This window comes from Chrysoperla carnea, chromosome 5 (genome assembly GCF_905475395.1).
Source record: "Chrysoperla carnea chromosome 5, inChrCarn1.1, whole genome shotgun sequence".
Taxonomy (NCBI): Eukaryota; Metazoa; Arthropoda; class Insecta; order Neuroptera; family Chrysopidae; genus Chrysoperla; species Chrysoperla carnea.
In genome coordinates, this window is record NC_058341.1 from 43,220,710 (window position 1) to 43,364,888 (window position 144,179).

The following is a 144,179-nucleotide window of genomic DNA, read 5'->3' on the forward strand; positions in this document are numbered from 1 at the left end:
TTCTCTTTTTTGTATTAGCCTAAAATATTATTCTTCAACAAAAGTTCATGATAGTGTGGCGCTTTCTATCACGCGGATCGAAAAATTTTTGAATGCGCGAGTGTTTCAGATTGATAATAATTGATATCTCTAAAATTGTTTTCTAATACAATAGAAATAACATGGAATAACTAATAAATAAATCGTTTTGACCGATTTTTATAAAATATGACGCACTTTTTCGACGCTCTTAAACTACAGCCACGAGTGTTATCCCATGATAACATAAATTTTTTACAAAACGCTAAAAAAAGTTTTACATAGTTTTACATGTATAGAAATTTTAGTAAACAAATTTAACAAATTTTGTAAAGAACCCCCATCGAAAAACCAGGGGTGCTATAAGTTGACTACTATGTGTGTGTGCCTGTTTGTGGCATCGCAGCTCTTAAACGAATGAGCCAATTTTGATTTATGTTTTTGTTTAAAGGCAATTTATTGAAGAGTGTTTTTAGCTATGTTTACAAAAAATCGGTTCAGTTTCGAAGAGAGCTACAAGGACAAAACCGCACCTGTCGGGGTTTTTTTTAATTTTGTGAATTTCACTTGTTTTTATTTCCGTATTTAACACAAAAATAAAATTTTAAATAAATAAAGTAATTCATTATACGAGTTTTAGTTTTTGAATTAGAAAATATTATACCGCAGGCCTACTCCCAAAAATCTTACTCATTACATAATCCTTGAGAATTTGTTTACGAGACCAGCTATAAAATTTATCTCAAGCTTGAAATTGGAAGAAATTCGTGTTTTTTTTAAAAATTATTAACGGGGTGTTCGTTAACCGACACTGTTGTATTGAAGCACGCCGTTTTATTGACATATTTCAATTTGGGTGGAGCAATAAAAATTTTCCGAGTTCCATGGAAAAGATTACTCCGTTACTGGGAAATTTTTTAGAGAAAATACTAGCCGCAAGGACAGAATGATATCATATACGAAGTCTCAAAGGCGATGTAATCAGTAAACTTAATGGATTTGTCTCATTCTAGAAAAATTTCCGAAAAAATTGAAAATGTTATTTCAATTTTATTTTGAATATAATATTTAGTAATCCAAAGTGGCAAACGTAAATTTTTATTATTACCTACCGCATTTACCGCTGGTCTCCAGGTCGAATTAATATAGAAAAACCTTATTAACATTCAAATGATTACTGAGATCCGATAAAATTGATTTTATTATATTTTACCCTTAGCAAGCATATAAGTTATTTTATATATTGGTATTCAAAATTCCAAAATACCAACTTTCCTCTACTGGTTTAATACTGAAGTCGTGAAAAGGGTTTAAACATTATTTTAGCACATTAAATTTATTTATTAGTTAGCCTTATGGACTAGATGAGATAATAATATCAACGGGCTATACGTCTAATTTGTTTTTACCTTTTTCGACCGCTATGAGATTTCGATCACCGCGTCACCTAAAGTTACGAACGATTAATAATTCCTCAAATAGCAGCTTGCTAAAGGACTAAATTATTTAAATGTATAATTTTTAATTAAATAAATATTTTAAAATATATTTTGTGTTTGACTCTAGATTGTAACATTTTTTTTTGCTAGTTCTGTTTTTTGATTTCATAGAAACAAAAATGCATCTATATAATAGGTACAACATTAACGCAGCAAATAAAAACAGCTTAATAAAAGGCTGAATGGTTTAACTATGTAATTTTTAATTAAATAAAAATTTTTAAATATATTTTGTGTTTCACTATCGCATTCATTATTCTCGTTACTTTTTTACAATATATTGTCACAATCTATTTATCATCAGTACCTAAATGTGATTTGTTTAGTGTATAATCACCGTTGATAAATTGAATGCCACTTTTTATGAAAAAGTGTCGATCTATAAGTCTCTTTATTATTTGTGTGAAGAATAATTATCAGGATAAGAGCTTAGATTTTTATACAAAGGTGTTTGCTATACTTAAAATAATTCGATCAGCCGTGGTAAAAGATTTTTCGTTAATCAATATATTAGAACAGATCGGGCGGTTTTGAGTTGGTAAAATATGGATAATTAGCACCACGGTGGAGAGAGCAAATACTAAAATAATGTTCATGCGCAGGCTTATGCCTCCTACCTGTTTAATTATTCAAAAATATTTTGGAAAAAATAGTTATAATTTTTCTCAAATAAAAAACATTGTTTAAAATTTTAAATGTCGTCCTTTGCCGACGATTTCTAAAATTGCCGTATTTGGAACTACCACTTTTTAAGAGAATATCTTATGTGAAGCGAAAAATGTTGATTATGTAATATCCGTTACACACCTAATTATTAATAGTTTCTCTACCTTAAGTTATCTAATCTTAAGTACTTGAACAAAAAGAAAGAAACGAAAAACTTGCACAGAAGCCGGTCTTCGAACACGGGCACATTAGATATCCGGTCTAGTGGTTAAGTCCTAGATCGGATATCTAAAATCCCAGCTTCTGTGTAATTTTTTCGTTTCTTTCTATTTGTTCAAATGAAAATACGTAATGTGCGTTTTCCATTGAATAGCACAGTCTCATCCTCATATGTTAAGTGATACAATGTCTTAAGATATCAAAAGCTATTAAAAGTATCATGTATGAGGGCCCCAACTTCAACAAAGTACAATAAAAATTTGAAATAAATGTAAAAGTTAAAATTCATGATAAAAATATGTAATCTTTCGTAGCTCAGCTCCTTAAGACTGGGAAAAGTTAATCACATTCCAGAAATTTATTGTTCAGCTTAAATTCCCATCCGAAAGATGGAATTTCGCAAATCTTCGGATTTTGACATTATTTTCGCCCTAGCTAATCCTTTAAATTTTATTTTTTTATTTTTAAATTTGTATTTTTTTAAATTTATGATTATACCTACTGCATGTTTTTCTGCTAAGCTCATATGCGCAGCGTCGGCAGGTATTATGCTGTGTTATTATAGTTATTATTATTAATAAAATTTTCTTTGGAAACGGCATAAATACTTAGTTTCGGTAATCTCGATAAAACATTGAACATCAAACATTCAACAGAAATACGAAACATAAATCTCTTCATGCAATTATAAAACATGAATGCAGTAATTATTGAGTAATAAGATATTAGTACTGGGTATCATGATGATTCAATTATATATAGAAATGATGAAATTACAGAGATATATAAGAATAATATAAAATATCTCTAGAAGAGAGAATATTCTAACCAATTATTAATCATCAAATGTTCACAATTTTATCCTATTTTACACCAATGATGATCATTCTATAAATATTTTAACATCACTTCTCTCCAATGCATAGTAAGTACCCCTATCTACTCTACTAAATCCATTTAGGTAGTAGGAGTTCTAATCATATTGAGCCCTCTCTGACAGCACTGATATAGATTTTATACCAATTTCAATTGGGCTAAAGTCGTCTAAAAATTATTTATTTTTAAGACTCTAAAGTATTGAATGAAATTAATTGTGTTTTTAAGTAAATTAATTAAGTTTTAAAGTCAATATTGTCAATAAAGCTGTATTTGAAATCAGAAGGTCATGTTTTCCTTTATTTCACATTTTCCTGTCATGCGTTCAGTGGAGCGGTGGAAATCCTAGCATACAATGTACAATATAATTTTCAAAACTAAAATACAAAAATATATAAGCCTAGACGCATGTGTTCAAAATTTATTAAGAATTAATCTACATTTTCTAAGTTGACAGAATTTAATTTAAATCATAGTTAATTTTCTTCAGTCCTAAATTTTCTTAAAATCTTTTTTAACGTAGTTTAAGGTGATAAATAGATAATTTTGAAATAATGATGGGATTTCTTTTTAGAGCGTCTTCGAAATCACACACCTCTTTGTTTCTCTCAGAAGTTCTCTGTACAACTATCGTTCAAATTCTACAAACGTCGTTTCAGTATTTTTACAATCCCCCTAATAAAGAATATGAAGCTAGAAGAGCGGTTTAATCCCGAATTACGCCGTTTTACCTACTTATTTAATCAAATTGTGGCCTGGTGACACTATTTGTGCGTTTTGAATCATGGTTTCAAGAATAGTTTTTTTAAGATTTCCAACAATTTAGGTGAATTACGTTTAGTTCAGAGTCGCGACGTATTTTTCGGCCTGAGCACTTTTCTTATAGAACACTTAAATTTCCTACTCTACAAATAAAAATGCTAAAATATGCAAAAATTCTATTTGTTGACATGTTTTAAAATCGGAAAGTTGGAGAGTAGTAAAAATTGTTAAGAAACAATATGTTAGGGCTTTAAAGGAGGCATTTTAAGTTTTGGAAAGATATGAAAAAAATTTCAGTGTGATCATTATTTCATATAATACAGGATTTCAAATGCAGAAATTCTAATTTTACTTAGGCAGCGAATATCTTAATCCGAAAAGCTCGTTTTCGGGAATTTTTATAGCTCATATTAAAGAAAAATAAACAAACTTTTGAGTGGGCTTAACGAATTGTTGTATAATAATTCTTAAAAATTCGGTACGTTTCTGAACTTCGTATAAGATTTAGGGATAATATTTTTCACATTTCAACCCTCCTTGCAAAGTGGCAAGGGATGATAAAACTTTTGAGCAATAGATTTCAAAAATAGAAAATACAATTTTTTAAATGAGAGATTGAGGTTCCAAATTGGATAATTTTTGGCAGAGATATAGAAGGTAAAATTTTGTGTTAAAATTTCGTACCTTTAATACTTTGGAGCAGTGTATATACATGATTTTTAATCTATACCATTAAATTAACCAATAGGGCATTTTGCATAAATTTTTTTCATAAAGCTTTCTTTTGATCTTATGAAGTCTTCACTAGAACCTTCTTCTGAAAGATAAGTTGACGCGCAAATAATAAATCTAACTTCAAAGTTTAGAATTTATTAATCGAATGAATCTTTATACAAATTATGTTGTTATGGTAAATGCAACGTCACAGCCTTCCTCGTCCATTAATTACTTGAATAATTAATAGCCGACGGAAAGATGCGATCTACTCCCCCCCCCACAAAAAAAATGTAAACATATATGTTCTTATATATGTTCTTAAAAAGTTGGAACATATATAAACATACTAGCGGCCCCGACGGACGTTGTCCCGTAAAAACGTAACTCCAATTCATGAATACCTATACTACGTTTAGCCTGTCCGCTAAACCCATCCCGCTAAACCCCAATTTAACTCCTATTTATTGGAGTGGCCTGACCTTCGACCTTTGGCCTGACCTTTGATAGTAGAGCTCGCTGCGCTCGCATATGGCTCTAATAAATGCCTATTGACAATACCTGAATACTATTAAAAATACATAGTACACATAGAATACATAATGTGATATGATTTATATGCGCTCCCACCATTTAATGAAATTTCATTTTTTTGGTACGGAGCCCTCAAAAACAGTTGTACTGGACCAAATTGTAAATCTAAACCATTCTCGAATCTCCACGAACACACACAAAAAATTTCATCAAAATCGGTCCAGCCGTCTAGGAGGACTTCAATTACATACACACGCTCACAAGAAATATATATATTAAGATATGTTCCAACTTGTTGGAACAGTAGTTGTAATATGGAGATGAAATAAGAACAACCATTTGACGTCTATAAATCCACTTTTCTGGGGGTTATTGGTTGTTTGTGTAACCAAAATAATATGTACGAGGTGGCAACCATGGATCGCATTGATCTTGCATACGATCAATAAGAAACAAGAATCGCCAGCCCGTTACAATCTAAATCGAAATTTACACGTGATGGATTTTTTTTACTCTCTTATTCAAACTAACGACGCACAAAGATATTGATATACCTAAAGCCATATCAGTTGCATTTAAGTAGTAAATTATTTTTAAAGATTTTGCATACTTTCAAGACTTTCCTTTTTAAGGCCCCAAAAATGTTTTAATACAACTTATTCAAGAAGGGATTACTAGGATCAGGTATTGAACCAATAAAGGATGTATGGATTACTACTGTAGCCTGTATGTTATGCTACTATATAGGAAGCTCTGTAATAATATTGAAATATTTATACTTATTCTAGTATGAAAAAAATAAATTCTATATTAATCTCAACACATTTGTAATCTGATTATGATATAGTGGAGTAGCTAGCTCAATTCCAGTTGGTCGATATAACATTATGTTAGATTGCCAATAACTGTCCGTAACACTAATATATATTTAGACAGTAGAGTAGTTTCATTGAATGCAGAGCCTTTTTAAGTGTAAAGATTGTATCAACTATTCGTTCAACTATTGCATCGAAGGTCATATCGTGCCATTATGAACAGGGCCCGTGATATATTCATATATGTCGCCACTGGTTAGATTGCAACAATCGATTTATCGATGGCAATCAAACTTTTTCATACATTTTGGCTTATATTCTGCCAATTTTTCAAATTTTTAGTGGGAGACGACCATATCGATCGCATAAAAAATTAGAAATCCGATGATGATTTGTACTTAAAGTGAAGGGACCATGGTAACTCTACTATGGAGAAAAAAACTGTTTAAGGTTCTTCAAAATATTCTAAATGGGTTGACGACGTCAAGTCACACAAAAAAAGTAGTCTTTCTGTATCGGTAGGTAACAACTACACTGAGTGATGTGTCCGTCTGGTTATTATCAGTTTCAAACAATAGATGCTTTGTCGCCGCATTACAAAATAGTGAAAGATGCCCACCAAAAACGTAGCAAGGTCATTGGCCTCTTTTTTACTCCCCTTATTTTTTTCATATCGAACCTCCTATATGAAAATCGATTTATAAGGAGTAAACTCGAAAAAAAAAACGTGTTAGAATGGGTCAACATTTAATGAACTTACTCTAGCCAATAAATTTTCTACATTATATCAAAACTGTAACAACATCCATTCAGAACAAAAATAAAATAATATATCAATCTGTATTTAAACTAGTAACGTGTTATTTTATTTACTATTTTTTAGTTTGTACAAAAAAAAAAATTGCGTGTATTATGTATTTGTAAATATTAGTAAATACAACCAAATGAAAAACTATTTGTAAATACAACATTAAAAAACCAAATGAAAAATGAAGTTTATAAATATTATCAATTTTCCATTGTTTGTATTATTGTTAGTTTGTGTATTTTTTGTGGTATTGCCTGAATTATGTTATGCAGAGAGAAAAGAACGTATTCCAATAGGTAGGTTTTAGTTTGTTTTTATTTTAATGATGTATTATTATTTTTTAATATTAAAAATTTTATGTTGTTTTATGTATAATATTTCCCAATTTAAATGTTTTATTATTTTGTGTACTCAAAATCAATGTTTGGAATGCATATTAATACATTTTATGGTTTATTTTATTTGTTATTTTCAAACAAATTGTATCTAATGCAAATTCAATTAATTGCGGTGACTGAGTCAGTATTAGTCCTGGTGCTCTACAGCAGGCATGGGCGAGTTATTTTAAGTCGAAGTCACCATTGTTATAACTTTATTGAGTGTCATAAACTTTATTGTGTGTCTCTTTATCCAAGTCAGCATTGCTCATAGAGGAGAAAGCGAAACGGATATACGACTCTTCTACCTATCCCAGTTTCTCTTATAGTAAGATTGTCACTGTCCTCATATTTTAGATACGAGTGTCTTCTCTAAGCTACGTTTGTCCATGCCTGCTCTACAGCATTATAATGCCATAAACAAATATAACCCTACAAATTGGCTTAGTTATCCTAAGCATCAAAAGTTTTTTGCCTGTTTTAAGTGGGGTGTTATTACCGCGATCCAGAAAGTTTCAATTACACGAAGAAGTTGTAAATGAATGAAAATTCGTTTGTTTTATTCCTTACTTAATCTACAGCCAGGCACGAAGGCGAACATCAAACAACAATGTATATAGGCACATATCAGACAGTATATAACATTGCATCCTGAATTAAAAGATAAGATTGAGATGGCCTTTATCCAAACTTCTAAGGTATCGATTAAAGCACACTCGAATTGAAAGTTTAAGAGCTCTATCAAAGAGATTAACCCATTTACAGAGAGGAAAAAGTTATAAAAATAAACATATTAAAGCTGCACAATAGATAAACATTATTAAGCTGCGCAACTCCTAGAGGAATAATTATTAATATCAATATACGCTGACGGGTATCTTAGCTATAACGCAAATTGAGTTATAATCATAATAATTTAATGTAGATTGAAAACCGGAAGTCGGACATTTTTTTCTATTTCTGGTCTATCACAAACTTAAAGTGAAAATTTAGGTTAATTGGCAACATACATATAGCGGATATACATCCAGGAAGAAATTTTTAGTATTGTTTACCTAATAGATAGTTGTAGGAGTTGAAACTAACATATGTAAGTAATCTGTAAAGGGTAAACAATCAGTTGCTATACATCTTTTAGAACAGATTAATAATTTCGGTATTAATTCACTTATGATGTTCACAGATAAATTATGTTTAAAATATATCCAGAGTTATTGTAAAGTTTACTTTTTTTGTTTAAGATAAATTATATTTTCAATTTACAAAGATAAACCTAGACAAATTTTGTTTCCTTCTCTCTGTGCAGTCATCTATCAAGATTTCAACCACACTACATAGCAAACAACCTCACAATTTATGGTATAATTTAGGTAACACACAATTTATCAATAACACATTGTATATTCCTCAAACGTAATGACATCATAAAAATGATTCTTTCAAATATCGAGATGAATTCAATTACTTCCTTTCGGAAAAATTTTAAATTATGACACACCTATTTATAACTATTTTCAGTTTCGAGGATAAATGTATTGCACATCTGTTGAGTTTCATTATTTTGAAAAATTAACTAATAATTGGATAAGTAATTCCGACTGTAGTGTAGTTTTTGTTATTAGTCTATATTTGTATTTCTAAGAAATTTTTTTCAAATTTCCTTGAAAAGATAACGAATCGAAAATAAAGACATACTGAAGTGTAAAAATTAGTATCTTAACACTTAACTACTAGCGTTAATTTTGTAAACTTCACTGATTTCGTAGATTTCTGTCTACAAAAAAGTTACATTCTCCGAAACTTTTTCCTATAATAAAACCAGATTTTATAAATAGTAAAAATCAATTCAGTTTTTCTTAAATCTATTAGGTTTTTTCCCATGGTTTTTGGTAACTCTTTATCGAATCATAGAAAACTTCTACAAAATTGAGCTTAGAAAATAAGCTCACACACTAGCAGTAAAGGGTTAAAAATAATGTCATTACTGAAAATCACACAAATCAATTTTAGATGCATAATTACAAACCTAATTTGTATGCCAAGTTTTACAATCTAGTTTCATATAATAAGTGCAGCCGGCCTCGTTTTGATGGGATATTGAAAATAAGTATGTACAAAGTATTTGAATTCTCCCAACCGCTTAGGAAATGAAAATATTCAGCAAACTATGCTGTCGACAAATAAGGGTCGTACACACTATGGGTTGAGTATTCAAAAAATTTTTTATTTTACGTTTTTATTAATAATTTTTAAATCATTGAAATTTTTTAAGCTATTATATATTAAATAATTGAATTTTTCAAAAAATTATACAACAGCCAATTTAAATGAATAAAGCTAAAAAAATAAGCCAAAAATTATACAGAGTATCCAACTTTATGTTGATTTTTTTTAAAAACAATTGTTTTTTTCAATTCAAAAACATGAGAGCTGTAACCATTCCAATTTATATTTCAAAAATAAAATCTTTGAGCTATCAACCAAAGCTCCTTTTAGAAGCTTAAATTCAAAATTTTTATAATGAAATTTTATGAAATTTATGAAAAAAATTAATGAAAAAACTTAATTTTTAGCAAATTTAATTTTTAGAGAAAAGGGAATTTCTGAAAAGTACTTAAATGGGAATAACCCTAGAAATAAATAAACATTTAATGAGAAATTAAGACCAAATTGCTTTTGTAATACAAACATTGACATTCAAATGTAGGTCTGTAAAATGAGCCATGGCTGAAATTTTGAACTATTTTGTATATATGTATAGCAACTTTCTAACAATCTTTGACTGCGTTCGGGTGTGTTACATGATTAATAATAAAAGCCTAGGTAGCCCACTGGCTAGGCAAAGGCCTCACCTAACAACCGCCATTGGTTTCTATTTCTCGCTTTGTACGACCATTGAACACCCGCAAAACTGACCAAATCATCACGCAATCTCGTTGGAGGACTTCCTCGTCTACTGGTGTTACTATATGGAGTCCATTGAGTAGTACGGATAGTCCACCTGTCATCCAAAAGTCTGGCCACATGATCCGCCCATTTCCACTTCTGCCCTTTGACACTCACCACTACATCCCTGATTTTTGTCTTACACCGAATTTGAGTTGTACTAATTTTGTCTTTATGCTCAGTAGTTCACGCTCGATCGATCGTTGACATTTTCTCAATTTGTTCATTTGCTTTTTATTCTGGGGCAGAGATTGAGTGCCATACAGAACTGGTAGAATGCATGTGTCCATTACCTTTCTTTTCAGACACAGTGGTATATCCGACTTACATGATTATTCATACATAAATAGAACCAGATTATAAAAGAGTTGTTATTTGCTCTCGTTCGAAGACTGTTTTGATTTTAAAACACAATACCAGGTGGATCATCCTTTACAAAAATTTTTTAATTGAATTCCATTAATAAAATATGCACATTCGAGCGTTGCATATTAAAAAAATGAGGATATAGCAATTGGTTCATTTATCAACTATTTGCATGCTCATGTATAAAATATTACACTTGATAAATAATTTATGTTCGAATTCTAAATTCATTACCTAGATCGTTATTTGCAATTTTCTACGTAGAACATAAAAATGATTGTATATTCGATATAAAGATTATCCATCTAGTACTCAGAGTTCCCATTCACTATAAGGGCTTATCTAATAAAACGCAATTTAAAGTACTTCAAGCAGTGTAGGATACAGATAGTGCCAAATAGATAGTGCTAGTAGATTATGCTCATTCTGGGAGAGTCATGTAAAAATGATTTCCTGTTAAAAACTTAAAAACGGTGACGACATAGGAACGCACAATCTTTCGTTGGATATGTAACAAATGAAAACGAACTTTAACGTAAGAGGTTTCTACGAAAATCGATTTTTCGACTACTTAAATGCCATAATCGGCTGGTTTTAATATATTGATTTAACATTTAATTGATTTTCTGCATTTTTGGCAGTGATTTAGGAAAATGAGGTTACATAATTTCCTAAGAAAAACAGTTAGCTTTTTCTAAGTACGAATTTCTACGTTTTTTAACTTGTTAATATATGTATATATTCATATATATTTATAAGTAACAACAATAAAAATTTTAATTATTACTTTTTCTATCTTTCTTGAAAATAATTATTTACATTTCCGCAAAACATAAATTGTTGCCAGAATTAGCTAATTTAAAAATAAAATATCGTCTCTATAAGCAGATCTAATAATATTTCATTTTAAATGAAAAATAAAGAGAAACTCGTATATGTGAGTATACAAATGTTCAAATCTGAGATATAATTCAAATCTCTGGTATGAATTGAATTCTAAATTTTTAAATACTTTTTTCATTGTACATTTCAAATAATGTGGACAATGGAAATCTCTCGAGTACTTAATTATATTGGTTGAACTTAAAGCATGTTTGCAATGCTGAAATTTAAGAAGTTATACCGAAATAAAATATCAATACCGAAAATTTAATTGAAAATATCGGATAATTAGTAGAGACACTTTCAAAATTAAAACTTTGGATTTATTGGCGATTTAAATAAATGGAATTTTTAACCAATAACCACAGAAACTGATTTCCAACTGGTTGCATTCTAAATCTCAATTGCGCAAGTAGGGCCTTAGTAGAATATTTCCTAAGAAATCGGTTAAAAATTTGTTAAAAATCAAAATATCAATTTCTCATTGAGCTATCAAATGAATGAAGAATTTTTGATCCTAGTCGCTTTATTCGGGGTTTTCAAAAATACGAAGTAGGCTATGCAGTACCGAACACATTAAGTTAACCAAAAACGATAAGGAAATTTTTTTTCTAATTGATACTTTTCTTATCTATTGATTTTTGAACTAGTATGAAATTTGACTTCAAAATTTATAAAAGTCCGGCATTTTGAAATTTTTTACCTACTTTTGTATATTCCTAAATTAAACACATTAAATGTTTTATGAGCGAGATTTAACAAAAAAAAAAAACATTTTTATCGTCCCAAAAAATCGTAAACAATTATCAAATTCTTTCGGTTAGTCGACTGCCATTATTTGTCAATATTCGGAATAATATAAAGCTTCTACTTATTGCAAAGCAAATAGTTACAATAAAAAATTAGAATGAGCAAAAAAAAATTAAGCAATATTTCTGTATTATTCTACGATAAATAAGCCTTCAAATTTTTGCACAAAGACTGTTCAATTTAAACGAAATATACTTCAGTTCATCTATTAATAAAATATACACCGATACGATGACACTTTTATTTACGATGAACGCTTATTTTTAAACTTTACAAATATTAATGCGCACATGTAAATGTAAGACATTACATATTTTTTCGTTAAACTTGATGCTCTACACCTGCTGACGTCTATGCTTACATCAATATAGTAAGTAAATCAGTAAAATATAATTTCAAATATAGGTCATGTATTTTTTTTTCCTGTAAACTGTCTTTTTATAAAAGTCGTTATATCATAAAATCAACTTCCAGCAAACTACATACAATTTTTGCAAAGATTTTAGGGTCATTCATATACAAGTGAAAAATTCTTATCGTCAAAATTGTAACTAAAATAATAAATATTTATTTTGAAAATAAATTTTTCTTGATTCCGGCTTTTTATTTCGTATGTAAATGAAAGATTTTCTTCAAGAAACGGTTTTTAAGAATTTAACTTGCTACATTATTTACAGAGGAGGCCATTTTAATCTAATGACTAATAGTTCCTTTTATTGCTAATCAATCCAAAAATAATTTAAACAAAAGTTGCAGAGTTTGATGGGGGATATTATGATCTGAAATCAGATCAGCCCTAGCTCACCGGTTTGCTTTAATAGTCAATTTAGAGCCTAAATGTAACAGATAAAATTACACTTTCAAATAAGAAGTTGATTCAAATAAGAACAAATATTTTTTTTTCAAAACATATTTTTGAAAATCGTTAGCTTACGGAGGAAATTACAAACTTATTTAAAATGCCATTCTTACAAGAAAATACGCTAGCTATAGAAAAATTTTTTAGACGAAAATTATCAAGGATAATAAAGGTCATTCGCCTTTCAAGTTCAAGTAAATTTACTAGATCATTTGAAGATCAAGGTAAATCTCAAATGACCTTGAAACCAATTTCTGATCAAAGTCATTGACATATTTTTAAGTCGCATTTCCTGGTTTATTCAGGTTTATTATCATTTCCCGAAAGCTAAGGTTTTGGAAAAAATGTTTAAACAAAATTTGTTAGTTTTTTTATGAGGCTAAACTTTATATTTTAAAGTGTTTATTCTTTATCTTACTGTTAAGGACCTGAGTTAACTATCTATTAAAGGATCCAGAAGAAGCGGATCAAATTTGATGCTAGAATATGATGTCCCACTTTATTCTGAATAAATTTTGTACGATACATTTTTTTTTTTTATTCTAAGTATTTTAGAAGATATTTGCATCCATCGATGAATTTGGATTACCGTGTATATAGAATATGGATATATACCACTAGTTCGATTAACATTTAGGCATATAAATATCACGAGTATGACAGAATACGTGCGTTAAGCAATGCATCTAAGTGAGAACTATTGTATAGCATAAAAGACATCGAAGCCACGATACAAGTCGCTTTTACAATTTCATATAACATCTATAAGTACCTCTTACTTAGATGCATTGCTTAACGCATGTACTTTGTCATACTCGTGATAGTTATATACCTAGATGTACGTCGAACTAGTGGTATATCATAAATATAATAATTCAATAAATTAATAAATTTATTCACTAAAAATAAAGTTCCGATCAATCAGAAAACGTTTAAAATATTATATTGCATATTTCGTATAATATTTCAACTCTTGAAAAAATTGTTTCAATGAATTCTGCACTCTGTCTACCTATATTTTATGTTTATAGAATACAAAATTTGATTTATTTTCGAACATATTCAAATTTCTTATGACTTTGAAGGTAATATTAAAGTTAGAAAAAAACAATTGGGGGAACTTAACTAGAAAATTTAAAAATTGGCGACAAAAAATCAGATTTCCTATTTTAGCAAAATCAATGTAATATTTGATATAGATATTTACTTAGTATTTTTGTAGAAATAATACAATTTTTAATTTTTTTGAGTCTTCTATCTCCCGTAAATGTTTAAAACATATTGAAAGTTACAATTAAATTTTGTCTGAAAATTATGCAAGTTAAGTGTATACTGAAAATTAACATTAGGTAATATTTAAGAAGAACTGCAAGTCCAATCGTTATTTTATTAATTCCCATGAACTGATGTAAATTTACGGTAACTTATTCTCTGAAAAGCTTCCATAATTTTCAATGGTTTAAAAAATTATCTGTGACTTCTTAACATATTTAATAATAATTTCTCAAAATTTTAATTTAAGTATGGAAACAAACAATTGACTGAGTTAACTGTTGAAATACCATGCATAGACAGTGTTGATTACTCTATCACATAACAAATACATACATGTCACACATACATAATTGATATCCCCATCTAATACATACTATACAATTTACGCCTAATTTGCGCCCTCACAGGTAAACAGTGATGTTTACGAAAAAATGTTTCAAACAAAAGTTGGTTATTTTTTTATTAGAAATATTTTTTACATTTAAACTTATGTTCTATCTCTAACAGTTTATAAGACCCAATTGACCTATATTGCTCATTTACGAACTCGACCTCACTTTTTACGTCCTGAGTTTTTGAGTTATCCTGGTGACAGACAGACGGACAGACAACCGAAAATTAGGTGATTTTATAAACAAGTATACCAAAATTTTGTTCATAGCATCAATATTTTTAAGCGTTACAAACTTGGGATTAAACTTAGTATACCTTGCATATTCCATATATGCATGGTATAAATACTAAAACCCTGGTAAAAATCGTAAAATTAATAATTAAAATGATCAAATCAAATAATTTTTTTTTCTAATAAAACATAGTTAGGTATTTTGTATTAAATTTCTATTTTATGATAACTAAAACTAATATAATTCAATATTTCCACAAATGAAAAATAACAAATATAATATTTGTGTTATTAATGTGTTGTTATCATCAACTATGAGTTTTTCACAATACGTATGTATGAATGTGAAACTAAAAGTTTATGGATATTCGATAGATTAGTATAGTATACAGACTGGTAACTAATAAAATGAAAAATAGTTAATGTTGAGAAAATAATGTATTCTATCACACACCCCATAACATAACGCTACGATGACTAAGTTTTCTTTCAATTGTCCGAAGGTTTGAAGATACGATCATTGCCTTCCAATACCTTGAATAGTAATTGCTCCGCCTGGTTGATATCCAGGTGTAAAATTAATCGAATATTTTTACTATTCTAAGAAATGAACTTTTGATATAATATGAGTATGGACTCATATCAATCCACTAGCTCTATAAATGCCTTTCCCGATTGACTCCATTCTCTCAGAAAGTAAGTCCAGTTTATACCCGCCCGCGAAACATTTTTCTCTTGCCTTTAAATAGAGTGGCTAGACCTTTTTTCTCTAAAGATTTGGCTAGGCACATTATAGTTGTAAGATTTAACCTTTTACTCGTAAACTACGCATGTGAGTTAATGCTACCAATAAGGTCTGCCATTTCCATCTTAACTTTTGTTGATTGACCTTGACATCATTTATTAATGTTCTGGTCCGAAAGTTTTGACTGGATATTATTAGTATTGTGGGTATTTGAAGTATCTTGGCAATTTTAGATGGTAAGGGTCATATTTAGGACTTTTTTAGTGGAATAGAGCGCTCCGTATTTTACGGTTTAAACTTAACCGTAATAAACCGTAGTAAACTTACCGTATTTAACAGTTTTGCTAGTATACCTTCTTTTGTAAGCACTTGACTGAAAACTCATTGAAAATATTATTTCTGATGATAGTCGTTAAGTACATGTGAAGAAATGTCAATATATGTCTTACTAGCTAATCTGCGTCTTATAATTGTTTTATAATTTTATAATTATAATATTAATTTATAATAAATATGAAATTAATATGCAAATATACTTTTTAATACCATTATGGAAGGCCCTTGCAAAAATTTTTTTTTCATTTTTCAGTACCTTAATACTTATGTTCTTACAGTAAATATTTGTCTCATAGTTTTGTTTTTAGTAAACATCTTCTATATTTTTTATTCTGTTGGTAACAAAAAATATTCAGCTATTTTTGCCATTAAATACGATGATATGATATTAAATATATTTTTCTGGTAATGTTAATAGATTGTAATAAAAATTTACAGAAAATATTTTATACTCCACTGCAGTGTGTGTTATGTGTGTTAGTTAGTATACATATAGTATCTATTTTATTATGTATGAATTTTAATATACTAAACTACCTACATTATTATTTATTATAAAAATAACAACATAAAAATACAAATAAATTTAATTTATAATAGTAGAGACTGGGTATAGTTGACTAAATTTAAGTTTTACAAACAGCTTGCCATTAGTTGTCAAAAGTATGAAAGCTTCCTTTTGTAAAGCGCGAAATGTGAGTCAAATTACTCCATGTTTTTAGATAGGTTGAATTTACACTAGTGGTAAGTTGACTAATGAAGTATGTAGCGAAAAATCTAGGAATAAGTAGAAAAAAAAAAGAAGTATATGCATTTTTCAATTTTTGTGGTGAGTGAGTACACTTAATATTCTGTGAAAAACATTTTCCAACGTAATCTAGGCATAAAAAATCAAAAACACCTTCTAAACTAGAGTTAAGTAAATGGTTTCCTCAATCCACAATTTTGAAACAACCTTGTCGTTTGAAAGTTTTGAAACAATTTTGACACAGAACATACTAGCACACTCCGTCGGAATTAAGTGGAACTGTCTCCAGCTACAGTAGTTCGCGTAATGTCTGAAATAGTGAAAAAAGGGTCTGCATATATATACATATCTATATTGGGTCTAAATTTTGACGGTTTTTTTTCAATTTTTGACAAAGTTGCGCTCGTCGCTCGAGGTCACAAACTTGGATTATTCGTTAGGACAACATCATAAACAAGTCTGCTACAAATACCGAATTCGAAGTTAGCTCTGATGTACAAAATTATGTCGCTAAATTTTGAAAGGCTTTAACTCGGAAAGAATTGGGCCTACAGATTTCAATCTCATCTCATATTGTCGCAAATTTAGTCTACTTTAAAAACATTCTCAAAAGGTTTAATAAAAAAAACTAGTCATTTAGAGCTATAATCTCCATAAATCTAAAATGTTCACGGATTTTTCGATTTTTGACAAAGTTGCGTTCGGCACTCGAAGCCACAAACTTGGATTATTCATTGCAATAGCATCGTAAACAAGTCTTCGAAAAATCAGAACTACCGGATTTGATGCAGACTGTAATGTATAAAGTTACTGAAATATATAACTAAATTTTAAATAAAGTAATTGCTGTTATATTTCAAATATATTAAATGACTTCCCAGACCTTCCATTTCGAATTCGATAATGAAAAGCATTTATTTATATGAAAACCAATAATCAAATTTTTAAGTGGATTTTCTTATTTTTTCGGTGAAGTTAGTCTGAAATATGCCATAATTGAAGAGGCGATAGTAATTTTCCAAGGTAGTTCAAGACTTCTCAGATCCACAACTGTAAAAAATATAAATACAAATTAATTCGAAAAACCTTAATAAACATTATTGTCAAATGTTTAAGTGAATTTTCGTGGAATTTTTTGATAAAAATAGTGTAGGAACATGATTTGCAATAATTACTGAATTTTTTAAATTTATTTCTAGAGGTGAATTGTTTATTTTATTTTATTTCAAACATAAAATCTATATCAACTCAATCTTTTGATTTTATTAGTTTTATTTCAAACCATTGCAAAATTATAATGATCTACACTAATTACCCATAATAATATTATCTGCATAATCGTAATATCACTTAGAATATTACCTATATCTATCTACTGATAAAACAATAATATGATGTTCTTTACAAAACCTATTATTTACAAAACTTTAAGCCATTCCTTTTCAAGTCAATGAACAAAAATAATGATCAAACAAAAACAAAAACTTTTACGTATATATAGTAGTTAAAGTACATTAAACGAACCACCAATATTATGTAATAAGTAAAGCTATTTATGATTGAATATAACTATTAACGACTTACATCATATCAAATCTTCAAACACAAACACTTACAGAAGCAGAACGAAAAGCTAGCAGCTATTAATTCAAAATTTTCCAATTTTATTGTTATGTTGATGCAATTATCGTAGCATAAATGAACTTGTCTTAGTAGAGAGTGTAACGAAAGTTTCTAAAATACTGCAGGTGGAACAATAGTACCATACACTTTCTACCTAGTAAGAGCAGGCAAGCTTATTGGACCCTCAGGTGCTTTGCATGAGCCCATTTATACCTCATCTGTCAACGCAGCAATTATTTCGACGATATTGCGAAATAATATTGATGAGTTTTAAACTTTAACAATAATTTTCCCAAAAGAATGGAATATTTTTTCGACATAGAGAGTAACTTATGCCTCTCGGTGGCCTGCATTGATCTGAGTGGTTTCAATTCTGGAAAATTTGCTCGGTTTTGCCATGAAATAACGACGATTTCGTCTCGTGGTCTGCAAGAAATGGCATATTTTGGTCTGCATGACGATATACTCTGTTTAAGGAGTTTGTAACGATTCAGACATAGACGAGGAAATTTAAGACAAAAACGTCAAAAGTAGGATGGATCGAGATGCGGTTTTTATCCCATCAAATGTACCAAATGAACTAAAAATGATTACTCGGGAGGGGGGGGGGGTCGCTGAACATGAATCCGGTAATAAAAGAAATCCTCTGAGCACCTGGGGACCTAATAATCCTGATTCAAAATTAATTTTTTTTTATTTCATAAAAAGCTTGTAATGATACAAATAAAAATATAGAAAAAATTCATTTTCTAATCATTATTTACTATGTTATATGTACAAAGTATGTACAAAAATGCATTTTTTAATGCACAAACGAAGGAATTATTTCTAATGTTCACAAAGTTTATAAATCCCTTCTAGAACCTAATGCAAAAAACCGCGATTTCATCTTACTTTAGAAATTTTCGTGATAAAATGTTAAAATTCCTCGTATGACAATAGATTATTATTTGAAGCGCAGTGTACCTAAATATGACTCTTTGTTACTGAAATCAAAACTTTCCTGGTTCATTTGAACTCAAATTATACCGCATTTGAAATATTGTACTCTAAAGTTGATGAAAAACTATTTTTGTTTGCTAAATGTAAACAGAACTTTCAAATCGTATAAGATTGCTTACGTAATACTAACAATTTAAAATGAATGAAAGCACACTTAATTTATATTATTCATTGTTTCCATAATGCAAAACAAGACGCACTCGCTCTCGCCAAGTAAGTCATACAAAGTAAGCTAAATTTGATGAACCTAAAATGAACACTAATACTTCGAAATTTTACAAACTCCTTCTGTAAAACAATGTTATGTATGTGTTTTCGAGATAGAAACACATAACAATAGATATATTAAATGTCGTTTTTGATGTGTTTACATGAATCTATTTTCTGATACTTTTCGTGGTTATGTATCGATATGTTGCTACTAAATAGAATCTGCCTGCCTGCCTCCTGATGCTTGCTTATTGCCTTCGAGGTTATTTAACTCGCACAGCCTAATAACTGTATAACACCATATATATTTTTATACTCGAATATTATCATCGATGTAAAAATATAGTTGGTATATTATTGGTATCTAACCGTATATACATTGCGGTCATAAACAGCAAAAGAGTATGACCCAGTATATAACGCTCTTTTTAAACTTTATTTCATATAAATTGACTTTGGAAATATTTTTCCAAGTTCGAACCTTTATTTTTTATATTTATTTGATAGCTTACATTATTTAAAATTCCAAACAGACTTGATCCGGGAGATTTATGCAAGATGGCTCCAAGACTCGGTATCTCTCAATCAAGAAACAGATATCACACCAAAAACATTCTGTAAAAAACTAGCCAAGTCTCGATGGAGCTGCTTGTTTATCTCTAAAAAGTAATGAAGTCTAGACAACGTCCTGCAAAGTCTAAGGTTCCTCACTGCGATTTCTTTATTATTATAGATAATGTTGTGTGACTTGGCCGTTGAAGGGTACACAAGGGTACAAAGCCAGGTGCTCCATGACACCATTGCACCAATCTGAGACCACGTCAAGATCCACGGCCAAGTCACACAACATTAACTATAATAATGAAGAAATCGCAGTTTGCACCCATCTGAGGCCACGTCAACGTCCACGGCAAAGTCAAACAACATTAACTATAATAATAAAGAAATCGCAGTAAGGAACCTTAGACTTGGCACGACTTTGTCTAGATTTCATCACTTTTTAGAGATAAACAAGCAGCTTCATGAAGACTTGGCTAGTTTTTTACAGAATGTTTTTAGTGGGATTTCACTTCTTTTTGTAGAAACGTGTGCATATTGATTTACTTTTTTCAGGGTCACCAGGTACTCCAGATCTTCGATTATTCTAGTTTTTGTAGTTTTCCTTTTATGTAGCCATTAAACCCTAACTCTGCACCAAATTTCAGATCTCTGAGTTTATGGGAAGTACTAGTTCTATTCTGATGATCATGAGTGAGTGAGTGAGTGTCATAAATGCGAAACTTTGCTTTCGCTTAACTTCGGAACTAAATGACCTACAGACTTGAAATTTGGGATTTTAAGTATGTTATTATAGCTTACTGGATTACGAAATTTCTGCGTTCTAGTCTTATCCAGAGGCGAAATGGTTCCAGCAAAGGATGGTACGGCAGTGTTTGCTTCGCGTTCAACTTGGCGGGGGCAATGTCGTGTCTCCGATTAGCCTCAGAAATTAAAATCATTCCGAGAGGCTTTCTCGACTTTTATTGTATCGTGTAATATGGGCGAAAAATATTTTAATTAGGGAGATTAAATATTCTGTGGTGTTGGAATTACAAGTTCGAGTCTTAGTGCAAAGTGGTAGATAAGATGGCAAAATTTTTCTGGTATTAAAATCTCAATGCATCAATCTTGTTCGAACTTTTTCAGTGTGTTTCCCGGATTCTTATACAACTTTATATGTAACTTAAAATACAATGTTCAACCACATCATGACTGAATTAGAATTATTTTTTCTGATTATTTATGAATTGATTTAGCTGATCACTTTTACTATTCCGATATCCCGTTATTATGTTGATGTCTTTGTATTTCTTTATTTCTGATCGAAAGTTACCTGATGTTCGTACGTTTATTTTTGATATTTATTTGATGGCTAACATTATTTTGATTTTCAGAATAGTAATAATTTTACCCATCACATTTCTATAACTTTTGTAAATCAAAACATAATCTTCAATCATGATTATGTGTTCGAGCAAGGTAATTTACGACTTATGATTGACCGAACGTATGTTCATCAATATTTGGTTACCTTGGTATTTATAGCTTTATGATAGATTTATTGTTTTCAGATTAACAAAAATAAAATATCGTTTATTTGAATGACTGAAAATGTTGCTTTTTAAATTCTAACAAAATGAATTTGGAATAAAATGGTGTAAATATAATGCTGTCTAAATGAAAAATGTATTTGCAAATGCAACCGGAAAATATATAATATCCATTACATACTCATTTTAACGTTTATAGGTATAGTACAATATCCTCATGACCAGCTCTTAGACTAAAAAAAGTTAAATAATATAAAAGCAAATAAAAAAATTTTTACTATTATACATTTTCGACAAGCTACAGAAATTGAAAAATACCATAATAAAATATTGTGCAGATGCCACACGACCTCTGTACGCAGGCATATAGCATACTGCAATTTTTGTTTCAAAATTATCAAATTAGGTAAAATTTTATATAATGATTCTCTATCTATTCGGTTTTTGTGTTGAAAGATAAACATTTTCAATCACTATATTATGTATTGAGGCATTTGCTTCCAAACAAAAAAGGAATGAGCAGTGAACTGATTTTGAAAATGTACTCACATGTGTTACGATGTTATTCGCGTGCCAATAAGGTTTGGTGGGAAAACAGGAGGGAAAAGTGGGAAATATCTCTAAGGGCAATTAAACCTCGTTGTTGGATGTTTCTTCAATGTTTAAGTACGGAATTCAAATTTGTAAAGATTAGAATATAATTCATTCAAGTTGTACACTTTTGAATGGATTTATATTTAAGTTACAATCGAAACACAACGGCTCACAAGCTATGCACGTGGAATGAACGAATGGCTCGAAAGACACGTCACTTTTTAGAATTAAAATTACGAAAAAATCACAAAAATATAAATCGATATGAGAAAAAACACTTTAATTAAATTGAATTAAAGTTGGAGAAAAGATTCTTCTCCAACGAAGGTTAACTATTAATTAAGAAAATAAACTTGAAATTAACTTTAGAAAATGGCGTTGAGCCCACGTGTCTCAAGCCAGAGCAAAAACAGAACAGAATGAACTATGAGCTAGCAGCACGTTTTTTTTTACGGTTATAAGTTGCAAAAACATTTGAAGACTGAACATTTGGGGAGCGTTCACCTAGTTCATGATTGAACGGCCTAAACATTATGCATACGTTTCTCTTAAAGTGTATAATTCAAGGACATCTGATTATATTCATTAATGGCTTATTATATTTCCCAAGAGTTTCCAAACTCTTATCAAACATATACCGATCTATGTATTGCATCAGAATCTGAGCCTGTTGTAATTGAGAAAATTGAGCAATTCTCAATATTCGACATACAGAAGTTGAGGGCTTATATCTCAACGAATCATTTGAGCATATATAACATATTCCTTACATATAGAGGATAAAAATCAGTATAGTTTTATTACAATACCAGAAACTTATACATACATTTACAACCAGAAAACTTACCTAAACCAGTCTTACGGATATTTTATTTTTATATTCTATGAAAAGAAATATTTGATCAATAAGTTCATATAAATAGTATGACAAGTTTTTAAGGTGCTATAGCCATCAAATAAGTTTTCCGGCGAGACTATTACATTTTTGTGTGTTGATATTGTATTGCAAGAAAATTACTATATAAACATACATACTCGACTCATTTTAGTCCTAAAGCAAAATCGCATTTTTTGGAAGTATCATGACAACTAAAACAAAAACGTGTCTAACCGTAATCCTAGGCTAAATCGATTATATCGATCGATTATACAACATGATACTGTACTATTCGGCTGAAAAGAAAAGGGTACTGAATAGTTTAGTTCCAAGTTTTAAAGACAGAGAAATAATCTTTATAATTAAATTCATTTTAATTTATTTCACCTCATTTCTATCACTAGTTTTTTCAATTTGTTTAGTTCAAGTTACAATAAAGTAACGAAAATACATATTTTGTTTACACCTTCACTCTCATGATTATAGAAATTCTCACAATTTGGACTTGAAAAAATTATATTTTTAAAACTATTGGCAGGTTGCTAAAATCAGAAAAATTCATAATTCATAATTAAATCAAGCGTGAGCAAAATACTCATAAAGCGGGTGCTGACAGGTTAAAATATGGAATACTTAATGAGTGTACATGTTATTTCGTATCACGGTTCTTTGAAATTTTTCTATTTAGATTTAATTACAGTCATCAAAAACGAATACAAAACATCATAATTCAACCAAACAAAAATAAATCTTGGACCTGAGTTGTCAGAGCGACTTTAAATAAACACATAAAAAAAAAATAATAATAATAAATAAATCTTTTGTCATAGACTATTTCTGGCATGGAATTTTGGGTTTTTGCGTAATTTTGTTAGAGCAATTGCTGCTGAGAAAATATTTTAACTGCTGGATTACTTTAGTAGATATTATTTTTATCGAGTTGGTTGCTTCAGGTAACGTTGTTGGACTACCTAATAAAATTGCATAGATTTTTGGCCTGTTGAAATAAATTCCACAAATGTATGTTAGCTTTACTACTACATATTTATAGGAAATAACTCTCTAAAATAAAGAGTAAACAAATAGACTTTCAGTTGTCCTCATAACGTTTTATACTGTTATTATCTCTCTGTGATGTGGAAATATAAATTTTCATCGTTAGATACGTGTAGGCGGGTTGCACATTTTATACTTTTGCAGTGTAAACAAATACAGTTGAATTTCGATAAGTTAAAAACCAAGATGAATCTTCAATTATCGAATTTTTAACTTACTAAGGGTTTAAGTTAAGGAGTTTTTAACCCTTCATATCTTTACTTATTGATGTTTATTTTTGTTCTTTGCCAATTGATTGATTATTCGTATTGTGTTATGTATATGTATTATTATTTATTATACACACAAGGACTAGGTTAAATTATGAATAAAAACAAGTGAAAACAAACAATTGACTGAATTAATTGTTGAAATGCCATGTATAGACTGTGCTGATTACACTGCCACTGTATAATTTCACCCTAATTTGCACCCTCACGGGTAAATAGTGATGTTTACGAAAAACTATTGCAAACGAAAGTTGTTTATTTTTTATAAGAAACATTTTTTACATTACTTTTGTTCAACCGTTTTACAAGACGGGCTCTACGGACCCAAGACCGAATTGAACTATGTTGCCCATTTACGAACTCGACCTCACTTTTTATGTCCTGAACATGCTGTAAGAATTTCAGCTTGATATCATTTTTCGTGTTGACAGACAGACGGACAGACGGACAGACAATGGGAAATGGATTAATTAGGTGATTCTATGAACACCTATACCAAAATTTTTTTCAGTAGCATCAATATTTTTAAACGTTACAAACTTGGGACTAAATTTAACATACTATTAATATTTCATATATACATGGTATAAAAATATGGATGCTTTAAATTATTAAGGCCGACCAAACATTACTTGAAGTAACTAAGGTCCAATGTCCAAATTTTTCCTTTGAGTTAAAGAGGTTTTGTATTTTAAGTAAAAGAGGTTTTAAAGGTTTTTTAGACTGTGATGGCTAATGTTATGTAATATTTTGCACAATTTTATGTCTAAATTATAAATTAATACCACAAATTGATATTTGGGATTCAAAACAAAAGACAATTTCACAGGTAATCGAGAAGTTTAAATTTCGCGTTAGCTTTGATTTGACTCTTTCATTAGAAGTTGAAATTTTGAAAGCGTGAAATATTTTCTAACCCTTTTTTACGTTTAACGCTACTCATTCCTATGCTTTACGCAGCAAATTATATCATTTTGATTTACCTCTGTTTTCCAGCACCTTAGCATAACTGATATACAATTGTCTCTTCGTTTTTATTACAATGGATTTCACTGGAGGTTGAGCTTATAAGATTTTTCCTGTGCTTGATTGCGTTTCGTTTTTTTCGAGATTACAAGTTTTTAAGCTATATGCAAAAATCTAATACATATTGAAAATTGTCTTTGTTCCCTGTAGTCTCACCATGAAGTTCAATCCACAATTTGGAGATACAAGCTTACCATGTTCACGTTAGCATTCACTGGTTTTAGACTCGCTTAGCCCATATGAATTCATGATATGGATTCTGTACAACTTGACGCTATCTTTAATGTAATCTCCGATCATAATATTCTTAATCGGAGCCCAATTTTCACTATAACTATGATATTTCGTAATTGACATTGGCTCATATTTTCTCTATCACAGCATTTAATTCGTGAGAGTTCAAAATGAAGCAAATTAGCTTTTTTAATTCACAAAATTCTTGTATATATTGTTTTCTGGAGAATATAATCAATACTTTAGCCTAAATCCATAAAGAATATTGCCCATATTCCTTGAATTTATTCAACAATTTTCAATGACATATACAACGTACGATTCCATTTCATTATTTACGATATATCAGAAGAACCGAAAAAGAAGTAGTATAGAATTATGTAGTAGTTTCGGTTCGTTTTTCTATATTATATAAAAATGAAAAGTAGAAGCTCGTAAAAATTTTTATTTCCATAAGTAGAATATAAATTATCATTTGTAAAAAGTGTACCAAAAAAAATATACACAAAGATAAGATTAGGTTTCAAGATTAAACGAAAATTTGTTGCGTCAATTTTTCTAGCTTTACATCACTGATTATATTATTACCACCTCTATAACTTTGTCTAGGTAGCTGAAAAACTGTATTTATGAAATATATATATCAAGGTATGCTTATTTTTGTCTCAAGTTTGTTACGTTTAGAAATATTTAGGATACCAAACTTTCGTACTGGTGTTCATCAAATCAATTAATTAGTTCTTTTCCGTAAGACTGTCCGTTTGTACGTTAGCAAAAATGATAGCTCAAAAACAAAAAAGAAATCGAGGTAAACTTTCTATAGCGTGCTCAAGACGTTCAAAGTGAGTTGGATTTTGTAAATGAGCAAAGTAGATCAATCGGGTCTTGGGTTCGTAAGACCCATCTTGTAAACCGTGAGTGATAGAACAAAAGTGAAACATTATTTTTGCAAACATAATTGGTTACTCGTAAGAGCTCAATTAGATCAAAACTTTGGTGTCATTTTTTCCAAAACGATAAAAGGTAGGGGATGGAAAATTTACGGATAGCTTTAACTAGTGGTCTTGTGAAAGATTCTCGCAAAACGAACAAAAATTCTTGCAAATATTTGTTGGTTTTTAAACTTTTCAAATTTTTCACCTACAATAATATAACTGAAATCATAGGAGCCAATTGATCCATTTCTTGCCTAAAAAGTCAATCGGTTCACTAATCAAGGATTCAAATTTGAGTTATTTGAAATATATAATACTGGGACCTATTATTTATCAATATTTTTCCAATTTTGTATTCTTTATTTGTAGTATAAATGCTGATTAGCTGCAATTTTCCAATTACAACAAAAACCTTATTTTCAAAGTAAACCTGAAGTAATCGCAGGGTAGGCTAGAATTGTTGGTTGTAGAAATCTCAACTATAAAATTGACAAACATCAGGATCAAAGTTATCCGATCCGTACTCCGGTCTATAATTAACCTAATTAAGCATCAAATTTCTTGGTATTACATAATTCAAACATATCCATGCAATAATTATGTGATATTTGATATCACTGAATCTGCTAATAATTATATCATGATTACATACAACAAATAATTATTACTCGAGATGATGAGTGTTTTACGATGTATCAATGTGTTTTACCAATTTTGTTTATCTACTTTCGCTACGTTTTTTTACGCATTCGCCACGTGATCGTTGAAACATTACGTAACAGAATTTTTGACGATTTTGAACTCCCTAAACCACTGATTAGGATTAATACAATAATAACCGGAAATACAAAAATTTCGAAAAATAGATTGTTAAATAAAAAGCTGTGATAGATAGATTAAGCTGACAAATATTTAAATAACTTTAAATCATTTGTTTTACGATATCATCTCTTTAAAATTTTCGTTCCAAAAATTATCATTAACGCTTGTAATATCCTTTCTGAAATTTAATCTTAACCACCCCACTGTCTTTTTTGTGCCTAATTTTCTTCTTCTAAGTACAAATTTCCTTTTATTTTCCGTACTTTTTACTTAAGATGGCCAATTTTATGAAGATTGCATAGCAAATCTTTTTGGGTATACTTATTATTGCATTTGTTTTATTAATTTTGCTGCTTTAGAGCATGGTCCTATCTAATAACAATAATAATAATATTATAGAGTTCAATAGTATATAATAATATTTTCACAACACAATAGACCAAAAAATAGCTGTGGGAGATTTAGGAAATAATTTTATATATAAGTATACTATAACTTACTAATAAACTGAAAAATACTAAAACTGACCACAAAATATATGGTTAAATCATATAATTTTATGACTATATCACAGAACATTATTAAGACTCTTTTAGATTCTGCTCGTTCATTTCTAGGCCGGCGGCTACAACAAACATTATTGCAACAACATTTAACATACTAAATAATTTGTTTCCTAAGAGAGTTCCAAACAAGCCAAGCGTTGAATTTAACAGTTAATTTAGGACGGCTGAAAATTTAAGAGAAGCTATCAAGATCGAGCCTAACAACATTTACATTTGCGAGCACATTTTAATTCCGTGGCATGCTTAATTGATAATTTTCAATGAGGACAGTACTTCAATCGGAAGATAATTGAATAAAAATACAAAAATTATTTTTCCTGACAAACGAGACTGAGATTTTGTTGCCCGATACCATAAAAATTTCAGTGGTTACAAAAAAAAAGTGTCCCACACCGACCAACCGACCAATACTATTTTTATAGTTCATTATTTTGAAATATTGATAGTATTCTCAATGAGGTTGGGGTGTTAAGCTCACGGAGCACGCTCCTCATGCGACAGGTCAAATTAAAAAACGAAACTTTTTGTCCTTTGTTTCAATTATCTACTAATTTAAATATCGTTAACAAACGTGAACATATATGAATTTTAAGTTAAGCTATTCCGGGTCCATTGAAAGAAAAATCTTCGATTATAAAACTGTTCACAAAGGTAAAGTTGTTAGACACAACTTTGAAAACAGGATCTCAAATTTCCAAACGTCATGAAATGACTATCAAATACTATTCCTGGTCGTAAGCAAAGGAAGCGTACAAATAGCTCTTTTGGCCATCCTTAAATAACAGTTTCGTCTTTAATTCTAAGTACATACAGCGGAACTAGCCAAAATTAATTCAGAAAGAACCAAAAACAGTTTTTCTTGATTCTGTTTTCAATAGTGATAGATTTGCACAAAGATATTCTCAAAATATTTATCTAGCGTATATACATGGTCGATATGCCTCAATTCATATGTCGAATATTTGATCATAAATCTTTAAGTAATATTACTTCTAAAGACCAAATGCAGTTAGTACGACACAAAATATTTGCTACTAGCTAGCGGTCTATTCGGAATAAGATCATTATGTTTTCTTATTTTCTTTTTCTGTTATCATTTTACTGTATATTGCATTAGGATACATTATATCGTAAATATAAAATTAATTAAAAGACGGATTAAAATGGATAAGAATTCAATAAACTGATGGAATATTATTTAAGGTTGAATACATATTTAATATGTAATTGAAATTTTTTGTTGGAGGATATAACAGGAAACGGATTTAAAATTTTTCTAATTTATTTTTATACCTTTTTCTGTGTGTGTCCTTTTAAGAAAAATCTTGTCTAGTAGGCTTAAACCAATTTCTAAAATATTTTTCTTCAATGATACTTAACCAGAATAGAAGAAAAAGTTCGTCAGTTCAAAAATCTGGTTTTTGTACCATGTATATATGAAATATATCATAGTATATTAAGTTTAGTCCCAAGTTTGTAACGCTTAAAAATATTGATGGTACCAACAAAACTTTGGTAAAGGTGTTCATAAATTCACCTTATTAGTCCATTTTCGCTTGCCTGTCCGTCTGTCTGTTCGTAAGCACGATAACTCAAAAACGAAAAGAGATATCAAGCTGAAATTTTTATCAACGTGAAGTATTTTCATTATTTGCCTAATAACACTCTTCCAATTCGAGCTATTAAAATAGCTAATCTGTGACTTGGTCCAACATATCTGATTCCATTTTTGCAAGGACTTTCTATGAATTTTCTAACGGTGGAAGAAGTTTTACTGGATTGCATAGGGGAAAAACTAACTCCATTGATGTAGGTAGGGCTCGAGATCCAAATTTTCTCAATCATTTCATTCAAAACTTTTTCTTTTTCGTTACTAGACAAAATCTAGTCATAACCGTATAATTTTTCAAACTATCCCTTTCCCACTGCAGTGCAATGAAACACAAAGATTTAAAAATTGAAAACTTAAAAACCAACTGTATTCTAAATTCGATATTAGTAATATTCAATTAAAGACTCATATATTAAGAAACGTAATGTACTATCTACCTAAATATGTCGTATCGGGAAATGTCTAACATTTTCTGGTTAAAATTGAAAATAACCAATAATATATCGAAGCGAAGGTAACGTATATGTACACATTGTGTATTTCAACGCCACTCATACTAGAATTAGAATGACAAAATTTTAGCGACATAGTTATAATGATTTAAAATTGTCAATATTGAACAAGGCCATTATCAGCATTTATTTTTTCAACTGATCTAGATACAATATCTCAATCAAGGTCGTGGTAACAAACTTCTGTCTCAACTTTGCATGCCATGTGTCGAACTTCAGTCACAATATGAGTACCCTGCCTAAATTATTAAAGAGACTGCATTTAATTTTTCTAAACTAAAAACAAAATTGATTTCTAATGAATGTAATTAGGATTAAAAATGCATACCCAATTAAATTGGTTAGTATTATTACGATGGTCACCTTTAAAAGGGATATTTCCATTCAATAAGGTTTCGTTGAAGAGATATTTACCTGTACCAATTATAAAAGGTAGAATCCTTAAAATTATTTTTGATATGTCTAATATAGGCATAGTCTGAATCAGTCAAAAAACAGAATCCATAGCACAATTGTCTCTATCGAATATATAATGCAATATGTATTTAACATATTCATGTTGACTAAAATTTGTTTATCTCTTCAGCCGAAGAATTCTCACTGACGGGCAGAAAAGTGCAGTTGTTTTTTGAAAATCTTAAGAAGTACTACGCAAAATACGGGCGTTTAAAATTCCTAATTAAACAAAGAGGGCGATATCATTGTCCGATGTCACCATAGATATACTTAAGAAATACATATAAAACTTTGTTTTGCTAAAAAGAGATGGGCAACAATCTTTGAATGCTTATAACTTCTTCGTTTTTTAATCAATTTTAAGTTCACTTTCAAATTTTGTCATGATATCAATTCTAGTTTTACATTTTTATGCGTAATATGGTAAATTTTATATCAGGCAAACGCCATATTAACACACCTCATCCCATTCAAACCCCCATTTACACAACTCACTTGCTGGTTGAATATAGCACAGAAATTGAGTAGTGTTTATTGTTTTTATAAAATAAAGTGAGATAATTAATTTCATGGTAAGTATTGTGATAACCATGCAGTATGTATCATTATCGGGCTTATATGTGTTTTTGAATGAGACTGTATAGACTGTATGTATTTCTCTCCATATAGAATACCTACAAAATGTAATATAGGAAACTGAAAGGGCATCTAAACTGGTATTTATAACTTGATCCTAAAATGCTATTTATGAACTATATTAATACATCTACTATATATGTATTAGTGATGGGACGAATATTCGCATTCTCAAAAAACACGATGCGAATGTTTTTGACAAAAAATCGTCAGCATTTTGTATCATAAATTGAAAAATAAGCTCAAACTTCACAAATATGTACTTAATTATTTATTTATATTTTTAAATTACTTTTTAATCACTGTTAAATTTGAATGTTGGGCAAATGCAATTAGAATAAACTAAACTCATAAATAAAAAAAACTTAATTTTGTTTTTAAGGGACTTATACGACGGACTACCATAACCCATGGCTCCCATAACCCATGACTACCCTGTACTCGCGACCAAAAAACAACAAAGTGGTTAAAAATCAAAAGTTATTAAAATAATATTTGGAGAACATGTTTTAAAAATAGTTTCATTTGAAATATCTTTACATTTGCTGATTCAATTCTTAATGATGTCTTCAGTATTAACAAAACTGTTACATTCGAATCATGTTTGCCTGATCCACTTATTATTTAACTCATTTAAAATAGAGATACAATTTTTTCGTTAAACTTATTTAATATTTGTCTAGCCTGTTTCCCAAGCAGTAAAATTTTTGTCCGCGAGTATATTTTTCGTCAGAAGCCAACATCATAAGCTTGAAAATGATGTGTCAATCATGGAATTGGATAAAATAAGAAAGATAAAGTATGGGCAAAGAAAAACATACTGCAGAAATAATATATAAGGATAAATTAAGATAATTCATTCACATTAGAATTAATTAGAATTTTTCTAATTGACATTAGAATTTGAGAGCGCTTCATTTGAAAACTAACATTCCCATTCGCATTCGCGAATATTGGACATAAACATTCGCATTCGCGAATGTTGGAAATGAACAATCGCATTCGCGTTCGCGAATGTACTAAATTCAACATTCGTCCCATCACTAATATGTATGTATAAAGTACTTAATGTTGATCATAGACTGATATTATAGGGTCCGAAGATGAAAATCATAAACCCTATGATACGAATATAACCCTCCCGATAAAAACTTAATTTTCTCAAATAAAATAAGTTTTACACGAAATAATGATAATAAACCCGTTAGCGTGATGAGCGATTTGTTCACGCGTTCTGCACACGAGTGAAATATTTCCGGCGTTAAATATTCTTTAACTTTGTAAATCGTAGCCTTTGTAATTCAATAACTAATTTTATCATATTTCTATCATTTACTGAGTATAACTTATATAAAACTAACGAAGGCCACGAACAGGCTCGAAAATTTCCGAAGTTACTATTTTTTGTTTGCTTTACTCTCGTGATGGGAGAAATTCTCACAATTTCTGAAGGACTTGAGAAAAACTTTATTTATGTTTTAAATAGAGCGGGAGCAAAATGCTCATAACACGAGTGCTGACGGATTAATTTTCTCAAATTAGATACATTTTAGGCGAAATAATTCCGTATTCACATATGATGGTTATGATTTATCGGTTATTTACAATTGTTTACAAAAAATTTTTGTTTTTTAAACTAAAAGGTGGATAGAAATATTTTTGTATTCTGGCATTATTATTTTAAAATAACATGAATCTTGCTTGTGATAGTTTTGGTGATTAAATAAGTTACCACAAAAATGTAATTTTAACCTATACCTAACTTAATTTTTTTTTTTAATTAATGTGTTTTTTTCAAATATTTGTATTGGTTTTTTTAATTTTTTTTACAAATTTTTTTTATTTAATGTGATTTTTAAACCCAAATACTATTAAAAAAAATTAAGTTAGGGGTTGAAATTGCCCATTCCGATGGGATGATCAAAGGGATGATATATGCGCTATCGATAGTGCTTTTGAAATTACCTTTGAGGTTTGGCAAAAAAGGGAATTTTATATACAATTTTTATAGGCGCCAACAAGATTGGTTAAAATACCTCCATATAAAGAAATGTACCTAATACGTTAAGACGATTTTCAATTATTTTTCTTAGTTTTGATAACCCGTAAGTATTCTTAGCCTAGAGATTCTTTGTCTAGAGATTTAGACTAGAGAGTTCAACCATATTTCCCAAAAATAGCGGTGCTTCTAACATTTACGACTTCTTTACGATACAGTTTATTACCATGTATAACAGATTGTTTTGATTTGTATTTACTTTACTAGTCTATAATATGAAATCTGGTAATGGAAAATATTGTTACTATTAATATGAAGGTAGGTATTTATATGGTGAATATGCATTATTATCTAAAACACTTTAAAATTATTACCAATATATATTCATATCAATTGTTTATATTTACATCTACATTATAGTGTAAGTACCGTGGCTTCAAAATATATCAGATGTGCATGTTATATTGCCTATATTATATTGCCAGTAACATTGAAAAGGCACAAGACACTGAAAAAAAAAGTTCTTAATACCAACCGATATGAGGTTGTCTCAATCTCATGAAGAGATTATATATGGCGAATGGTGACCCGAATGTGATACAACTACCGTACGAGGTTGAGTGGCGAAGTTGACACAAACGCATGAATTGCTTGTATGAAAGTAATATACTGTCTAAAAAATTTCAAATATTGTTGTTTTGAAATGCACAATGGTTTTCAACAATCATTTTTTGATTGGTTCTACCACTTATAAATATTATAACAAAATATTGATGTGATTGCCATTACTACAGGTAATGGCCGAGTTATTTTAAGTCAAAGTCACTATTGTTATAACTTTATTGCGTGCATAAACTTTATTCTATTTCTCTTTAACCAAGTTCGCATTGCTCATAGGAGAGAATCTTCTCTATTCTATCTACGTCAGTTTCTATAATAGTAATGAGATAAGTAGAAAAAAAATTTTGTCTCTCTGTCAGAAAAAAAGTTGTTTATTTTTTGATAAGGAACATTTAAACTTTTGTTCTATCTGTAAAAGTTTACAATATGGGTCCTACGAACCGAAGACCCACTTTTTACGTCCTGAGTGCGTTGTAAAATTTCGGCTTGATATATTTTTTCGTTTTTGAGTTATCGTGTTCACAGCTGGACGGACGGACGGACGAACGGACAACCGAAAATGGACTAATTAAATGATTCTATGAACTCCTATACCAAAATTTTTAAACGTTACAAATTTGGTACTAAACTCAATATACTATATATATTTCATATATACATGGTATAAAAATGGGGATTTCCATTTAAGATTTTAAAGTTGACCACTGTCCTATCTCAAAGAATAAGCCGAGGGGTGTTCGTTTTCTATTTCATTAGAAAAGAATTTATTTTTAAATTTAATTTAATTTTCATTAGAATTAGATAGATTTAAAAATATTAAACACGTATTTTTTCGTTTTTTAAAGCAAAAGTACCTTTCTCAAATTCATCGACTTTATCCGCAATTGTTGAAAGCCCTGTAAATATTTTCTTGTTATGTTTTGAATTAGTGCAAATACTCATTGTTCATTTATGAATTGTATTGTATTTAATAATAATACTGAGTACACATATTGTGTTAAAATTTAATTAACATGTTACTCTCGAAACATGATTCCAATTTCATAGAAATAACAACTGTGCTCGAATAACAACGTGAATATGAAATAAAACAAATATTGGGATCGTGCTTGTTTTTTATATGATGAAAGCAAATAGTAAAATTTTCTCCAACTCTTTGCCGATAATTGTAATTAAAAGTTATCTTTATACAGTAATCCAAAGCAATCATTTTCTACTTATAATTAATAACACCTAAATTAATTTTCGAGACTATATTTTATCTAAAACATATTATTTTCAAAATTTTTACAAACCCACTAAATTTGTGCGCTATTCATTTACATTCCGCCCAACGACAATTGGTAACGGATCTCTAAAAAGTGTTAGGTATACAATCTTTTATAAAGAATAACTGCAACATCTTAAAAGGTTCCCTGAAAAACGTGAAAATATTGAATATTGATTGATTTTTTTCTAATTGTCTTGAAATGATTTTAAAATCAGCAATTGTCACAGCTTCTTACGGGAATCCACGTAGTAGACACAATAATGCAACCGTTCTCTGTTAGCAGAAATACTTCATTTCTATTAATTTATATACTTGAATTTTAAATCAACTTATTATTATATTAACATACTAGCTGTACCCTGCCACGTTTCACTGTGGAACATTGTAGTAGTATAATATAAATATTTATTATCTATGATTGTAGTTGCATGGTAATAGATGATAAGTTTAACAGGTAGTAAATTTTATAAAATTTTATAGACCCCCGATAAAAGAGTTCACAACTTTGAAACGACTGAACTGATTTTCATGTACACAGTTTTGTAATGCAAGCGTCATGTCCTTCTATTTGATATACCCTACTAGGATATATTTTAAAATATTCTATTGTCCATCTTCACTTCCACCCCTAAACCCCCCCCCCTGAAATAGATAAAACCATTCACTAATGTTCCGGGTTGTATATTGTGTAAAAGTTTGAGCTCAATCGGTGTAGAAACTTTTGAGTTTTTGAGGCGTAGATACACAACGAGCATAACATTTTTGTATAGATAGATTTTTAGACTTAAAAATATGCTTTGGTTTTAACTCAAATTGGTGACTAACTCCATAGCATAAGCAATCTATCAGTCTTTTTCTTCTTTTAAAGTTAAAAATAATTACCATATTTTTAAACTTAATTAAATTACTTAAACTTATTATATCGACTGTCATTTCTGATGGTAGAAAACAATTTTGTAAATTATCTTTTGTAATTTATTAAAATAAAACAAAATAAAGTATTGTTATATTTTATTTCGAGTATCGTGATATGTATCATATATTCGTCCTGCTCGTAATTTTTTTCGCTCAGGATTTAAGGTGAATTTTTTGGTATTTCAATTTGATTTATTTTATTAAGTAATAGCTCAAAAACTCAATAGGAGAATTCAATGGCAAGTTTCACAAAAAATAGATGACGTTCATTGTTATTCCCAAGGATTCTTCATTAAACAAACAAAATTCAGCAAACCAAATTTTCAATTTATGAAACAAAAATATCGATATCGTATGAAATAAAAATAATAAAAAAAGTTTTGTAAATAAAATTACTTTTTGATCATATTATTTTTGTTAAACAAATATATAGTTTGTTTGACATTATATTCCTATGATACTTTGTCTCATTTTTATTATTTTAAATTTTCAAAAACTTTTCCAACATACTTAAAATTTTGTTTAGTTTCAATATTACATTATAGCAGTAATCCATATTTACTGTTTTATATTTTGTTGTAACAACTATTCCATAAAATATATGTACAAAAGAATAAATTTTAGGCCATTTACACACTTATATATCTTTATGAACGATTCTGTATAAACTTTAAGTCAATATGTAGACAATTTTGTACTACATTAGGGTTACTGCATCGAATCCAAGAATTTTAATATTTCCTGGGCTATTTATTGCACTTAATCTTTTGAATGTAGATATAAAAATTGATTATCTTCCTAGGAGACACACTGCCAAATTTTTTAAGATTGCAAGCTGGGTTGTGTATTAATAAGTCAGGCGGTGTAAACTAACTCTTTACAAAATTGGAGGCAGCAAAGGGTAGTTGTACAGTTATTTTAATTATGAGAAATTCAATTCATTAAACAACTTCTTGAATCAAGTACAAAAACCTTTTGCCAAAAATAAATCACCAATAATATTATAAAAATTATTTCTATATTTTCTCAGTAAATGTTTAAAACTGGACACACTATAAAATATTATATAGAAAATGGTTATAGGTAAACTTCATATATGATAAGAAATTCATGGCATTTACTACAATGTTGGTGAGGTATAGAGGCAGATATATTCCCATCAGAAGTATTAGGGGTATCGTCAACCAGTAGGAGTCTGATGCCCATACTGCATTGACTCATCCGCCATAACTAAAGCTAAAGTTGCTATTCCCTCAATATTGTATACAGTATAGCGTTCACACCGCTACATTATGGTGTTCACGCCGATACCACGTACAAGTATAATCCACAAAAAAATTTCTTATCGTGTACTTGATCGAAATGGGCTACTGTGAGATGTCCATCACACGAGCAATTTTTCAAAAGTCTAGTCTTTGGCATAATATGTATATACGATTCCATTCCAGAAGAGGCAGGCTTAGGCACTTCTACAAGATCCGGTCGAATAACTAATGAACAACCCTTTGAATTGAATGACGACAAATTAATTCTTCAAAAAGTTTTTGTATGTTTTCCAATATTTCTTAACTTATTTTCTTTGTTTTAGGAGGCATATTTCATGAATATAATATGGAGACGGACATGGTATTTAGAAATAAAATTAACTACATTAATAATTTGTATGAGCAACCATATTTATTAATACCGAACATTCAAACAGTAGCAAAAGTTGACAGCTTCAAAGCTGGAAAAATTGGTAAGTTTTTATGAATATAAAATGTAGGAACCAATATTGTATGTGAATTACGTATTTAAACCTTGTTCGTTATCTCTGAGCTTTCAGTGTTGTATCAAGACAAAAAATTGGTGGCTTAACCCTTCAGAATGTTTCCGATTTCAGAAAAACATGCGACATGAACTTTATAAATAGTTTCAAATGATAATGCATTAAGCCCCATGTCGATAACAGCTGTATTTTAATATGAAGAAGTAAAACACCTTTTTAAACAAACCATCCCAAAAACTATTTTAGATAGTTTCCAAAAACTATCAAAATAGCATCCCCTAGCTCAAAATTATTTTAATTTTTCACTCTTATTGTTAAATTCCGCAGCATGCAATATTACTGAAGATGGTATAGCTGCCATATTTGGTCCACAAAATGATGAGTGTGCTGGGATAGTTGAAGCTATTTGCTATAATTTGAAAATACCAAACTTTCAAACACATTGGCAACCTAAAAAAACAACATTTCAAGATGCAGCTAAAATGGCGATAAAAATGTATCCAGATCCACATATGTTGTCCGTGGCAATCAATGATATTCTAAAAACAATGGAATGGAAAAGTTTTACCATTTTATACGAGCATGATGATGCATTATTACGTTTGCAAGAAATATTTCGTAACCATAAGACGTTTGAAAACGTGATTACTGTTCGTCAACTGACTGGTTTCGATTACAGGTACAGAAAACATATTTCTTAACAAGATTTATTAAATTTGTCATAATGAATGAAAGGGCTTTGTTATCGGTTAGTTAAAAGAATATATAGGTACTCCCGGAGCATTGCTCGTATGTTTTAAGGATTCATTTGCTAATTCACGTCACACAACAGAACTTTGATTTCGTTTCTTTAACTAAACTTAGCCCTTAACTAAATTTTGCCCTTTATACAGGTATATTAATTTTAATTCCAAAATTTGTGCCGCTTAGAAAAATTGATAATACGGTATAACATTTTGGTATAGATGTTCATAAAATCATCAAATTAGTCGATTTACGACTCTCCGTTCTTCCGCCCGTCTGTTTGTCTGTAAGGAAGCTTACTCAAAAATGAAAAAATATATCGAGATGAAATTTTATACAGCATACTCAAGCGTAAAGAGTGAATTTGAGCTCGTAAATGCGTGATATTTAGACATCAAGGACCCAGCTTGAAGAATTTGCTTTCCCCCTAAAATTTAACTGCTTTGTGTTGTGTCTTTTTTTTTATTTCCTGTCCCATTTTTGAAATATAAAGATGAAAACTTTAAAAAAATTGCCTGTAAATCGAATATCTTGAGTTGAAATATTTATATCAGAATATATTTTGCCAAATTTTGTCAAACCATATCTGTTTGTATTATACTTCTATTATCATTTCGGCTTCTTTTGCCTATATTCTTTCGATTAAAAATTTGTTTATATTATAGGAGTTTATTAAAAGAAATACATGCCAGTGGTGAACGTCGAATTATTTTAGATTGTAATACTGACACAACAATTCAATTATTCCGTCAAGCGGCAGAAGTTAAAATGACTGGAGAGTATATTAGTTATTATATTCTGAATTTAGACACACACACATTAAGACAAGAAATGTTGCAACACTCCCTAACAAATATGACAATAATCAGTTTAATTGATCCGAATTATGGTGAGGCTCGTAAGTATATTGTGGATGAATGGACAACGGAAATGCCTTCGTTAACTGTTACAGCAGAGACTATTCCGGTAAATAAATTATATGTTCTAAAATGAATGCAACTTGTTATACATATACGCAATGTATGTTGCATAAACGTAATAAAAATGACGATTTTGTGATTTTAAAAGTGGAGAGAATATCACATGTGTATCGGCTATCACAAGAGCAATTCAAGAACTTTTAAGAAAAGATTCTTTTTTTAAATGTTTCATAAGTCAAAAAAATTTATTTAGAGATCTTAGTTATCCCTATTACCAAGAAATGACCATGAAAAGCATGAAGTCAAGTTCAAGATTGCAATCTTTATTTTTGTTATTTATTACCGATTCGTGTAAGAGAAGCAGAAAAAAAATAATTTTTGGTCGAAACATTTCGTTGTATTAGAAATAGTAACTGCAAAAATCGGATGCCAAATACCTATAAAGACCATGCTTTAAATATTAAAGCTAAAGCCACAAAACATTTTCCTTAGATAGAGCATTTATTTTTCTATAAATGAAAACAAAAAATTAAATTAAATCACTTCCTTTTGCAACTAATAATTAAACACGAATTCGAAATGCGGTCATTCATCCCGTATTTCGAGAATCCGTGGGCTCCCGATGGGATAAGTAAACACACAATTTAGTGAAGCCTACAAACAATTACAAAACATAATTTTTGTTTACGACCTTGTCTTTTGTGAAAAATTATGATCACTTGCATTCGATTTCTGCTGTAAATATTCAGCTTACAAAAACTTAACTAGTCTAAAAAGTAAGAATAACTAAGAGTGGATATTTAGTACCATTTTTTTTTAGACCGAATTAGCATTGATGTATGATGCAGTGGATGTATTTTATCAAGGATTAAAAATGGCTGATTCTATAAAGTTTGAAAAAGTAATTTGTAATCCAGGCATTGATACTTGGACTGATGGTGAAGCATTTTATGATGTTTTAAAAAAAGTAATGTATTTTTTAAAAGCTAATCTTATTTCAGCTTATGTAAAAGCGTGGCTTAATACGAGTGTAAAAAATGACAGGCATAAATTTTTGAAACGTTCATTTAGCGGTACTGGACTACCAGTAGATTGTACTAAACAGAGATGTTGACATCGCAACGTTCAAATCTGTTGAAATAATTTTTTGCCATCTTTTATGCTCATTAGTCAACCCTAGTAACTCTTTGGTTAAAGCGTGGCCAATTCCTTACCCAAGCGAAATGCCCTAGGACAGCGGGTTTGATTCCCGCCAACATAACAAAAAATTTATTAATGGTTGTGATGGTCTGGTATAATAGGAGATAATCCTGATGTCGAATTGTGCGACGAAATTCTGATGACGAATTGTCGAAATAATTGCGAGCTGATGAATCAAATCAGCGGAAAAGGTGGTAAAACGCATATATAGTATCAGAATGGGCCTTACGGCCAAAATGCGTCTCTCGTGCACAGCCAATATAACCTAACGCAACCTGATGCTCTATATATTCTCGACCTTAATGTAATTTTTAATACAATCTTAAATTTTATTTTTAGGTGAAATCAGATGGATTGTCTGGTCCAATACAATTTGATGAAAATGGTTATAGAACAGATTTCACTTTGCAAATATTAGATATATCTGACGATGGCTTTCGTCCAATTGGTACATGGGACCCAGCTAATGGAGTAAGACGTACTATTTCCGAAGAAGATAGTTTGGCACAATATTCAGCTGCATTACGTAATAAAACATTCAAGTGAGTTTTCTCTTTTCGAAACATAATTTTCTTCAAAAAAACACAATTAGCATAGATTGCATACCGTAGAAAAATTTATAATAATAATTACAAAATTATAATTTATAGTTAATTGTTGAAATATTCTGTATAGAAAGTGCTGAATGTCAGTGCTTGCATTATTACTTGCATTATTTACAAAAGTTGTTTATTTTCTTATAAGGAACATTTTTTACATTTAAACTTTTGTTCTATCTCTAACGGTTTACAAGATGGGTCCTACGAGCCCAAGACTCAATTGACATATGTTGCTCATTCACGTCAGTTTTTACGAACTGAACAGCCTATAAAACTTTCAGCTTAATATCTCTTTTTGATTTTGAGTTATCATGGTCACGCATGGACCGACGGGCGGACAGACTGATAGACTACCGGAAATGGATTGCATGAACACCTTTATCAAAATTTGGTTCGTCTTATTAATATTTTCAAGCGTTACATACTTGGGACTAAAATTAGTAAATCTTGATATATATTTCATATATACCAGGTATAATTAAGTTCTTTTTCGGAGCCGAATAAACATAATTCGCTTCCGAAAAAAAGAATGTACTCATAACTCATATTTGTATTTTTTACCAGAAAATTTCTCAAAAAGCTTAAAAACTTCTTCGAACTGACGTAGTTACAATGTCATACTTTGACATTTTTACAAATTCACGCTTTTTTACGATAAAATATTTTAATCAATTTTTTTTACTTTTTGTCTTAGAGAAATTATTTTCTAATTTTTAGTTGTTACAAAAGTGTGTTTTTGTAATTTTTTAGTTCAGTTATCTACAAAAGCGGATTTTTTAGTTTTTTAAACTATTCTTCATTAATATTATAGAATGTTATCTTCGCTTCCATCATCAAAAATTTTTTATTGAATCGTTACTACTGAAGATCCTGATCAGGATAATTGGACAAACTTATTAAATAATTGTATTGCCCTAGGCCATTGACAAGTGTACGATGTTTCAATTCCATGTGACGTTTTGAAGTAAGTGAAAATCACGTTCAAAGTCTGTCCATCGGTCTGTTCGCCCGTCGGTCTATCCGTAACCACGAAAAGAGATATCAAGTTAAAGGTATAATAACGTGCTCAGAACGTTAATTGTTGAATTGAGTTTTAGTTCGGAATTGAGCAGCATAAGTTAATTAGATCTTGGGTCCGTAGGATCCATCTTGTAAACTGTTAGAGATAGAACAAAAGTTTGAGTGTAAATCATGTACCTTATATAAAAATAAACTGAGGGAGCAAATTAGGGCAAAAATTGGTGTCCATTTTTTCCATAACTATAATAGATATGAAAATAGATAGAATAGATATAAAAATTTGTAAGTAGCTTCAACAAGGTAGTCTTAGGAAAAAAATTTAAAAAAACAAAAACTTCTAAAAACAATTTCAAAAAAATTTTGAAAATTATAAAAAATGGCGCCCGACAGGCTGCCATTAAAAATAATTGAAACATTCTTATTCAACATTGTCTATACAAGGTATTCCAACAATTGCCTCAGTCAATTATTTATTTTCACTTTTTTTCGCTTATTTTGTTTTAGAAGCCACAAATCGTAGATAGTGCAGTACAATTCCGAACCATTCTTAACCATTTTATCCAAGCTTATTATTTTTAGAGTTGCGTCTCGTATTGGTGAACCTTATTTAATGTGGAAAAATAAAAGCGCTGAAGGAAACGAACGTTTTGAAGGATATGCAATGGACTTAATACATGAAATATCAAAGCTTATCGGTTTTAAATACGAATTTTATATAACAGAAAAATATGGTTCTTTGGATAAAAAAACAAAAACTTGGAATGGTTTGATTAAAGAATTACTGGATCGTGTAAGTGATTGGGTAGTTTTATCATTAAAAGATGGTCGAAAGTACCTTTCAATTTCATTAGTATTTAAAGCAATTTTATAAAATATTTTTACCTTATTTTCGCAGAAAGCTGACTTAGCTATTTGTGACTTAACTATTACATTTGATCGCCGATCAGCAGTAGATTTCACTATGCCATTTATGACACTTGGAATTAGTATTTTGTTCAAAAAACCTGTAGCAAGACCACCTCCATTTTTCGCTTTCATGGCTCCATTATCGGTCGAAGTATGGCTTTATATGGCTCTTGCATTGTTAGGGGTTGCATTTTCAGTATATATTATAACAAGGTAATTTTGAAAATAAAAACGCTTATCAAACCTAAACTATTTAAAACATTTTCTCTTTAGAATGTGTCCAAAAGATTGGGAGAATCCAAATCCACAAGATCCAAATCCCACAGAATTAGAAAATATTTGGTCCGTTACAAATTGTATTTGGTTGTCGTTGGGAACAATAATGTGTTTAGGTTGTGATATATTACCAAAGTAAGAATATTTGAGAATAATTTCACACAGTTCTGGCTAAAAAATTTGTGGTTTATACACTTCAGGGGGTCTTCGTCACGAATAACGGTGGTATTATGGGGTTTCTTTGCATTAATTGTAATTCAATCATATATTGCTAATTTAACTGCATCTTTAACAAATGAAAAACTGGGTGATTCTATACATAACGCTGAAGATTTAGCAAAACAAACAAAAGTCAAATATGGCACAGTTTCAGAGGCGTCAACGGCAAATTTCTTTCGTGTAAGTTATGAAACGATTTAGAATGTTTTATTATAAGTGAAACCTATTTTTCTACACTGGTTGACCTTTTTGAAAAAATACCATAATTTTTTGGGCATATATTTTTCAAATATATGAGGCAAATAAGATTTTTCATTAGTGAAGACGACCCTGGTGAAATTAAAAAAGTTATATTGATTTTTTTCTTAAAACCTATATTTATTATATTCACAATTTTATTTATTATTCAGCAGACAGAAATATAATATACTTTGTTTTCATCGTTCTTATCTAAGGCTTCAATAATTTACTTTTTTGGTCACATAAGATAATTAAAAATTTTTTAACGAAAAATTTGAAAAAATATGAAAATAAAGTTGGTTTCCAGTCAAATAAAATGTAGTTGACCTTCATTTCACCTTGAACACCTTAATTTCAAAATCCCTGTCTTCAAATGAAACCATTTTATTCGAAATGTAGTCCTGTGATGAAAAATAACTGGTTCATTTAAAATAAAACATTCTACAAATATTCTCTTAACAAATAACAAAATTAAAAAATAAATTTAAAAAAAAAAAAAAAAAAAAAAAAAAAAAACATTAAAAAAATTAATAAATCCCGGAAAATTTTAAAAAAGTAGAAAAAAGTAAAAAATTAAGCTTCTTGTTCTTAGAATTGCAATTCCAGACCGGGAACATGATTTCCCTACAAAAACTTTTCTTGCTCAAAAATTGGCTAGATAAATATTCTTTTTTTTTTTCAAGTTTGCATTCTGTTGTCTGTAAAGGGGAAAATATTTGATCATGTTGCCTCTCATACCTACAGGACTCAAATTTTTCGGTTTATCAAAAAATGTGGTCAACTATGGAATCAGCACGACCATCTGTATTCGTTAAAGACAATAACGAAGGTCAAAAACGTGTATTGAGAGATAAAGGAACATATGCATTTTTAATGGAATCAACTGCTATTGAATATGTAACTGCACGTGAATGTGAATTAACGCAAGTTGGTGGCAAATTAGATTCAAAAGGTTATGGAATTGCTATGCCTGTCAGTAAGTGAAATTTTTGTTTATATTCTGGATTAATTTTATTCTAGTTATACTTTTCTAACATAAAAAAATTATCCTAAATGTGCTAAAATCTGGAAATCTAGAAATTATTCTTTCATTTTTGTGTATCATGTACAACTTTTATAAAGGCATGAAATTCTTTGTGAGGCAAAATTTTATTCATTCCAGCGTCATTTTTTAGTTTGATTGAACTGCAGAAGTTTTTCAATATTGATTCGTTGATACCACTAAACATCGTTGTTTCATTTTTATAGTTAAACTGTTCTAGAGAATTCAAGTTTTGTTATTTAAAGCTTATTTATTTAAATGATTCTAAAATTGTAAGACCTAAAAAGACAATTTTATTTTGTTAGTATTTCAAAGCTAGTTATGCTGTAACGCATAGTCAACTTAAGCTGTATAATAAAAATATTACGATACTCGTAATGAAGATACAAATGACAATATACAGTATGCTCGAAATATATTGCAAAAGATTTTCGTCAAAAAAGCATTTTCGCAAAATTTCGTCAGAACTGGAACGGAAAACCATTTTTATTAACATAGTAAAACAGACTATATAAAATAGCTATATATTAATATTAAAATATATAAATATTGTATTTATTAAATATTATATTATATATTACATATTATATATTATATATTATATATTATATATTATATATTATATATTATATATTATATATTATATATTATATATTATATATTATATATTATATATTATATATTATATATTATATATTATATATTATATATTATATATTATATATTATATATTATATATTATATATTATATATTATATATTATATATTATATATTATATATTATATATTATATATTATATATTATATATTATATATTATATATTATATATTATATATTATATATTATATATTATATATTATATATTATATATTATATATTATATATTATTTTATACAACTGTATAAACTAGCTATAAATGTTTCTCGTTTTTGAGGAAAAAGTTTCTCGATACCTCAGCCACAAAACTTTTAGAATTGTTCTAGGAATAATTATATTTCTTATAAATAAAGTAATATGTGTATTTATCCAAAGAAAAAATGAAATTATGTATATTCATCGAGGATTATGCCATTTTTTTGCCAAACATCCTGTATAATCTATAATAAAGCCCGCATTATATTATCCAAAACTGTAAATAAAATATAACTTTTTATAACCTAATTTAATATAATCAGATGTAAAGAAATTATATTGGCACAATATGTTTGCTTGCTGTATCTCAAACATGTATTTGAGTCAGAATATAGAATCATCAACCAGTGTTATTCACATGTATATACGTCTGTACGTGGATACTACTCTAATTTGGATAATTTTTGATAAATGTAGAGAATAAATAGTATATTACGACTATAGGTCACAAAGATGTACTTCTTATACGACCATAGGAAAATAAAGCTTAGGGAGATCAAAGTATGCACGGATATTATTTTTTTTTTCGTGCAATATAAATGCTGGCTGGAATTTTTCTGCAATATTGTTTATTTTCATAGTCATTTAGTTTTCTTTATCGATAAATTTTAATAGTAAAATCAACTGAGAAAAATACTGAAACAAAGTTAAGAGTCTTAGTTTTTCTTCAATTTACTATTTACATTTATGATACTCGTAAATAGCTTTCTCGAAAAGGGCCTTATTTTATTGATACTCAACTGCATTTATAACTAATGTTTAAATTGGTCCCTTTAAGTTTTAAAAAAAAGTCTTGAGCAACAGAGATCCTTCATTTAAGTTATATTTCATCAAGGGTATATCATCATTATATCAAGGGTAAGTCAGATATAAAAAAAATTTTCAGCAAAAGTTTGATCATTTGAAAGCTTTGTTCAATTCCAAATGCATTTTTATTTTGAGGTGAATCGGTTTTAGGGTAAATAATGATGATCAACTTAATTTTTCAAATAAAACCCAATATTTTTTGTTGGTGATTGGTATTTTATAGGAAAAAATATAACTTTTTGCTAAAAGAAATTTTTTTAATGTACATCTATTTTTCTGATTTGAGCAATAACAACAGACACTTCCTGTATATTTCTTATAATAACAAGAAACACACCTTTTCTTGAAAAAGGATTTTTGCCTTTTCATGTTTTTGAAAACATTACATATGTACATTCTACATAAAAGGCCAGGCTGGGAGTTGAAAAAACCAAAAAGTGCCAATTCTTAAACAGCGAATAGAAAGGGTGTTGAAATGACAAAACTATAAAAAATCACATGATTTTTTAAACATGATTGCTTTGTATAAAAACGAGAGAATGGAGCTGACATTCCCACTGGCACATCCTTGACACTAACCCAACCCACGTATAGATTTCCAACCCCATAGTTCATTTTGAAGAGGTTATATAGAGATTCAACGTCATAAAAAAGTCCCTTGAGAGGAATTTCTCCTACGTATATCCTTCCAATCGCTTCCTAGACATCTTACTAATACCCTCTCACTTTAAAACATCGATCCACCTAGATAACAACTCCTTCTACAGAATCTGCCAAAAGTAGAGGTGAATAATAAACAAATTTATATTTATATATAGAAATCCATCAATAGGCATTTCCAAAAACCCATTAGAGTTTTCTTTGTCGTAAATTATATCATATCCTTATCCCTCTCAATTGACCTTCGATACAATGTATAAGTCTATATTTTCGTGAAAAATATAACTAAAATGAAAAATGATTATACCTTTCCATAAAGAGAAACCGCCCCACACCATTTCATCCATAAAAATATTATAAAAAACGTCGTGGTCCATCGTTACATCGACCAAAAAACATACCCATACCAACGATGGTACGTACCTATACTCAAAACAAGACAGTAGAATATTTTATGATTCAAAGACAAACATATATTTTGTTACATTCACAAAATAATACCGACGAAGAAATGAAACGGACCGACTACCACTCCGCGTTATTTAAATATTTTGATTATCTAATCTAATTTATGTATATTTCAAATATTGTTTATGATTTTTAATTTTTATGTTTTGTTGTTATTATTACTTTTATTTTATTTTTTTTAATTTTCTTTTTTAATGGATGTCTTCTCTACATTATCATTTGCTCATATATAATGGTAATGACAGTTTGTGAAAAAGTGGAGTAAAGCATTTCGATACCAAAATGAAAGTGTCACCAAAAAAAATTGTTAATTTGTGTGTCAAATGAGTATTAAATACGAATTTAGTATAAATTTCAACTCGATTCTCTGTACGGTTTTCGATAAAATAATTATTAAAAACAACCCTTTTTACATGGTGGTATATGAAGAAATAATAAATTTTGGTTTTTTATTCAATAAGTGCTTTAAAAATTTAACGATTTACATAAAAAACTTTTATCAATATTCCTCAAATTATAAGCTTTAAAATCAAACCAAAACTGAGAACTGTGAATAAAAACTTTTTTTGATAAAAACACTGACTTTGATTGTTAATTTCTTCTAAACCGTACACCGAGAATCAATATGAATTTTTCACAAATAAAATTTCAAACTTTTTAGATCATTTTCATTTTTTCGATATCTAGCTGACTATCAACTAACCATAAATTAAATTTTCTCAGCTCAACTTTACAAATTCCTAAGATAGGAGAACATTTCAGGCAAACATTTGCCTTTTTTGCACTAACAAACTCATAGAGCCAAAAAATTTTCTTAAAATTTTATTTAACGAAAAGCAATGTCTCTCTTTCTCTGTTTCCTCACTACCAATACCAACCAGGTGTATTTTCCCTGGGGTACAAAGATCCTATTATCAGCGTTGACTAACATAGAAGTGGGCATTGGAAAATTGGAGAAAGATGTATAAAATGCCTATTGTAGTGAAAAGCGGCCTTCAGACATTGGCAGCTGCGGTTGGCATAGCTTGTAGGTATATTTTGTATAATTTTACAATTTTACCTGAATCAGAGGATGACAATTTTTTTAATTAGTTGCCATATTTGGCGTTGAGCCAGTTTGTCAGTGACCAGTATTTTCCATTTATGGATTGATTATAAAATTTTACGTTCAACATTTAAAAACTCTCTGTTTTTCCATCTTGTACTTTTTCTCAATTGTTTTATTTCGTATATATTTAAAAAAATTCGTAATAATAAAATAATAAAATAGGAAGGCACTTGTGTTTTTCGTTTATTTCAATTTCATTTTAAATTTGATAAAACTGTTTCACTCAAAACATTTGGAAATTAAAATAATATGCAATAAATTATAACAGATCATAATCACATAATTAAATTTTTTCAATTTTAAAAGATATTTTTTATCTCGTTGTTGTGCCTATTCTTTAATTAAAATCGATATTAAATGAAAAGATAACCAACTTATTGGAACAACATTAATCGAAATTGGAAAGCGCAATCTTAAACATTCCCCTACATTACTTTTTAGCAATTACCGTAAGGATAGTTTCAAATTTAAAAATTCATTAGTACGTAGAAATTTACATTTTGGTGGAATTCGGTCATTTAAATAAGGTATTCCTATTGATTCCTTGCTCGGAATGTGAAATTGTTAAAATTTCTCCAGCCACGTTACTCTGATAATTTTCACTCACGTTTACTTCGAAATATAATGATAAAAAATTTTTATTCTGGAATTAGATCTTCTATACATCAATAGAAACCTGTAAGTGCTTGATAATAAGCTTATGGGTCAGCTATTCTCCCTTTAATTTAAAATGAATTTGAAAAAGGGCCTGCCGTACATCGACTTTTACTTATTGGTCCATCTTGTCCTAAATTATATTTTTACGTTATTAATCAGTTTGGTTCCAGTTTTGAATTTTTTCATGTTTAGTGTAAACGGCGTTCAGGTCCAGTTGATTTGAGGAAAAAAAATTTTTCATCATTCTTTTCCGAAGTCAATTTGAATAAGAATTGTCTAAGTAGACTATAAATGTTTTTAAGCGATTCTAACAACTGATAACCCATCTTAGATAAAAACCCATCCATTATTATGAATAAGGATTTCTAAAAAATAAAGGTTCATTGGAAAATTGTACTCATTCTTTACGTCTCATTTCCTCGTGTGCTTGTAGAACTCGTAAGATAAATTTGAATGGATTTTCAATGTAATTTGTGTGTTTTCTTTTGATTCCTGAAGCTAGCGTACATTTTTTGGAAATAATAAATGCTCTCCACTTGCATTCACATAATTATTCTAAATTTAAAACACTAGTACTTTCAATTTTATATTATTTTTTGATTAAGATTGAATTTTTTCTTTTAGTAACAACATTAATATGACATAGTCGCCATATTCAAAGGAAACAAATTATATTATTTGCAACAACATATTTAAAACAATTCATTATTTCAATTCAGAATCTGTTTTTGTTTATCATTCGTGCATAAAACGAACGTGTTTTACAAAATTTCTAGTGGATTTAAATAAAATAAATAAAAATAAAGTTTTTTTAAACACACTTCTATTTATTTGTATGTGATTTAAAATAAACGCTCATGGATTCTCTTATTTAAATTGTGTCGTATTAAATAAAATGAATTGTGTCTCTAAGGCTGCACAGCCATTTTCACGTATGATAAGAATCGGATATCGCAGCTATCTTAAATTTTCTTGAAAACTACATGAAAAATCGTCATTCGTTATAGTTTAAGCAACAAGTTCAAATTGTTGAAATAAAGACATACTGGTCGTAAAAATACGTATGATAGCTCGTTGAATTCGGGATGATGTCTAGAAAAATGTACTAGAAGCATTTTTTAAAATAATAAATTTAAAAAAAAAGATTCTTAAAGAGAATAAAATTTCCTATAAAAACTTTCCTCTCCGATAGTCTATTTCCAGTATTTATAATCTTAATTTTACGCTTTTTGTGTCATTATTAGTTCCTTGTAATAGTGTCAAAAACTAGTATCTCACACTAAATACTTTTTTTGAAATATAAAATATTAATTCAATAATTGGATAAAATTATGGTTTATTCTGAACACTTGAAAGAATTTATTATCGTTGCAAATTTATCTTAAAACAAGTGAAAACAAACAATTGACTGAGTTAATTGTTGAAATACCATGTATAGACAGTGTTGATGACGCAATCGTTTGTTTTTTGACGTCACGTTAATAAAAAAAGATATACACTTTTAAATAGCTACACACACACTGATATTCCCACACACTACACACACACACACTGATATATTAATGCATACTATAAAATTTGAACCTAATAAGCGCCCTCGTGGGTAAACAGTGAAGTTTACAAAAAATTTTTCAAACAAAAGTTGTTTATTTTTTTATAAAAAACATTTTTTACATTTCAACTTTTGCTCTATCTCTAACGGTTTACAAAATGGATCCTACGGACCCAAGACCCAATTGATCCATATTGCTCATTTACGAACTTGACCTCACTTTTTAGGTCCTGAGTACGCTATAAAAATTTCATCTTGATATCTCTTTTCGTTTTTGAGTTATCGTGTCCAAAGACGGACGAACGGAAGGACGGACGGACAGACAACCGGAAATTGACTAATTAGGTGATTCTATGAGCACCTATACCAAAATTTTTTTCGTAGCATGAATATTTTTAGGCGTTACAAACTTTGGACTAAACTTAATATACTATGTATATTTCATATATACATGGTATAACTAATTTATCAACAAGTTCGACAGTTGTTTATCAACAAAACTTTCTCGAATTTTCTTTTTCATTGTAACATAAAAAATATGTTTATATACTTAGCGTAAAATTTTTTGGTTCATTGTAAATTTCTTTATCAAACTCTTCAAAACTAACCTATCATGACTTTCTCTTTGACTAAAGTTTCCGTCCTTTTGTTTCACGTGTTTCTTACCAATAAGTTACATGTTTATGGCTATATCCTACTTATTTTTGGAATTTGAATACAATAAACTTTAATACATTACTTATAAAGGCAAGCACAAATTCGATATATTTAATTATGCGAAATTTTCCTTTGCAAACTATTCGAGAAAACGTGTGGTAAATTTTCGAATAGTTGGACAAAATAAACTGGTGGAGGATACACCAGTTTATTTTGTCCAACTATTCGACTCATCCCAAGCAACGAAATTAAACTGGCCACATGTCAAACGCACAACACAGTAATTACTGGCATAATTAGTCTTTCTAGACAATTTTGGTTAAAAAAAATTTCACGTTCGTGCGTTCTTACGTGCTGCACTAATAAATACTCTTCGCTCGCATTCTATTTGTTTAAACTAGATATTATGTTATATATAGAGATAGTTAGTAAATATCTATAATCAAGATAAATAACCCAGACAGAAAAATATACGTTTCACTTATACATACATACACCTGTCGGTAAAATTAACCACATTAATTAATTAAAACCACAATCTAAGCAAATAAATATCGACTCAATAATATTAATTATCATTTCACTAACAAAACTTTACTCAAAGGACCTTGATACTTTATGGCTTGTTTTTGTCTATAAAAACTGACTTTAAATAACTATTTTTGAGAAAACTTAAATATCTTTTCAACCTAATTATTAGAATCTAGAGGTTTGATAACAGTCAGTTTGCGCATAAAGAAACATGTTTAAATCGTGGCTTGAATTTATGGAAAGCGATTTTTTCGATTTTAGTGTTTTGACGATTATTTTCAAAAACATTGAAGGAAAATCATTTACCGAACAATATTTATAAATGCAAATGACAGAAAGTTGAAAGACAACAGTCAATCCATTTGGACAGTTAAAAACTTCCGAGTTTCTTAAATTCGAGCCAGTCGAGATAAGATTAAACCTCATTATTGTTTTTTTTTTTTTCAAACATACCTTCCACATTATTTTTGTCTTAAAACTTAAAAACTATAAAAACCTTCCATTGACTGTTACCTTCAAATATCTGTTACTTTAATGTATAAAATGCTATATTGAATATCCTTTTCTTATTTTAAAAACAGTACTTCGTTCTTAGGTTAGGTTAGGTTAGGTTGGGTAAGGTTAAGGTTAGGCTGTCCACGAAGGACACACTTAGGCTATAGAGCCTAAGTGTGTCCTTCATTAGGATACCATATATGTGTTTTACCACATTTCCGCTGATAATTTCGTTTATCAGCTCCTCAATTTCAGAGGTTGATTGCACCTCCTTCATGTATATACCATGCACTACACCAGCCCATCATAACTATTAATTAAATTAATTTTGTTGAGACGGCGGGAATCGAACCCGCGACCTTAAGCATACCGCGGACAGAATTGGTTACGCCTTATACCAACTGAGCTAATAGGGCGACTTCTTCGTTCTTAATAACCTTAAAAAATGAAAAAAAAATCTTCAATCGCAAATCAAACAGAACTTTTGATTAATCGACAAGTTTATGGGTTATCGACTGAAGACATTGCATTCTTCTGTATTTCAAGCATATTCTTTGAAGCCTGATGGGTTCTGGGATAGAGACATATATTTGAATAGTGAGTGATTATTTATTCCGGTATGTGTAAAAATAAAATGACAATTTAAAATGGCCATAACGCACGCTTGAATCATAAAAACAAGAACACTTACTTTAAATAAACAATTTAATTTTATATTTTTCTATTTAGAATAAATGTATCTAACAAAACAAAATAGAACATAATATAATAGAATAGAACTACTTAGTTGAAATAATTCACATACATAGTTGGAGTTGGAGTAAACATAATTTATTTAAACCGTTCATTATTTCATGTGAATCAACCGCTACGCCACTGAAACCAAACCATGTCTGGCAATATTGAGCAAATGTTGTATAGTAATCCTACGTACTATATTGTTAAATGGTAGTATATAGGTCATTCAAAAATACTGATAGGGTTTTCTTCTTGTTCTTTGACGTACAAATAGCAACTTTTTAAGTAAACCATAGGTCCAGTATCAGCAGACAAACTCAAACTTAAAATTATGAGCATAACAAGTGAAAACAAACAATTATTTGAGTTAATAGTGGAAATACAATGTATAGGCAGGTTTGATTACGCAATCGTTTTTTTTTTTTTATGTCATATAAGTAAAGAAAGATAGTCACTTTTAGATAGTTAAAGTCGTGTATATTTAACAAGACTATGGTGTCACACCTATATAACTGATATTTCCATATAATACAAACTATTCAATTTGCACCTGATTTGCGCCCTCTCGGGTACGTAGTGATGTTTACGAAAAAATGTTTCAAACAAAAGTTGTTTATAAGGAACTTTTTACATTTAAACTTCTGTTGTATCTCTAACGGCCTTTACAAGATAGGTCCTTCGCGCCCAAGGTCCGATTGAAAGATGTTGCTCATTTACCAACACGACCACATTTTCCATGTTCTAACAACGCTATGAAAATTTCAGTTTGATATATCTTTTCGTTTTTGAGTTATCGTTATGATAGACAGACGGACGGACAGCCAAAAATTGCTAAATTGGGTGATTTTATGAAAACCTTTACCAAAGTTTTGTTGTTTTCATCAATAATTTTAAGCGTTACAAACTTGGGACTTAACTTTACAAACTCCAGTATACCTTGATATATTTCATAGGTACATGGTATAAAAGGTAAAAAATTATTTACTACTCAAATATCAAGGAATGTACTGCTAGAACAAACAGGATGCTTAATACAACGTTTTTATTTAACGTCATTTTGGTCTCTCTTAAATTAATTATATTATTTCGATTCTAGTTATTAAGATTCTATACCCGGTATGTATGAAATATTTATCAAGGTATACTAACTTTCGTCGCAAGTTTGTACCGCTTAGAAATATTAAAAAAATGGGTATAGGTGTTCATAAAATTACCTAATTAGTCCATTTCCATTTGTCAGTGCGTCTATCTGCCATCTCGATAACTCAAAAACAAAAAGAAATACCAAGCTAAAATTTTGGTAGTTGACTCAAGACATAAAAAGTGAGTTTGAGCGCACATAGTTCAATTGGGTCCGTAGGACCTATCTTGTAAACCATTAGGTATAGAACAATAGTTTAAATATAAAAAATGTGCCTTCTAAAACATTAAACCATTTTAACATCACGGTTTACCCGCGAGAGTGTCAATTAGGACAAAACTTTGGTGTTCTCCAAAACTACAAAAGATAGAAAGTTGAAAATTTGCAATTAGCTTCAACTAGTGGTATTTTGAAAAATTCTCGAAAAACAAAAAAAGTTTATAAAAATCAATTCACTTTGTTTAAATACTGTTAGTATTTTCACAAAGCTAATACATTATGTTTGGTTGACTTGAATCAATGTATTTAAAACCAATAACACAAACTCTGAATGAGCACCTTCTCCGTGTGGTCGTTCATACACATACACTATCTGAGCTAAGTTTAGTGAGCTATATAAACGATAAACTCATTGTCGTGTGGGTATTATGTAATTATTGTAAGTGTATAATAATATCGTAGGGGAGAGTATAATTGCATGGATCAAAATTTACATAAAAGTCTTTAAAGCCATTTTTTAAATGCAAGAATTCCAATTGTCTCGCGTTTTCTATACACACTATGTATATTTTGAGAATTTGAATATTAAATAGCAATTGATAAAAATTTGTGATCCATGGTACGATATTGTAATGTACCATGGATCACACATCAGTATAGCTAGGATCTTTTTCATGTCATCCATACAATTTACTACATGTGATTGAAACGTTAAAAATTTAGCTTATAGGCATCTTCTTTTTTGAATGTTCGGTAACCGCGTCAACTGCCATTTTTAATTATTCGGGGTTAATGAACTTCTTTACATCCTTTTTTTCATTATTGTAAAAGTTACTGCGTACCTATTATCATTGATCAGTAGTACAGTGTGTTGTTTGACCCAAGGAACATTATGTTTTCTTTCAAACTTTACTAACCCAAAATTGTTTACTGAAAACTAAAAAATACACACAGTTAAGCAGTAATTTAGGGGGAAACAAGTGAAAACAAACAATTGACTGAGTTAGTTGATAAAATACCCTGTAGAGAAAGTGGTGGGTGAGAAAAATTTTAAAAATCAACACAATTATAGCAGCCTTTTCGAGAATTTTTTTTCATTTTTCGAGAATATTTCACAATACCACCAGTTAAAGCTACCCGCAAATTTTCAACACTCTATCTTTCATTGTTTTGGAGAAAACACCTTTTTTTCTTAATTTGCGCTCTCAAATAATGTTTATAAAAATGTTTTAATGAAAAGTTGATTATTTTTTTATAAAGAACATTTTTTACATTTAAACTTTTGTTCTTTTTCTAACGGTTTACAAAATGTGTCCTACGAACCTAAGACCTTTACCTATGTTGCTCATTTATGAACTCAACCTCAATTTTTACATCCTGAGCATACCGTAAAAATTCCAGCTTGATATCTGGTTTCACTTTTGAGTTATGGTGCTTCCAGACAGACAGACAACCGGAATTGAACTCTCCGGGTGAATTTATAAACGCTTATACCAAAATTTTGTTCGTAGCATCAATATTTTTAAGCGTTACTTGAGACTAAATTTAGTGAACTTTGATAAATATTACAATACGAGTTGTAAAAACGCACATGCACAATGATTCTCTGCGTTGCTTACCTAATGGTAAACTGTATCTTGGTTTGCAGCTTCATATTAAGCAATATATTTCAAGAAACTAATAATAATCTAAGATAAAACGATCCCGAGGTACTATATCTTACCCTATTACTAGTAGAGACTAAAGACGGATGTATAATTGTGAATGTATGCATATGTGATTTATTAGGGCAACCACATACATACAAACATTGTTTATTTCTAATGAATAAACGGATTAGAAAACACATAATAATGCATTTTGTGGAAATATTCATAATTATAAACGAAAATTTGAGTTTAATTGAAAAATTATCTTGTTTACACTACACATAAAATTGTGTTTAACTTTTGATGACGGATTTTATGCAAATTTCAATCGCAATCCATCAACCTTTCCGTTAAGCTAAAAAGATGAATATGTTTTTCATATTCCTAAACTCATTGGAATATAGTTGAAAATTTTATTTCTCGAACTATTTTAAGCTGTTAAAGAAAAGTAGAAATTTAACGGCAAAAGATTTGAACTCTAAGAAGCCTAGAAATCTTTATGATAAGAACAGAATTTTGATATAGATGTTCCTCAAATCATCCAATTAGTCCATTTCCGTCTAAGTCTATCCGTCTGTCTGTCATCATCATAACTCAAAAACAAAAGAGAATCTCAAGTAAATGAGCTGCATCGGTCAATTGGGGCAGTAGTACCCAACTATATCTTATAAAAAAAAATAAAAACTTTTTTGAAACATTTTTTCCTAAACAAAATTGTTTACCTGTGAGTGTGTAAATTAGGCCAAAACTTTTGTGTCCATTGTCTCCAAAACTATAAAAGATAGGGATTGGGAAATTTGTTGGTAGCTTCGACTAGTAGTGTTGTGTTTCAACTCTTGAAAAACAAATAAATTCTCAAAAACGATTATCGAAAAAAAGAGGCTAGAAACGGCTTTGAAGCAAATGTTCGAAGATTTCGACAACCAAATTCAATGGTGGCCGAATGGGTGCCATAGTTCTTAAATTATAATTCTCATATATTTATAATAATTGAATAAAAGTTGAATAACATCAAAAATATAAATTTTTCTTAAGAAATTACATCATGAACTTTCAAATAAACAATGTAATAGCAACTTCTACGTCGCATATGAGCAACTGGGACAAACTTTCATCCAAGATCAGCCCTCCGCAACTGTTATCTTAAGGTAAAAACGACATTACATTCGTCTCTTACTATATTTCTTAATAAACACACGTAGTAAATGACTTTATTCATGTAGTACAAATGTATATACACTAAACAATATTTAACTATCACTATCATAGATGTCTTTTAATGTTTTTGTGTGTAGGTGGCACGATGGCTATAATCGAATTAGAGCTGGTAACGTAACGAAAAGTTGGTTTTTAGACGGCTCAATTTTGGATAGTTTTTTACGTCGACGATGGACAGGGTTATGTGTTTGGCCGGTATGTATGTTCCTCTGTTCTCTCATAACTTCTGAACTTCTTATTGTAATTTGACATTTAAGATATCGTTGAAAGCGTCTTGGTCGTCCGCTGTTTGTAGGCTAAGTGACGTCATACTATATTGAATATAGCCCTCTCTAGTGGACATCAAGTCATGAACTTAAAACCCAATTTAATTTTATGATACCGCGTCAGGAATCAAAAGAAAGGGTGTAAATAGCACTATTCAAAAATCGCTTCAAAAGGTATTAAAACAAGCAAATATTTTCATCTGAAATTTTTATGATAAGTAAAATCGTCATTTTGTAGTCGTCGAGCGTGATTTTGTAATCGTCGGTCTTATTATAGTTAGGTAGGAATTAACTACGCCGAGCACCTGAGAGCGGTTTCCTAAACTACGTTCATTATTAGTGCACATGCTACAAAAGCTGCGAAAACCGCTGATTTTCAATCATTTTAAGACAATTTTTTCCCTCACCATATATTATTACAATAATTAGTAAAAAACCTTTTGCGAGTCATTTTAGCGTGTCTTTAATTTTAATTTACCCGATAGGAATTAGGTTGCTTTACAAACACACATTCCGCGTTTCTTTTCGCAATCGTTCTCACTTCATTTCTATCTAAGTTCAATAAGAAATATTCGAAATTCAGCCGTCTTAAAATAAACTCTCGAAAACGTTGCCATCTCTCGTACCATAAGGTATATTGTCTATTGTATTTTACTTTTTCTATACGATTCACCGATGCGATGTAACCACCCTTTTACAACATTGTCTATATAGTTGGTTGGACTCGAATGATGGTTTGTTTGGTTGTGGATAAATGGGCCCGACATTATAATTTATTTTAGAATGTTGGCTTCCTTCACAGTGACAAATGACATTTACTAACAATATAAGTGTCGGCTTCAATATAACAACAGAATACGTAGATATACTTATACAACATTGACTCAGTAGGTATGCTATGCTTGTTCTTTGATGCACTCAGATAAAATTGTGTCTGATGCATCTTTTTATTATCTGTATGAATGATAGGGATAATTCTATAGTTTAAGACTTTAGTTAAGGCATATTGATCTCGTTTAAGTCGTTGACCCACAATTAATTTAGTGTACAACTGTTCGAGTGTCTGTATAAGACACAAGAATACAGGAATAAAACCAAGCCTTATCCTAGTCTTGATCATTTTGAAAAATTTTTAATTTTAAAGCATGTTATTTTTGGTGATAAAATATTAAAATAACTTCTTTTTTTCAATAATTGGGTGGGTAGGTTTTTTTTAGATATCGCATAAAATCCTGTACAAAATACTTGTTTTGGAGCGATTCTGGAGACGTCTTGCAAACTAATCATTTAAATGAATTTTATAAAGTTTGCTTGGATCCATTATTCTATGAAAAGATAATTGCAAAAAATACACTCGCGCCAGGACTCGAACCCGAATCTCTTGGATTCATGCCAAGCACCTTACCTATACGAAGCCTATACGAGCTCTAGAGCTTTTAAATTCTTTTTTTATTACGATTACCCGGTAAGTAATTTGCACTAACTCTTATCAATAGGGGATCGGACTAAATTTTTTTCATCACTTCAAGTGAAGAATTCTCACTGGACGTGCAAAAAAGTGAAGTTGGGTTTTAAAAATCTTTACTAGTATTCAAAATATGAACGTTTAAAATTCCTAATTAAACAAAGAGGAAAATACCTACTAGTGACGTCATACGTGGGTATCACTCTACAGATTACATATAAAACTTTGATTTCCAAATAGGAGATGGGTAACCATCGAATGCTATCTTTGATTTTTTTTTATATTAGATTTAATTTCACTTTCAAATTTAGCTATGATACCAGATCTATTTTTACATTTTAATGGATAATTCTCTATCATATAACGGAAATGCTTGACGTTTAAAATTGTATGCAAACAAGTCAACAAAACATAAATTATAAATGAAAATCTGGTTGGTTTACCGAATGAACAACAAGTTGCTGAGTTATGACCTGGCGAAATAGCTCTACGATCACTTAAACGAAGGATTTTAATTGATATCTCCGAAATCACATGTTGAGTCGTAAAAGGGATTTCATTTTTTTTGCTGGTCACAAGAACTTTATAAAATGATTTTAATTCCCTAAATGTTTTTCACAAAGCTTCTACTTTTCTAGAAAGTGGGCAACGTATAGCTGATATATCACCGAGTAGAATATAAACAATTGTATATCCCTTCTATTATTATTATTATAAATTCACTTAAAGAATATCATAATAAAGAGCCATATTATTTTCTTTATGGTAAACTTTATTTTATCTTTTTATTCGTACCGTACAAATACAAAAAAAAAATATTATTTCAATTTGAAGAAAAATATTTTTATACGTTTGGTATACATTACGATTTTGTTCAAATATATGTTTATTTTTCCAATTTTATTTTTTCGATTTACATATCTGTTGTGTGCCCTTTGGGAATCATACCTCTAGGTAATGGTAAAATTTCTTATTTCTTATAAATTATACCCCATAGATGTGTACTATTTTTAAGATTTCCATATACCTATACATTCAGGATACCGTAAAAACATTTCGGCTTCTAAAATCTTCTTGCCGTCTGTCGAAATTCTACTGCCATTCATCTTCACATAATTAAGAATCTACGTACTCTTCTCACTTGTGCCCATTTATCTCAAATATCCTTCACTTAGGGAGCACGTTTATATCGTCAACTCGTTCGTGACGTCCTTGATGTGTCACCTTAGACTGAGAATACTTTGAAATTGAGAATGCTTAGGTTGTTAGAAAAGACTTCTTCGAATCAGTTTAGTATAAACTAGGCAACATACATTTAAGGATAGTCAAAATGACTACATACAAGGAAGTTTATTGAAACAATTTTGAATTTTCTCGATACCAAAATACTTCACTTGCGTTGTACAGAAGGATTTTTGTACCATGTATATGTGAAATATATCAAGGTATACTAAGCTAAGTCCCAAACTTGTAACGCTTAAAAATATTGATGCTATGAACAAAATTTTGATACAGGTGTTAAAATCACCTAATTAGTCCATTTTCGATTATCCGTCTGCCCGACTGTCAACATGGTAGCTCAAAAACAAAAAGAAACATCAACCTGAAATTAATAGCGTAATCAGGACGTAAAAAGTGAGCTTGAGTTCGTAAATGAGCAACATGTGGGACCCATCTTGTAAACCGTCAAAAATATAATAATAATCTTAATAACATATATATATTTCTTGTGTGCGTGTGTATGTAATTGAACTCCTCCTAGACGGCTGGACCGATTTTGATGAAATTTTTTGTGTGAGTTCAAGGGGATTCGAGAATGGTTTAGATTCACAATTTGGTCCAGTACAACTGTTTTTGAGGGCTCCGTACCAAAAAAATGAAATTTCATTAAATGGTGGGAGCGCATATAAATCATATCACATTATTTTACAACTTACTATGTGTACTATGCATTTTTAATAGTATTCAGGTATTGTCAATAGGCATTTATTAGAGCCATATGCGAGCGCAGCGAGCTCTACTATCAAAGACCAGGCCAAAGGTCGAAGGTCAGGCCACTCCAATAAATAGGAGTTAAATTGGGGTTTAGCGGGATGGGTTTAGCGGACAGGCGAAACGTAGTATAGGTATTAATGAATTGGAGTTACGTTTTTACGGGACAGGACAACGTCTGTCGGGACCGCTAGTTTTAATATAAAAAATGTTCCTTAAAAAAATAAACAACTTATGTTTGAAACATTTTTATATCACTATCCGTAGTATGCAAATTAGGTTAGAACATTATACATATATTGTATTGTATCAGGTATACATTTATTTATGTATGTGTTTGTTTATTAATATCACCACTGAGGAAGTGAATGTGAGTGATTAATATTCTTATATTCTTATTACTTTAGGTGTAAGAGTGGCTATCTTTCTTTACTTACAAGACGTAAAAAGCAAATGTTTGCTTAATTAAGACCTTCAATACATGGCATTTTAACAATTATCTCAGTTAATTATTTGCTTTCACTTTGTTAATAAAAAATTATAAAGGCAAGAAAATTCTAAATGTTTAATAAAACGAATATTAATCAAATTAAAAAATTTCTATCTATAAAATAGACTAACACCAAAGTGATATTATCTCGAATATATCCTATGTGAAAATAAATAATAAAAGAACCTTATCAAAGAATAAATTATCTTTTATTTGATCCATTCTTCAACACAATGCCCAATCTTTTCTTTTTCTTCACTATTAATGTGATGTGTGTATGTGTATGTGTCTATTTCGATTTTTTTTACTCATATTTTCTCAAAAAATACAGACTTATACACTATATCGTAGGAGAATGATGAAGATGCGGGTCCTTTTTTTTAATTTTATAACACTATTCATGGGTTTTACAGTATGTGAACGTTTTTCTGGCTTACTCACCTGTACAGCTCCTTCAAATTTAGAAAGAGAGTTGGAGTTAAATAAAATCGTGGATTTTCACTAACTTGCACACCTGTACAGCCTATGCAAATTGAGATTGATAATTGAAAATCGAATGGAAGTTGAATTAGCATCAAAGAAATGGAAATGCCTATTGGTAATGTCAACTTTTAAGCCCCCATCCAAATTTTTTATGCTAACATATAGAATCTAAACGGTTTAAAACTTCCCTTCTCGCTGTTTTTTATAAATATTTTATGAAATACAAAACAAAACAATAATATTAAAAACCCATTTTCATAAAAAGCATCTAATAATAAGAAGATCTAATGAGGAGGAAATATTACCTTAGTGTTGGAGTACTGCTACTCATCAGTTTTTTTTTCTTATTTAGTATCATACAAAAAAAAATAATGAAATGTTCATCGCTCTAAACGAGAATGTGTCGCCACGCGGTGCGTTTTGAACAACACATCTCGAATAATGTACAGAGTGTTGAAAATTTTTCGTAGTAATAATTATTTTTAAAGTAATTTGAAAAGAAGATCTTTATCTTTCGAAACAGACTCTTTTTATTGAAATATTTTCTTAAGGGTTAGTAGAAAACCTTTTTGTACCTTTCTTCTTTTGTTCAATATCTTAAATGCAGTTATAATGTATTATGTCCTGTGTGGTTCGGGTCCAATCATTTAATTTATTTCAGGATTCGTGAGCATGCGTAAAAATTATCACAGACAAAAAGGCAATCCAAGCTAGACACAAATAGGCCGTCATTTTAACTTTGAGTTTTAGTTTTCAATGGCATAACAAAGTCAGGGAATGTTTTATAACTTAAAATGTAAAATATAATTTCTTTAAAATAGCGACAATAGTTAAAAGTAAGCCATATTTTCTTTCTTTTCAAGAAATACATACAACCTTTCAATAAAATCTTATATTAATTTATTTGCGTATTATTAGAAATAAGTAATAAATATTTTTAAACATATTTTAATAATATTATATTAGTTTTTTTATTGTTCCAAACTCATTATTATTAATAGCTCATTTTGATAGCAAATAGAAACGGAAATATATCTGTAATTTTTTGCACAAATTTTCCAAACCGTCGATACATCTGACTTCTTTGAGGATAGATTTTGCTGGACTTATCTCTATACTCACAACAAATATGTAAAGATACACCAAATACACGATGCTAGAACTTATATTTCAATCTTTGTTTTCGTATACACATTTTTTTTTTCTTATTTCTTATTTTATTTTGAATGAAGCTTTGTGTTTATATATTGAAACATGTCTTTTGATATGTCATTTATATATTATATAAAGAATAAGAAGACAATATTAAAAAGACACGTTTTTATATGTAATTTTTAAGTATAATATAAGAAAAACTGTTATAAGGACAAAAAAGCGACAAAAAATTTAATATATCTTTAAATACTTCCAATATGTATATAAGTGCTTTAAATCGGAATACTGAAGTAAAGATTATGAAAAATTTACTAGTAAAAAAAATTATAATAAAAAATACTTTAAGTGACAAGCTTTTATTGTACTAAAAAGTAGAAAAAGCTTGAGGTGTTCAATTTAAAACATCAAAAATAAATCGGAACACCTCATCTACTCCACATGTCTAGTTACTTTTCGACTCATTCTTGATATTAAACTTCTCAAGTTTTTAATATAGTTGGGTATGAGTGACTCATAGATAAAATTATATTCAACTTTTTATTACAATAAAAGCTAGTTCCTTAAAAAATATTTTTTTATTAAAATTTTTAATTTGAAGCTAAAAAAAATGTATATCAAATATGGTGGAAGCGAAGGGAAAATTAGGACGTCACATCCTTACCATGCATGCTTTGTCAAGTGCTTTTATTTTAGCTCAATCGGAAACCGGGATGTGGATCAAATTTGTCTTGCAAAATTTGATTTCAGGCAGACAACGGGGCAGATGAAACTAATCATTCTCATGTTATTATGATGACATTTAGAAAAAATATTATAAGAATATCCATGAATTATTTTTCATATTAAAAATTAAATTAGGATTTAACTTGATTGAACAATAAAAAAATAAATCTTTAAAAAAATTTAAATATTCAAAAATCCACAACGTTAATATTCAAGTTTTCACTTCTGCCGGCACTCCCGGAGTGCAACCTATTATACTTTCTTTTATTTTAATCAAATCTTACGTCATTTTCATTTTGTAGTCTAATCAAATGGTTTGGCCATCAATGTTTTATTACCTTTAATTATATTTAATCTTTTTTCAAAAATTTACTGGTTCATAACACATGTAACGCTAAAACATTGCAAATTTGTAACGAAAAGAGTTAATTACCGTCAGAGAAAATAAATAAACAAATAATTTCCCGATAACTAATGACAAAATTAAGAAACGACAGTGGACTTACGCAGACGGCGGAGTCTTTTTAGACAAGTTTACCCTTTATATTTCTAGATTTCTACCAGAAGGTTAGACAAAATTTTAACTACGTAGTTAAAGTACGGCATATCAGTGGCGGATTAAGTATTTTGCCGCCCTAGGCCCTGTCTGATTAGCCGCCCTTTTTAAAAGATGAAATTTTATTTTTTTGCATCATGTCGAGCCGATCAACGAGTTTGAGAAAGGCTTTTCAGTCTTAAACTTGTATGCTGTCTTAAAATTTCCCAACGATGTGTCGAAACGGTAAAAAAATTATATAATTCTTGCAAAGTAGAAAAAAAGTCAACTGCTTCGGTAACAGATTCAGCTGCACAAGTTCTCACTAAATTTAAAGAGTGACCAGCATAAGGAACATATTCAGCTAATGGATTTGTTGTTTTGATTCGTGCTTGCACTCCTGAATATAAACCTGACATGTTGCTTGCATTATCGTAAGACTGACCACGACAATTCATTATATTCAAACCATTATTCTCAAGAGATTTTAACAAAGCATCTTCAATATCAGATTTAAAATTTTGACATTCTGAAAAATTTGCCGCCCCCCAAATTGTGCCGCCCTAGGCCCGGGCCTCACGGGCCTAGGCGGTTATCCATCACTGCGGCATATAATATTTCGGGTGTAAAATAAGTGAATGAATTATTTAAGAATTAAAAATGACGTAAATATTTTCTTTGTGTTAATAGATTCACCATATCGAACAGACATCAGTGGTGCTGTTTTAAAATTACAAGAATCAGGAAAATTATCAACTCTTAAGACAAAATGGTGGAAAGATATGAACGGTGGTAGGAAATGTGATGAAGTAAGTATATTTGATGTGTAAGAGTTTTTTACATTACGGAGAATAAATTTGTGAATGCCATAAACCACGTAAGAGAAATTTTCTTCACTTATGGAATCTGTCAACATTTTCTTTCACGGGCAGTATTCTCTTTCACACGGCTCGGAAAGCCCTTGATTCCAACGACAACCCCAAAATTTAAAAATATCCGTTTTTTTTGGTATTCTTACAGGGAAGATCATTGGTTAACAAATGAAACAATCATTTTGTCCAACTCTCGATTGAAACTTGTTTTACGTACCAGTTGGGTTTGTTAACCAAATTTCTGAAATCTGTGAAAGAAGAACAAATTGCTGTATTAAACTTACTAAAGGCGTGTATAGAATGTTTAGGGAAATATTTATCAAAAGTCATCATAAGTTGACGGACACCGGAACTACGATTGTTCCTATTAAAAACTGATTACTCGTTTCAAAAGAAAAATACTAAAGTGTTAATTTTCTTTGATTTCTGAATCATCTTTGATGTTCGTCAATTTCTTTGTTCTATTTTCGTCTCTTAAATATATTTGATAAAGTGTTTTTTTGACAATACAAAGTAAAAATAATAATAAAAGGAATTCTTATTAATACATTTTAGAAATTTAATAAAAACAAGTAAAAATAATAACTAACTGAGTCAATTATCTAAATTCTCAATTTTTTTGGGTGTTTTTGAGGGGCTGTAACTTTGTGAAAAATGATCGTATCGAGAGGACAATAAAGGCTTTTTCAATCTTGGAATATTTTGTGCTACCAAAAAAATGCGGGATTGTTTTTAATTTTATATTCGTTAAAAGTGTCCTTGGATTTAAAAAAAGGATTTCTGACCTACTCTCTAAAAACGAAATAGTGAAAAGTATAACAAATAACTATTTTGTAGCGGCTATTCACTCTTTTCACTATTTCAAACTTAACAAACTAGTGAATGCTGAGGTTATTATCCAAAAATCTTCGATTTTTTTTTCTGTACTACACACGATCTTTTAAATAACGGCCATCCAATGAAAAAAAAGTCAAATTTTTAAATCAGTATCTGAATTAAAGGTCCTACACGGTAAGAAATTGTTTGTGGAAATCACTATATCCATCAGTATTGGTGTGAACGCAATACTGTATACTGTAATAGCAATAATATAGCGGACGAATCAATGCAGTATAGGCGTCAAGCCCATATTGTTTGGCGAGACCCACAATACTTCTGGTGGATAGCCCAATTCAATACTGTAATATTATTTATCCTTATAAAAATTTTATATGTATCTGTCTCTATATCATCGTACCAGCATTGTTGTAAACGCCATGCATTTCTTACCGTGTACAGCGAACGGAAAGCGGGTCTTGACAACTTCAATTAATTTTCTTGAATAGTCTTAAGATATATTGGCGAAAAACAAATTTTCGAAAGCTCAATACTCATTGGAAAAAGTTCAAAAATATAACTCTTTCTGATGTTTTGGAAAATCTGCTACAACTTAGTATCTTAATATTTCGAAAATCATAGATGATTTCAACTTTTTTTAATAAATGTGTAAATAGCTTGCATCCTCAATTACCGTTGATAAACTGTCTTCCGTGCTCGAATCGTTAAAACTCCTTTTACGTACAAAATGTTCCATATATAAATTTCTAGATAGCCTTTTTAGAAAAAGTTGAATGAAACAGTTCTATTGCTTATTACCCTTCTTTATTGACAGAATCCATCCAATAAAGTGAAAGAAGAGGACGCAAACAAAATGGGTATCGAAAATTTTGGTGGTATTTTTGTAGTATTAATTGCTGGAACCACGTTTGCTATATTTATTGTTATATGTGAGTTTTTATGGAATATTCGTACAATTGCCGTAGAACATAAAGTGAGTACCAATTTCAAATGAAAAAAATTATTTCGTAAAGCTTTGTTCTGAATTACCTTTTAATTTAATTTAATTTTTAATTTTGATTTTATCTATTTCCAGATAACAACATGTGAAGCACTTAAAAGTGAGCTACGATTTGCTTTTCAAATATTCAATAAAGAGAAACCAGCAAAACCGTATGCACCATCAGAAGCTTCATCTGACGAAGATACAAGAAGTGTTGCTGCAAGTGTATTTCGTAGTGCGAGTTCATTTTTACGTTTAGATAATGTTATTGAGAAAAAGGATAATTGAAAATATCTGCTTTCATTATTTATTGGTTTCAGATTCAAAATTTGAACGCATGAGATGGTCATAGCGAACTCTCCCAGATAATACTAAAGTGTATTTTGTTGATAATATTAAAGAAGTTTTTAAAAACTTATAAATAGTTTATAAAGTGCTTTGGAAGCCACTCCTCTAGTGCTTTGGAATAAATTTGCTCCTCTGACGCACAAGCTTCAAAGATTCTCGTGTGATACCTAAATCGTACATGTAGAGTTCTTATAATCAAAATTATAAAAACAAAAACAATTTCGGGGGCGTAAGCATTGCTACAATAATTGTCTTTCTTTTAGCATGTGATATGATCTATTTTTTGATATTTAGACTGACCCTAAAATATTGATTTCCATACTTAGTCCTCTTTCATTTTTACTTTATGACGTGATATAAAACCCTTCATTTCTTAAAAATAAGTATCGTAGAAGCTTCCAAATTAAATAAAATTAAATTTTAGTATTATCAGGGAAAGCTTACTGCCATCAACTGTTTTATTACTTCGTAATAGACTTATTGACTTAAATTTATAAATTTTATTAAATATATTGTGTAAAAAAACTAGTAATTTATTTTCAATTTTCTAGAATTACTTTCACCCTACCAATGAGCATTTTTGTTTCTGACCAAGACCCAAAATATCCCAAAATTTAGACTACGTACGTACAATTCAATTTTTCTATCGGGTTAATGAAAATGAATGTTACTAAGCTATGTTGTATATCAAGATCGAGAATTCTTTTTATTTGGTCGAAATAATTGATTCTGAGCTTTGATTAAAGAAAAGTTGTTCAGTAGTTTAACCATCAAAAAAACAAAATAAAATAGGCATCAATTTTGTTTTCGACAAATCTACAAAATTCCTAACATAGAAATTATGTAAAAAAAATATTCTCAGAAATCAATCAACTTAAACTTGCCCATAAAAAAAATCATAAATAAAATCGCAGACGAAAATTTTTCTTAAATGTCAAGCGTAACAGTTCAATCGATTTAAGTGTTTTACCAGTATTGTAGAATAGGGAATAAATTAAACCTAAAGAGGTATGTTATATGTATGTTAAATAGAAACATATACCGAGACATTTTCAAGGATCTTAGTTGTTAAACATCACTCACCAGAAAGAGAAAACTTTTAATAAATAATAATAAAAATTGTAATTAATAGATGATTTTTAAAGTACTACATAGTTCTTATTCAGTCCTATTTATTATACTATATTGACTTCGGTGCAAAAGGAAAACTAGCGCCGCTAGTGATACCTAAAGTAGCTGTAATTAATACGATTTTTTTGACAAATTATGCCAATTCCCCCGCTTGATTTCGGTCTCCTTCTGCCTTCTGTAATATCCATGGTCAAGTGGTACGGTTACGGTTTCTCTGCCATTTCTTAATTTCAGAGTTCAAAAAGCGCCCCGCACACATTCAACTTCGCGTAATATTGACAACTAAGTTGAGCGTCTGTGGATAGGTTAATGGTTGAAGTTTCATATCTTCAACTATGTCTGGTAAAATCAAAAAGTTTTTTTTTTTGTGGGAGTTTCTTTGTATTGATAACCATGTTGTTGTGTCTTTAGCTAGGTTGACAATTTTGTTGCAAACATCAGTTTGAAATTGAGCACGACTTGAGCCAAATTTAAGTTTTTATTACTAAGATAATAAATACATTTTTCAAAATAAAAAAAACGTTTTGGAAATCCCTAATCCTCGCTCTTGCGGAGTACTATATCTGCAGTGGAGCTCTTTATACGTTGCAGAGGTCCCTATTCATATACCTTTTTATAGCAATTTGAAAGAGCTAAGATTATGTTATAAAAGAAGAATACTTGAGAAAATACCAAGGTTATTTATTTTTTTAAATTGTTGATTATGCGGGAAAATTCAACGAATAATATTAACCATTGTGTAAGACTAAAAATATTCTGCGAAATTACATTCAACATTCGAAAATAGAAGATTAAAAAGTTTGGAAGTTTGGATGGAATAGAGTTATAATTACGAAATCTTTGTAAAAGGTAATGTTGGAACGTTTTGAATTTGCCTACTTTGTTAGTACGTGTGTAACAGGCAAATTTAACTGGGATATTTATTACAGTCTACGTCACATTTAATCATTTTTAATATATCTGTATTGTATATAAAAATAAAAACACGCGTGTGTGGGGGCTCTTTAGAATCATCTTCAAATACAGATATATGTTATCCACATTGAAGTACCGACGAACGATATTTTCTATATAAACGATATTTTGGCGGTCCTTATTGTATCAATAATACACACAGCAGGATATCAAAAAGGCCTTCTCTCATCAAATTTAACCACCCGCACTACACACACCTATATATGGCTCGTTCTCGAGAGAAGACATATAAACAAATACCTATAAAAGTCGGATTTGCAGAAAAAATACACAAAAAAGTTATATATATTTCTTTAAAAAAAATTTTTTTTTCCCTTCATGGTGGTATTGAATGTTAAATGTTTCTTTTCTTTTTGGCTTTTATAAAAAAAAAATGTATTTTAAATAAATTTTGAATAAGAGGTAACTACGATGCGACTTATTAAGGGATACAAAGTGTTTATGTACTTAAAACTGTTGTGATTAGTAAGATTTCTTGAAAAGAGACGAAATTGATTGTCAATTTATTTTGAAATGTCATTTAAGTGAAACTAGCAATTTACAAGTAATTGTATCCAAATTTAAAAAAATATAATAATTAGGTATTATTGTTGGCATAGTTGGCGACCTAATTGTATACAGTAGAGTCTCGGTAATCAGAAAATCATCGGAACACTTTTCATCCGCCAGCACTTTCTACACCGGTGTCATCACATCGAATATGATTCATTTTTATGGCTTTAAAAACATTATAGCAGCTAATCAGATCAAATCCAATAATCGAAAGACCCCTGATTTTTATTGAGTCTCGGTTATCGAGACTCTACTGTATTCACTTCGACTGTATTCATCTAAACAGAAAACAAAATTATTTTTAGTACTGCAAGTCACACTTCTAATAAATCTTCTGGAAACAACCATTTCAAAAAAACTTCTTGAACTTTTCAGCCGATAATAATAGTAAAAATATTGCCAATCAATATGAACTCAATCCTACATTCTAGTTCATAAAATATTATGATTGTTATCGACCTAGAATTTTACTCTACAATATCCCCCCGAAATCACCTATTTATTACCACTTTCAAACCAAATATTATTAGAACAATAAAGTAATACCAAAATTGTTTTCCGTCGGTATCTTGTCTCATTTATAATTCAAATAAACCATTTAGCTCACAACGATCTATTATGAAACTTCGTAAGTGGCTTCCTTTTGTTCTTGTTTCCACTGACGTAAAATAATATTTTAGAATATTCCCACGCGATTGTAAACATACATTGTGTCTCGGTTTAAAGTTGGTTCTAATAATACAAGCATCAGCCAAGGCCTATTTTAGCCATAGTAGCATTAGCAGTTTTTAATTACAGTCACTATGTAAACTTTTTTCCATATTAAATAAAAATTATTTTATTTAATTTTCCATATTAAATAAAAATTATTTCCATTTGCTTTGTCGTGAGAAAAAGTACAAAGAACCGATGTCATTATGAACCTATTCTTTATTGGAGGTCCAAAAACGCCGCGACGTCAGTTAAGAAATAGCATCAATTAATTAAATATACCAATTTTGTCGACTCATTAATGTCATTTCAGTTAACTTTAATAAGAGACTATTCTTCAAAAGATGATAAATAGATCGATAGACCTGGTTAGACCTACAAATAAAATACACATAAATTATCTTTTTGTTTGACTTTTAAAATTGACCGAAAAATTTTTGTTTATTTTATCAATTATATGGAAAGAATTTCTGTCGAAAAAAAGAAGTAGTTAATAATTCTAACACAATATAAACAAAAATGACACGGTAAAATATTAATCAGATAAAGATGACTCGTTACTGGCCGCACACAGACAGGCAGACATACAAATAGAAAAATTTGAAATATCTCTTTAATAATAAATATATTGTGTATGGATACTTATGGCCCGCAAAGAAATAAAAAAAAAAAAACCACCCACAATGTAAAATCATCTATCTATCAACAATATAAAATGTTAATATTGTATGTTTTACTTAGAATTTTACACCAAATATGTTAACTGTAGGCTTAAAGAAGAAAAAGATTGTGTACTAAATATCACACTAACTGTGAGCAGCATTATTTAAGGTATATCCAGCATGAAAACTTATCGAAAGATTTGGCTTTTTCACAGACTCAAAATAATGTTCGCTGTGAGATCCCGAAGTTGCAGAATTTTTGGTCGTTTAAATCACGAGATAATCAGCTGCAAAGTTCGCGATTTCGCTAAAACTTGAAAGGAAATGTTTTAATTAAAAAAAAAAATTTCAATATTTATCTTGTGATTTAAGCGGTCAAAGTTTCTGAAATTTGGGGATTTAATAGTAGGCTCTATTCTTAGCCTATGAAAAAAATTCGTAAAAGGTTGTAGAAAAGGGGGTTTTACCACAGTTTTAGCATAGAATCTGCAAATACCATGCTAGACATAAATTACATTTAGTTATATCATAAAGTGCTTTTTATTGTAATGGAATTGCTGTTTTATCATGTTTTGTGGGGCTGTAGAGCTGTGCAAGGGTTTAAAAACTGCTAAAATCCATGATAAGTTAAACTTGAATAAGCGGATTTTCAACCCTTGAACTCCATTTGAAGAGACTGTAGAATTAAGCAAAGCTTTAAAACCAGCGAAAATACACGATATTTTGGCATAAAAAGGGGGTAGGTTTGCTTGGTAGTTGACATTCCCAAGATGGATTGCCTGTAAATACTTATTTACTAGATTAGGTCGTGTGACTTAAAGTCGCCGAATCCTATCTACGGATACAAAATCTTCCATGCGTGGTAAATTGAAAATTGAATGTTAAGCAAAAATTTGGGAATTAAAATTTTCTTCAATTCACTATTCTCTCCTTTGTTTTCTATAGGTCCAATATTTTCAAAAATTTCTACAATTTCAATGTTCTACATTGTAATATCTGAACAATTGATAAAGTGGGAATCTAGAATCTAGATCGAGAATTGATCATAACGGTAACACATCCCTTAACGGTTTGCCAAATTATACTTTAATACGAAATTTGAGCTACAACCATTTTCAAATAATCAAACTAACCAACCATTCCCAAAAAAAAATATATGAAAATTAATAACAAAACATTATGTAGACAAAGGACAAAGTAGAAATAGATTAGCTTTGTATATTTGCTTTGACAGTTTGCTGACCAACTGGGTCGGCACTATTTATATTTATTTCTTTTTTTTTTGTGTTCACAAACAAAATCTTATAAAAAGATTAAAATATTAAACACATAAATAATTTCCAACTTTTTGTATTTTTAAAGTTCACTTTTTACATACGATATATGTGTAGGTTTGTGTCTTTATTCAATTGTTTTCATCATTGGATCTTCATTCCATCCATACTAGGTATTATTATTATTATATTATTATGTACAAAATATATGACCCCAACAATTTTTGACATTTTTGTCTTAATATTTGTGTATTCTGGAATTTACTTTTAACAAGAATTTTTTTGTTACTTTTTTTTTTTTTAATCTTTGTAATTTTAAAAACATCTTTGGTCAACATTATTTGTAAAATAGTTATACAATAAGAAGCAGACTTTTAACACATATTTAGAATTAAATTTCCAAAATAAATATATTTCAATTAGTTTTAATTTTTAGATATATTTAAGCTAGCTGACAAAAGCTTGCCGCACACATCCATGTCTAGGCTCACGGCAAGTTTTAAACTTTCCATTATTCATGGTGAATTTTTGTCTTTCACTGACAATGAATAATTTCGGATCATTACAAATTGGAGGATCTGAAATGATCAGTGAAAAACGTTGTCGAAAATATATAGGGTTTTCGTAATGGAGCTATGGTCGAGTGCGTGTTCGCTTATGTTTATACTACGCGAACTATGAGCGGTGTAATATTACACCATACAAATGTTTCCATGAAATTAATTATATAGAATTCGAATGGGAAAGCTGCACATTGATCAAAATCTGTTTAGTAGATTTAATATATGAACTAATAAGTGCCACTAACTTTGTTTATTGCGTACGAAGCTAGATCTATACTGAAATATTGGAACGGGCGAAAAATTTACAAAAATTTAAAATATAATTTTAAGGCATCGGCTCTAATCATTAACAATAACTGTTGCGCTTTGAAGTCGACGCTTACCATATCCTTTCGGTGATTCCATATGTGTCTGACTCAAAATTTTATTTTGTATCATATTCTGAATATGTATTGTTATTTTTTTTTAATTTTAGTAGAAGTTTTATGGTTTATACCTCTGTAGTAAAAAATGTGCTCATGAAACTTTATTTAACATGTGACTTAACTAACATGTTAACTTAATGCAAATGTGACTGACACTACTTCCTCTATGTAAGATTTATGATTTGAAATTGTACCTACGGCCAAATTACAAGAAACAAATTATTGGAAAATGGTAAAATAATGAACTTTAGTATTTTTAGAATCAAATTTATTAGAAAAATAAATCGTGACTGATTCTTTGAACATTTTAGATTGCATAATAGTTGTACTGTCAATTTTATTTTAAAAGAAACTTTAGAAATTAAAAATACAGGAAACAAGATAGGAAATTCAGAATCAGTTTAAAGATATAAAAATGAACTAAAATGCTTTTTTTTTTGAGTAAAATTAGTAAGAATTAAATGTCACTAATATAATTTCAAATAATTAGAATTTTAACGTTCTTATAAACATAAATAATGAAATTTTAATGAAAACTTAACATTTACGATGAAATATCATTATTTGATAGTGACCACTAACAGTTATATAGTGTACACCATAAAAGCACACACCAAACTAAAGTATTTTTGCCATCAAAACCAGTAATATTTTTTTCCATTCATGGTATACTTTTTCAGGGAATCATCTCTTTCTTAATCGATTCATTGGCTAAATCAAACTTTTTACTTTTTTACGTAGTTTTCGTCGGTTCTATTTTTTGCAAAAAATTGTATGTTACTTAAGACTATCTTTGTAATAATTACTTGCGATTCCACCATTTTTTTATTTTTTACATAAATTAACAGTGTATTGTCAACTAATAAAAAAACTCATTTAACTTCCAGGCATGTTCGATTCTACAACCAGACGACATGACCTTTCTTTTATAATATTTTTTTACTATTTATATTTGTGAATTTTGTAATTAGAGCACGATCTAATTCCATTTCAATGATTGTTAACGATGAAATTATATGGAATTACAAATAGAAGAATGATATTACAAATTTATGAAATTAAAAGTCCAAAAATTACTACTATTTAATTAATTAAATCATCATTACATATTATAAAACAAAGTCGATTTTTCTGTCCCTATGTCCCTATGTCCCTTTGTACGCTTAAATCTTTGAAACTACGCATCGGATTTTGATGCGGTTTTTTTTAATAGATAGAGTGATTCAAGAGGAAGGTTTTTATGTATAATACATCCATATTATAGTAGAGTAAGGGGTTGAAATAGGGGTAGAAAGGGATATGCTTCAAAAAATAAAAAAGTTGTGCATCGATTAAGCTCAAATATTGACACGATATACAACCAGCTTCAAAGATCTATTGTTTTTATCTACTTTTAATCTTCGGAGGGTAGAAAGGTGTAGCGAGAAAGTGGGAAGGAATAATCGAATATTTACAAATATACCTAAGTGGGGTATCAAATAAAAGAGCATGACATGTTCATTACAAAACTGTTATCCAACGCAAGGAAATGTGGAGGGAGGGGTGCAAGTGGGGATGTTGCCCAGCAAAGCGGGTAGTTCACAGCTAGTTATATTTATAATTATAAGTTTTAACTATAAAAATATTTTAACCTAGCAGTAAATGTTTTATATTTTCTTCTTTTTAAATTACAACGAAGTAGGTTCAAAATCACTCTGCACTTTTTGAATTGGCTCTATTGGCCTTAGTTTTCGCAATTATACTTTTATATAAATACATCATACCTTATGATATTTAATTTTCGATGATCTCTAAAAAGTAGCATATACATTTATAGCTTAAGCAAATCAAAAATGATCACTGTTGTAATTTGTCAGGCAACTTACTATACATAACAATTCAAACGCTTGCATAATTACATAAAAGAAATCTAGTACCTACATATCTGTATATGTAATAAATAAAAGTCGGAAAAAGTACAAATTTGTATTATTTAATTATAAAATAATTAGTTATTTATCGTTAGTCGAAAATATTCGAAATGCCTTTGTACCGACAAAAACGAATACATATGTAAAAAAATTAAATTTATTCAAGAACCTATAAAACATTTATTCTCTAAAGGTGGTAAAGATGAAAGGAAATTAATGACAGAATAGTGCATAGCCATCATACCATATGATGTTATTCATCAACAATTACAAGAACTAAAAATTTATTATGTCAACTCCATGCCACTTCCATGTAAAGTACAGATTACAATACTGGAGTAATATCTGGTGGTCTTTGGAAATCACGCTTTTATATGCGAAAAAGTAAAAGCTTACCGTACAATTTTTAAGCTACTTTTAAATATTATGGGATGTACAGCAACAGTAGGAGAGTTTTTCAGGTTTTGAGAGGATTAAAACATGATAAGGTACTCTGAAGCAAATAAGGTCCTGGGTACTAAGGCACTTTTAAAATTTCTCATCACTTATTACGCATACCAGCGCTTAGTCAGTGTAAACGCTTTTGAATTGGACCACAGTAGCTCGCGCCGCGCCGCCATCTGCCAGTGACGAACGAGGCTTTGTTGAAAGGTTATTGTCTATCTTTATAATTTTTCAACCTAAGAAACGGTAAGTTTATTAGTTTTATTCTTACATTAACGTAGTTTTTTTTAACTTTTAGAATTTTTATTTATTAAATTTAATAAGCTTTGTTATACCACTGCGGTATAAGCAATTCCAAGGAAAGGGTGTATAGAGAGTCAAGTATTTCTAAAAGTTTTAACTTTTGTAGCCTTTTATTTCTGCTGCAACAAAATGTACAAACTATACAGAAAAGTATATTTTGTCTCTTTGATTCTAATTAAAACATCTCATAGGTATTAACTTAATACAGTTTTGAAAAGAACTAGCCCTTATACCCGACAATTAAGAAAAATTTTTTCAAACATCGTCTCTTTTACAAGATGTTTTTAACTAATCGTTTGAATATCAACTTGAATTTTCAGATATTGTGTTATGATAAAATATATTCAATAGCTTTTCGGAAAGTTTAAAACTTTCAAAAATATTCCATCCAGTCTTTCAAACTTGAATTTATCATTTGAATTTGCTGAGCCGGCGAACTTCGTACCACCCAAAAGTCAGTGATTGTCTTGTTCGCTGGACAATTTTAGGGGGAAATTTCTTAAATCTTTTAACGTAGTATATTCAAAAATGATGTATTTTAAAACAAAATGTCATCCAGTTCCATCCTCTTGAAATTTTTAGTAGTTATTCTATATACCAAATCAAAAAACATGAAAATCGGTCCAGCCGTTCCACAGTTATAAGTGTTCGAACAAACCCAACTTTGTTTTATATATAAAGATATTTGTTTGTATGTTTGGCTTGCTCATTTGCTTTGTTTGTATTCTTCAATTTTCCATGTTTGGAAAATTTCGAAAATTCATGAAAGTTAAAAAATTTCTAAGAACATTTTGATATGTTCGTACATCTTACGTAACCCCCAATCAATCGCGATTATAAATTGGCTTATTTTTATAACAGCGTTTTTCTTGTTGGTTGAAAAAATGTGTTATGGTAGGCAAAAGTTATTTGAAAACAAAAAATCAAAAAGAACGACCGAGAGAATTGAAAAAGATACTAAATGTATAATTTTATAATAAATGAATTTCGATTGAAAGAAATTTAACGTAACAAAAGAACTACAAGATTAGACAATTATATATCTGTAATCAATTGCAATTAATTTTCGTTTAACATTTTGAAATTTTAGAGTAAAATTCATAAAATGTGTATCTTTAGAAAATTGAAATAAAACTTTTTTCACCCCGATATTATACTTTAAATCACGCACATATAGTTTTTAATATTCTGCCTACATATGGATGAAAAAAAAAGATCATTAAAATCATTTTGCAATCAAAGACACGAGCTCAACACAACTCACAAGCAAACGAACGAACGGATTTTATAATCATTATTATTTTTAGTATTATTATTGTTATTAACGACAGGCATTACCTAATATGCATCAATTTTATATATCAACATTTTATTGAATATTATTTTGATGTTTTACCGACAATTTACTACCATCATAACACAAAACAACACAACAACTTCCATATAACTAATATCATACATGTAACAAGCAAATATGTCTATAAACTATACAGGGTGGTCCAAGCATTACTTAAGTAATATCGTCATTACAGTCGGGGGACCATTCTGATCAATCTTTTAATCATAGAGGTTCCCCGACAGTATTGATGATTTTAATTATCATAGTTAAGATAAGGACCACTTTGTTGTTATGCATAACTTATTTAAAGAAATCTTATGGGTACCGAAATCCATACCTAATTCGGCAATTAATCCAGAGTTGGGAACCAAAAATGTGGAATATCTTTGTATACAGAAAGCTATAAATTATCGTTTTAGAGTACAAACCAGCACCAAAAGGCTGCAAATAAATTGTATGAATGATGAGTCAATGGGTAAGCTGAATGAATTGTTGGATGAACGAGGACTGAATGAGTTGCACGAGTGTAATAAATTATTTACAAAAAAAATAATTAAACAACTTGCTATTAGTGAGTATTTGAGTAATGTTAGCAAAAAGGAATCCATGAATATGTTTTCTATGTTACTTCACTACGAGCAAGGAGCAAGGTATCTGAGTATAAGTGAGAGGAGTGAAAGGTATGTGATTGCAAGTTTTCGTATGTATGGGTTTAAATGGAACAGTAAGAAAGTAGAGGGTGTTATCAAACATTTGATAGATGATTGTCCTGGAACTGCAGGTGTAGAAAGAGATGAACTTATTCATCTCAAAATATACACTGCTTTGCATATCCTGAATGTGTCCGAACAGGAGAAAATAAAGCCAGTTGTAGCTTATCTCAAATACATTCTTAAAAAAGGGAGGCGTACACCAAATGAAGCCGTCTATGTTTCCATTTTTATAGTAGAATCAACGTTTTTCTTTTTTTGTATTATCAACATTTTCACCACTATTATTTCTATTATTATTTATTATTATTATTACTATTATTATTATTTTTAAGTTTTTCATTTTGATTGATGCAAGTTTTATTTTCTTTTTCTATTTATTGTATAAATTTTTTTGATTTTTATCTCAAATAAAGAATAAATATATATATAACTAGCGGCCCCGACGGACGTTGTCCCGTAAAAACGTAACTCCAATTCATGAATACCTATACTACGTTTAGCCTGTCCGCTAAACCCATCCCGCTAAACCCCAATTTAACTCCTATTTATTGGAGTGGCCTGACCTTCGACCTTTGGCCTGACCTTTGATAGTAGAGCTCGCTGCGCTCGCATATGGCTCTAATAAATGCCTATTGACAATACCTGAATACTATTAAAAATACATAGTACACATAGTATACATAATGTGATATGATTTATATGCGCTCCCACCATTTAATGAAATTTCATTTTTTTGGTACGGAGCCCTCAAAAACAGTTGTACTGGACCAAATTGTAAATCTAAACCCCCTTCGAATCCCCTTGAACTCACACAAAAAATTTCATCAAAATCGGTCCAGCCGTCTAGGAGGAGTTCAGTCACATACACACGAACACAAGAAATATATATATTAAGATTATCATAACAATTTCAGATGATAATATTTTCTTTCTTGTATCATCCTTTTAAGAGCGTGATTTTGTAGTCGTCGAATTTTTTGTTTTTGAACACTATTTTATTCTAAGCAGGTTTTTTTGGTGATATTTAATATTCATTTTTTACCAAAATTTCAACAAGACTGTATTTTAAAAAGAACGCTATATGTATGTTGAGAAATTGTCATTTTTTTAATCGCTATCTACCATTTGATGAAGTTCTGATATTATAACTTGGATCACCCTGTAAGTAAGCAAGCAACTAGCAAAACAATTTAATATAAAAACTATACAATCAATATATTATTTTGTCATATTTTTATTTTGAAATGATTTATAGAAATATTATTGTTTCTTTTATGTTGACGTTATGTTTTTGATAAAATGTACCTATGTTAGTTTTCTAGAGAAGCTTTTGACGAGCCTTGTATATGAACTTTACATGTAGAAGTAAAAATGTTTTTTCATTATCTCTTTCCTAGTCAAAAGCTGTTTTGCTATTTTACAGCCTATCAAATACCTATAAGAAATTAAAATTGTGCTAGGCAGTAATCGATTGAAGAAACAAAAGTGAAAAGTTATGTTAAGTATAATTTTGAAACACTTGGTACCTACATTAAAATTATTATAACAGAAATGAATAATTAACATTTAAAATTTTCATCAGATGTCATATGTTAATTTCCACGATAATAATTTTTTCTCAAATTCACATATATTTTATTAAATTACAAAATTCAATAATATTTTAGTACTACATGTAATAATTATTTCCATTAAAGCATAGTTAATTATTTAAAATTTAAATTGAATTGACATTTTCAATTGTCATATACATATATATTTATTTGTATATACACGGTTTTATTAAATTTATTGAACTATTTCGCATGAAATTATTGAAATATGTCTCTATTTATTAAAATTTATTAGCTATGTATGACATTTTCTGTGAATTAAGTAATATATGCTGCAGTCATATGATCAAAGTAATATCAATAAAATATCTCTAGCTTAAAACCAAATGTATTGAAATCTCGTCAATCCATATCGCAATGAAGATGATGGAACCAGCATTTGTCGCAAGAAAAATACATTTTCTCGATACTAAAGATGTGACATTTTATAAATCTCAAAAAATTATATGTATAAAATATTTACATATGAAGAATTGTTTGCTTCCGATTTTGATAAAAATAATTTTCAATAATAATTACGACTAAAAAACATTAATATCATATCCCTTTGACAATTTTACTAGAACTAGGTGACAAAAATCAACTAAATTTATCAGTTATAGGGACCCAAAAACATAAAAATCTTTCTTAATTTTTATGTATTTTTGTAAATGCTTCCAGGTGAAATCTTAAAAACTGCTTAGCCAATCGTTAAACGAATTTGATTTTTTTATATTTTTGATCAAAATTGCTTTTTACACAAAGTTTTATCAAATTCCAAGACCAAATAGTTTTGTTATTTTCTCGATTTTTTAAAAGGGAAGGTACCCTTAACTACTCTAGAGTATTCTTCAGAAAATCACGAAAATTTTCGGGAAAATTTGCCCCGCAATGAATACCTTTTCTAATTGTGATCCATTCAATACATAAATTGCATCCTTTTGATGATTGAACAAGTAGTTTCTGAGATAACGACTAAAATCGTACAAGGTACAAGTTTTTCAGTTAATCTCTCAGAAACTGGTCCTTCAATTGCAAAATTAACCAGATTTTCGTGTTCTAAGATTATAGATTGAAAAAATCAACTTATGTGACCAATAGGTATATGAGTAATAAATAGCTCCAGGAGCGCACCGAAATAAAAGCTATTTTAGGCGATATGAATGCTACCTCAATCAATAAATGAACTCAATTTAAGTATTTTTTTACAAAAATTGATGATTTTCCAAACTTGTTGAAACGAAAATCCTTCGTCAAATAAGTATACAATTTCTTAAAAAATTTGCATACGCAATCTGACGCCATTTCTATGATCGATAAAAATATGCAAAACTGATGAAAAGATGCAAAACTGATAAATAGTATCAGGATTATTATATATTTTAGAGCGAGACAGGCTATTAAGCAAAAGTTTATAGAGATGTATGAAATTCTTGATAATTTAATAACTAACCCATATTCGATTCAACAAGCACTAGTTGCTTATTGATATAAGTCGCACTCAATCATTTCAAAGTGAACGTTTTTTTTTGAGAGATTCTAATAATATATGTGAAATATCTGTAAACATAATAGTACCCCGATACTTTAAGATTAGTAAAATAAAACCGCTTTGACAATATAACTGCGATATTTATTATAAATTTTATTTAATATCTACAAATAAATAAATTTCTTAATTTAATTATAATTTATTTGATAATTAACTGTTTTTATAACGTTATTATTATTTAAAATTATTTAAATTATATGAACTGCGAAAGATAACACAATAATTATTCATACATAAAAGATTCCGACATCAAAATTTTTGTATTTAATAAGTTTTTTTTTTCTTAATAAAAATAAATATTAATTTATTATTTTTTTATTTCTTAATTTTGTTGTTGTATTTATTATTCAATTTTGTATTCATATTTCTTATTTTTATATTTTAATACAGTAGAATCTCGATAAGTTAAAAATCAGGGGAAATGTTAAATAATTTGAATTATCAAGTTTTTAATTTACTAAGAGTTTTTATCGTGCATATTTTTACTTACTGAGGTTTCTATAAATCATACTTGTTGTACTACAAGACAGGTATGGCCTGAGAACAATCATAGGCGTCCCGAAGATCTTAATTTGCTTCCAAGGGCCTCTATCAGGTAAATTTTCCCCTTTATTATAGGACACTGGTTGGAAAACACAGCTGAACGTCTGGGTCTGACTGTATCTCATGATTATTATAGGAGCTGATACAGTGTGGAGGAGGAAGAAACGATGTCTGATCTTCTCTGTCACTGTCTCGCTATGAGGAGGCTAACTTGAGCCTGCCTTTTTTTGACGAGCACTCCTAACTGAAGTTCGTTGGCGTTAAGACACTCTTGGTGTTCTTAAACATCCCCTAATTGTTCATGGAGTAGTGGTCGGAGGTAGCTTAATCATTTCTGTATCACAACGGACCCTATGGTCTAAGTGTGTCACACCTGTCTTGGGGCCACTGTAATCTTATCTAATCCAACCTACGTTATCGAGATTCTGCTGCATATTTAATAAAATAAATTATAATTACATTATTATTTAAAGAAAAATGTATATACTTAGTATAGGATAAATCAAAGCCTTTTTTAATTGTGAAACTTTGAAGAGTGTTTTCATGTTTGTTGAGTTGAGGCCAGTGTAAGTGACGAAATAATAATGATAGAATTTAAAATTTTTTTTATAGTTTTTAATGGTCGCTTGAATTATAAGTGTACTTTTAGCATGTAGTTTGTTATTTAAAGCAACAGTGAGAAATATCTGACAAATTAATTAAATCCGCCGTGAAACGATTTAATATATTCACACGAAGTATTTTTCTTTGCCAAAATAACAAGTGTTTGAATTTGAATTTTTGTGACTTTTTCTAATATTTTAGAAATACTATAATGTAGGAGATTGAAATTAATTTGAATTTGGTTTTATTTAATGATTATTTTGGATTTCAGTCTCTTTTTTCTAAATGTGGAAAAAATGTTTAAACTATAATAACAATTAAAGATATTTCATTAAATTTATTGCAAATATTTTAAAATTCAAAAATTTGAATAATTTTTTAATTAAATTTATTATTAGGTATAATTCATTATAAAACCAATGCACATACCAAAGGCATTATTAAGTAATGTGATTAATAGAAAATTCTCAATTATTGGTTAAAAAAATCAAGTACCAACAGTGGTAGAAAAGGCAAGAATCTATGACGATATTTGTCGGTAATTTGTGAATGAAACTGACAAAACAAGATAGTTTAATCACATAATGGTCAAGATAATAACTGAATGATTCTTTTTGTCTGCAGAGAATTAGTAAAGGTAATGTTTAGTAATAACGGCAAATAATGTTTTAATCGATTTTTATGGAGATCAATTTCTACGATTTTTGTGTTTGTTTGCCGCTTAAATGTTAACAAGACAATACGCGAAAAAACGATAACATTCGAGAAAGTTGCAAATTGTCTTGTTCTTTTTTTTTTTGCAATTGAATTTTTAACTTTTACGACGGTTGCAATCTTTTTGCCATTACTTCAAGTATTTTATTCAATAACTGTCAACATATAGGTCAGAAAAAAGAAAATCGTAGAAAAATCATGGTAATTTCCCTTTATTATAGGTCACAATCGAACAGACATCAATGCTACATACACCTTCCGTTTAGAATACGACATTTCTAAAAAATCATTTCAACAGGTTTAAAAAACTTTTGATTTGCCCAAGCCCCCAGCTTTTGTTTTTATTGTACGGTGACTGCACCTTATCGAGGTATTGTTTTCCAAGTAATATCTCTGGGAATAAAAGTATCACAGTTCCATTCATCTCACTCAATGAAATTTAGAAAACCATATTATGTTTAAAATTTGCATGTTAAACAAAATAAAATATTTCGTTTGAAATCTATTTCGGATCAATAACTAGAGACACATGATTATTGTTCTTTTGTAGGCGTGTCAATTTAATTGTCATACGAAGGTCTAATAATACCTTCTGTTGTCCAACAAGGACAGTAAATTATACCAATCTAATCATAGAGAACAAACAATGAAAGAATGTACGACATTATTATTGACGTAGAGTACGGAAATGTTTTCAGGTATGAGTAAATTTATAAATACAGTATGGTCTCTAAATACTTAGCCACGCTTTGAATAAGAGACAGAAACATTTTTAAAAACAAATTTGTTGGCTCCAAAAAGAGGGATTTTAAAAGGACTTTAAATTTCATTCAGACTTTCTGATTCATTTCAGAACAATTCGTGTTTGTTATTATAATAGATAAAAGATCATTTTTAGTTAAATATTCTTTCGAAATATGAAAATATTTGAATTTAAAATTTTATTTATAACAGTAAAGGAAATTTGCGATTCAATACGAGATATCACCCCTCGGAAATGATTTTAGTCGATATCTCAGACTACTCGTCCAATCATCAAACTCATATAGTTATGGATTTTTTTTTAATCAAAATTAATTTAGGAAATTTTTATCTAGATCAAATACAAAACAATGTTATCGATTTTCCCTGAAAAAAGTTACAATAAAAATTTTGCTTAGTATTTTTACGAAACATAGTGGTATATAAATAATAATTTTGACCCAAAAAATACAAAAAACCGCTTCATTTAAGGATCAGGTGAATAATTGTAAAGACGTCGCGATTTGCAAAGTGATTTTGGAGATTCCTTAAAAAATACTCATCAAATCATCAAATGAGCTGAATTTTTTGTTTTATTGGATCTTATAATGTATAATTTTGACTCAAAAATTATAAAAATCGAGTAATGATGGAGGATAGAAAAAAATGTTGATCCAAAAATTACAAAATTGAGAAATTTTTTATTTCGGATTGATTCTGGAGATAAAGATGGTTAAAGTCCTGTGTGCACACTGTATACACGCACACATATTCGAATGTAAAGACCTTTTTGTACGGATACACACATTATTAAAAATAAAAGTCGCCCTATGTTGTAGTCGGTAGCATTTATGAACAACAAAATATACTTACGAATACAACAAAACAACCTACTTAAATGTTAAAAAGATAATTAAATATTGTCCTGTGCCTTTACCAATTATCATTAATGTTGTGTTATTTTACTAATATACCCAGTGTTTCAAGTTAAGTTTTAAATCTAAAGAAAATTAACAAAAATGTACTGATTAAAAAACATTTCAAGTATAAAACATTCCTACCAGTATTCTCAACAAAAATAGTCTAGAAAATTCGTACATCACAAGCAGAAATATCATGTATAACACGAAAGTCGCAAGTCAGTGTCCAGAAAGAATACCTAACCATTTTCTTTTCATCATACCGAAAAATCAATACATACGCTACTTGTACGGAATTCAGTAGTGCGTACCTGTGGCTAAAAACAGCCTAAAAAATTAATAAATAAGTGATATAAAAATTTACTTTCTTTTTATTTATAGGCAATTTTATTACAGTTATGATATACAAGTTACACAATGAACAAAATTAAATCTTAATATTAGATCTCTAGTTTGTTTTTTTTTAAGCGGTGTATTTTTAAACCGACAGTCTATTTTTCGTCAATAGCCAGCACGGTAAGCTTCAACCGAAAATGAATCATCAACGTACGTGCGGCCATAAACATTCTTTTCGTTGTTGATATCACGTGAACCAAAAATAATATCGACTTCGTTTAGGTGTTGATCAAAGCGTATTAACGGCAATATGATCAGAAAAGAATTTCATAACATCCGGTCAAGTCGTTTCAAGTCGGTTGAGCTTATAATTTTTTTAAATATGTACAACTCTTTATTATGCTGGTATATTATTCCTGTGAACCTCAAGACTCGCACCAGACCATACCCCTGGCTTGTTTCTAGTGGGAGCCAATTTAACAGCTGACAGACAATTTGCAACAAATATGTTTTAATATTCCACTGTTAATGGTGAAATTACGCAAAAATACAAAAATAACGCTTCAAAAATGAAAACAATAAAATGCACCACTTTTGTTATGGTAAACCAACGGATTTTTTTATGGGGAGCAATATGGAGTGGCTAGATTTCCCCGAGAAAATACACATCAAACTAATTGGAATTTAACATTGCCTTGGTATTGCTAGCATACGCTCTAAACTGTTTGATAAAAAGATTAAATATCCGAATTCTTTATTACGCGTCATGCACAACAAAAATCACATCTTAACACAAATGGTTTAAACTGTTTAAAGTTATCTTTCCAATGAACTTCCATGACGATTTCTATTATTTTTATGGGTTTAATATAAGGTAGTACTATCGGAAACTTGGCAAAGTTGTCCATTATTATATCATAATTAACCAGTTAAATTTTTAGGGATCTTCAAAGAACTGAAAATCTGAACGTCCAGTTTTGTGAAATAAAATAAAATCTGTGATTTCCCATAAGGATTAATGTTAAAATATCTTTTTTTCAGTTCTCTGAAGGTCCCTAAAAATTTAACTGGTTAATTATGATATAATAATGGACAACTATGCCAAGTCTCATTAAATTCTGCAAAGTCTATTACCGATAGTACTACCTTAGGCATACCGTAGGTATGCAGAAATGTACTGTGAAAGTGCCCTAAAGTAATTTAATAAAATTTTGCAAGTGTTTCTTGTCATTTACAAATGAGAAACCCGGTACCATCACATGTACATCGCCCTTACCTCTTGTGTGTGGGTTACTTATCATTTGTATCTATATTATAGTAATACATAAACATTTTTGATAGAAAAGGCGACATGATAAGCGGCAACTAAAGTATGTTATTATCTTAAGTGTACCTACAACCCTATTCAAAAAAAAAAATATATAAAAATTAAACGAATGTGTCTACAAATATAAATTGGTACTTGAAAGCATTACATTATACTTCTTTTTTTTTGAAAAAATAATTTAATTCCTTTAAAAGTTTGATAATCTTGGCGACAAATAATAATGTATGCCATATTATCAATTTTGTGTGTAGTACCTACTTACTTACTTAACAACCTTCCAGTCTAAGTTAATTACTTGGTGTTCCTCGTAAATTTATTTCAATGTGCATATTAAAAAACCATTACATAGATAATAAAAAGCAGGGCTTCAGACTAAGGCTATATTTCTGAATCAATAGATGTTTTTTTGAATATTGTCATAAAAGAGCTAGGAGATGGAATTACCAAAAGATAGGAAGTCGACACAACCAAGACACTTCCTTAACTTCTTAAATAGATTCTCAGATAAACTCTCAATTATTTAGCTTAATTTGGAAGAGCTTTGTAGATACGAAAATCTTCAAAACCGTGAAAATCCACGAATTTTCGACGTACAAACGTTTAGAGTGGATTAGGAAGTTGACAATCACAAAATCTTTATCTTGACTCTATTTGCACACACATAAAATAAAAGAGATTAACATAAAGTAATTTCATTATGAAATATCTTAAAAGCATTCTAAGCTTTTTTACGATGAAATGATTTTTTAGTTACAAAAGAGTGTTTTTTTATTTTTTTTAAAAACTATTATTTCTTTTGTATTTTTTAGTTTTTTAGACTTTTATTTATTTATCAAGAATTTAGTATAAATATGGTGGGAGCGCAAATAAATGTATATATTTTCAGGTATGAATATCGTTAATCCTGAAAATCCTGATCAGGATAATCACATACAGTTAAATTATTGTATTGTCAAGGTCCTTGATAAGAATGCCAAATTTCGAGTTAATCCGACATTTTGAAGGGGATTAAAATCATGTTCAAAGTTTCCGTTACATATTAGCATAATTTAATAAAAGCGTGTTAAAAAATCAAAAAACCCGACTGCGTTAAATAAAAACTGAAAAGTAAAACAAGTCCAGCAGTTTACATTGTGGCTTTAACAGTTGGGACCCACTAAATTCTGCACCAGCCCAAATCTTCCCAATAATGGGTTCTCATTGTTGAAGTCGCTATGTAAACTACTTTCTTGCTTTTTTCATTTCAGTGTTTATTTAACGCAGTCAGGTTTTTTGATTTTTTTAATTAACTTTTTTAATATATTTTTTTCTGCGATTTACCAAAATGTTGTGGCTTAATGGTTTGTAATTTGTTAAAATAGCTTTAAACAAGAGAATTTAAGACAGGCAAGCTGTGCCTAATACCATTTGGAGAATTTTAATATTAGCACAGTGAAGCTTATAGTTCGAGAATGTGCTAAATAAAATTTTACCAAGCCGCGTCCAGTGGCTTTGTTTCGCTGGATCTTATTTAGCTCAATGTTTTGGCAAATATACGAAATAACAAGAAAAAACATTAATATCTCTATCACTAATTTTTGAAAACAAACAAACTCTAAGAGACCCATGGAACTTAAAGTCTACGATATACGAAATTTATCTTCACAGCATTGAAAATGATATATTGAATTAGTATTCACAAAAGTCGATTACTGATAAGACCTCACAGGTTCTTTATTATACAAGTGAAATTTACAAAATTTAAAAAACCCCTGACAATTTTTTTGGGTATGGAACTCTTAACTCGCACTTGAAACATATCTAAGAACACTCCTATTAAATTATCTTTTTCCTTAAAGAAACTGAACCGATTTTAAAGATCATCGCCAATTTTTTTGTACTTTTGGCTAAGGAACCCTAAACTAGCACTTGAAACAGAGGTAAGAACACTCTCCATTAAATTACCTGTCAAACGAAACAACAAAAAAATCAAAATAGCTTCATCCGTTTAGCTACGATGCCAAAGATAGACAGACAGGCACACACACACACACACATAGCGTTCAAAATTGTAACATCCTTTTTTTATTTCGGGGATTAAAAATAAGGATCATTCTTAAATTTAGTTGGCTGATATTTCCAAGATTATCATTCACAGCAAACGATTCCACATGACACTTAATTTAAATTCGACGTTGTTTTCTTTATTTGGAGCACACAACAATAAATTATTAATAGCAGGTAACCATTTAAATTTAAAAGTCAAAAAAAAAGCCTACAAAAAGATTCTTATCACACGAGATACATTGTAACGACATAAAAAAAATCATATTAAAAAAATTTTTCTATACTTTTCATTTAAAAAAAAAACTGATTGCCGCCAATTTCTGAACAATATACCTACCATTTGTACACATACCATACAAAAAAGTAATCACTCATTTTATTAGAAAATCGGCATTCCTGATGTCAATGACAAATATTAATATGTTCCATCTTCGAATTAAATGTATGGCGATAATACATATACCGCCATTGAAGAACAATCATAGTCAATCCGTTACTGTCAAATATTAAATTCCAAAAAGTTCATTTATTTTCTTTGTGTGTATATTTTTTTTTTAGAAAAACATCGGCCATGTTTCATCTTTGTTACACAAATATTTTATGAGTATTACTTTTGTTCTTCTCTTCTTTTTTTATATGATGTACCCAATATTATTTGGTGATATGAATAAATTATGGTGAATTCATTCATTTCTTCAATTTTTAAATGTAAGCATATAAATCTTGTTAGCCTGTGAAAAATACTAATACTAAAAATAATATGAATTTTTATATGATCTGTTTATAATATACCTTGAATGACTTCACAATAACTATGACTTATAAAAACTTGCAGAAAGAAGCAAAATTACTGTAAAACAAGTGAAAACAAACAATTGACTGAGTTAATTGTTGAAATACTATGTATAGACAGTGTTGATGACGCAATCGTTTGTTTTTTACGTCAGTGGAAGTGAAGAAAGATATTAGAGCAGAGTAACCAAGTCGCATAATTTGGATGAACTTTATTACAGCAGAAGTATTTATTCCGATCAGACAAGAAGTTTTGTAACATATGAAAAGAAATATCAAAAACTTTTTTGAATGTTTTAAGAATTTGAGTAAAAGTAATAGATGATATTCGATCCTTAAAATAAATGAATCATGGAATAATTTTTTTAAAAGCATAATAATTTATAAAAGTTTCAATATTTGTGTAGAAGAAATTTAATAAAAAAACTAATTTAAATTAAACCACTGCCCTTTCAAGATAAAAATAAAAAACATTAACTTTTATGTTAGCGACAAATATTACACTTCAAAAAGGAAAAAAAATGAAGTTCTTATACAATCTAATCAAATTTTTATTTTAAATTTTATATTAAATTTTGTTTTTTCTTTAAATTCATGTCTATAGTTGATTCAGAAATACAAATAATTAAAAAAGGATAACAGTAATAAAAAGGCTGACCTAAGTTGTTTAATTTTAAAGTACAACTGTAAGGAAAACAAATTTTTTGAGTGGTGACATTTAAAACTTTTGTTAATAAGAATAAGTTACATACAATAAATTCACATACCTTAAGTACTGGAGATAAATTACTCAATTTTACTTTAATGTAATTTTTCAAAAATTGAAAGGAATATCGTTTTTTAATGTAAAATTATTTGGTAATTAGTATAATTGATTTAGACAAATTTATATATCTATACAAATCCAAAAGAGAGAGAGCTCTGGCTTATCTTCTTTCGATATAATTTTTCAATATCGAGATGAATTTGCCAAAATGTATGATTTACTCACGATAGCCAGAGTATTTGGCTGTAGCACAGAGACTTGCCAGTTCACTTTCTCGGTATTGACGAAAATTAAATGGCCAATTTGATCCTTAGCACACGAAGAATAAACTTTAAGGGTTGAACTTTTAAAATGTTTTCAAAAATTGAAAGTTACCTTGTCATTAAGGAATTTGTAAGAGTTTGCTCTTACATCTTAAAATGCTAAAATCTAAAATACGAAATAAAACCAAAGAATGGCAATGTCGTTAAAAATTCTGTATGTTACCTGTATATAATATTGGATAGAGTTAACGCTGATTTTTCCTGAGCCTGTCCTGATAACATAGCCTGTTTACGGTACTGCTTTATTAAAATATCAAATCTTAAATAAAACAGACTTCTTATCGAGTCGATTAGATTCTGAATAGAACAAAACAAATTACTCAAAAATAAAAAAATAAAAATACTTTTTCTACAAATAGTGTGTTGTTTTTGCTGCACTTAATTACATTCGCTAGATGTATTCACATCCTAAATCATTCCATTATCTTGTGAAAGTATTCGTTGTGTGCGTAGTCATGGTGGGGATAATAAAATCGATGCCAGCGCTTTAAGTGAAAAATTTTGGAGATAAAGTGGGCTGTTATGACTAATTTGCAATTATTTACATGTTAATGATATAGAAACTGTCAAATTAAAATGATTGAAAAACACTAATTAATTAAACTTAATGCATTAAAAATTGTGAAAATAAGAAATCAAATTGTACAAATATTATTTTTCAAATGTTAATTATCGTAATTATTTATTTAAATTTGTGAAACAAGAATATTAAATTTTAAATGTAAGTTTTCAATGCAATCCACACAATTATATATGCATCCATTAATTCTATAATTAAAGTAGTGTATCGTTGTCATGGAAACGAAATTCACGCTCGGAGCGAATAGCAAAAAACTGTTGATATAATGTTTAAATTTACTTAACATAATGGGAGAAATAGCTTTCTTTTTCTAGAGAAAATTACTATTATTACAACAACTTAACAATGTGCAATCTTTTAAACAAGCTAATAAAATTTTCAAACGTAAATTTGATTGGATAATTTATGTACAGTGCACAGATGTGAATGGAATAGTAAATATAAATTGATTCTTATCTGGAAAATGGTTGTTAGAAAATACATGCACTTTTAGTATAGAATTAAAGACGAAAACAGCTGACCCAAAAAAAGCGATAGGTATATAACAATTCGACAGTATGCAAAAAAATGCCATAATAAGTGATATCTGCGTAGATTATTATGGAGTTTAAATTATATTTTCCGGAAGCTACCAAAAGAAAAGTGAATTTTTTTAGTTCTTGTAACTTGATTGAAAAAGGTTTGGATTGGCTATCGTTCTGACGAAATAACAAACTATTAGATGTGACCAAAGGAGAGTTAAGCCAATTTAATTTAATGTTTGATGCTGTATTTACTATACCTTGAACAACTCTAGTAAATATAAAAGATTGCGTTTATGAAGACACAAATTTTAATTCTATGTGGCAAATACCGTTTTGACTAGTTATTTAAATCGAGTGTTTTATTTTTTATTTTTTCGGGCTCTATTTCTACCATCGATCGAATAATCTACAATGGTTTCCAAAATTGAGTCAAAAATTTGATTTTATTAGGAAACTTGCCAATATTTGCGTTTTAAAGAATTGAAGACATGGATTACCGTGAAATCTTTGGCCGAAGATGTTCGAATGGCTAATTAAAGTTAGTGTTCCTAAAAATTCGATATAGTCATAAGGTTAAAGGTCTCTGATATTAGATATTATTTTCGATATGTTATCTATACAGTTCGCTTGCAAATTTGCGCTCGTTATAACCAAAACTGAAATATTTTTCTGCTCTCTCCGAGACGTAAGAAAAGGCATGCAAAGTCACAACGTGATATAATTATATGGTAAGCAAATAACACTTTTTAAACTCCTTGTTATACCCTATATATTAAATATCTCTTAAATATATAGTATATTAAGTTTAGTCCCAAGTTAGTTTGAAGTCTAGTCCCAAGTTAGTTACGCTTAGAAATATTGATGCTACAAACGAAATGAAAACTTATTTATAAAAAAAAGTAGTACAATAATTGATATTCAATACTTTCTATATAAAGTATTTCAATAATTAACTCAGTCAATTTTCATTTTCATTTGTTTTATAATAAACTAGCGGCCCCGACGGACGTTGTCCCGTAAAAACGTAACTCCAATTCATGAATACCTGTACTACGTTTAGCCTGTCCGCTAAACCCATCCCGCTAAACCCCAATTTAACTCCTATTTATTGGAGTGGCCTGACCTTCGACCTTTGGCCTAACCTTTGATAGTAGAGCTCGCTGCGCTCGCATATGGCTCTAATAAATGCCTATTGACAATACCTGAATACTATTAAAAATACATAGTACACATAGTATACATAATGTGATATGATTTATATGCGCTCCCACCATTTAATGAAATTTCATTTTTTTGGTACGGAGCCCTCAAAAACAGTTGTACTGGACCGAATGGTAAATCTAAATCATTCTCCAATCCCCTTGAACTCACACAAAAAATTTCATCGAAATCGGTCCAGCCGTCTAGGAGGAGTTCAGTCACATACACACACACACAAGAAATATATATATTAAGATTTAGAAACAAAAAATGTTTTGCATAATTATTCATGTAGAACATTAAAATTGTTTTGCAACAGTTTAATTAATAATTAATTAGTACGCATATCAGTTGCTTATGTATCCAGAAATGATTAAAATTTTCTAAGACATATATAATTCAATACAATTATCGAAAATTTAAATTTTATAATATTTAATTTAGTATGGTTATTTCAAACGAGGATCATCTATTTATAGCCACATTGTGGACGTGATCGTATGGAAAAAAACTGGCCAAAGATTAAAGAGATAGGTCAAACGTAGAATTTAGGAATAGATTGAGCCCTGCTTAGTTACCAAATTAAATAATTTATCTTCCTAGTAATCGGTTAGATCCTTTCTAAAACGGTTCTGCCTAATTTTAAGAATGAAAAGAATAGAGTAAGTACTGGCCTCAGATGGACTTCTTAGAAAAAGAGTGCACTATTATTATTTTGTAGACTGTTATGTTTTGTTAACGGCTAGCGACACTGTGGTCCTCTCCTCTCATATTTTATACTCAGAAACGTCGTGACGTTAATAGTTCATCGCTTGTCACTTATTTGTCAGATTTTGATTATATCGTGTCTCTAATTACATTACTGTCACTCACTGTCATTGGACTGGCCATAGATATTTGAGATTTATCGGACTGTGTCAGTAACAAGGCTGGCAATCTCTATTATTGTCAAATGTTAAAGCCGAATCAATTTGACGTTCAAATAAATAAAAAGGAAAGCGGAAATTATTTATTTTAATGGGAAAGTTGAAAAATGTCACACTTGCGAAATAAGTGACTCATCCTGTGTACAAAAAAATTTCTTCAATTGGATAATTTTTAGTCATAATTTTTGACCCCTATTGATATTCACAGCATTTTGAACGTGTAAAAAAAAAAAAAAAAAACGTGAAATGGTATATTTTTATATTATGTATGGGTACGTCTAACATTTCAACCCCTTATAAACTTCGAAGGCGTAGTATGTATAATAAAGTCTTGAAGCTCATGCATAATAGAATGATATACATTTTTTACTGATGATTGCTCTTTTTTACGCTTGAATTCAGTATATGATTGAAATTTAATGGAGCACAAATAATTAAAACAGGAAGAATGCGAATCCAACGTAAACACACAACCATGTAATATTGGGAATAAATTTGAAGAGAAAATGATAAAAATTATTTTCAATGAGCCCTATATAAAATAGTAAAAGACAAATAGAATGTTTGGAAAATTATTATTAAATTTTATTATTATTGATCATTTATCGATTAAAGCTTTTTTCCAGTCCTACCTCTCTGTAATGGTTCAGACGGAGTGGAGAATTTATTAAAAGAATTTAAAGAAGAATCATTAAACGACAAACAACTTGTCAATTGTTTTTGACGAATTTTAGGGATCATGTTTCTAACGAACAATTTTCCATTATTCAACGATGAATGCTTCCATTATTCGACTTAGAAAGAATTGCCTTTATAGAACCCAAAAGCAAGCCAATTTGATTGAATACACTTTATTTGGTGAACTTGTCGATACCAACGAAATTTGTCGATACCATGTACAGTTTTCGAAGTATTCGGGAAAATAATTCAAAAACATTTCTTAAAATTAAGTAAAAAGTATGAACTTTTCGGAACATTTTTATCGATAAATATGTATCGGTAAATATTAATTTCCCCCCCCCTCTCCTCGACCCAGAATTAGCACTAACGAAAACATTTCGATATTAAACTCCTCCGCTACTTCATTAATTACTACCATTCTCAGCAGATTTTGGTTAGGCAGTAATATGACTTTCAAAATTCAAGGATATTATGAAAAGAGTGCTGGACATAAAATCGGAGGGAGTGTTTTTGTCGCTCCTGTGGGCAATTTCTCTGTGAATTGACCGACCATATTACGTTTGCTAAGAATGCGAGTTCAATATTACAAAGAGCTGAATGTTTTTGCCAAAATGTACTACGAACAGCCGCTAATAAATAGTAAGTAATTTAAGTATAACAAGCATATTTTGTGTATTCCATGGAAAGTCAGTTATTTATCGTACGACAAACAGTACGGAAAGATATAAATTATACCACATGAGTGAAAAAATGTCTTTACCTGCGCGTTATTAAAAATAAGGTAAATTAACTTTTGGTAATAGAAGTAAACTGTGCGTGAATTATACATATTTCTTTTAAAAAATTCCCACTGATTAACAACAGCATATTCAACCACAATTGCATCAGAATGTTATTTTAAAAATTCTTCAAGTTTCGAGACCTATAAATTTTGCCTTTCATCTTTTTATAACCATAATTCACGTCTAATTCTATCATAGATGATTATACCATGTGTGTTTCTACCATCTAGGCATATACATATCTGTAGTATGACAGAATACATCCGTTTAGTAATGCATCTAAGCGAGAGGTATTATATACATGTGTTGTAAGACTACAGATACGATACGACAGATCTTCTGTTGTATGCATGCAGAGAGTAGGAGTTTTGTTGCATACTTACTAGTTATCTGTAACTAAAAAACTCGCATTCTCCAAGCGTCTTCCAACTAATGTTCAATACATGTATATAATACCTCTCGCTTAGATGCATTACTAAACGGATGTATTCTGTCATACTACAGATATGTATATGCCTACATGGCACAAACACACATGGTATATCTGTCAGACTTACAGCAAATTTTAGTAAAAAAATAAATTTTGTACCCAAATGTCACATTTTTTAATATACAAGAAAAAACTTAATTTCAAGACCTTCAGATTTTCTCTTTCATTTTTTTAACTATAATAACTCACTCCTTATTTATTCTTTCACAGATATATAGGCTGTACATTGTAGAATGGTATAAACTTAATAATGATATAGAGGGAATATATTTCTAAAAAAAAAATTTTATTATAAATTTTTTGGTTTTAATGTCCGTTACCGAAATAGGGCTTCGTTATTTCGTTATCAATATTATGAATCATTATTTAAAATTAGTAAAAAAGAAGATAAAAAAATCAAACTTTTCATTACAAAGGGTAATCAGATAATAGTTTTACATTTTTAAATTGGAATAAAAACTACAATAAAGTATTATTACTTTTTGTTATTGTTTACTTTAATCATGTATACGATATTTATTTACATCATGGTCTCTCGATTATAATTGATGTTTTTAATATGATACATACAGCGTAAACTAGATTGACAAATATCTTGTCTAGTAATCTTAATTAAAGAGCAAATTCTTTATAGCATTTTGCTCTTCTATAATGCAATAGTTTTGAGACACTCTGTATACATCTGCTATACTTTAATATTGAAAATCGTTAAACAAATTTTTATGTATAAAAATGCATTTTATACCTAAACGTCATTTTTTATTCATATAATAATAAATTTTAAACAAATTGTATTTCATTTCAAATTTATCAGATTTGTTTATTTCATTAGCAGACATTTTTATCAAATGAATAACATTTTTGATTTCCAAGAATTTCCATTTAGCTACAAATGTGAATCATTAGCGATTATATAAAAAATAAAATTAATATTAAATTTTTTCAATATAAATTATAATCAATCGTCTGTCCAAAAAATTATCTATAGAAATAAATAAAATAAAAATGCCGCACCGCACGCATGAATGTATAACATATATTAGTTTGTTTACACATAAATATGATAGCTTTAAAGATCCGTGTTATACTTCAAGCAAATAACTTGGAAAAGTTATAAAAAGTTAAAATCTTAATTATATGTTACAGGAAATGTTGATCGTCTAGTAAGAGTTAATCGCCCAGTAACTGCAGACCTGTGAAACTAAATATACTTCTATGTAAATATTAAGTTAACAAGTGAAAACAAACAATTGACTGAGTTAATTGTTGAAATACCATGTATAGGCAGTGTTGATAACTCTGTCACATTTCACATACATACATATCTGACATATTTAACTGATATTCTCATATAATGCGCAAGTGCTGATGCGCAATCGTTTGTTTTTTTTTGACGTCACGTAAATAACAAAAGATATTCACTTTGATATTCCTATATTAATACATACTATAAAATTTGCACCTAATTAACGCCCTCGTGGGTAAACAGTGATGTTTACAAAAAAATGTTTCAAACAAAAGTTTTTTATTTTTTTATAAGCAACATTTTTTACATTTAAACTTTTGTTCTATCTCTAACGGTTTACAAGATGGGTCCTACGGACCCAAGACCCAATTGACCTGTGATGCTCATTTACACACCGTCCACAGACGGACGGACGGACGGACGGACGGACAACCGGAAATGGACTAATTAGGTGATTCTATGAACACCTATGACAAAATTTTTTTCCTAGCATCATTATTTTTAAGCGTTACAAACTTGGGACTAAACTTATAATACTATGTATATTTCATATATACATGGTATAAAAAGTAGAGTTAGAGTTGAAAAAAGTCTCATAAAAATTTCTATAATTTTAATTTTATTCATCGCGAAATTCTCAAAAGTAAATATTATAATTAACGAAGACATACCTCGTTAAGTGTATTTCATATCGAAAACTCTGAAGAGTTTATCATTTTATTTTTCATTGACAAATTCGTTATTCAGAAATTTAGCAGCTCTGCAGCTCGTTGCTCGAAAAATTTTTTTTTTTTGAAGTTTGAAGAGTTTTTTGATGATAAAGATTTCCATAGTCTAATTTGGCCAAAATAAGATAGCATATTGTAAGTAAATGTAAACGTAGTAAAAAAAAGTAATGCCATTTATAATTTTGAATGACACAAGCAAGCGATCATTAACAAAGTAACAATCAGTTTGGTGATTGAACAAAATAATAAATGACAATCAATAATCCATTCTTTTTTCGGATGTCTCCGTTTCGCGTTCATTCAAATAGATATTTAATACAAGGCACATTATAGGTTAATAAATAGTGAAATATATACAGAAAGAATATAAATAAAAAATCTTATGTGAAACACTCACACGACCTCTATCCGCTTGATTTCTAGAATAGCAATCACCTCTTATTTTAAATGTTATTTCCAATATAATGTCGATGGAAAAATTTTAATAAGTGGAATGGCCGCGATATGAAAATCTTTTAGTACCTATGAAGCCTCAGTCGAAGCAGATTACAATGTATGAAATCCTATACTTGAGTTGTTTTATCGAGGCCAACATTTAAAAAAAAAACAAAGTGCATTTTTAAAGCACACAGTTTAATTTAGGTAATCGATCTTTTCTGATTCTGATTTAAAATAAATTATATTTAGCAAAAATATAAATTCGAATCAATTAAATAGTACTATTAGGCTCGAAAACACACTTTAAAGTTTAGCCTCGATTAAACAACTTAAGCATAAATCTATACTTAATGCATTATTAGTGCCATTGGCGATCAAAAGACTTATGAAATTAAGGTGTCTGCGGTGCAAGAAGTAACTATAAACTGACGTCTCTGTAACTTTAATGATAGGTGAAAGATATACTAAGAAGTGTTGGTGATTAAACATACAAAAAGAATTATGAAGAGTTGATGAGTTTCCGAGAAATGATTTCGATACGTAGCCCCCTGCCTCTCTACTTCAGTGGTGCCACGTATCGAAAATAGACACACCGGACAAGATTAGATGAAGAAAAAGGTTGTAAAATGATAATTGAATCACCACTTTAGTCGATAAAATTTCTGAAAGATAGTATTTAGAATAGAAAAAGACAGAGGACAAAGATCTAAGTGAATACCTCATGGCTTCAAATGGCATGATGTTGCAGCAAGTCTGAAACACTGCTCCAGCATTTTGGCATTTCGTCTACTCCCTTATTTTTTAATATACTAAATCAAAAGGAACGAAATAAACAAAGAAAATTGTTTTACTAACGCGGGTATCTTCTTCTCAAAATTAGGATGCTGTCTTTCGATATTTTCTAAAATGTAGATATTTCATTATTTATCAGAAGAAGATTCGAATTCAGAATATTTAAATTCAAATCAGATAAATCCCAACAACTAGCCATAAAATATGGTACTATTAAACAGGAAATGGACCGCTTTTTCAGTAGTTTCCAATTTAGGTCACTTGATTACTTACCATTTATCAATATTAAGAGGTAAAAATCTGGTGTGAACGCCCCAGTTCCAAGATACATACATATGAAGACCAGTTCATATAAGCAGACCTTGAAGCGTAAGGTCTCGTTGAAAGCTCACAATCGGATTTTCGGAGTTATACATATATAGAGGTAAAAATACGCATAATATATTATTTATTTTGTATATATACAATACATATATGTTCTACAATTTCTTTTGTCGGTCCTGGGTTTTTATATCTATATACTTTTTATAGATTTTATATACTTCTACAACACAGCCTTTAACTGTCAATGCGGTTTACCTGTGATACACGTCACATGAATTACTTTTACGGATTCTACAATCATTTTGACAACGTTCGGTCTCTGTTGTAGTAGATATTTTATTATTATTTTATCAATATAAACAAATCTTTTTTGTTGTTGTTTTTTTTGTTTTTTAGGTCTTTTGTTTTTAGGAGAAAATATTGAAGGATATCTATTTGATTCTTTTATAAATATTTTTTTATTCTATTTTTGTTTTGGAAACTAATTAATTATTGTGTTTTTGAGTTGAGGGTTTTGTTTGTTTTCGGTGGTCAATAAAATTATAATTTATGGAGGAAGTTTGAAGTTTTTGGATTAGTCCTTTTCAAAAAACAAATAAGAAGACTTTACATTCCAAATCAATGGTTTTATTATTGTTTATTTATAGTATCTATTGATAAAATAGCATCCCAAATAATTTTCTATACATTTGCTTTTGATAAATATTTTAATTTTACGTATAGTAGATGAAGTATTCCATATTTTGTGCCCTATTACAAAAGGTCTTATATCAAAATATCAAAAAGATAACGTTTGAATGATTTTATGCTGAAATTAATTATTTTTATCGTTTATGAAATGTAATAAAAACTTCCTTTATTGTCTTTTTTCCTGATGCTTCCAAGACTGATTTATTTTGGTTTTTCAATTCTCAAGTAACAGTTTTTCCATTATATAAATTAAACCCGTTGCATTGCATTGATAAATAATTTCGATTTTATGTGAAATTTTTATTTAGACAACTTTTATCAAAGCCATTTGTTTCAAAATCACTTCGTTAAAGAAATTTTCAGCAGAATTGTTGAAAGAAATTTAAGAGGGAAAGAGAAATGAATTGAAGAAAAACCGAATAAAATCGATTTTTCAATGGATTTAAGTATGACGCATATGGAATCCTAGCTTAGAAAAGATTGTTCTGGTTTGGAGTTTCTTTTTATGAAATCATAAAACTTGGACATTATTCAGATGTTGCAATTATAATATTTTTCGGAAAAACGTGTGGTTTTAATGTCGGGGAAATCTTGGCTGTCATTATTAGTACTTTATAGGTCTAGCGATTTAAATAGGTTAAATGTTAACATAACTTTTAAATTAATAATGTAAAAATTTATTATATACAATAGGTACAGTAATTGTAAAAAATAAACGTACTATGTACCTATAATTTAATTTTTATAAATAAATTTTCTTTTGCTTAGTTAATATTTAAGTAAAACAGCTATACATTTAAAAAAATTAAGTTATTACATTTTTTAAGCACTTGCAAGTTGGCTCTATTAAAGGTTTCCTTCGTTAATGGTATTTCTAGTTTCAAACATCTAAAGAACGATAAAACCTCAAAATGAGCCTATTAAAAAAATACAAATTTTGATATACGACGATCTAGAAATACAGAGACGATATGCATACTTTTAAAAGAATATCCAGCTACCTCTAAAGTTAAAGATTACCAAAAACTTTTATTTCAATTTTCGAGGCAAATACTCAAATTTATTATTAAGAGAAAGAAATTGAATACAAAATTGGATGGAATCATCGATAAAAAATTCCCTAGAATCAACCGATGATTAGTCAAATAATACAAAGCGATATTAGATTCTCTCATAAGTCCAGAAAACTTAATTTTAATGGGGTAATGATTTGATTGTGTGTAATAGACCCCACTATATGTTCGTATATACAACTCTTAGAATATTACAAATTCTATAAGAAAATTCATCATTATAATATATTCTTTTTTTTGAGAATATTAGCCTTTTTGACTGTACATTTGGCTATTTTTAGCGCATATGATTAAAATTTAAATTTAGTTTTATTGTGACTATTCCAGAATAATTATTTAAATGTATCGTTAATATACACGATATCTTTTCCTCGGAAAATCATACATTGTAATGAATTTTTATCTAGGAAGCAACTAGCTTTTGAGGGCTTCCATGAAAACAAGCCTTAAAAATAAAGTGTTAATGTTACTGAATATTTTGAATGTAAACAAAAGTATTTTTGTATATATTTTCGTTAACGTTTGCATATTTTTTCTCTATGACAATTTTTTTTTCTAACATTAGTTTGTTTAGGATTTGAAAAATTTCAATTTGATACTTTGCGATATTATATACACATCATCACTAGAATAACATTGTAAAAATGAAATATATACCTAATGGACAGAATGGCTCCTCACATTTAGGTGTTACTCATAAAATTGTGTAAAAAAACCTTGACGACAGGAGAACTAAAAGAGTTTCAAAATTTTCTCGAAGATAACTTTTCAAGAACATTCAGTTGCTTTCATCCTTTTTTTTCAATCATTATATACCAAAGACATTGATATGTCAAATATAGATAAAAATCACAATGAAAATAGAAAAATATTAATTCAAAAACAATCAGCATCCCAGGAGATGAAATTGATTTTTTTATTGTAGCAACGATGTGTAGCTTAGAGGGAAATTTCGCACTTTCTATGAAAAAGTCTAAAGATCAATGCCTAGGACTTTTATACTTTTTTTTTCATATTATACTTTTTGTTCATAATATACAAATTCAAGAGATTCAGTTATCCTAAATATTTTTGTAATTATTGGTTCTGCAGAATAAATGATGAACAAGGGGTAAATTATTGTTTAATTGAGTTTTCTACAACTTTCAAAATTAAGTTTCTTAATATTAACAAAAAACTTTCAGAAAATAGAAAAATTTTATTGGAAAAATTTTATTACAATATCTTTGGTTAGAACATACCAATTGGCAGGGAGCGTAGAAGGTGGAGGGGACTGGTACATCGATCGTAACACTGTTATCTTATAAAATTTACAATAAATCATGCGTTTATTTAAAATATCATTAACTTCAATTGTTCACATGTAAATAGTATAGTAAATGTCAATGGAAATTCATGAAAAATAACAATTAATTAGACTTGTTTCATTAGAAATTGTGAAAATAAGATACGAAATTGCATAAATATTATCTTTTAGACGTAAATTAACATAATTACTTATTTAAATTTGTTAGAAAATAATATTAAATTTTCAATGTAATCCATATATACAAACTATAAACTTATATGTCCATCCAATCAATTATTATATTAATAAAGTAGGTTATGGTTACCATGATTATCATCACATTTTGAAAAAAAGTTATCAGAGGTGGGTTGAAATTTTTGGCATAAAAACCGAAAAGTTTTTATTTATATATCTTCTTATCAACTGGAATAACTGAAAAATCTTAGAAGCTTTGGGTGGTATCTCAAAAACTTTCACTCAAATCTTCTTGGAACGATTTTTTACGTGAGTTGATTAGGATATACCTACAAATTTTTAGAAAATATCTGTATTTTCTATAAGATAAGAGCAATATTTGACAAGTGAAACCCTGTATAAAATATATAACACTAACACTATTATGTACGTAAAACCATGCCGTTTGAGTCCGTTGGGTCCAACGACCAAGCGGCAACACATCAAAGATATTATAATAATTTTTTTTTTTTATTAAATGTGTTAAGAATTTTATTTTATTTTTATTTATTTATTTATTTTATTTTTTGGTTGCAAATCTACACATTAAAGTGATATCACCTGTAAAAATATTTATAAAGCAAGAAAAAAAATTTTGTATTTTGTATAGGGTGGTATATAGAAAACTAGACGACTTAAGGACTATCGTGAGGACGATATGGGATTTTTAAATTAGAATTTTGACACTATAATGGCACGAATATCTCCGCCAAATAGCGGTTTTATATTGACAAAAGTTTGTACATTTGGCCAAGTTAATCATTTTATCAAATTTATTTGATTTATGATCAAATAGAATCTGTTTGTTGAAAAAATTTTTGTAACACCATAGAAAAAAAAAGAGCTTTGAAAAATATTTTTAACTAGCAGTTTTACTTATCCGTGTCGCCGGGCTTTTTCAACTTTAAAAACAAACCACATTATAGCCTTCTCTTCATTTACCCTCACTTAATTCCCCTTTTGATAATTAAATAAATAAAATAAAATACAGCCCATGTCACCTGCAGCATTCTGTAGGTAAAATAATTTTTTGAATAGGTCAGTTTTAAGCAGTGAACTTTAAACTGACGGAATTGTATACAAACATGCATACCCTATTTCACCCCTTTAGGATAGAACTTCGTAAAATCCAATCTTATCGGATGCAAAGAACTCACCCTGCACGTTTCAGGTCTCTAAGATGAGGTGTTTAGAGTGTGCGTCGATCCGTAAGTCAGTCAGTCAGCCAGTCAATCAATCAGCCCTCCAGGACAAAGTATTTTGTATAGATTTTTTGGTTTCCCCAATTTTTGACTGTGAAAGATGTCACTTTTTTGAAATTTGTATACAAATATTTAGAAAAGTTAAAATTAATACAATTCCATGGAAATCAAAAATAACAAACATTGGAAAATATTTTTTATCAAATCATGAAGCGCTCTTTACTATGTAATGGATTAATAACTACTACTGTAGAAGGGAAACAGAATTGGGAATTTACCCTGAATGAATGGTATCCAGAAGTCATCATGCCTGTACAGGCCATATGTATGTATTCAGCCGCTCTTGAATAGCCAAATTTTTTTCTGATCTCCCAGACTACATGAAATTTGGAAAAATGAATCAAAAAAGTGCAAAATTTGCGTGGCACAATACAAAACTAGTTCTTTTTAGTACCTATAAAGAAGTAAATTATTAGATAAGTTATCGAATGTTGATTCGATCAGTAAAAGATTTGAAAATGTTACCCAAATTTAATAGAATTATATACTTATTTAGATCAATTCCTCCCTTGGATTTTTTCTGATATTTTGCAAAATTTTCGCGCTTTTAATTTTTTTTTCTTGTTTTGGAAGGAATAAGTAGCCTTTGCTATGGTTTTTTTAAACACCTTGTATTTGTCCAACAGATTAAAGCATGTATCGGAATATTTTAGTAAAATGAAATCTAGTTTATAATAGGAAATTTATTGCAAAAAATTAATATAATTATTATTTACATTTTATCCTAAAGTACTATTATGTGTATCGACGATATATAATTACATCAGGTAGGACCCATGATTAAATCGTGTATAGATCATACATAATAACGAGGCAATAAATTATGATTACTACAGAAACGTTTAGTGTGTCTTAACGTTATTATCAAGTATTACTAAGAATTTTAGTTTGGGTACTCTATTATTTTGACTTTATTTCTTATTTCATATCGAATAATGATCAAGCATTGATGTTAATTTACGCCATAAAACAATATCTTTCTGAGATATTTACTGAAATTGCTGCGAGATCTCTTCTTACAGGATTCGATTTTAAATAAAGTTTAAGAAATATATTTACACCATAAAACAATATCTTTTTGAGATATTTACTGAAATTTCTGCGAGATCCTTTCTTACAGGATTCGATTTTAAATAAAGTCGAAGAAATATATTTCGTTTAGAATTTGATTGTGTGAACTTGGAATATTTGATATTTTTGAATTTAAGATTGGATTCATTGAGCAATTGGATAAGTAAGTTTTGATATACATCAAAATAAAAAATACACTAATCGATTTTAATGTTATACTAGAAAATGTTATAAATAGTTATACGAGAAAATTGACTCCAAGGGGCGTTTAGTTAAGTATTACTGTAAAACTTCGCAAAGCATAATAAAATGTGAAAAACCATGATATTTTTTAAAAGAAAGGGTCAAAGACGACTCTGAAGCTACTAGCATCTCCAACGTAGTCGTAAATATAGTGTTCTGACACACATGCCCCGTTGACATTCCATACATAGCATAAGTCTATATTGTCATGGAAAATATGACTAAATTGAACGAACACACAATTTTAAAATATGGGGTACTATTATTATGAGTTAATAAAAAAATAAACCACAAAACAATTTTTTTCTATTATTAATTCAACACTTAAATTTAATTTAACGTATTGTAAAAAAACATTTTTTATTGTAGGTTTATTAGAATAATACATTTTTTTTTTTTTTTTTTTGAAAAAAAAAAATCTTTTTTTTCTTCCGTCAAAACCATATGATTCAAATTTCACACACAATAAATATAGAAAAGAAATATGAATTAAAATACATTGAAAATATTAAAATAGACTAGACAAGAGTTCCACAATAAGTGAGATTTACAAGATTTAAACAATTCTCTGCATTGATAAAAAAAAACATGTAAGTAACAAACGAAAATTACAAAATTTAAAAAGCCCCGACAATTTTTTTCTTGTACGGAACCTATAACTTGCATTCGAAACATATCGAAGAACACTCTCCATTCAATTGCCTTTTTCCTTAAAGCCCTTTTCCAAACTGCTCCGATTTGGAAGATTATCGCCAATTTTTAGTTTTTTCGGGTACAGAATCCTAAATTCAAACTTGAAACATACCTAAGAACATTCTCCAGTAAATTACCTTTCAAACAAATCAAAAAAATCAATATCGGTTCATCCGTTTATTCGGTATGATACCACAGACAGCCAGACACACGCACATAGCGGTCAAACTTAACACCCCTTTTTTTAGTTCGGAGGTTAAAAAGGAATGAGTGTTGGTTTCGGTAGTAGCTATGTCTCATTACTTTCAACCTATAAGCTAGTACACCTTACCTTTTACTTTCATCAAAGGTCATGCAAATAATATAATAATAATGGAAACGCTGGTAACAGCCAATTTTATTACAAAAAAAGCAAGTTAAATTAAATAACCGGCGTCTCCGCTCACAGGAATATTCGTAAAAAAATTTTTTGCTTTAATGTGTTAAAAGGAACTTATTGAAACAATAAGTAAAAATATGGCAAATATATAAGTTCGAAAGTATCGAAGGATGGAAAATGAGTTTAGTGGCGACTGGGTGAACCGATTTTAATGATTTTACTTTATTTACTTTTTTTATTTGCAAGCTGGTGCTTTCCGTGTGGTCCTATTTCAATTTGGTTCGTTTTGACAATGACATCCATGGGAAAACCATATGAGTCTTAAATTTCCAATAAGTATGTGCACAACAAATGGACGAATAACTCAAAATCACGCCAACCGAATTTGATGATTCTTTTTTTAGTGACAAATTAGTTAGTGTACTTCAGATTCACTAAAAATTACAAAATAAAATAAAAACCGACTTCAAAATAAAAACTCTTCCAAAACAAATCCATAAGCACTAAAAAACAAAAAAAAATAACGATAATAAAATGTAGTTATAAATATTGTTATTTTTGGAGTGGGTGTCAGCCAAGTTAATGCAGCAAACTGTTCTGTCACAGTTGTTTCCTCAGCTGACACCGAATTCAAAATTAACAATAATAGTATTTCTTTGATAATCTTTTATATTCTGTAATTAATGTAATCACTGTTAATACGTAAATAAATAATAGGAATATTATACTACATTTTCGCAAACAGACAAAAATTTGCTCGTCCAATGCAAATTCCTTCTTTCAATTTAGATTCCATAGCTAAATACCACAGTTCACCCCAATTATAACAAAATGGTTAAAGTAATTTTATGTCGTTAAAATTTTGTAATTGATTATGCGGGTGTTGTACTAGAAAAGAAAAATATTATTTGGAACAAATTTAGAAATTTATTGTATTTGTTTTGAACTAAACAGAGTTTAAAACGCCCAGAGTATGACTTCATCAAAAACGTCTAACCGTGTCTTGTCCTCTTGACATTAAATCCTTCCATATACAAGTTTATTCCGATGATGCTGATACTAAATTAAAATTGCCATAACGTCACGAATAAATATGAATGGACCTTTATACCAGACATGGGCAAACATGGCTTAGAGAAGTCTCTCATACTTCTGTATCTAAAATACGAGAAAGACAGTGATAACCTAACCAGTGACAACCAAAAATACGAGTAAGATAGAGAGGTAACTTTTTTTTTCTACGTATCTCATTACTATAGGAGAAACTGAGATAGGTAGAAGAGTTGTATGCCCGTATCGCTTCCTCTTCTATGAGCAATGCGGACTTGGATAAAGAGACGCACAAAAAAGTTTATGGCACACAATAAAATTATAACAATGGTGACTTCGGCTTAAAATAACTCGCCCATGCCTGCTTTATACTATTCCACCTTTAACATTTTAAAAACTTTTTGTAAAATATAACAAATACATATTATAAGTAAATTATATATTCTCTATCATCAGATAGTTTGTTCAATAGGCCCTCACATATTACATGGTAAATTAAAGAAACCGCTTTGGCGGTAAACATCAAACGAATTCAACTACATATATAAATACATACACACATACATAATAAATATACAATACATATTCTTATCCGTGTATTCATTAATATTGCGTATAGTATAATATGAACGCCATTCGTCCGTATCTTGCTACAAACCAACAATCTATTATGCCAGCTGGCTTCTGGGCTCTATATACTTGCTTTACTTTACTATAGTACAATAATATTATTAAAATAATATGGGTTTACAACAATACTGTGTGGCTACAGTGTATTTATCTGAGAATATTGGAAACCGATTCAATTTATTAATATTTGATTGAGAAACGTCAGGATTTTCCCACAGTGCTTTGTAGACAGATAAATCACTCATCAAAAGATCAAAACAACATAATGACGAATTCTCGGAATTCTTCCCAATTAAATTATACATATATCAAAAAGGTAAAGAACATTTAGGTAGTTCTAGATACATTTTCTCAAAATAAAGAAAAATCAAATTTTTTTTTTTATTAATTCTTAACCCCACAAAAAGAATCTTACATTTTACCTAAATTTCGAAAAACTTTAATATTTTCGTAGAATCAAACTATTTGACTAGTTTTGATTGATATAGAACTTTGAAATAATGCGCAAGTAAAAGCAAAATAATACAAAATTAAATAATTTAGCTAGTTCTAGCTGAGGCAGAATTTTCGGAGACCCAACTGTATAAACATGGAAAACGCTTTCCTAGAAAAAGGTCTAAAGCTCAATCAATACCCAACTTAACAGCTACTTTGGATAATCAACTTATAATCAACTATCATTATGTTAGCTGACTAAAAAGCATTTAATTATGAATAGCAAGCATGGAAGGTTGTATAAGAAGGCTGAGACGTTTTGTCACAATGAACCCCCAAAACCATATTAAAAAAAGCATGTCTTGCAATGCTTTATAATAATAAAGCAGAGTTATTGTATCGATCAACGAGCAAAGATGAAACATAGATTCATCCAAGACACGAAGGTAAAGACAAAAGCGACTCCAATGGGTCATCCAAGGTAATGTTCCGCCGTCACTGTTAGTCATCTGGTGTCATCTGGTAATGTGTTATTTTATCAAGACAATGTATCTGTAAAGATTTTAGTTTTTACGACAGCGAAAATCGATTAAAGTTCGAATTATTTCGATTAAAACCTTGAATTACCTTCTCATTCAAAACTTAAATAAGTATGACCCAAGTACAAGTCAAGAAAATTCATTTGTCTTCCGAAAAATAACTCGAAAGGTAAAAGATTCAATAAAGGCGTGGAGCTTGAAAAAAACATTTATTTATTGACACTATATAAACAGCCTATTCTAGAAAACGATATTTCGAAATTATTACCTTTTAAAAGGTTTTTAACTGAAGCAATGTTTCGATAGAAACATCGTTGAGTTCAATCTTCTTGTTGATAAGTGATTTTTTGTTTTGTATAGTTGGATATTTCTCTTCCCGGCATAAATCTATAAGTCGAGATTGACTGTCGTTTTAATATAATAATAATATTAGGCTTTTGAAAATCAGTTCACCAGCTGGGTAAACAATTATTTTTAATTATTAATTAATTTAATTATTTTTTATAAAACACTCGGTTATTATATCTCTTCAAAGTTCGGACTCTTTTTTTTTTTTTGTTATTCATGATCGAACATCTAAGTTTTTTCCCAAAACAAATATGCAAGATTGAAAATGCATATATAACTGTGAAAACGGAAAGTAATAATATGTAAAGGGAGAGAACGGTAAAGAATTTTCACGCGTTAAATTTTGAACCGAAAATAAAAATTGAAATTTGTTTGAGGAAAAATAAACTAAAATATATTTTCTTTGCGGATATGATTTTTGAAATCTATACTTAGGAATTTTTACGTACAAAATTTTTGTTAACCATTTTTTTATAAACCATCATGTCTTTAAACCATCATTTGCACTTGATAACTTTCAACTTCCATTCCATATTTGCATGTTATCCTTCTTCGACTTCCAGTTATTGTTGATTAATATTGTGTATGGTGATACTTACTGTAAGTATATTGTAAGCGCATACAAACATACCTATTACATACGGTATAGTTTACTATATAGTAGGTAGTTATACACGGTATGTAATTAGAACAATTAATAATAAAACTAAAATTTAATTCTTTTTATTATATTATGGCACATAGTAAAATACAATATAATATATTATAATATAAAGGGGAGAGTTGTCTAGTTGGGCCATACTTTTCACTTCGTTTTTTATTTTTCTACTGGCTGTGAACTACCCGCTTTGCTGGGCAACTTCCCCACTTGCACCCCTCCCTCCACATTTCCTTTCGTTGGATAACAGTTTTTTAATGTACATGTCATGCTCTTTTATTTGATACCCCACTTAGGTATATTTGTAAATATTCGATAATTTCTTCCCACTTTCTCGCTACACCTTTCTACCCTCCGAAGGTTAAAAGTAGATAAAAACAATAGATCTTTGAAGCTGGTTGTATATCTTGTCAATATTTGAGCTTAATCGATGCACAATTTTTTTAGTTTTTGAAGCATATCCCTTTCAACCCCTATTTCAACACAAATATACATATACATAAAAACCTTCCTCTTGAATCAGTCTATCTATTAAAAAAACCGCATCAAAATCCGTTGCGTAGTTTCAAAGATTTAAGCGTACATAGGGACATAGGGACAGAAAAAGCGACTTTGTTTTATAATATGTAGTGATGATGATATATAGCAAATTGATTGAAAAGATAAAGAACAAGTGATAACAATTCATTGTTGAAATACCATGTATATAGACAGTGTTGATTAGGCAATCTCTGGTTTTTTAACGTCATGTAAATAAAGAAAGGTAGCCACTCTTACATATTTGCTATAAACAAACACATAATATATAGTAAATGTAGGCATGCTAAATAAAATACATAAATAGGTATTATACGTAATTTCCGCACTCAGTGATGTCTATGAAAAAAGGATTCAAACAAAAGTTGAATTTTTAAGAAGAAAAATGAAGAAAAATTTGTATAAAAAGCTTTTTTTACAAAGCTTGTTCTATCTCTAACGGTTTACAAAAAGATCTTATTGCCTTTTATTGCTCATTTTCGAATTCGATTTCAATTTTTACGTCCTAAGCACGCTGTAAAAATTTCACTTTAATATCTTTTTTCGTTTTTGAGTTATCGTGAAAATGAATTAATTACGTGATTTTATTAGCACCTATACCAAAATTATGTTCGTATCAATATTTTTCAGCGTTACAAACTTGCGACCAAACTAAGTATACTTTGATATATTTCATATAAACAAGTACAACGAATTTCAAGTACAACGAATTCAAAATTTAAAAAGTTTATTCATTCCAGGTAAATTCTATTCATTGCTAAAAATCTCCTATAATATATACATGCTTAAATGATGTCAACTTTTTGTGCTTTATTATTTATATAGGATTGCAATACAAATGAATAAAATAGCTCGCCGTTAAAGTCCTTATAGATATTTCAAAGAAACTTTCTCCAAATGAAAGAAACTTTCTCCAAATGAAAGAAACTTTCTCCAAATCGCAAAGTTCATGAAAGATTTGACTATTTCATTAAAGGTTTCACTATTCCTTTAAGGTTGAAATTCACGTTTTATTAATTTTCATAACAAAATTCGGACTTTTAATTTTTCATTATTTAGTTTTTATTCAAAATCGTTGTTAAGTTTATTGAAATATTTGAAAACATAATACTATTAAATTATCAATTTGTCCAGTTTTTACATTCCATAGCACACTAGTTATAAAATTAAAAAATAAACTTTTAAAACTAGTGTGCTTTGGAATGTAAAACCCGGACAATTTGATAATTTAATACTGTATTAAAATATTTCAATAAACTTGTAATAATTATGAGTGTGGAAAAAAATTATGAAAAAATAAATAATACGAATTTTGTCATAAAAATTGGTATATGGATATAAAAAATATTCTAAGCAACTTTTTCTCATAAATTTTTTTGATGTCTCCAACCATCTCTGACGCTAAGCAAAAAATTAAGAATCGGTCCTATTTATCAATTTGTAGTGGGCTCACTATAAAGTTCATATTTCGGTTATTTGCCTAAAAAAAATGTGTCCCATCACTATGTTTCACTGTGCAAAATCTCAAATCGAAATTCCTATAAATAATGAAAATGTGAGGGTCTCTTCATCTTAAATGCGACACACTGTATAAGGATGACTAGTTCCCTAATTTTGAACTATTTGCAATTGTTCGAGAAAAGATATAAACTTTTAAACTTCTTTTATGAAATCACTCAAGTTAGATAAAGTCAGATTTTCGCTCGTCGTCAAAGAATGGTCGAACCAAATTTGTCAATCTTTTCATAGCAAGAGATGAGGGTCTAGACGAGCTCTGAGAGTCAATAAACAAAGAAATTTTATATAGGTGATCGAAAAATTAACAAGCTACGATGGGCCTACCCAGATAAAGGTCAGACCCAGACAACATAGGTACTATACCTACTTTTTATTATTGTAATTTTTTATTATATTTTATAGTTTTTTGAATTTTAATTAATTGGTTTGTAACTATATGTATAGTTGTTAATTATTTACCGTATATTAAATTTCAAACTTTTTTTTAATAGTTTTTTACATTAAATTTTATGAGTTTCTTTTATATATATTCATAATTACACAGCCATTTTATGTGAATATATGCTACGTGTGTATAGTATTTATAAATAAGTTTCTTTAGTCAGCCAAAGGGCTTCTTTGAAAAAAATTTTTTCTATTAATTAAATGTAATACGAGCAAAAGTATTTTGTTTTTTCTAAGCATGTAGTAAAATTTTTTATGCATTATTTTTTTCACTTTTTAAGTGCATATTTTTATTATTCATGAATAAATAAGTTATATGATGTAAGAATTTTTCAAATTCTGATTATGATTACCTACACAATTTTTAAAATTAAAATTACAAATTAAATTTTATAACTCGTTTATATTATAATCCAGTGCATTTTTGGTGAAAAACACATTCACCTTCCTAAAAATCCGGGTGCAGCTGATTTTTATAAATATATCACACAAAAATGGTCTACAAAAAGTTACAAAACGTGCTCGCATCACGAGTTAAACAAAGTTAACGGCCAATAAAATCAGTTTTTGTGGGCAAATTCCTTATTTTCAGTAAATTGTACACTGACTTTAACATTTAAGTGAATTATTTATTCGAAAACTTTCTTTTAAGGTAGTACCTACACGAAAGTGATATTCCAAGAATTTCTCAAAACTCAGAATATAAAATATTTAATTCATAATACACTTGCTGTTAAAATTAGAAGATGATTTACCATGCCATACATGAGATATTAGCAATTAAAAGTGACGCAATTTGTACGTGTACATGGGAGAAGTGTATAAAAATACACAAATTTACAAATATTATATTTATTTACCAATGAATGACGTCCACCATCTCTATGAAAAACTAATATAATGTAGAATACTATATTTAGAAAATATATAAATAAAAATAAAAATTATTTACCATATAGTTTCGATAAAAAAAAACTTAAATAAATAACTCGTTTTAGCGATGATTTTTGTGGAAAAGATATGAAGACTAATGTTAAAGGCATATGTCATAGTGTGTGTGTTTATATGTATACTAGAAACAGTAGTGAGGAACTACAGTCTTGTGAAAATAATATATGGTATATGTATAATAGTCATAGCACAGTTAATGCACTGAATGATAGTATTAGTCCAAAACTTTTTGACTGGACGGTCGCGGAGGAACTACCTTAATTTTGTATAACTCAAATTTCTTGAGAAAATAATACAATTATCTTTTGTTTTTATAAAGCAAGAGTTTTATTAGAAGTGAGGATTGTCATTTCTAAATATTGCAACTTAAGAATACCATCTGAATAACCATAAAAAGTTACAAAGGGTTTTGGTAATGTAGGCTACCCCCGAAGTAGATTATCTCACCAGAGTTAATTTTTAAAACATCAAGGAACTCGGTTATTATATCACTTATTATTCGTTGTAAAATATTCTGAAAATTTTCTCGCCCATCCCCACTTTCTCGCTCCATCTTTACCCTCCGCAGGTTAAAAATCGATAAAAACAATGCTGGAAGCTGGTTGTTTATGTTTTCAATATTTGAGCTTAATCGATGCACAAATTTTTAAGTTTTTGAAGCTCATTAAAACATTAATCTTGAATCATTCTATCTATCAGAAAAAACTACATCAAAATCCGTCGTGTTGTTTTAAAGATTTAAGCATACATAGAGATTAGGGACAGACAGGCAGAAAAGAAAAATGTTTTTACTGTCTATAGGCTTTTATTATGCTTTAAAAGAACGAAGACTGACAGTACACAATTGGTTGTACATCCGGGTGATTTAGTGACCTGAAAATATGCAGGCACATTGCAGTTGATGACAATACAATAGTATTGTATCATATGACACCTGTAGGAAATTTAAATCGGACAGGATACGGATTTTTAATCTTTTATATAAAATATAGTTTTAAAAATGAAGAAAACGTGTCATTAAAGTGTCACTTTAACATTAAATTTCACAGGTAAATTAAAATTATTTTGTACCTTTTGGTCCACATATTAATAAAGCGTAGTTGTTTAGAACTAGGTACCTTTTTTTTACATAATATATGATTTAGCTTTGTTTTTGGTCTATAGCACGATAGCCTCTCCAAGTCACATCAATAGTTGGTACTTAAAGATGAAAATAAAACACTTGAAGAAATTATTATTATTATTTTATAATAATGATTTTACAATTGTTTATAACCCATTAATTCAAGCGACAATTCAATCTATTATCAATTCTATATACTAAATTAAACATTATAAATGCTAAAGATATTTGTGTTATACATTATCTACACTTAACAATATAATGTAAGTGCATTTTCTATAAATACGATTGCATGCATGTAAAGAATATAAAAATGTGAAAAGTAATCTATAATGAGTGTGACTACTAGAGACGAGATCAATAATTACATGATTAATGTTATTGGATTATATCAAATGGATGGAGATGAAGGAAAATATATAAGTGCAATATGTGTAATGTTAAAGTATTACTAAAGAAATACACTGAGAAAAAAATTAAAATAAGGACAAACTCATCCTGAAGTTGGCCATTTCATATTGAAATAAAGTAAAAATACTTTCAAACAATTGCCTAACGCATGGAACAAGTACAGTTAAAGATTTGTATTTACAATAGCATGGGATTAAATTTTAAATATGAATTCATTAAAATCACTGAAGTTAAATAAACAAAATAATTACTTCTATGAAAGAGATCGATTTTAGTTTAAAGTCATGCATTTTATTGATGTAAAATAAAATTGTATTTAGTTGGAATATATAATCGAATTAATAAAGCGAATCGATGAATTAAAAGAAAACTTCTTTGCGTTTGTTTTAAATGGAGTATTTGGTTTTTATGATCGCATATCTATAATGTCTTGTCCATATGTGATTGAGCCAACTTCACGAAGATTGTTGTTACCAGTTAACAGAGAATTTGAAATAAACATATATAAAAAAATAATATGAAGATATTATTTTTATAAGATTTATCATATTTTTTGGGATATGTAAGCATCGATAGCGCAATTGGTTGAGCCGCAGACATAGGAGTCTGTGGTTCAAATCCGACTTTAAGAAAACTAACTTTATTTGCAAATAAACCTATTAGCAGGTTTAAACCTGTTTTTTTACCTTCTCGTGTAGTTGTGACAATCACATCAGTATTTTGTTATAATATTAATATTATTCAAAACAACAATATTTGAAATTTGTTTGACAGTATATTACTACCACCTTGTGTCTTAGATCATTTAAATTTTTAATATAAAAATGATTTTTCGCTTTGCTTTTACGAGCAAATAATACCAGCGTGCTTAGCAAAGATAGTCAAATAAATCATCTCACGATGTATTTTAGTACAATTTGTTTCCTGATTCTTGATGATAATCATTTCCGTATGATGAACATGAACTACAAAATTATGATTTATGACTTATAAATTTCCATTGTCACGCACCAAAAATTTGACTGAAGAATATAATATTTTTTAAATTGTCATAGCATTTTAAATGGCTTTATGAAGATGCCATAAAAATCATTCGATCTATTTTCGGGCTAGGGACAACATCTTTCTATCAGAAAGTTAAAAATATGAGAAAAAATAAGAAACAATTTTATATTTTAAATAAAGACATGTTTATTACACACCATCTATATTGTAAAAAGAAAAATAGAAAAAAAAAATCAACAACAACGAAACAGTGAAAATGACATAAATATAAATGTTTTTGCACGCTCCATGCATTCATAAATACATTTCCGTAAACAAATCTACATGTCTTTTTTTATTTCATAAATATACTATATACAGATAACTTTATTTAAAAATTATTATTTAAATAAATTTTATATAAAATATACACATTTAATGTGTATAATATTCACCTAAAACTTTTGTGCCAAAATTTTGTTTTGAATATGTTCTTTTCTGAACATTTAATGTCTTTTTTAATTTTATTTTTATGGTTTTCATATCATGAATATTTTATAAATAGCATACTTTCTACTCTAGTCGCCAAATATTATGTCGTTCAATGTAAATATAAACATAATTAAGTTGTCCAATCTGGAAAATATTTAGAATGTAACGTAATTTAAACATAACAACAAGAGTTCCACAAGGATCTATTCTATGCTCCTGACTGTTTTTATATATACGCCAATGATATCCTTAGATGTATAAACCATAATTCTAAGAATATTGGTTTTATACGATTAAATAAGGTTGCAATCCAGAAAGAGACCCCGATGAACCTTTAGTATTAAAAGTGCGTCTATTCATGCTGGACTGAATAAACAATATTATCGCTTAAGACCTTCAAATTACCTTCAAATTAAGTTTAAAATATGTTCAAGTTATATTTAAAATAGGTATATACATTCTATACTTTAATAAGTATAGAATTTTGTTCAAGTTATCCTTTACAAAATTTCACATTTCTTAAATGAAGTTATGCAATAACCTTGAAAGAATATGTGATGAAAGGTTTGAAACAAAAAATTTTTATTAGTAAAAATACTAAAAAGTAGAAAATAACTTCTTTTTCTATGAGCCACTCATACGCGACTATTTGTAAAAGGTTTATTTCGCTCAATTTAAAATATCAAGAATGAATCGGAGTGCCTTATCCACTCCACATAGTACAATGAAAACTTGTCTCTTATAATGTATTTTTTATTAAAAACTTCAATTTAAGACTAAAAAAATGTATATATATCAAATATGGTGATAGCCATGGGAAAATCAGAATGCCACTTACCTTACTATGCATTGTCATCCAAACTGAGGGTGCATTTTAGCTCAATCGATTGACGATAACTGCTTCAAAATTGAGTATCAAGCAGCAACCCGAACAAAATACATATATATACAATATGGTGGAAGCGATGGGAAAATCAGGACTGCACTTACCTTACGATGCATTGTCATCCAAACTAAGCGTGCGTACATACATACATTGCAATGTAAAATTGACAAAATTAATATTTTGTTTTTGGTAATATTTTGGAAATAAGTAGAGCTTTCTTTCAAATGATTCATAATGATTAAGTTATAATAATTTTTGGTGGAAATTATTACATTTTTTCTCATTTACTTGGAAAGTCATAAATAAAATTCGATAGAACTTTTTTTGATATGTTTTTTTACAAAAGTTTTTGTTTGGTTGATTTTAAACAAGTGAAATGGATGTCCTTATCTCAAAAGGGGACAAAAAATAATGTCGATCACGGTATATGAACCCCATATTCATCTTCTCAAAATTTTGGCGACAGGTCTATTCTGTAAGAGTGTTTAAATACATTATTTAAGGTATGTTAATAAACTGACTTGATCTTTGATCGCGCTCTATGTTACATGAAAACTTCAAACAGATATTTGTTGGACCGAATAATTGAAATTTGTATAAATGCACTATCAAACATCAATTGAATATTTTCATGCTATTTTGTTCAAGTTAATTAATTTTAAGTGACCTGATTTAATTAACCTAAATTCTATTTTAATATGGTTGTCTGTTGTGAACTATTGTTTTGATTATCTGAATAAATATACCTATGTACACAATAAAAAAAAACAAATAATTGTTTTTCAAATTTAAATTTTATTTTAAAATATTTTTTTGTTTATATATTTTGTCCATTAAAAATAAATTGGGAGTAACGACAATATTTTAAATTGACTGCCAATGCCGTCAATGGTACATAAAAACTTATTATTATGCATGATATTCGTTATTATAGTTTATAGTTTTATTGAAAAACAGTTTCATAAATTACCAAACTTTGAATAGAATAAAAGTGGGTTTAGAGATATAAATAAGATACTATGACCAAAATTCTAAAATGGCTCATGTTACTCCAAAAATATTCTTCTTCCGCCTTTTCGCCGAGGAGTTACAAGTGCCGTCAACAACATCTCCGAAATTGTAATGATAAATATCGAAATTATGTTTAGTTGACGAGAAAAAGGTTCACAATTAGAAGAGTCTTGAATAGTCGTTTGGCAAGATACAATTTACTAGCTCTGATTTAACCGTTCACGGTGTCTGTATTGCGATTATAAGATGAGATAATATCTTTCACCCATCACAGTGTTTGCCCAACTCAAAATGATATCTGAATTTAATCTCATCTTGAAAATGAAGACGATTTCTGAGTATGCTGAAATCCTGATTGTGATTAGGTTCTACTCTCTTTTTATTTTGAAAACGGTTCTTAGAAAGAATACATTCCAGGCAGTGGAATTAAACCGAGGCTTAAAGTTATCATAATGACTAGCGCAGAACGTATACAGCAAAACTTCAAGCTATAAAGGTACTGGACTTAAAACTTTCAGGTTTAATTAAAACCTCACTCTGATTCATGAATTATTGACAAACATTTGATGAACGCTTTAAATTAGAAAGTAGTTTTTTTATAAAAACGCAAAAATTTTTTTGTAAACCCAATAGATTATACACATTAATGGATAGCAAAAGTATAGCTTTTTTTGCGTTTGTTAATTCAATTTGAACAAAAATTTTGAATGGTGTCTAGATTTTGCATAAACATTTATACGAAATAACAATTTCGATACGAAAATTAATTTTAAATTTTGGGTAGTACTTTTCAGTCAGTTTTTACCAAACTTCGGTTTGCGGAAAAATGTACTTTTTTAAGCAATAGCAACTAGAATGAGCTTTTCATTCAGCTTGGACGCCTAAGTCAAGTTTAATGTCTGCGAAAGATGTGCCTACACACTCAACATTTTTCGCTTAAAGCTTTTTGATCGATAAAACTCATTTTTCGAGATTCAAGCATGTGTCAACCTAAAAAAGCAGCGTGTATAAAGCTTTCCTGTACTATAAAGACAAAAAAATGGCAATTGCTTGCAACTAAAATGGTGGCAATGGTTCACTATGATCAGGTCTTCTACTTTCTCTGGAGGTGAATCCCAGATACACGCTATACTTAAGCCTGGTCGAACTAGTTAAACTTAAGAATCCTTCCTTTAAGTACTAAACTTGACGCAAATGATCAAGATGATGAGTATGCATTTTTAATATACAGATTCTACATGTAGGTTTACACTATAAAAGTTTTATTTATTATTTAAACTTTAACAAAAATAAATAATGTTTTTCACCTTGCAGAATGCGGCGACAAAGTACCGCACACACATTAGAGCTCTGCACACACAAAGTTAAAAACCATTGATAAACAAAACAAAACAACAAAAAGAGTATCCAATTTATATAAGATTATCTATGTTATTATTATTATTATGATTATTATTATTGTATTTTAAAGTCATAAAAATTGACGATAATAAGAAGAAAATAAGTTCGGTTATGTGTGTTGTTAAAATCACAAGTACACAAGAGTGTAGGTAATAATATTGAAGTTCATTAATGTTATGCTATATTAGAGTCAGTTCATATATTGGCTGATAATTCTGAATAGGCTTGTGTCCACTAAGAATTAAGCGGTAGAATAAAATTTTCTAATGATTTATCATAATATGTAGAAAACAAAACACAAAATTAATTTTAATAAAATTTGAGGATCAATAGTATTTTTAGTTAATAATTTTCATAAAACTATGCATCCGGTCACGTGACAGCAAACACAACTCAGATGTACTTTCATGGTACTACGTCACATCAGCAAATAATTGTAAAGATTCATATACATAAATGATTACTTATCATGAATTGACATCATACAGAACGCCATTACACTCTACACTGTTTTAGTACTAAATTTGAATTGGTTTTTTTAAATGCAAAATACATAAAGTAAATAGTTTTTTTTTTTTTGATGCAAATCAGATACGAATGTAACATTTTTCAAATTTAGGACAAAAGCTTGTTACCTCTACGAAGTTGCGTTATAATTTTAACGCAGAACAAAAAAGTGTATAAATATAATATAAATTACTCGTAAATTACTCTTGCAATATCCGTTAAACTCAGACATTTTCGGTTTGTAAGTGACTAGAACTACGTGTCCTAGAAGCCATACATCTGAACTCTTTATTATCATGCGAAGGGCCTTTCAAGGGACTTAAAGTTTGCCATTATATAATTATCCGTGAAATGAGAGCGCCTGCCGCGAATCAGAATAACGCTCGATTTTGTATATTGTTAACGATATGGTAAAAAAATGAAGGGATTGCAGGTAAATTATATCTTCTGGTTAAAATTGGTAAATCACTTAATTTGGAGTCACACAGAATTGTAGCAGGTGTATATGGCAGATTTATGTTTTCTTTTTTTGTCCTGCGTTAAAATGCTCATGCCAACAGCAAAGAAACTCTGGATCATCTTTAGTATCACAGAAACGAATTATCAAAATACACAATTTTTTTAAAATCTTTCGGAAAGGTTATCTGACGATTTTTTTGATTATATTTAATATTAAGATATGTTTATTATTTAAAAGATATTAATTAATGATTGGGATATATTTATTCTTTCTTTAAATATTTAGGGTACACAAAAATTGTTGAAACGAGAATACAGTGCAACCTTAATATAACGTACCTAAATAAAAGTCAATGTAAAATATTCCTTTAGATTGCGAACATTTTTGGATTAAATTTAATTTTATTAACTTAACTACAATCAATTTAAATTAACCTTGCTTATCCTAATTACATCTTAAAAATAGAGTTAAAAAAATAGTAGTAAACAAACACTCCAGTAAGGTACAAACGCCAACGAGGATCGATTTATCAATGGTTTGGTTTCTAGATACAGTACTCGGAGAGTAGTGTTTATGTGAATTGTGCAGCATTGACTTATTTTTGTTGTGGCAATGCTATCACAACTTTTGATACTAACTAAGTAAGGTACATATCACGATAAGAGGTCCATAAAGAGTTAAAAGGATCCATAGAAATCACCCAAAAGAATCACACCACAATTTTGAATGTTTCCGCTCGCGAATGATTGAATATGATGTTTCGCTGGAAATAATGAAGCATCGATGTTGAAAATTGTGATCAGCAATAGAAAGCCCATAACCAAAACATAACCCTTAGCCCATATTTGTATTTAAGCCCTGATTTGTCCCATACACTTACTCTTATACTTAGACTCTTACATATTGATATTTCAAGTACTCGAGATCAAAAGTAATGTGTAAGACCAAGTCAGACAATACTAAGCAAATCTTACATACCTGAAGACAAAAACGTATATCTAAAATCAAAGTAATTGTCAAAGATATTCATATATGCTTTTAGTCCTGCGTTTGCCCAGTGCATAGATTTTACTTTGCAAGGTCGAAAGAATTATATAGATCTGCAAGATTCCCAAACTACTAGTTACATTTCTCTGGTAAAATTTTTCAAGCGTATTCTAGGTTATCCGGCATTATAATCGTGACAAGATTTTGTTTATCTTTACTATCTCAAAATACAACTACGATCATAATACTAATACTTGATATTGTAAGGCAACTTTTTCCAAACTGCTAGCTTCCTATACAATTGATAATATTGGTGTATAGTGATTTATATGCTTGAAAGTCAAGTTTTCCACATTGTACAAATCAAATGTTTCGTTTATGACCGAATACTATTATTAAAGACATTCAGAATTATCGGCAAACTTGTTGCTTAATAAGATAAACTTAGCGCTGTAACAGTGTTGTGTAAAATACAATGCGGCTGACTGAGCACAACTCTACACAGTCAGTTGTTAGTTAGTTAACTTAACAAAAATAAAAAGCCGCGCTCTTTATTCGCTATATACAATCTTCATGATTGTTCAGCACAGTGTTTTCAGCAGTCAAGTCAGTATACATACAAATGACTCTATACTTTATACATTTTTTTTTTACCTACTAAAGCTAAGCTGACTGTGCTGAGTCAAACCGACGCAAAGCAAAGCAGTCGGCACACTCACTAACTTTGAATGACTATACGATGATGATTTTTAATAGTTAGTGGTATTATAGTAGTAGTAGTAGTTGTAACGTAGTGATAGTGGTGGTGGTTATTGGCGGCACGTTTGAAGTGCGCCTGCTCGTATTGTTTCCGGCTGCTGCCTGGACCACTATTATGTAAACACTGTTATTCTTTGATCTTTTGCCGACACACACATCTTTTTTATATATATACATACATATATACTCATTCTCTGTGTTCAGATAAAAAAATATCACTTAAGATCTTAAAGTATATTTATCAACTAGAGAATATTTATAGATTAAGACAATAATTAATAGGAAACTGGTTTATTTATAACGATTTGTTCTTGATATTAAAGCATACGAAGCTTCTTTTATCGAAACGGAGTATTGGTAAATGACCTGGTTAATATCCATCGCTATAATTCAATCCTGTAGGAAAATGCTGGTACATCATCAAAATATTTACTACCTGGCAAATTTTAACTGAACAGTGACAGTTTATAGAAACCGCCTTGCAAACTATACCGTCGTTTGCATTTAAATATCGATTCATAACTTCTTTAAAACAACGTTTTGTGCTATAAAGATAAATCACTTTGAATTATGTTAGTGATACTCAGAACGTTAGAAAGGATGCATTCAGATATCCCTATATATATTATATTTGTGAAAGTAAGATTATTTGTTTGTTTGTTACGCTTTCCCGCAAAAACTTCTGAATGGATTTGAATGCAACGGTACAACTATATAGCTCAAACATCAGACTAACACAAGGGCTATAATTTATAAAAATATATAAAAAGAGAAATTAAATTTAGCCTAGGACATTTTACTACGCCAGCTATGAGCATCACTTTGAACAAACAATTAAATATTTCTGTAAAAATGGTAAATGAGACAATTCTTGCCTGTCTGTCAATAATAATAAATATTTTGAAAAAACATTGAAATTTGAACCTATATTTTACCTTCGTAAGACAATCCCTACCCCTATCGAGTGTTTTTGAAGTGCCATAAGTGAGAGTATGAAAGGTGGAGGCTATGACGCGGTGGTCTTTATAGTAGAGTGAAATTACACCTTGTGTATGGATTAAAAGTTCGAGCAGTGAAACTTTGGGGTTTTTTTTTTCACATCAAAATAAGTATTTTTTGAAATTTTTTACTTTCCCGGAGTGGTGCAACATGTTTAAAAAACAAAATGGCGTCAAAAATGAAATTTTTTTTCAGAAATTTTATCATTTTTATTTTATATTGGCAAAAGGAGACATCGGTGCATATCCAAATTTGGTAAGTTTGTAGTCCATGTTAAGAACTACTCCTCATAATTTTTTGGTGGGGTTTCGTCCCTTCCCCTCCCAGTTATATATATATGTATACATACATATGGTAAAACAGTTCATTTGACTATAACTTGAAAAATATTCGATTGATTTTAATGAAACTAATATCAATAGTAGGTTTTATTACTTACAACTTTCGGTTAAAATTTTAGCGAAATCCGTTAAATAGTTCGGCCAAAATTTCCAATTTAGGGAATTGTTTAAAATGGCTGCCATTTTATGCCATTTTGTCCTACGAGGTTAAATTTTTTTTTAAATTGTAGCATTTTTTATTATCTTTCGATTTTATAATAAGTGGCTTACCCGTAAAATGACTCCTTGATCCATATTTTTGCGAAAAACGGAAAATTTAACACTTTCTGGAAATAATTGTTTGGGGGGTGTATGGACTGGCTTTGGGGGGTGTTTTTTGCTTTGGCATGAGAAAACTATTTTTAAAAGAGGTCTATATGGTTTAAAGCAAAATTTTTAAGTTTTAACCCCCGCGCTGTAAGGAGGAAGGGGTGTATGAAATAGATGTATCTTAAAAGATTTTAAAAAGAAGTCAAAATAGTTTAAAATGCTAAAGTAACCCAAAATTTTAGATGCTTTTAGTAATATAGCACTTTTTACAACATCCACCCCTTCCCCTCCCGCTTTCATATTTTTTGCAAATTCAAAATTTTTATGACGTATAAAGGGGTTTTGGGGGTCGCTGATCTCGAATTTTGCAATAGATTATCAAAAACAATTATAATATTTTTAGGGGGTGTACTTATTTGGGCCAAAAGTTCGAGATCAGCGACCCCCAAAACCCCTTTATACGTCATAAAAATTTTGAATTTGCAAAAAATATGAAAGCGGGAGGGGAAGGGGTGGATGTTGTAAAAAGTGCTATATTACTAAAAGCATCTAAAATTTTGGGTTACTTTAGCATTTTAAACTATTTTGACTTCTTTTTAAAATCTTTTAAGATACATCTATTTCATACACCCCTTCCTCCTTACAGCGCGGGGGTTAAAACTTAAAAATTTTGCTTTAAACCATATAGACCTCTTTTAAAAATAGTTTTCTCATGCCAAAGCAAAAAACACCCCCCAAAGCCAGTCCATACACCCCCCAAACAATTATTTCCAGAAAGTGTTAAATTTTCCGTTTTTCGCAAAAATATGGATCAAGGAGTCATTTTACGGGTAAGCCACTTATTATAAAATCGAAAGATAATAAAAAATGCTACAATTTAAAAAAAAATTTAACCTCGTAGGACAAAATGGCATAAAATGGCAGCCATTTTAAACAATTCCCTAAATTGGAAATTTTGGCCGAACTATTTAACGGATTTCGCTAAAATTTTAACCGAAAGTTGTAAGTAATAAAACCTACTATTGATATTAGTTTCATTAAAATCAATCGAATATTTTTCAAGTTATAGTCAAATGAACTGTTTTACCATATGTATGTATACATATATATATAACTGGGAGGGGAAGGGACGAAACCCCACCAAAAAATTATGAGGAGTAGTTCTTAACATGGACTACAAACTTACCAAATTTGGATATGCACCGATGTCTCCTTTTGCCAATATAAAATAAAAATGATAAAATTTCTGAAAAAAATTTCATTTTTGACGCCATTTTGTTTTTTAAACATGTTGCACCACTCCGGGAAAGTAAAAAATTTCAATAAATACTTATTTTGATGTGAAAAGAAAAACCCCAAAGTTTCGCTGCTCGAACTTTTAATCCATATAACAGCCTTTTTTTGTTTAGATTTACTCCAGTATTACTGTTAAACACAGCGTAGGGGCGAGTATAATATAAAATCATTCGTCAAATAATAATCTTATCAATCTAAATCAAAAGAAATCTTTTCGATTTTTTTTTGTAAATTTTTTTTAAAGGTTTCTTGACCACTACTTAAAATTAAGAAATCAATGACGACATAATAAATTCTTGAATCAATCGTACACCTGAACAGGAGCAGATCATAAAATTTTCTTACCTCGTCTATGCGAACTGTAACTACCTCCAGGTTTCGAATTGGATAATTAACTAAGTGCCTTGAACGACGCTGGACTTGAAATACTCTGGAACAACTTGTTTTTGAAAATTCGTTTGAGATAATGCGACAAAAGGGGAAAAACATATGTTTCCAATTGAAATGACATTGTTTTTGCAGGATCAAAATAAGCTTAAATCATAGAAAATGCGATATTAGGGGAATTTTTAAGAAAAATGACAAAAAAGAGTTTTTTCATGGAAAGTATAGAAAAAAAATGGACAATTTTGCTCCAAGTTGAAAATTTTTTGTCATTTTGATTCAAAAGAAGTGTATAGGGTGGACCATTTTAATGTATTATCTACTAGTTCGTTTTGTAGAAAAGAAATAAAAAAATAACTCAGCCAAAAATTGCAAAACTTGAAAGGGGACATCATGTTCTGACAGCTTATTGGACCTTTTTTAACCTTTTCTCGGCGCCTCCACCAATATCCTAATTCTTATTGATATATTTTTAATTTTTTTAATAAATATCTGTGCAATTTCCTCTAATTATTAACTTTAAATATTATTATTGAAATTTGAAATTTACATGATAAATATGGAGTGAGGTATCTTTTAGTAATTCGTTTTTTAAATTTCGATGCACCAACATTAGTAACTTATTTTCAAAAATAGACCTACAGATTAAGAATGGAATAATATTCCATTTAAATATCTACCATGACTAGATACGCAGTTAGATATCATTCTAAAAAAATTGATGTTCAGTGCTTATTTAATGGTTTGATCTTTACTGAGTCAATTTAATTGACCGATAACAAGATTTTGTATGTTTTGTTGTATGTTTTGTTCTCAACATTAATAAAGCGTGTATTGCCTGATTCGAAAATTTAAAAGATCATCTCAGAGTAGTTAAATAACCACCATGCAAACGTTTCAATGTAAGTTTCTAGATTATTTAATGATATCAATGTATTCAAAAAACAAAGTATGAAATCGAAGAAAATAAAATAAAATTTACATACTCACTCTAACACACATGAAAATAATGGTACTAATAATGATCATTATCTCTTCGTTTCAATAAATACATTAATACATACCATATTGTAATAGAAATACAATTAACAATAACCATACATAAAGGCATTTAATAAACAAAGAGCACAATATATTTTAATAAATATTTAAATTAATTGGATATCTTTGTTCAATTAAAAAAAAAAAAATTATCATTAAATAGTAACAAAAAAAAGAAAAGAATTTCTGATAAGAATTAAAACTATAAACACAAAAATTAATTTATTAAAACTTATGATGTAATGAATAAAAAATTCTTTTTTGGAAAAATTCACAAAAATATTCTTGGAATTATTTTTTGGTGGTTTTTAGATTTAATAGATATGAGAGGTGAATGGAAAATCCTTATAATAACATGATTTGTCAATTAAGATTATTATAAATCGTTGTTTTTATTTTCTTGTTAATTTAAGAAATCATTTACTTCACAGGCATTAATTAATGGCATTAGCCAAGTATGTCTGTTTAAAATTCGTAAGGTAAAAATGAATTATGAAGAAATTCTTTGTAAAGTTACTATTAATTTTAATTAATTTTAGAGTTCCATAAAAATTGTCGATTTGTTGATTCATGTTCAAGACTGAACGTATTTTACTGCTGTTTAACTTTCTAAATTCATATTGAATGCATCCATCTCCATTAACTCCCTCACAAAAAAGATTATAATTAGAATGTGATTTTCAATCTTGATCTTCATTATTATTTTTATTAATTTTCCCAAGTATTTAAACAATTTGACCTTTTGAACGCCAGCTTTTTGGGTAGAAGTTCGTCCGAACAAGTGGTGATCAAGACAAAGATCAAAAATTAAAAAAAAAAAGTTTTGGTATACTCTTGCAATTCTTGCGATACCAATAGTATGACTGCCACACCAAGAGGGATTTTATCATTACTATGATTTTCATCACTACTATTCCCTCGGTGCATGAGTTTTATTTCAGGGAGTTACATAGTAGCGACAAACTATTTTGGTTATCATACGTTTTATAAAGAAAATTTATACTTAAAAAAAAAATAGTTAAGCAATTTCGTCCTTTATTTTTCCAATTTCTAAGGCAGCAAGTTTGATTAATTGTTTAATAATTTTCAAATACCGACTTCAAAAACCCAACAATCGTGACTTTGCAATATAAATAATATTGTAGTATTTTCTGATTTATTTTGGGCAAACGAAAGTACCCCTTTGAGTTTTGAATTCTTTTTTATTGAGAAATTTTTTTAAATTCTGTTGGAAAAGTTCTCATTATATACGAACTAGAATTGAATGCAATGTGAAAAATTTATCTTTCGGCAACTATCGTTATAGATAAAAATGAATTAATATAATAAATTCTGGTAGAAGAGTCGGGATTATTCAATTTTGTTACAATATATATGTGTAAAGTACTTATTTGCGCTTCCACCATTAAATCGAAGTGACTCTTAAAAATGATAAACAAATTATCAACTTGAAACAGATTTTGAATCAACAGAATTTTCAAATCGGCCAAGTCGTTTGATAAATGCAACTTCCTGTTACAGATACACAAACAAACATCTGCATCAAACTAATAACTTCAAATTTTCATCAACGTTTCAAGATTTATTGAAATCAAAAAGTTAGAGAAATTTTGAGCGGATCCATTCTAAAAAGTAGCTTTTCATACAGGTATATTTTAAAAGTATTACTGCATTCGGAATACATTATATCAATACATCCATCTTATTTGAAAATTTTCTTTAAAATAATAATTTTTCAAAGAACCATATTCATTTGTCGGCATAAATTAACTAATAACTATTGTTATTTGTGTAAAAATACTGTTTTTCTTGAAAAAAATAAACAACTAAAATTTGATTGATAGATTTATAATCTTGTTAAGAAAATAAAGTTAAGTATAAAAAAAAATTATTTTTTTCTTATGTATTAAAAAATATATAAAGTTAAACGTTAAAGTATGGTGCAATAAACCAATTGATCCATAGTTAACTTTTTAAATGTTTATGATTTATGAGAATTAAGTAGTCATAGAGTTTATAATCCCCTTTTTTTAACAATAGTCTATCTTTCTTCAATATTTGTACTGTCTTTGTGTTTTGAAAATAAATCACCTAAAATTTATATTTATATCAGACAAATAATATAATTGATTCAAAATATTTAAGGTTGTTTGTGTAGTTACGATATGGTTAAAGCTCAGGGTTGTATTTTATGCAATTATTTATTGCAAATAGAACCTAATGATAGTCTTGGACATTATACTTCAACTTTTAGATTCCTCATATTAGTTTTCTTACTTGTGATGAAATAGTTTGCTCTTTTAACTCTTTTGCTCTTTTCTGTTCGGATATTAAACTTTGAATTTTTTTAACTATAAAATTTGATTAAAAAACCACTTCTGACCTCTAACCGACAGCAACACGTAAGCCATATCTTTTTCCGTTATGCTATTGGCCTAGAAGGTATGTACATTTTTTTATTATTGCATTAACAAATAATCCAAATGGTATAATAAATATAATCGGAACGTGAATTATGGACAATTTGAAATTTCATTAATTTTATAAAAATATTTTAAATGTAAAAAAATTATGCCATAAAAAAAGAAAAATATGTTTTCCATTTTGTGTATTTTTATAAAAATACACTGTGGAGGTATTGATGGAATTTTAATATTTTATCTGAATTAGAAAAGTTATTATTTTATACAACCAAAAAAATTTTTAAATTACGTTATGTTTATTCGATTTAATATTAGTACATATACAGTAAAAAATTGCTGGATTGAAATAAATGTGTTTAGTTGGGTTTCAGGAAAATAAACAGGAAAATATAAGCATGCGTTGTCATTAAAGAAAAAAATTCCTTATCAATGATCGCATGCTTCGTTAAGAATGGGTGATCAAAAGTAATTTTCATATAATACTGAATGTAATTTTTATTGCTTCTTTACTTCTTGAGTTCATTTTAAAAAAACAGTTTAATCATTATTGTTTTTAATAATAACCGTTCACATTCACCATTTTTTATTTACTTACGCTTTTTGGTCAAGTTACATGATATTTTACATAAAATTTTGTTTTAAACAGACAACATGTTATGAGCCATTATTGCGCACGCTCGATTTAAAACATAAATAACTTTTCTTTTAATAGTATTGAAACTTTTTCTATATTCATATAATTTTATGTATTTTCGAATTAAATCTACAAATTTTAAAAATAAATTTTTTTCAAGCCCTTCAAAAATTATCATAATTTTTCTCATCATGAGACTAAATGTGTTACAAAAAAAAAATACCCTTGAAAATTTTCGGGCTTGTTCGTGTACTTTCGTCAGTTTATGGATATTTGGCTCTGTACGGTGTAGATCATTGACATGTATTTGTCAAAAATATTGCAATGCCATAATATTTAATTGTGCAGTACTTTTAGTAATATAATAATTAATAATTATTTATTAAGTTTAATAATGCAGATGACGTTGTTGTAAGTAACTATTTTTTATGATTTATTTTTATTATAATTTTTATTGAAAGTATTCTTACAAGTACAACCTAGTATATTTATTTTTTTAATAAAATTATCAATTTTAATATACAAAAAATTAATTCTATATATATTTACAGTATAATTAGTGAACATGAATTTGATAATTTTGATTTTTGTCCTTAAATTATTCACTTATTCAAATTAATTACAGAATTATATTATTTGATGCAAGTGCAGAACGTGTGAGCAAATCTGTAATCACGGCACCAAAGATTATCCAAAAGGTTTTTGGAAGTGCCAACGGGTTAAAAATGGACTAAAACGTTTAAAATATAAGTTTAAAATTTAAATTTTTTTTTGCATACCACGATTTTCAACAAGACTAAAATGTTTTAAATAATAATCTGCTTAGTAGACGTATAAAAAGTTTTAGATAATAAACCAGTCTGACGTTTTATGGTACTAAACACATGCCAGTTGACATTGTCGAAACCGTAGATATACCTTCAAATTTTACGTCTTGTTGGAACCATATGTCGTTCCAAACTTCAGTCTTAAAAATTGGATAACTACAACGCCTGCCGCTTACTCGTTTATTGAATTTGGATGTGTTGCTCAAGACGGCAAATTACTCTGTCGATTTGCCCAACTATTAATATTACAATGCCCGAATTAGGCAGCTATGGCCTTGCTATATGACTACTACTAAAGTTTGAGGAACAGAATGAAGTTGATTTTTCAACGAGTTTTCCATCCCAATTAATTTCAAAAACATAATCTGATCTACTACTCTATGTAAAACATTACGGTTGTTATTTATAAATTAGTAAAGAGAAAAGGTAAAGTTTATGGAATATGACGCGATCATAATGATTATGATAAAGAATTATTTGATTCTTGGCGGTAAGTTCTTTTAGAAGATTTGTTGTTGTTGGATGTTCACACAAATACACACATACTTACACACCGCCGCATACACGTAAAAATAATAATATACATACTATAGTGGGGATTATCTTCTCAATAAGTATATGGCTCCAGGAGGCCGTCAGAAAGAAAGGCCGATTGAGAGTGGAGTGAGTGAAGTAAAGAAAAAACAAATTTAAAAAAAAAATAAAATAAAATAAAAACGAAACAGAATCAGCCAGTAGCTGTTTTTAAGATGGTTCTACTAAAAGTGACATGCGATAGTATTTAGTATGGTTGTTACCCTAGTATGGATTAGACCTTCCTTAACGGCGATGCAAACAACTTAAGTAACATAACAACTTCAACTTGAGACTTTCTTATCGAAAAAAGTCTTATAAATAAATAAAAAAAATTTTTTAACAAAATTTTTCCTTATTTTTTTTTTTTTTAAACCCACCTGTTTATTTTTAATATATTTTTTAATATTTTTGAATGTAAATATTTAACATACCTATCAAGGAGAAAAAAAACCACGTGTTAAATAAAATAACAAACAGAAACACGTGTTTTAAGAAAATTAAAATATTAAAAAAAATTTGATTTATTTCTGTAAACCAGTGTAATGTTGCTCGTGTTATTAGTGTTTTTTAAAAAATGTGTTTATTATTTAAATTAGTGCTCATAATTAACTAATTAATTAATTAAAATTAAAAGTTAAAATTTACAATTATTAATTATTCTTCCTTTTTGATTCATTTTAGTGTTTATTATTGTAATTATTATAATCTAGTGTTATTGTTTTTTAAAATACATGTTAATTTATTTCATTATTAACAATGTACTGTTCAATTGTTATACAGGTTTGTAAAATATTAAATTTTATTATTTATTATATTCATTTTATTACATTATTATAATGGGCAGGTTAACAGAGTTGCCTCTACATTCATTCCTTTTTTTTTAATAATATTCAAATATAAAAAATTAAAAGCAGGAGTTCCACAAGGAACAATCCAAGCCCTAAACTGCTTGTTGTATAAAAAACTTTTATGATGTTTGGAAAGATCATTAAACTCCATAATTTTGAGGTTTTTTTCATTACTTCTGCTTAATAGTTAATGCGAAAAACTTCGCGTTAGACGTTAACTTTATAATTATAATTATATATCTAAAGTGTGGTTCATGTTAGATTTGAACTTTAAAAGTGGAGATGAAGTAATTATTTTATTCTTTTAAGTCCGTTCAAAGACTTCAATTTTTAAAATTAGGTATTATATTGAATATATTATAGTATATTGAATTTTTTTACATAATGATAAAAACATAAACATAATCTTAATCGCTACTTATCCCGCACTAATAAAAACCAAAGAGTGTCGGATTATTCGAATTTTCGAATTATTAGATTGTTTAGAAAAATTAAAAATAAGTATCATCTTTGGCATGAAATTCATCTTGTTTGATAATTTTTTATGAAATTCGATTGTTGATTGGGCATGCCGGTTTATTGAAAATGTGGATTGGTGAGATTGTACTGTATTTTCACTCAATGAAAGAAAATTTCAATCCAAAAATAATCTTTATTCAAATATATTTTTCTCAAACTAAGATAAATTTCTATTCAAGCTAGAAATCAAAAAGCTTTGGAGAACATATTTTATTACTTAGTTAGATAATTTAATTTTCTCTCAATACATTACACATCTCAAGAAGTTATTATGCTTAAGATATAAATTTATATCCCTATATATAATAAATGTGAAAGTAAGGATGTTTGTTTGTTTGTTACGCTTTCACGGAAAAACTAGCGAAATGATAAATTTTTTTAAATAAATTGAAGCTATGACATTTCACTACGCCATCTATGAGCACCATTTTTTTCATGTATATAAGAAAAACTATTCATAATATACCTATAAAAAAAAACTATTCATAATATACTACATCTATTATTATTCCATCCATATAACTTAAATTAACTTTTTGTTGGATAAAGTGTTCAATTCTTGAAGCGTTAATTTTGGTTTCATTTCAAAAAGTTGCAAATATTCTTGGATTAAAAAAACTTGAATCAAAATATATTTTTTTCAGTCTATATTATCATACTTTCAATCTTTTTTATAAAAAAATATTTTACTATGATTTATTATCCATCTTGTACAAACTGCATTTGCAGCATTTCTAAATTCATTTTTCTTGATTAACGTAACTATATTTCTTGATCAAAATAAAACATTGTTTATTAAATTTAAAGAGAACAAATACACTTTATTACAAAGAAAATAAAAGAAAAAAAATCTTGATTTAATTTTACTTGAAGAAAATAAATTTAATAAGTCTAAGAGCATCCATTGTATAGATTAGTTTTCACACATGACGTTCTAGAAAAAAAATTTTCTAAGCATTTTAACAGTTTTCTACCTTTTTCTATATAGTAAAAACACTTTCATATAATTATATTCTGTGCATTATATTTAATAATAAAATATTATTATAAATTAAATTTTATTTAAATATAAGTTTAACAATTTTACTCTTTACAATTTTAGCTTTTTATTTATCTTTTGTACTTGCTACCGCGCTATTTATTTTCTGACAAAAAGATACTTGTTGTTTTCCTTCCCAAAATAGAAAATCAAAACTTTAAATGTATCTGCGTTTTTTAAATTCAAATTTTTAACTAATAGTTGTTCTATGAGTAATTCATCTTTTTAGATATGCAGTTAAAGTGAGGAGTAGCGATTTAAACTTTTTAAATAGTGCTAACGATTTCAATAAAACTTTATAAATGCATTTTTTTATTAACAAAATTTCCAAAAATCACAAAAATTCCTAAGTCATCGGGCTTTTTATACCATGCATATATGAAATATACATAGTATATTAAGTTTAGTCCCAAGTTTGTAACGCTTAAAAATAATGATGCTAGGAAAAAAATTTTGTCATAGCTGTTCATAAAATCACCTAATTAGTCCATTTCCGGTTGTCCGTCCGTCCGTCCGTCTGTGGACACGATAACTCAAAAACGAAAAAAGATATCGAGCTGAAATTTTTACAGCGTACTCAGGACGTAAAAAGTCAAGTTCGTAAATGAGCATCATAGGTCAATTGGGTCTTGGGTCCGTAGGACCCATCTTGTAAACCGTTAGAGATAGAACAAAAGTTTAAATGTAAAAAATGTTCCTTATAAAAAAATAAAAAACTTTTGTTTGAAACATTTTTTTTGTAAACATTACTGTTTACCCACGAGGGCGTTACTTAGGTGCAAATTTTATAATATGTATTAATATAGGAATATCAGTTGTGTGTGTGTCTATTTAAAAGTGAATATCTTTTGTTATTTACGTGACGTCAACGATTGCGCATTAACACTGTATACATTTTTGTATGTGTTATGTGATAAAGAAATCAACACTGACTATGCATGGTATTTCAACAATTAACTCAGTCAATTGTTTGTTTTCACTTGTTATTATTATTTTATCGGTCAAAGTTGGCTGAAAAAATTATGAATTATCATAGTGTGATAAAAAACTATCAAAAATATTTAAACAATCTTGTAGTTTATAATAATACAATAAAAATATAAGTTGTTTGCCGATGATATATAAACAAATTTTTAATATAATTATGAGTTCATCGAAGATCCATCATTTGATGAAAGGAGACGCCTATAGTTAGAGTATTGATGATTGAAGTGCGATATCTCTATTATCAAGTTTATAAGCAGCACACAATAAATTATATATTTTTGTAGTTGCGTGGTATTGGAAAGGTAAAAATAATACATTACTTGACTACAAAGCATGTATTTGGTTTATATGCATGTACCGTGTAAAAAAACCAAAACTCTTTTACAATACTGTAGGTTTACAATCACCTTAAATGCAAATTATGGAAATTGTATCAATGAATAATAATTTACTTTAACAGACAGTTAATGATCTAGCTTCTACGGGACGTATACACTTGTATTATAAGTATTTACACTATAGGTATACTAACTTATACCATATTTGTATAGTTAAGCATATAGGTGAAGTAAGTTTTTAAAACAATGCAATATGTATTCGGCCTTAGAAGTAACCCTAGCAATTTTGTTTACACTTCTTCAGTAGGTTATTCTATTCGTTACGGCCGGCAGCCAGGTGGAGTTCGCTTCTTGTTAGACGTTCCCTGATTTGTATCATTTTGAAAGTATAGTTGTACAAATTGTACAATGATTTTAACTTGCATAAATACTAATCATTGGGACAGTATTTTTTCAATCCTGAGATGTGATTTTTGTAGATTGGGGCAAGTTTGTTAACCAAGACTGACCAAGTTTTTTTTTAGTTCCTGAATGATAGCTTTGAGCAGGCATGCTCTAGTTATTTTAAGTCAAAGTCACCATTGTTATAACTTTACCGTGTGCCATAAACTTAGGTATTTTAGGTTGTCACTGCGTTACTCGTATTTTAGGAAAGGAGTCCGAGGGACTTCTGTAAGGCCTGTTTGCTCATCGCATGACTCATCGTTTGCTAGAGGCAAGCAAAGATGTCAGCTCTTCGAATGAGATTGGCTTTAAAATCTTGTCATTGTCACATTGGCCACGGCTTGTATAAGCTGGTTTAGGTTAAAGAAAGAACTGGCAGACTAAGCCTTGATTACTAGGCTTATCTTAGGATTGTATAAAACGGACAACGCTTGTCTGGCGTTATTTACCTAGGCTTGAGCAAAGATTGTTAAAGCAATAAAGATATTTCATTTATTTACTTTGCTACATGCATGCTTGGGAAAGGACTTAAAAACTAAAGCTCAATTGATTAGACTTTAGCTGTATTTATTAGACTGATTTTTGAATAGGACTGAAATATCAAATATGGTAAAATTGGGACCGCGTTGAGCCATTACTCAAAATTAAATTTCCGAACCTCATTTCTGTCTTCCGAATTGGCATTTGCCTGATTTCAACAAAATAAATCAGTTAATGCTTTACTCATCATGAAATGAACAAAAAAAATCACAAAACATCAACGTAATTATGACAAATGAATTAAATGCAGTTTATTTGTATCAATTAAATAAAACTAGATTAAGCTGTTACATTTATTACGTAGAAATGATAATTATTATTTAATTTGCAACATCTATGATTCTAATAAAGGAAACTTGTTTAAAATAAGATACAATTTTGTTTAATTACAATCAAATAAATAATATTAAATGTTATGAGATTACAACAAATTACATCGGTTTTTTTTTTTTAGTTGCTAATTAATAAAAGAAACTTTAACAAAAAGAAAACCGACTTCAAAAGAAAAACTTTTCCAAAACTTAGTTAAAATTATTGTTATTTTTGGAGTCGGTGTCAGCCAAGGAAACAACTCTGACAGAACAGTTTGCTACATTAGCTTGGCTAACACCGACTCCAAAAATAACAATAATTTTAACTACATTATATTATCGTTATTTTTTTACTTTTTAGTGCATATTATTTTGTTTTGGAAAAGTTTTTCTTTTGAAGTCGGTTCTTTTTTTCAAAAGTTATTTTTATTTTGTGATTTTTAGTGAATCTGAAGTACACTAACTAATTTTACACTAAAAAAAGAATCATCGAAGTCGGTTGGCGTGATATTGGGTTATTCGTCCTCTTGCCATGCATACTTAATGCAAATTTAAGACTTTTGTGGATTTCTCATGAAATGGGACCACACGGGAAGCACCAGCTTTCAAATTGATAAAGAATCATCAAAATCGGTTCACCCAGTCGAAAGTTCTGAGGTAACAAACATAAAAAAAAAATACAGTCAAATTGATAACCTCCTTCTTTTTTGTTTGAAGTCGGTTAATAAATTTAAATCATAAAAGTAATTTTATGTTTATACCGCGTGTAAATAAAATATAATAAATTTAGAGATAAAAACTATTTATTCTCTAGAGATATATCAACTTTTTTTTTAGTGATTACCATTAACTCATTCAAATCTCAATTGTCTTAAAATTACAAAACTGTCAAGTGAATACAATGCTCTCATGGGACAATAAACTAAAAGAAAAAAAAATTATCTTGCAATTTTCACCTTATAGTGCTTTTTATTTTTAATTTATTTTTATATTGAACATTGTGTGTGAATTTTGAATGACGTGTTGGTAAGGTCTTATGATGATAAGATTGACCCACTTAAAGCAACCATTCTTTAACTCAATGTTGAAGTCACAATCTGTAGGTTTAAAATCTCTTCTGCTGTTCGTGCTATTTGTGAGCAGTGGTTCCTTAGTGGACTTATCCAGAAATCCGTAGAATACAAGCTCATGCTAAAATTTTGGAGGGGGGGGGGAATGATACACTAGGAATCATGTTAAAAAAGATTCTATATGTAAAAGTAAGTTTAAGCACCATGGCGTCATTTTTGCGAGGTACAGGGTGAGTATAGGTGAGAATTGACATGTCACAAATAGATTGAAAAGGTAACACATTTTTCTTAAAACTGAACATTGCATTTTTAGTTTTCCAAGAATGTTGATTTCGAAAACTAACAAAAAAATAGAAAAATATTTTTTATATTAAGGTAGTACCAGCATGAAATCACTTTTCGACAGATTTGGAATTTTTTTTCTCGGGTTTATAATAGCTTTATTTATGAATTCCTAAAATTACATAATTTTTGACCGTTTAGATCGCGAGATATTTAAAGACAAAGTTCGCGATTTTGAGGGTCATGTCCCATTTAAAGCATGTAAAATGTCCGGTCTCTCCAACTATTTTTTATGATATTATTATATATTGAAGAAAAGTAGAAAAAAATGTTTATACAATAAAATTCTAAAAAAAAAATTTAGAAATTAATTTTCACTTTCGAGATATTAATTTTGACGTAAATTGATCGAAATTGGGACGTTGGCATAATTATTTCCCATTTTAAACGGTCAAAATTTCTGAAACTTTGGGAATTAATAGTAAGCATTATTAAATTCTTAAATTTAATTTTTCGTTAAATTCTGTCGAAAAAAAAATTGTACCATTGCTTTAACATAGAAACTGCAAATACCATGCTGAAAATACCTTAAAAAAAATTAAAAATTTTGTACTTTGCGAACCTCTCCACCCCTCGTTTGTCTGTCGATTCTTCACACTAACGAACTTGTCCTTTCAAATACCAAAACCACCTTTCTTGACACCAAATTTTATTCAAATCGGACTTAAATTGCGACTGTTAGATAGTTTATAGACACATAAATGTATAAACCCATTCTATCATTCATATTTGTTGCAAAAAAAAAAAATTGAAATGATTTAGGTATTCTTGAGATCTGAAAATATTTACAATAGAGTACAATTTTCCGGTGGCATTAAATAGCGGCCATAATATAGCGACGCGATAAATAAACAAACTGTATGGTTTTTGTATATGATCTATCCTTGTCAACGTATTTTTTTGCCGCTGTATAACTCCACAGCTCTCTGTATTAAAAAACCTAAGCTTTAGAGATCATACCATGTCCATAAATTAAACCCGAAGATGTCTTTCACCGCGATTTGTTCAGATGAGAAATGGATTTCAAATCTTGTATGAACATATTATGGTCAGGGTTTCCTATTTCTGAGAATGCAGAGCGTAAAGCGAATATATCACCTATCTACACTAACTATATATTCCGTAAAAGTACATGTACGTAATTTTTACATGATAGTATTTTAAAATAAAATTTGTTTTTATTCGGTTCGTTACATGGTTTACATTTTTAAATTATAAAATTCTGCACCCTGTTGAACTAAATATAGAATATATGTTATATATATAATACATACACGAATAAAATGTTGAATACAACCAAGCTAACAAGTATAATATAAGGAAAACAAAAGGATAAAAATAATTCAAAAGCATTTAACATTACACAAAAGCTCTAGACTTTAATCTTCCTCATATGTTTTTTTTTTATATATATATTCCTTTTATCATCTCTTTCATTTTTTATGTATAATTTTAAATAGACAATTTAACATACAAAAGAAAAATAACTAGAAATATTCCGTTTCGTCATCCATCTGGTTATACATATATTATAAATAAATACATGTAATACCGACAATCGACTTTAAAATAATTGAAATATTTTCATAAATATTAATTACTAATTATTGTTCTATTAAATATTTATTCATATATTTTGATACTGCAATAACAGATTACTAAAAATTTGAAACAACATCGAAAATTAATAATACCTGTATGAAACGTAAGAGCCTAAATGGCCGAGCGATCTAAGGCGGCGTCTTAGAACGTTGGACTATTTAGATATTATTTTATTATTATTAATATCTGTATGAAAATAAGTAAAATATAGAAATAATAGTAGGTATTAGGTAATAGAATTCAAGAATTTTAGTAAACAGGATGTTAAATTTCGAATGTTATAGTATTTCGAATAAATCCATATTATTTGCATTAGTCTAAATGCATTCTTCGAAGAATTGAAAATCGTTACAAATACAAATAATACCATTTATTCGAAAATATTCGCTTTTTTGATTCGCTTCGTAAATATTTGGCTTTTTTGCCGTATTATTACTGCTCACAGAGAATGATTAAAAGTATTTTTAATTTCCAAGGCTAAACAGACTTTTATCTTCGAAAAAATAGCTTCTCGTTTACCCTTTCTCATCTCCACGGTGTTTTATCTGTTTAGATTAGTTTATTTTCTCCATGAGCCTCTGTAGTCTTGATTAGCCTGGAGAAATCTTTGGGCGACACTTGATTTCAGTGGGTGAAGTCACTAAAACTCATTGAGTATCTTTTGGGAGAGAGACTTTGAGAGATCATTTTCGGTGAGCAATAGGCATACCAGAAAGTATTCTCGTATTTTTCTTAGTTGCAAACGTTCAAAACCTTAATTCTACTATTATTTATTCAAAAGTGAAAAGTCTCCTTATAACAACAACATATTGTAACAAATATCTATCATAAGTTATTAGTTAGGCATCACAGTTATGTCTATGGATCTCTGTAGCTAATATAAACAAAAATATATAGTCACTCACAATAATAATGTATAGTGTATACAACATGGGGAACAGCTTTGCTGCATACGAACATCGAAACTGACAGATATGTATGCGTTAGTAAAATTTTATTAGCATATGCAACAAACCTTACAGTTAGCTTTGAAAAATCTTGGTTTACAATATATTGTCGTACAAACCGCCAACAATTTGGCGAGTTTCTTTGGGAGAAAAAAAGCAGTAAAACAGTTCACCAATGTGTGGAGGCCCTGAGCAAATATTAAAATATACCAAATATCAAATTAAATTACCTAAGCCCCCAAATGTGAACAACCAAAATGGTTTAAGTCTAGTCGGTTGAAAGTTAAATTATACCAAATAACTCACCAATAAACTTTAGAAAACATTAAAAACAGAGATAATAATAATAATAATAACAACAACAATAATCATAATAATCATAATAATAGTAAAGTGTACTATATAAGTAGAATAAAATGATTGGCGGCGGTATTTTGAGTGAGCTCATAACCGCGTTCAACAACAACCCAACGCAACTCAACAAAGTCAGTCATAATATATTAAAAAGATGAAATACATACATAATATTACATACGCTACAGGGTATTACTTACACATATTATTCATATACTGGTTGAAACTCATTGAAAAATCAACGATGCTGCTATATTTTATCTCAGTATTAGTCTGCGGGATGGCACCCTTTTTGTTATCAATTTTGATTAAAAGAGCTGCGTTTTGAAATGAGTATAATAACGTTATATTTAAGATATCGGTCTGAAAAAAGCGACCGGTTAATTTAGTATTATTAAACAATAAAATAATAAAATTTTTTTTCAAAAATACTGCACCGATAAGTTTGTCTACCACCTTGAAAATGCCGTACTTATTAATGCCGTATTTTTGATTTTCAATACATACATAGTTGCCTTTTGCTGGATTGTTTAATAATTGCTAATGTTATTAAGTGGTCATAGTGTACGACAAATTCTCTACTGCTTTTTTTTTTAGACCGATTGCTTGTTTACAACGTTATCATTCTCATTTAAAATCACAGAACTTTCGAAAAATGTTTTAGACAGAAAGTGTGGTAGACTCACCAAAAAGAGACACTCACGAAGTTTCAAGGATGTATTAATCATTTAACAAAAACGGCCTGTATGGTACATACATAGTTTATGTATGAGAAGAAAAGTCAGTAACAATTCTGCCGAATTTCGGGCTTAAAATAAAGCGGGACATTAAGGAAGATGGATTAAAAAACGTCGAGGTGAGTGACTATTACATGAAACAACGAAGATTCGGGAGTGGCGACTGACTTCTTGCAATTTGAAGGTGTGGTTGGCTTGCCTGAAATTATATTTAAACATATATACCATAAATTTTTCTGTAAACTTGAGCCGATTTCATGGTTATTCAAAGCATTTTTCTGTGTTTTATTTCAATTGAAATTTCTTCTTTGTCTCTAAAAAAAATCCTTTACATGAGCTTGAAGTCATGACTTCCCATAGGCAGTCAGATAGAGTTGCAAACCCTAGGACTAATGGTCTACAAATAAAAGGAAGATTTTTGTGAACTAAATAGTAGTAACGTGCATGTTATCCATTGACACCTTGATCTAACAATATTCCAAAATATCTTGAAAACATTTATTGTTTTCGAATATTTTGAATCGAACAGAGAACAGAGAACATGAATCATGATTGTATGATATGATGAATGTATTGAGGCGGCACGGCACGGCACAACAGCGGCCAAACATTCTCAGATGAAAGGATTCCGCAGTATCATCATATTGTCGGCTGCGATTCATATATGTGTGTAAGTGTGTGTTGTAACTGTTGTATGTATATTATGAATATAATGTGAACTGTGTCCAAATTCAATTATAAATAATAAGATTATTATTATTATTGTTTTTAGTCATATTTTTCATGAACATGTAGACTTACTCCTTTGAAGACTACTCCTTTGAACATTTTTTCCTGCTACTTTAAGGAACCCTTAAACAACACCCTTTAGTAGAAATCAGCTGAAATTTGATATGTATGTATGTATAATAACCGGGATTTTATCAACTTGAAAAGGACATGTGAGCGTAAAATTGATATTTCGAAGCTTTTGCGCCTGCATATCACGGATTTTAGCATTTTCACAATTAAAATGCACTTAAAACCCAAAATAATAAGCATTTTTGAATAATAAGCACATAATGTACGGCAAATATGACCTAACTTATGAATCTTTGATGCTTATGCGCTTTTTTCGTCAAGGTAAACAACGATCGGCTGGCTATTTTTAATTTTTTTGTTTTACTATAGACCATTTATTATATCGCAATAATTGTTATCCCACTTTAACGAATTATTATTTATTTTTATATAACTAGCTTCAGACGGCCTGTGTTAGAGTCACCATTGTGACACTTACCATTATAGCTAGGTGGCTTGTAGTGAACATGCCACTGAACTCCCTTCTTGACCTTAGCCTGTCTTATTTTTCTTTCCCTCTAACCCACAATTTTACTTTCAATTGTTTTTGAACCTTCCTCTTTGAGTTTCTTGTAGATTATCTTTATTACCTCGATTAACTTCAACAATTTCTCATTAGAAACAGCATGCAATCATCATGTCTTAAGAACGACTCCGATATGACTTTGAAACATAAAGCTTGGCGGCGTATAAATATCGTCAAAGATTTGTTCAATGGCGACGCATGTCATATTCAACAATTAGGTCTGCACTCTGAGTTCATCATCGTCTGGAAAAGTGCAGTGCTTAGCAGGTCTTAGGTTTACCGATATACTGCAGAATTGTAGGTCAAGAAACAATTGTTTAATTTGAACACGATGTATCATCAATACAAAAAGAAATATTAAAATACCTTTACAAACTCAGACCAATGGACTACAGACCAATGGACCGCTTGACCACTAACTGCGTGTACACGTACTCTTCTGTTATACATTGAATAACAAAAAATGTATAAATTTCATTTTTAAATAGTTCAAATTTTTATTTTATTTTTTATTTGTAGAGGGAAAAACAGTTGTTCTTATTTTATAAAAATAACAACCTTTATGTCATTGAACTAATAATACCTGATATAAAAAGAGACCTAAGGATTTCTAATAATAAACAAGGTTCCAGAATGACAATATCTCCAAACTGACAAAATCTGTACAGTGTACATACTTTACTTATTTCTTTATCTCCTGTGAGAGCATAGGACATCCAGAAGAGTTCTTCACCCATCCCAGGCTCCAGCAAGCGACTTCAGCTCGCCCCAAG

General features: G+C 29.1%; 1 protein-coding gene across 1 annotated transcript; it reads left to right on the forward strand.

Annotated features, from left to right (window-relative positions):
* Positions 1-7,097: 7,097 nt before the first annotated feature.
* LOC123301875 (glutamate receptor ionotropic, kainate 2-like) lies at positions 7,098-68,547 on the forward strand. The gene is made up of 14 exons (XM_044884819.1): positions 7,098-7,207; positions 37,794-37,943; positions 38,301-38,652; positions 39,383-39,683; positions 40,458-40,604; positions 41,177-41,379; positions 43,036-43,246; positions 43,352-43,575; positions 43,636-43,773; positions 43,839-44,037; positions 44,842-45,073; positions 65,752-65,870; positions 67,585-67,743; positions 67,846-68,547. Exons 2-14 carry the CDS (start codon positions 37,817-37,819, stop codon positions 68,038-68,040), a joined length of 2,607 nt encoding a protein of 868 aa, XP_044740754.1. The 5' UTR covers positions 7,098-7,207; positions 37,794-37,816; the 3' UTR covers positions 68,041-68,547.
* The last annotated feature ends 75,632 nt before the right edge of the window (positions 68,548-144,179 follow it).

Excerpts from the sequence above, each read along its gene's own strand:
- LOC123301875 (XM_044884819.1), top strand. The coding sequence starts at position 37,817 with ATGGAGACGGACATGGTATTTAGAAATAAAATTAACTACATTAATAAT. Across the intron at positions 39,684-40,457 it reads TTACAGCAGAGACTATTCCG|ACCGAATTAGCATTGATGTA; the intron begins GTAAATAAATTA and ends ATTTTTTTTTAG. Across the intron at positions 40,605-41,176 it reads TTTATGATGTTTTAAAAAAA|GTGAAATCAGATGGATTGTC; the intron begins GTAATGTATTTT and ends TTTTATTTTTAG.